Raw genomic sequence first — 110,834 nt, forward strand, 5'->3', positions numbered from 1 at the left:
TGACTGTTTTATAACTTTGACACATGTTTGCATGTTTTCTACAGTAAAGTAAAAAATTCTTAATGTGCAACCTGGCTACAATGTTATGTAGAAATTTTATGAATTTTTAATGAAAAACATACGAAACTTGCAATTCAAAAGAAAGCTTTCAAACAATAAATAATTTAACAGTGAACGTAAAGATTGTCGACGTCATTACAGATCGTTTAAATGTATAAACGATTTAAACAATTCCTTGTTGAGCACTTTTTTACGGCTACCCTTTTATGTCTTTTTTTTCTCAGGCTCAGTTTTATCTATTATTGGCTTTATTTTATATTGCATTGAAGCATTTTTGATTAATTCGTATACTTGGGCTTGAGTTTGTAATTCGTATAACTAATTACATAACATGTAAGTAGTTGGGCAATAGAAGTCAAGTGGGGCTTCTATGAATTATTTTTGTCCTTGACCCCTTCATAAAGAAGGTGTAATCGTTGAAACTTTGGAGAGGGCTAATTTGATTGGAATATGCAAGTTTTAGTACCCTATTTAAGAGTCAAAATTGATCGGATTAAAGTAAGATGTTGTTATTCACAAACAATATGTTTTGATATCTTTTACGTATTAGCATACATGACGTCATGACATCATGCTAACTAACTAAGCTAACTTTTTCGTATGCTAACCAATATTCTGTGTAGCGTAGATCGGGAGTGCAGTGCGTGGTTGAGGGCAAGTCAGCTGATGCCTCCAGTGTTCCTCCTGCCAGATTTATCCAGGTACACTTTTGTAGCTGGGTTGACACTGGCTGAGCTTATAGATTCCCCACCACAGACACCCGTTCCAAAAATAGTGGTAATAGAAATAACCAGCAACACCAGTAAATGAACCCATGTCCTTACAGACACAGGGTTGCGAGTCTAGTGCGGCTACTACTCGCCTAATACGGATCAATCATGCTAAATTCGTAGTAAAAATGTTGGTAGTAAAAATAATCAGCAACACCAGTACCTGAGCCATGTCCTTACAGACACAGGATTGCGAGTCTAGTGCGCCAACCACTCGGCCAATGTGGCTCAATCATGCTAAATTCGTGGTAAAAATGTTGGTAGTGAAAATAATCAGCAATACAAGTACCTGAATCCATGTCCCTACAAACACAGGATTGCGAGTCTAGTGCTCCAACCACTGGGCTAATACGTTTCGATCATGCTAAATTCGTAGTAAAAACAGTCGTAGTAAAAATAACCGGTACACCAGTACCTGAACCTATGTCCTTACAGACGTAAGATGGCGAGTCTAGCGCACCAACCAATCTGCTAATACGGCTCAATCTTGCTTAATTCATAGTAAAAATAGTGGTAGTAAAAATAATCAGCAACACCAGTACCTGAACCCATGTTCTTACAGACCCAGGACTGCAAGTCTATTGCGCCAATCACTCTGCTAATACGTTTCAATCATGCTAAATTCGTATTAAAAATGGTGGTAGTAAAGATAATCAGCAGCACCAGTACCTGAACCCATGTTCTTACAGACCCAGGACTGCAAGTCTGTTGCGCCAATCACTCGGCTAATACGTTTCAATCATGCTAAATTCGTATTAAAAATAGTGGTAGTAAAAATAATCAGCAACACCAGTGCCTGAACCCATGTTCTTACAGACCCAGGACTGCAAGTCTATTGCGCCAATCACTCGGCTAATACGTTTCAATCATGCTAAATTCGTATTAAAAATAGTGGTAGTAAAAATAATCAGCAACACCAGTACCTGAACCCATGTTCTTACAGACCCAGGACTGCAAGTCTTGCGCCAATCACTCGGCTAATACGTTTCAATCATGCTAAATTCGTATTAAAAATGTTGGTAGTAAAAATAATCAGCAACACCAGTACCTGAACCCATGTTCTTACAGACCCAGGACTGCAAGTCTATTGCGCCAATCACTCGGCCAATACGTTTCAATCATGCTAAATTCGTATTAAAAATGGTGGTAGTAAAAATAATCAGCAACACCAGTACCTGAGCCATGTCCTTACAGACACAGGATTGCGAGTCTAGTGCGCCAGCCACTCGGCAAATACGGCTCAATCATGCTAAATTCGTTGTAAAAATAGTGGTAGTGAAAATAATCAGCAACACCGGTTCCTGAACCTATGTCCTTACAGACACAGGATTTTAAGTCTAGCGCAAACGACTTGGCTAATACGGTTCATTCACACTAAATTCGTAGTAAAAATAGTGGTAGTAAAAATAATCAACAACACCAGTAACTGAACCCATGCTCTTATTGACACAGGATTGCGAGTCTAGAGCGCCAACCACTCGGCTCTTACGACTCAATCATGCTAAATTCGTAGTAAAAATAGTGGCTCGCTCTTTATAGGGCCTGGAGTTATATCACCAAAATATTAATTAACAATTAACTAAACCATTTAACTTTTCATGGCAGAACACTAATATGACATCAAACTACAGTCAAAGCCTATTAAGACTAAGAAAAGGAAATATATAAAATGGCATTAACATTTTTTGAAAATAATACAGTGAGGCTATTATAATTTTTCTATGGCACGTCCAGAATAGGTTCAAAACACTGTATTTTTTTTTTTTTTTTTTCAAAGCAACGGGAAGAAAGAGGAAGCTCCATTTGACGAAGAATCTGAGGATTGGGACCCTGACCTATTGGTGGACAATGGTGAGCCTGGTGTTCCAGTTCGAGCACTTTACGACTACGAAGGGGCAGAATTCGATGAATTAAGTTTCAAAAGAGGTTAGTCCAGATTATTTTTATCTAAATATGAACGCTATGACTTCTTTTCGTGACCCAGTAATAAGTGTAAGTTCTTTTTTTTATGAAATCTAATCATGTTGTCAAATTATTTAATATTTTTTTTGGTCATATTCTCTAATTAAGGTAACAATTCTAATTTTAAGATGTAAGCCTTGATATATGAGCTTGTTGTTCCCCGTCTGGGTGTTTATGGTCAAATGGGGAATGAGTTCGAAGCAATTTTTGAAAAAGATCTACCGTTTGTGTTCTTTTTATAGCAATACGACAATTTATGTGTGGAAGTTTGCTCTTTTTTTATTTTTAAGGAATTTCATTAATTTTAACGAGGGGCCATAAAAGGAACATATGTAGCCATAAAAAGAAAGTATTCAGCTTTAGGCTCTTATTGTCATATTTTTGTATTCGTCCTCAATTGAGTAATCCTGAGAGTGCAGTTACTCTGAAGTAATTTTGAGAAATAATCATCCTTCCAATGGCGAGCTATCTCTACTTGCACCACTGTTAGTCAAGCCAATACAGCAAACACGAAGAAGCATTGGATTACAAAGAGGAACACTGAGGCACCCCGTAATTTTGAGAAATAATCATCCTTCCAATGGCGAGCTATCTCTACTTGCACCACTGTTAGTCAAGCCAATACAGCAAACACGAAGAAGCATTGGATTACAAAGAGGAACACTGAGGCACCCCGTAATTTTGAGAAATAATCATCCTTCCAATGGCGAGCTATCTCTACTTGCACCACTGTTAGTCAAGCCAATACAGCAAACACGAAGAAGCATTGGATTACAAAGAGGAACACTGAGGCACCCCGTAATTTTGAGAAATAATCATCCTTCCAATGGCGAGCTATCTCTACTTGCACCACTGTTAGTCAAGCCAATACAGCAAACACGAAGAAGCATTGGATTACAAAGAGGAACACTGAGGCACCCCGTAATTTTGAGAAATAATCATCCTTCCAATGGCGAGCTATCTCTACTTGCACCACTGTTAGTCAAGCCAATACAGCAAACACGAAGAAGCATTGGATTACAAAGAGGAACACTGAGGCACCCCGTAATTTTGAGAAATAACCTCCTATAATCACTTGGGTTGACTCTGGCTGAGCTTACAGAGTCGCGCCACTGACCCCCTTTCCAAGTAAAAAAAACCGCCACACCAGGGGTCGAACCCCCAATCTACGGATAATGGATTCTAAATCCAGCGTGCCAACCGCTCGGCTGTTTTTAAACTGATCTTATTTTGAAAATTATGCTTTCTATCTGCATTTGCCGCATTCGAGGTATTTTGCGTTAGAAAAAAAAAAGAGTGAAACCAGATAAAAAGAAAATATGGAATTAAGAATCTAGGTTGGTTTTTAGTCGTTTTTTAAGTGAATGAAAATCACCCTCGTTTCTTGGTATCTCAACTATTTTCGTTTTTTTTTCCAAGACCATACTGCCTTTTCTATGACGAAACAAATAAGAGTTCCAAATAGGGATATGTCCTTTAATTAGACAGGGAAAAAAAACTTTATACGAAAGCTCTAGACATTTCGATGACGTAGGCAGTCATCATCATCAGCAGAGTAACAAAAGTATTAATAATAAAACAAAATATATTTATGCTGAACAAAATATTTTCATTTTTAATAGAAGAAAAGAAGATTGTATCACCTTTATTAAAAATTCAATACAGTATTAAAGAATTTAAGATAGTTAATGAACCCTCTTAAGTAAATGGACCGGAAAATTGCTGTGACCTGGAAGTTATTATTTTGTTCAGTATAAATATAGATTGTTTTAATTTTAGTATTTTAGTTACTCTATTGATGATGTCATCGAAAATATCAAGAGCTTTTGTATATATTTGTTTCACTGTCTAATACAAGGATCTATCCCTATTTGGAACTCTTATTTGTTTCGCTAATTATTTTTATAGTGCTTGTTTTTTTTGTTTGTTTTTTTTAGCGCCATGGATAGCCAGCGTAGTCTTAAAAAATATTTACATCAAGCTTAGGGGAAGCGGTGGACGAATGTTGTTTAAAATTTAATTGAATAAAAATCACCCTCGTTTCTTGGTTTCTTAATTATTCGTATATTGTTTTTCTTTTTACTAAACGTCATGAATACCCAGTTGTGGTCTTAGAACATATTTACGTTGGTAATAGAAAAGCTTGGAGGCCTCAAATCTATATTCAATGAAATCCAAAGAATCATCATTTTTTTTTTTCTTGTTTTTTTAAGGGGAAGTATTCGAAAAACTCGAAGACGAAGATGAACAAGGCTGGTGCAAAGGAAGAAAAGATGGAAGAGTGGGCTTATATCCTGCCAATTACGTCGAACCTGTGTAAACCGGAATAGCTGTTGAAGAAAACAGTATAAATACCTAGCAATTTTTTTCTTCTTTAAATTACTAATAGCTTATTTGAACTTTTTATTCGAGTCATTAAGTAGATTACGAGTGAATTGTTGACTTTGTATTGAATACCCGTTAAAATTTATCAGTGAATAATAAGCCAACAAATTCATATTATATGTTTGTGAAATCATTGCTCAGTGGATAGCCTTCTGTGAAAAGTTTTAGTATATTAACACTGACACAAGTGATGTTATCAATAAGAATTGTTTGTGTTCCCTACCTTGGTTTTTGCTTGTAAATTTAGAAATGAACTACAGGACAAGGTATGCAATTTAGGTAGTTCTCTAATGAGCCGCTCTCATGCTAGTGTTTACGTTTCATTTTTACTTTAAAATTTCCGCTTTCCTGAAAATTTTAGATTTAGATTTGTAGATTTATTCAGCCAAATTGGCCGTTGACAACCCTGCTTTTGTTCCCGTTTAAGAAGTTTGAGCCCTCGAATAGAATCCTTAAAACCGTGGCCAACTAAAATGAAAATGCAACATATTTATTTGCTGTGGTCCCAGTTGGCAGTAATGCCATATATTTTTACCGATCCCTTATAATTGATTGATTCAAAGAAACTAAAAAATAGGTCAATTGCTTCAAAAATTTAAGAAATTACCGAACAAATTGTCTAAATGTTGTTTGCTTTTGTGCGAAAGTCCTAATCTTTATATTATGTGTATAAAAAGAAAGTGAAAAAATGTTATACACGAGCAAATCATCTAAAAGGTCGATGGAATACTCATGCGTGATTGGTTACAATTCAAGTTGTGAGAGATAAAACTCGTACCTAAGTATTAACCAATCAATCAAGTATTAAGTAATTAAAAAGTAATGACACTTCTTAGTTTGCCTTTAATTTCATATATTTACAGTTGTATCATGTATATACAGTCCGTCTGTCCTTATAGTTGCTCTTAAAACTAAAATCAAAGAGTATATTTAGCTTGAAGGAGTGGATGCTGGCGCTAGTGTTAACAAAAAAATAACTATCAACGCCATCTAACATCTAGCGACTCTTGACATTTTTTAAAGCTTAATAATCATTTTTCTGTCAACGAACCGAGATCAGACAGTTATTACTACCCTAATTTTACCTATTACACTAAAGAAATGCCCAGTTTCGCCAAACAGTGATGACGGTGAAAGTGTTTTTGTCGACACTAGGTTTATTTTAAGCTAAGACTTAACACGTGCAAATTCTTTTAATGCCCTCAGTAGTAACCAGCAACAATCAAATCTCCCAAAAGGTCAACGAAATTCTCACGCTTGATTTATTACGATTCAATTTGTATTGGTTACAATAATTCAACTGGGGCCTGAATTTTAATCAATTCCAGTAAGACGCATATTTTTTCTGCCCGTCTTTACTTTTTTTGGCTGAAATTCAAGCCCCAGTTAAAGCTCCTTAATTTACAACTTAAAATGTGGTTTCGCAATTAATCACATATGTGAGAGATGTTTAAGCGTATTTTATTCTTCAGTTTTTATTTTAAGCTAAGGCCATACATGCAAGAAGTACTATGCTGTGTTCTATCAGGCTGAAAGGGAAATAATTCATTTGATTTAAAAGAATTAGGAGCTTATTTGTGGTGAAAATATTCAAAATGTCGGAACGTGTTATCCAAGAGTGAGTTTTTCATAATAACATATACTTCGCAGAATAGCTAAAGTTTATATTTATCTGTTTTGTATCATGGAAATTTTCTGATTGTGCGGTATTACTATTATCGTTGGCAATGTGGTCATTTGCAACGATTTTTACTGTTGTATGTTCGTAAACTAGACACCAATCCTCAACAAAAGTTTTTCAATTAAAGTCTTTTATGGACGAAATTACGGGCAAATCTTAGCTTTCGTCAATTCTCAAATCACTTTAATCAAGTATTTGAACAAGATTTACAATATATACTGTAAGGGAAAGGAAATTTTTGGCCTCAAGTTAGAAAACCTTCATTGTATAGGAATCAGTTATTCTTTATTGTGAATAATCTGAAAAAAAAAAGAATGGCTAATATTCGAAAATATGGTGAAAATAGTGTTACAAATAGCCAAATATGTGAAGATTAATTAATTTTGGCTCTATTGGATGAATGGATGAAAATTGATTGGATCGATTGGATGAAAAGCTGAAATAACTCGATTTCATGAGGAATTAAAAAAAGTCTAAGGAAATATTCGATAGGAGATTTTTAGCCTAAACAGAAGTTGTAAAGAATTACTTGGACTTTTGGAAATTCTTGGAAGAATTTGAAACCGTGTCTTTTGGCAATGATATTTTAATCAAGTTGTGTAAGGTCCTTCGTAGTCGTTGTAATAAATATCCTAACTATTTGACACGTTTGAGGATTTGGCCTGTGCCAAATCATATATAATACATTTATAAGGGACCATGCCTCCATCTTCTACCTAACTAATGGTCAATCCTGAATTTTTATTGGAAATTGCCTCAATGCTAGGATGAATAAGGGAAATAGAACCGTGTTGTATTTAGCGTTATTGGTGCTTTTTGTCTTTTAATGTTATTCCCAAAAAAATGAAGAATCTTTATTGCCGTTATTTACTAATCCAAACAAACCATTACATCTCTCTCGGTTAGTAATTTTGGATCTTTTCTGAACGAGGCATGACTCTCCTATTCAGGAATTAAGCAAAAAATCAGAATCCTAAGCAATACGTAAACAAAATTTAGACTATTTGGAAATATTTTTGAACGAGAAGAATGTTTTCATAAACAATTCCTATGGAAACCGTCATGGTCATATAAAGGGAGATGTTTGACCTCCCCCCCCCACCCCAAAAATATTTGTTCGGCTCTTGAATTGGTTGTAAAATGCAGATAAAAAGACTTTCTCAAAAAAAAAAAAAATCTGCAGCTCGTAAGTCTTAAAAGTACATATAAGATAATCTTAACCCCATACCCCACCGACAAAATAGTACTTTTTACCCAAAATTAAAAATATCTTTAAGACATAGAAATTGGTTATGTTGATTATGACTGACCTAAACTGGGAGTGGATACTTTAAAAGAATGCGGAGAATACTGTTGAAAGAAAGGTTGAACCCCATAGACAGGTTTAATTTAGATGGTCCAAAATGGGAGGATTTATGGACTCAATTTTGTCTTTGCTGACTCAAAATAATTATGGCGGTAGACTGTTATTAGTTGTATGCGAACAGACCATTTAACTTTTGAACTAAAGTTGCAATCGATGAAATATCGTAAGGGAGAAGAGATCTCAGAGTCAAAATTATAATAATTTACTGTGAAGGTGGATATTCTTTTTATATCATTCATGTAATGTGATTTAAAGAAGTCATTGGTCAATGCATTGAAAAGAATGAATTTACTATTATCCATGATTATAGTAAATTATTCCGAGTTAAAATTTTGACTCCGATGTCTGTTTCTTCCTTGTGATGTTCTGCGATTCGCTTTAACACTTAAAATTCTTATTACTCTTAGGTGTTAGAAAAGAGAGTGCTAGGTGTTAGAAACAATCTTAGGTGTTAGAAAAGAGGCCCGATACCCGCTCTTTAGAAGATGAGGAACTTTCGATTAATTCTCTACTTGGCTGATATTTTCAAGAGGAATGATAAATCGTTGTGAAATTGAATTAGAAAGCACTTTGAAAATTCCAACTAACATTGGATTTTCATTTAATGGAATGTTATTGAAATAAATTTAGTCGCTTCCAAAGAATTGCAACATTTGTGAATTACATGTAGTCTAATTCTATTTTCAAATTTCAAACAGAACGAAATATGGCTCTTCTTGTATATTAATATAAATTTCAAACTAATTCGCGAATATATGGAAAAGTATAATTTCCATTTATATGCATTTGATATATCTATATTATACCTGTTCTTCCGAAATGTTTCGTACCGAGAGTGAGATTTTCGCTATAAATATATTTAAAAAAAAGCCTTTTTCAATATTTGGTGGAAAAAAGTGCACTTCAGTCGATTTTATATTAATATATATATATATATATATATATATATATATATATATATATATATATATATATATATATATATATATATATATATATATATATTTATATATATATATATATATATATATATATATATATATATATATATATATATATATATATATATATATATATATATATATATATATATATATATATATATATATATATATATATATCGATTATTTCAGTCATCTTGACGTCAGATGAACGTCGCTGAAAATTGTAAAGGAGGAATACGAAGATTTCTTTGTGATAAGCTTATTTTATTTGTACTGTTAATAATGTTAAACCTCCAATGTTAATAATTGAGATAGTGATATAGTATGATTTTAATGAAGTGAAATGAGGTTTTAGCTATCTTTTTGTTGATTAAAAATGATGCAAATAAATTTTTCCAGTAAATAAAAAATGATACAATATAAACCATTATTATACATTCAGGTTGACACCTTGCATCTCTTTTGGTATAAAATAAATCTTACTTACAGCGATAATGAAGAAAATATTACGCTTATCAACCTGTCAGCTTTCATGAAAGACAAAAAGAGGAAAGGGATATATTAGATTTTATTTGTATATCCCCTTTAATTGTTAAATATTAATTCCACGCTTTCTATTTTGTCCTAAGTATGTACTTTCTAATTACCTATTCTATCTGTTCTAGAATTCGACTATGGTAATTCGAAATGCCTTACGTGATATTTACTGGTCAACAAACAGTTGAGTTTTATCCCTAAAGAAAAGGCTATATTGATAGGCTCAGTCCCTTTTCTCCAACCTTATTTGGAGAAACAAGTCCCTTGTTTGGAGAAAAACATAGAAAGTACGTTGCAACTTTTTTGTTTTTCCGAACTTTTCATGTTCACTTTTCTCATTCACCAAAGTAGTTCATAATTTCCTCTTTCATATCTTAGATGATTAGGTAAACTCCATTTTACGAACTGTCTAAATATCTAAAAAAAATCAAATTTTTGCTCTCCTACACAATTCATATTGCGTAACATGCCTCTAATGCTGCTACGTACAACTCATTGTAACACCAAGATGTCTGAGGTTAATACATCTATGTACGCTCCTCCTTACCTCATTCCCTTAAGAACCACACTCTTTACCACCTCCTAAGGTCGTATCCAGGGAGGAATATCTGGGTTTGATCCCTCTCCACGAAATTTTTGTTCGACTCGTAAAAACGAAACAAAATACCTTTAAAAAAAAATTTCATACGTTTTTCAAGATTCTTAGAAAAATTGCCGTAGCAATGAATGTAAAAACAAAATATATACTAGAATTATTGACAACTGTGAGTTATTCCACCAAACCTAGGTTTGGGGGGGGGGGGAGATGTGTAGTATAACCTTGGATTATTGTAATCAAAAGTGACCACAGTAGAGTGATGCCCCATGATTCTGAGGAATATTGCTTATTTCTATGGGTTTTTTTTATTGTTAGGTCTTGATAGCATTCTCGTATTGGGCTTTATGATACTAGTGATAATGCCGAGGCGAGAATTTTGAGTGAATCGTGTTTCTTAAGAAGTGTTGTTTGTTGAATTTGTTTTCCTGAGATTAAAAAGTATTCTGTTGGTTTATTTGTTAGTTTAAAACAGAATGCAGTGGAAGATTGAATAAACTAAAAGAGGGTACTTGTGTGATATACGCCCTACCTAATGTTCTTCTAGCATGTTTCTATGACGGTCAATCATAATGAAATATACAAAAGTAAGATAAAGATATAATACTTTAGAAAGAAATTTGGGCTATATACTTGCACATTTGGGGGGGGGGGGTAAAGTATAGTGGGTCTGAATGCCTAATGTATTAGGTACAATTATTCTGCATACTATGTAGTCAGAATTTTTTTTCTAACTTCACTGTCCAAATACTTTAACCCCTCCCCCCACCAATGTGCAAATATATAGCCCAAATTATATATTTTCCATCTATTCTGTCACTTCTCTTTGTCTTGTCTCACGCTAAGCTGAAAGAAACTAACAAAAAAAAAACGGTTCTATAATGCGGCAATGAATGAATGACTTGAGCGGTAGGGCGTATATCATACAAGTACCGAAAAGAGTTTCCCTATGGATACCGTGCAACACCAAGGAATGCCAGTCTTAGTGGTTGATCACTGTTTTTTTTTCTGTTGTTCCTTTTTTTCACTGTCTAGAAGGGAATTGCCTTGAGTGTCTAATCTGTACAGGGGATTTTCTTACGATAAATTATTAACCACTAACGTATTTTACATGAGTTTTTTCTGTTAGTTTTCATAACGTAGTATTAAGTAAATTTAAATAAAAGGGCCAAGGGTTCGTTCCCGGCTGCTGCTAGGCTTAGCTTCAGACGTGCCACTTGGCCCTATAAAAAAGACCTAGGGTCAATGGTCTATAGGCTGTGTAGAGTCCATTTTTTAATGATTTTAATCCTAAGTCACTTTTACTATTGCCTGATTAAACATTTAAAAAAATTGATACCTACAAGTAATTAAATAATAAAAAAAAAAAATTCAACTGAAAGTAAGGAGCAACATTAAAACGAATAGAAATTATTATGTATATGAGGGGGGTTCGCCCCCTAAGCAATACCTTGCGCTTGACGCTAAAGTTCGAATTTTGTTCCAATTCTCTAAGAATAACCCCTGAATCACAAAGGTCGTTTAATTAGTATAAATAGCTCTTTTAAGAATATTTAAAAAAAACTAGCGTTAAGAGCAAGATAAGATCGTTTTTTAGAGTTTCGGTTATTATTGAGCCGGGTTGCTCCTTACTTACACTACGTTACAACGAACTGTTTGATAAATAAAAAAGCAAGTTTTTTCAACTGAAAGCAAGGAGCAACATTAAAACTTAAAACGAACATAAATTATGGCGTGTATGAAGGGGGGTCACCCACTCCTCAATACCTCGTTCTTTATGCTAAACTTTGATTCTTTATTTCATTTATTTAAGGATGACTCCTGAATCACAAATAAGCATCAGGACTGCTACTGTTTTTCAGATAAAAACAGAAACGGAAAAAATAGATGAAAAAAAGAACAGAAGCAGTTTGGTCAAAAACTGTTTTTTCGTTTATTTTCCTCTTTTTTTAAGATGTTGCAACCAGTCTTCTATACTGGGCGAGTTATATGCTATAATTTCCAAACTTGCATAAAGAAACCACCTTGAAACGATCCCAAATCCACTAATCCATCTTATTTTTAATCAAAGCGCATAGAATACGACCCCGACTGCACAGGCGATTCTAGAACCTATTAAAGGACCTGGGCATAGGACTATTTCGTTCTTGTATTTCTTTGAAATATAAAGCACAGCAGCTTTGAATAAAATGGAAAACAAACTAAAGTTCAAACTTATGAACTTGTCACGTAGAAACATTCTTGTTTCGAGTGTTCCATTAGTTGTTCTTACACATTGGATTGCTTGCACTGAATCCATGCTAAAATACGAATTTCTTTGGTTTTTTGGGGTGGGGACTGTATACCTCGGGTTAGGGGTTTTCCACCATGGCGATTTCAACGGTGTACTTTTTATTTCGATCCACTGAAATTTCGAGAGGTTTTGGGTTCTTTTTTGGCACTTAGCATTTACCAAGTGACATATAGCGATCGCAATTTCTCTCGGTCTGTCTGTCCCGGTTTTGATAGTTTGGCCACTTCCAGATAAGCTAGGACAAGGAAATTTGGCAGGCATATCAGGAACCAGACCAGATAAAATTAGGAATAGTCGGTTCCCCGATTCGACCATCTGGGGGGGGGGGGCGCAGTGGAGGGGCGGTTAATTCGGAAAAATTAGAAAAAATGGAGTATTTTTAACTTACGAACGGGTGATCGGATCTAATGAAATTTGATATTTAGAAGGATATCGTGTCTCAGAGCTCTTATTTTGAATCCCGACGGGATCCAGTGACATTGGGGGGAGTTGGAGGAGGAAACCTGAAATCTTGGAAAACACTTGGAGTGGAGGGATCGGGATGGAACTTGGTGTGAAAAGTAAGCACAATACCTAGACACGTGATTGATATAATTGGAACGGATCAGCTCTCTTTAGGGGAGTTGGGGGATGGTTAATTCTTAAAAATTAGAAAAATGAGGTATTTTTAACTTACGAAAGAGTTATCGGATCTTAATGAAATTTGGGATCTTGTAACTCAGATCTCTTATTTTAATTCCCGACCGGATCCAGTGTCATTGGGGGGAGTTGGGGGAACCGGAAATCTTGGAAAACGCTTAGAGTGGAGAGATCAGGATAAAACTTTGTGGGAAAAATAAGCACAAGTCCTGGATACGTGATTGACGTAACCAAAACGGATCCGCTTTCTTTGATGGAGTTGGGGGGGGGGGGTTAATTCGAAAATATTGGAAAAATGAGGCATTTACGAACGAATTATCAGATCTTAATGAAATTTGATATGTAAAAGGATGGTGTGCTTCAGAGCTCTTAGTTTAAACCCCGACCAGATCCGGTGACACTGGGGAACGATATGAGGGGGAAACCGGAAGTCTTGGAAAACGTAAAAAATGTGAAGTATCCTTATCTTACGAATGGGTGATTGGATCTTAATGAAACTTGATATATAGAAAGATCTTATGTCTCAGATGCTCTATTTTCAATTGGAATTGGATCCGGGGGTGGAGGGGAAAAACAGAAATCTTGGAAAACGCTTAGAGTGGAGAGATCGGGATGAAACATGATGGGAAGAATAAGCACAAGTTCGAGATACGTGATTGACATAACTGGACCGGATCCGCTCTCTTTGGGGGAGATTTCCAGGGCTTTGGCGAGTTCGGTGCCTCTGGACGGGCTAGGACGATGAAAATTGGTAGGCGTGTCAGGACCTGCACAAATTGCCTTGATAACAGTTGTTTCCCCGATTCGACCATCTGGGAGGCTGGAGGGAGAGGAAAAATTGAAAAAAATGAGGTTATTTTTAACTTACGAATGGTTGATCGGATCTGAATGAAATTTAATATTTAGAAGGACCTCGTGTCCCAGAGATCTTATTTTAAATCCCGACCGTATCCGGTGATATTGGGGGGACTGGGAGGGGGGACGTGAAATCTTGGAAAACACTTCGGGATGAAACTTAGTGGGGAGAATAAGCACAAGTCTTAAATACGTGATTGATATCAGTGGACTGAATCTCTTTGGGGGAGTTGGGGGGGGGTGTTAATCCGGAAAAATTAAGGTATTTTTAACTTACGAACGTTTGACCGGATCTTAGTTAAGTTTGATATTTAGAAGGACCTCACGTCTCAGAGCTCTAATTTTAAATCCCGACCACATCCGGTGAAATTGGGGAGAGCTGGAGGGAAAACCAGAAATCTTGGAAAACGCATAGAGTGGAAAGATCAGGATGAAACTTGGTGAGTAGAATAAGCAAACGTCGTAGATACGTGATTGACATAACCAGACTGGATACACTCTCTTTGGGGGAGTTAGGGGGGTCCAGTGCTTTGGTGATTTCGGTGCTTCTGGAGGTGCTAGGACGATGAAAATTGGTAGGCGTGTCAGGGACCTGCACAAATTGACTTGATAAAGTCGTTTTCCCGAATTCAACCATTTAGGATGCTGAAGGGAGAGGAAAAATTTGAAAAAATTAGGTATTTTTAACTTACGAATGGGTGATCGAATCTTAATGATTTTGATATTTAGAAGGACCTCGTGTCTCAGAGCTCTTTTTTTAAATCCCAACCGGCATGAAGCCTCTGATTTTCGTTTTAAATCAATCTATTGATTCTTAGAATTTTGCTAGAGCTCATGCCACATGAGCTCTTGGCTCTTCCGACCTTTTCACAAGTGCCATATGAGCTCTTAGCTCTTGTTTTCGAAAATAAGGGAAATATGCTTGTGCGCTAAGATTTTAACATTGAAGTTTAATCGAGTTAATAAATAACATTGCTGAATCAGCATCAAATACTTTTTTACGTAGAATGCACTTTCTAAAAACACATTCTTTTTCAGTTACTATTGGCCGAGATTTGCTCTTTAATAGGTTGCAGCTACTGATGCATCCACAGTGTCTAAAATATATTTAATGCGAACGCTAATAAATCCCTAGAGCCACCTTTTCTACTGACTTGTACTATAAAGCCCTTTCCACTTCTTTGCAAACTGCCCAACCTTACTCTTCGGGCTGTTTTGGACCAGCTTTAAAGTTAATATTGAGCTACAGGTTCTCAATCTTCGGAGGATGTTTTGCAATTAAACTAGAGCTTTTTCTTAGTTCAAAAAGTATTAGTTACAAGAGCTAGCCAATTGAAATAAAACTATGTCTCTAGTGCTGCCTCCACAGTCAAATGTAGTTTCAGCCCATTCATCACATGCACTTTCTTCATCCAACTTGTTTGGGTTATCCATATCAGACGCGGTATTAGCAATATACTCATCTATGACATTGAGTAGATCATCCTCGTCTGCATCAATCTCTTCTTCTCTACTTGAGTCTTCTTCCAGTTCCTCATCATTGTCATCAGCTTCACATTGCTGCATAACTTTCAAATTGCTACCACAGCTCTCCCAACGCAGGGACCTTGGTAGTCAAGAAGTGTAGCTAAACCGATTACTAATACTACTCAAACTCAAACATCTCAATACTACTCAACATCCAACTTGTTTGGGTTATCCATATCAGACGCGGTATTAGCAATATACTCATCTATGACATTGGGTAGATCATCCTCGTCTGCATCAATCTCTTCTTCTCTACTTGAGTCTTCTTCCAGTTCCTCATCATTTTCATCAGCTTCACATTGCTGCAAACCTTTCAAATTGCTGCCACAGCTCTCCCAACGCAGGGACCTTGGTAGTCAAGAAGTGTATTTAAACCGATTACAAATACTACTCAAACTTACAGATTAGGTCAGCCACTTTCCTGCCGTTAGATAAGGTTTCTTTACTGTAATTTCGAAAAACAATTTACGGGAATTTCAAAAAACAGCCCGATACCCCTAAAAAATTGAAAAGTGCACCATTAGAATCGCCATGGTCAAAAACCTTCTTCAGGAGACTTACTATACCGTGGCTACAATAAAGACGAGAAAAACAATGGTTCTTGACTATAGTTTCGAAAGAAAATTTACGAGAATTTCAAATAGCAGCCTGATACCCCTAAAAAATTGAAAAAAATTGCACCATTGTAATCGCCATGTTCAAAAACCTTATACAGGAGACTTACTATCCCCTGGCTACAATAACGAGGAGAAAAACAAAGGTTTTTTACTATAATTTTGAAAGAAAATTTGTGGATATGATGATCTTCAAATTATAATGAATAAAGGGGCTAATTTCCGTCTTTCTCATCATCTGAAACCATCGAGTGTTCTTGATGGCTTGAAAAATGATTTTGATTTATTTATTGATAAGTGGTGTAAGAAAGAGAATAAAAATAAAGAGAGTTTTCAAAGTTGGAAGAATTTAATTATCAATAGAATAAGAAATAAAATATATTCTAACTTAAAAAATAGTAACACTAAATTATTATTTTATAATGCGAAGATTAAACAAGCAATTGCTAATCTAAAGAATGAATTTGTAATTGTGCCAGTGGATAAAGCTAATAATAATTTTACCATAATTTGTCAGAAGCTGTATTGTGATATCTTAAAAAGGGAGTTATGCACAAATAATGTTTACGAAAAGGTAAATATAGAGGATGAGAATTTAATTGAAAAGACTGAAGAAATACTTTTTAAAAATTTTAATATTAAAATAAATGACAATGATAAAAAGTTCCCTTTCCTATATTGGACTGTAAAATTTCATAAGAATCCCCCTAAACCACGGTTTTTATTGCTGGAGCAGCTAAATGTCCAACTCGCATTGCTGCTACTGACCTCTCTTTAATTTTAAAGGAAATTGTAAATAAACTTAAAACCTATTGTTCTGGTATTAAAAAATTTTCGAATTTTAATCCATATTGGAGTGTTAATAATTCACTGCAGGTGATAGATTCTTTAACAATGGTTTCAGCTAAAAGAATTGAGTCTTTCGATTTTGCGACAATGTATACTAATTTATCACTTAATGTAGTGTTTGATAATTTAAAAACTGTTATCAAGAAATCTTTCCTCTTATCTAGTAAAAGGTTCTTAAAAATAGACACTTATAATAAAAAAGCTATATGGACAAATTGCTTTAATACTACAGTTAACTTGAGATGTTACAGCTTGGATATGATTTTTGAGCTATTAGAATTTGTTTTATACAATACTTATATAAGATTTGGTGGTGATTTGTACAAGCAAATTATGGGAATTCCCATGGGGGGGGGACGCCAGCCCATTTATAGCTGACTTGTTTTTAAGTCAACTAGAATATAAATATATGATGGATAAGAATAATCCATTTAATTTAAAACGTGTTTTGTCAAATACTAAAAGATATTTAGATGATATTTTGGTCTTAAATTGTAAGGATTTCATTGATATTTCTAAAAATATATATCCATCAGAGCTTATTCTTGAACCTAGTCATGGTGCTGGTCATGAAGATCATTTCTTAGATTTAAATATTAATATTTGTGATAATAATAAATTAAGTTTTAAAATGTATAATAAAACGGATGATTTTGATTTTGAACTGATTAGTTTCCCATTCCCTGAAAGTAATATACACTCAAATATCACATATTCAGCATTTTTCTCACAGTTACTTCGTTATGCAAGGATTTGTAGTAATTATATTGATTTTAAAAATAGATGTAAAATCTTAAGCCAAAAATTGATATCAATAGGTTTTTCTGCAAATAAATTAACTTGGCAATTTAAAAAATTTAGTTTTCATTATAACAAACTTTTAAATAAATATCAAAAGAATTATCTAGAAATACTTAAAGAAATTTTCAACTAATTTCGGAGGTTCGAGAAATGTTGTTGCAGCGCCATTTATTTTGAATTGTGTTTCTAATTGAGCGGATTTTTTTAAAAATTAGCCACATGCTAAAGATGAATTCTATAATTGTTTAGTTCATTCAGGTTTTTTGCAATGTGTTAATATTTGTGATTTGGTAAAATTTATTATATTTAGTTTACCTATTGTTGCTAAAAAGAGGGATATATTAACAGGATAAGCTTGTTTTGGTGTTACTTGGTTGTTTTACATTTGCTGTTTTTTTTTTCTTTCATAGGCATTTATTTTGGGGGTGATACCTGACACGGGGATGCCATGGATATTCTGTGGTAGCCACAACACTTGGCTGGGTAAAGAATTTAAAGTGGCAAAACCCTATATAGGCCAGTGTATTCTCCTGATGAGCCCTTGTGTTGGGTTGTTGCCTCTGAATTATTTGTCTTTATTATTTTTTCTATTGTTTGGTAAATGACGACTTATACTTATTGACGACATGACTGCCTGTCCATGGATTATTCTTTATGGTTGATTGTGTATGGCTATGCTGTTTGACCTATGTGATTGTATGGATGAGTAGGGTTAAGGCCTCATTCAAGTGCTGGTCTATATTAATCACTATTTTAGGAAAACAGTCTTCCTTTTCTCCTTCTGTCTCTCTTTTTTTTTTTTTTTTTTTTTTGTTTTTGTGTTTGTGCTGTTGCATTGGTGATTTCTCTTTTCATGATATATATATATATATATATATATATATATATATATATATATATATATATATATATATATATATATATATATATATATATATATATATATATATATATATATATAGGAGACTTACTATCCCCTGGCTACAATGACGAGGAGAAAACAAGGGTTCTTTAGTATAATTTCGAAAGAAAATTTACGGGAATTTCGAAAAAAAGCCTGAAACCCTATACAAAATTGAAACAATTACACTATTGGAATCACCATGGAAATGCCAGATTTGCCTCTCACTCAATTGGACTATATGTCTTTGCTTTTTCTACAATTAGCCATGACTTGATGCCCACAACTACTTAATTTGATTCTGTCGATTTTGAATTAAAATCAAGTAGTTGTGGGCATCAAGCCATGGCCAATTGTAGAAAATACCAATACAGATAGTCCGATTGAGTGAGAGGCAAATCTGGCATTAAACCACCTTATTAGGATTGTATAAAAATTATGTCAGTTCATTTGTTAATAGACAAGTCTATTTATTATCCGTCCATGCGTCATTCCTAGGGCAGAAGAACTAAAGAAGATAGTCATGTAGCTAGATGGCAAAATAGTGAAATATTGTACTGGCAGGTTAATAAATTGAGAGACAGTAGTCAATCCGGACCTGTCAAAGTTAAAGATAGGAACGGCACCACAATAAGTGATAAGGAAAGAGTTAAAGAGAGATGGGCAGAACAATTTTGAGTTTGTGCAAAGCCGAGATAAAGTTGCAGGAAAAGATATAGCGGAAAATGAAAAATTTTGTGATATCTTGGACCTGAAAGAAGATTTGTTTTGCGAGGAAGAATTAGTGACAGTATTAAAAAGATTAAAAAAAAATATGGCTCAAGGTACAGATACTGTGGTTGATGAGTTTTTTAAATATGGTGGCTCTAAGGTTAGAAATAAGTTACTGAAGATTTTGAACATGATTTTTGTAAAAAGAGAAGTACCCAATGATTTTAGGAAAACCTTAATTAAACCACTGTATAAGAAAGGTGTTAAGAATGAGTGTGGTAATTATTGAGATATTGGTCTGGTCTCTGTAGGTAGCAAATTACTTCGTAATATGATACCACAATAAGTGATAAGGAAAGAGTTAAAGAGAGATGGGCAGAACAATTTTGAGTTTGTGCTAAACCGAGATAAAGTTGCAGGAAAAGATATAGCGGAAGATGAAAAATTTTGTGATATCTTGGACCTGAAAGAAGATTTGTTTTGCGAGGAAGAATTAGTGACAGTATTAAAAAGATTAAAAAAAATATGGCTCAAGGTACAGATACTGTGGTTGATGAGTTTTTTAAATATGGTGGCTCTAAGGTTAGAAATAAGTTACTGAAGATTTTGAACATGATTTTGTAAAAGGGAAAGTACCCAATGATTTGAGGAAAACCTTAATGAAACCACTGTATAAGAAAGGTGTTAAGAATGAGTGTGGTAATTATTGAGATATTAGTCTGGTCTCTGTAGGTAGCAAATTACTTCGTAATATGATACAATTAGATTGAGAGATGCTGTAAGTTCATTCAATGCTCTCGTCAGAGTAAGACGCATTTAAGACCTCTGTGTGGATTTATGCGAAAAATATTATTTCATGAACTTTTGGATACTCATTCAATGCTGAACACATTATTTCAAGAACTGTTGGATATTTAGTAATACGTATTAATATTTGGATATTAGTACAATTTTAATGTACAATGGGACTTATAGGGAAAAAGCCGAAACGAGATGGTACGAATATTTCATTAGACACGTCAGATGATAGCTCTAGCTAGAAACCGGAAATACCAATACTAGCTGCAGATTTTAAGCAAATTCTTGAAATCGTAAAAGAAAATGATAATAAATTAGACAACTTATGCAATCAATTAGGTACTCTTACTACAAGGGTCGCTAATCTGGATAAAGAACATTCGGTTCTTAAAAATAAGATGGTTAATAGTGAATCGAAAATTGTAAAAATTGAAAATGATACATCCTGCCTCAATTTGCAATTAAAAATTTGTACCGATGAATTAATAAACTTAAAAAGAAAAAATGGAGATTCAATGTGTCGGATTGTGAAATTGGAAGCCGCCAAGTTAGAAAATAATATCATCATATGGAATGCAGTTTGTGAGGATATTGATAACGCTAAAGCTTTATTTACAGAAGTTGTTCGCCATGGATTAGAATTGCCTGAAGTAAATTTTACAATCTCGCAATATGACAGAAATCATAAATTCTTAAAGGTGACACTAAATAAAAAAGACGACAAGTTTTCTATTATAAAAAATGCCAGCAAGCTGAAGGACAAGACATTTCATGGAAATAATAGCAACTTGTTTATTAGTGATGATGTGTCAGCCGAAATTCGTAAAAAACGTAAGCTGATTTTAGCGAAACGGGATAAATTGCGGAAGATTCCTAGATAAGAGGCATGGATATCAGAGGAGATTCGGACAAACATGTTTGTGAAAAGACCTGACGGCTCAATTTTAAAATATTCATTTAGTGATAGCATACCAGAGATTGATGACTTTCCGAACGCCCAAGGACATGTACATCATAGTTTTCCAAGTGATGTTTCAGTGAAATAAAATCATAACGTCTAATAGTAAAGCGCCCTGTTAGTATATTTTAAAATATACAAGTAGGAAGCGTTAAATCATGTTTTGTCTCGTATTTATTTGTTTTTTAGTTATCTTCTCACTAATTTTTGTTGCTCTATATATTTATTACGATTCTTTCTCTTTAGTCATCTATTTTTTTTAAGTTTTTTTACTGCTTTTTCTGAAGCACACAGGGGTCTTTATGAATAGCGGTAGAATATTGAAAGAATTTGTCTTAGAATGAAGACATTTCTCTTTTCTTTTCTTAGTTGTTTCTGTGCGAGTTACCTTTTATTTTTGTTTGTTGGGCGCATGGGTCGTGGTGTGGTTATTATTGACATGGTGGTAATATTTGATAATGGATAGAGATAATGATGGAATTCCATCATCAAGGTTAAAAGAATTTGAGCGAGATTCTCTTTTGTTTCATTCAGTTTTCCAAAATATTGTAGCTAGTGATAATGAGGATAATAGCAGCATATTAGATATACCTAAAAATCAATATTTATTTTTGAATGGATTGGCAAAGAGAAATTCTAGAACAAGGAGGATACCGTTTTGGAATTGCCGAGGCTGGAGGACTGCAAGGGATACAATTGACACTTTTCTATCGACATCAGATACGGACATATTCGGTTATGCGAAACTTTTTTAGATGAGTTTTCAATTGAAAGCATTCATGTTGATGGTTATCAATTGTTTCATGTTGGAAGGAGTATGCAAAAGAAAGGTGGTCTTGGTGTCTTCATTAAAAGTTGCATACCAGCCCGTGCAAGACTAGAATTTTTGCCGATGAATATTGAAATCTTATTTGAATCTTGTGTTGTCGAATGTTTTTTTCCAAATAATGAGAAGATTCTAATCGCAGTTATTTACCGTAGTCCGTCAGCTAGTCAGATGGAGTTTAGGAATGGTTTTGAAAAATTCATGGATAAATTAGCTAGTCTTAATACTTCTTATCTAGTTATGGGAGATTTTAATATTGATTAATGAACCTTGTTTCTTCTAATCAAAATAGACTGGATAGTAACACTTTGAAGTTTTTAGAATGTCCGCTATCTCATGGATTATATCCTGTATGTCTTGTACCATCCAGAATAACTGATACGTCATATTCACTAATTGATAATATTTTTTCACCTGAAAGTGCTGTTAGTACATATGTCATTCCTGATGATTCATCTGATCACTGCATACTTATGGCCGATTTTTTGCGATATTTCCCGTATAATGAAAAGAAGTCAACAAAGCGAAGAGACTTTGGGGAAAGAAATTTGTTAAAATTAAAAGAAGCACTCGGTGATGTAGGGTGGAGTTCAGTAATTGATGAAATGGATCCAGATCAATCCTTAGATAACTTTTATAATATATTGACTGAGAAGCTTGATAAATTTTGCCCGTATAGAAATCTGAATGGAAAGAGGCATATACCAAGAAAACCATGGGTAAATGCATCACTTTTGAGGTCTATTAATGAAAAAAATCGCTCATATAAAATTAAAATGAAGTATCCCACTGAAATAAATATAATACGTTTTAAAAACTATAAGAATCTGTTAGTAAGGATTCTTAGAGAAAATGAAAGAGTGTATTAAGAAAATTCATTTAAAAATTCTGATTCTCCTCGAAAAACTTGGAATTTAATTAAGGAGAAAATTGGAAAAAATAAAAAGTTATCACATCCTGAGGTATTAATTAATACAAATGATGTAGAAGTTAGAGAACCGCAAGATGTTGCTAATATGTTTAGTGATTATTTTGCTGTTGTTGGTCAAGCGCTTGTTTCAGCAGGAATAGATTTGTCCCCTTACAGGTCGCATAAAGAATATTTACCCCCCAATGAATGTACGAACATATTTCTGGTCCCTGTTAGTTATGCTGAATTCCATAAGATTATCAAAAATTATCAAAATTTCAAATTATCAAAAATGTTTAGTGATTATTTTGCTGTTGTTGGTCAAGCGCTTGTTTCAGCAGGAATAGATTTGTCCCCTTACAGGTCGCATAAAGAATATTTACCCCCCAATGAATGTACGAACATATTTCTGGTCCCTGTTAGTTATGCTGAATTCCATAAGATTATCAAAAATATAAAAATGGTAATTCAGTGGGACATGATGAATTATCAACAAATTTGTTAAAGAGTATTGCCGGAGTTATTTTTGAACCACTTATCCACATTTTCAATTTTGAGTATCAATTCAGGTATATTTCCTAGTAGATGGAAAATTGCCCGAGTGATTCCGTCGTATAAACAAGGTGATAAATCTGATGTAATTATCGTCCAATTGCAATTTTATCGCCATTATCTAAAGTGTTTGAAAAAATTTTAGAAGTAAGGATTTCTAGCTATTTAGATAAATAAATTTCTTTACCAAACATCAATTTGGATTTAGGGCAAACCGTTTGACAGAACAAGCAGTTGCAGCTCTTTTATTAGAAATAAATGATTGTTTAGATGATAATTTCCATGTGGCTACTGTTTTCTATGATATAAAAAAAGCATTTGACACTTTAAATCATGAAATTCTTCTTGACAAAATGATAAATTCCGGCATAAGAGGGAAAGGATTGCAAATTATTAAATCATACCTATGCGGACGCAAAATCACAGTAAATGTCGGTGGAAAAATGACTAATTTAAAGAGTCTTATTGATATTGGTGTCCCCCAAGGCTCAGTATTAGGTCCACTTTTATTTTTGGTCTATATTAATGATCTTCCCCGAGGTTTGCATGAGAATATTAGCCATGCAGTTCTATTTGCAGATGATACAGCTATAATAGTTAAAGCTAGGGATTCATCGACATTGATCGAAAATCTGACTATAAGTGTTACCTCAGTTAATCGATGGTTTGTTTCTAATAATCTAGTACCGAATTTTAAGAAAACCAATTTTATGGTTTTTGGTCGTTCAAGACGTTCCACTCGAGATAATTTCTTGTGAGGAGCTACAGGCTGGTGATCAAAAAATTTGTAGGGGCCAATCATATCGTTATTTAGGAGTTTTTCGTGATCCCCTTTTGTCATTTCATAATCATATTGAGTGTGAAGAATATTTTTCCTTTTACCATTTTAAAAATAATTTACCACTCTCTAATTACTTCTTATTTGAATTACTGCTCAGTTGTATATCTTAATACATTTTGAAAGCATATAAAACCCTTACAGGTACTACAAAATAGGGCAATAAGAATACTTGGAAATTTCTTACATCGACCTTCAAAACTTGAAAATGTTTTGGAAACTAAAACATTATTCCTCTTCTTAAATTTGTTGGATTTAAATGATATACGAATATTAAATACTTCCATATGGCATTTTCAAATCCAAAATTCTAAAAACTATTTCTATGACAAATCTCTGTTAATTTTACTTCCTCGTTCGGATTGTCGGAGGTCTAGGATGTATCGAATTCCTTTTGTAAGTTCTGAGAGGTCAAGGTTTTCGATTAGATACCAAATACCCTTCATTGCTAACAATTATAAGCTGAATGATAAAATTCTGTTTGATCCATCCCAAAAATCTCAGCTAAATTTAAAACAGCAAATATTAAAGATTGTTTGCTAAAATTTTGATTATTCACCATTGATGATGGAAAATTAAATTATTTGATCTTCTTATTTATGTGTTTGTTTTTGTGTCCCTGTGTCTGGGATGACCTCCCACGCCCCTCCTGCCCGATATTTATTCTTCTACCGTATTATATTTTGAAATCATTATTACGATGAGATGTTGATGTATTTTTCTTATGTTTTTGCACTGTCCCAGCCTTACGAGCTCTGCTCTCTGTTGGGGCATAATATTGTTTGTGTATTTTTTGAGTTGAATAAAGAAAAAGTTGAGTTGAGTTGTAATCAAATTTTCAATAGAAGAACAATGCGGTTTTAGAAAAGGTAGAGGATGTGTCGACCAAGTTCTCACTCTCAGGTTAATAATCGGGAAGTGCGTGAGTTATCAAACGCCTTTGGTCCTTGGTTTTATAGATTATGAGCAATCATTCGATTCTGTTGATAGAAGAGCTTTAGCAAAGATCGTATCCTTGTATGGTATACAAGACAAATACATTAAATTGATCAGTGATTTGTATGAGAATAACACTGCTGCGGTTTTGGATGGAAATGAGGTTAGGTTAGCAGCTGGTTTCGTATTAAATCGGGAGCTAAGCAGTGTTGTGTTCTATCCACCTTTATATGGATCATTTTGATGGATTTTGTCTTGAGGAGCACAGGAAAGGCAATGGGAGACCACGGAATCAAATCGGGAGGAAAAACTCTCCTGGACTTAGATTATGCTGAAAAATTTAAGCATCCTAGATGACAGTGTGAACCAAATCAATGAACCTTTAGAGGTTTTGCGACTTCAGGAAGATAGAATAGGTTAAAAGTTATTGACTAATAAAATTTATTTTTACTAGTAAAAAAATTCGTAAAAAATAAAAAGTTCTAGTTGCCTTTATAGGTAACCAAATAATCGGAGGGCAACTAGACCTCCTTCCCCGCTCCTTTTTTTCTCAAAATCATTCGATCAAAACTATGAGAAAGCCATTTAGCCAAAAAAATAAATATGCAAATTTCGTTTTAATTATTCATCTGTGGAGAGCATAAATCAAAACATGCATTGATTAAAAAACGTTGACAAATTAAACAAAAACAAGTGTTTTTTAACTTAAAGTAAGGAGTGACATTAAAACATAAAACGAACAGAAATTACTTCGTATATGAAAGAGGCTGCTTCCTCATCAGCGCCCCGCTCTTCACGTTAAAGTCTGACTCTTTCTCTTAACTCTATTTCTTAAAACAGTAAAAAACTTTAGAGTAAAGAGCGGGGGGTTCACGAGGAAGCAGTCCTTTTTATATACGAAGTAATTTCTGTTCGTTTTAAGTTTTAATGTCACTCCTTAATTTCAGTTAATTTTTTTAAATTTAATTTGTAAGAAAACTGATTTTCTAAGAATCCTCGAAGAAAGTTTTCAACTAAGTTCGGTGTTTAGTTTCGAATTAATCAACTGAGGTATTTTAAATAGCCTATCCCTAGGAAAAAAAAGTGGAAAAAACAATAAATTTTAAAATGCACTCTATGCTTGCCGTCACAGTTTCATATACATAGACATTTTGTACTTGAGAATGATAGCACTCTTTTGCTCATTTTCTCTTCTCCCTTGGTCGGTAACCAAGCTTCGCAAGACGCAGCCAAATATATTACTATTTGTCGGCTGAAGCATCTCACCAAAGGAAGCTGTCTATCAAAACCTTTCACAAGACTTGATAATTGGTGCTATTTGAAGTTTTGACAATCGGCGGTCTCTAGAGAATTAAAAGACAGAAGGCTAACCTAACTTCAATTTTGAAGCTCGATGTTTTCAAGTTCACTTAATCACGGTCTTAAGAAGTCACTAAGGCTAGGAATAAGTGAAGATGAAAAGGAGACGTTGGGTAACGAAAAGATTGATCAGGTGAACAGCTTCACTTACCTTGGTAGTACTATTAGTAAAGACGGCGGGAGCAGTGAAGATGTTAAAAATAGAATAGCCAAGGCTCAGGGTGTTTTTTTCACAATTAAAAAAAAAGTTAGGAAGAATATGAAGATAAGTCTGCAAACCAAGATTAGAACTTTTGAAGCTACAGTGATGACAGTGGTCAAATATGGCTCTGAAGCATGGGCGCTCCAAAAAGTGGATGAAGATTTACTAGATGTTTTCCACAGAAATTGCCTACGGATTGTTCTGGGTACCCAGATGACTGACCGTATTTCAAACAGTAGGCTGAACGAAAAGTGTGGTTCAATCTGAATTTCTAGGGCTATAATGAGAGAAAGGTTGAGATGGCTAGGGTACGTTTTGCAGATGAAGGATGACAGATTGCCGAATTGTTCCATTCGGCCGACCGTCGAACGCGGTTAGAGTAGGAGGATGTCATAAAGAAAGATTTAAAGGAAACGTGAACTTCCTTGGAGGGTTTTAAGAGGGAGGCTTTGAATAGACTGGGGTGAAGGAGGAGCGTGCGTAGCTGTGTTGGCCTCAGGCGGCTTGGTGCTGCGGTGTTGTTAGTAATAGTAGTGTCACTTTTACCAAGATCTCTCATGATGCTAGTAATAGCTATGCTTTATTTATCTTTACAAAAGTTGTCAACTTTAAAAATTCTCATGCGCGCTTCAGGACAAAAATGATTCTTGTTAGTTGACGTTGCAATTAATAGAATTGAAGTATCTATCAAATGGTAATCAAAGATTACTCATAAAAGACGCAAAAGCTCGTATCTCCTAATTTTAACAAAAAATTATTGACAACATTAGCGCTCAAGTAGATAAGTTTTGTTGTACATTTGTTTTAACGTTGTATGTGGCAACTCTGAACAATCATTATTTACGACGTCCATATTTTGAAATCTTATACAATTTCATAATCTCATTTGTTTGTGTGACCTCAGCGACATCGCTCATTTATAGCCACTCTACTTATTCACACCCGCCAGTTAGTAGATCTCGATTTTCTGCATTAATTCGCTCAGTTTCTAGTCTTGTTATAAATAATCTTTGGTATATGCTATTGAGCTGCTATTGTTTGCAAACACCAAAACGGTGTTTGCAAACATTTTGGGAATTAACCTCCACCTATGGCTGACTTTGATAAATCCTTTAGCACAGAATTAACAAAAATAGCTTAATGTTTGTTTAGAAGTTGTAAGTTTTCAAGAGTTCGAGTACATGCAATACTTGTTGAAGTTTAGTGGACTAAACTTCATTTTTTCGTCATTACTGCAGAAAAAATATTGGATATAGTTTAGTTGATATAGTATAGTTTAGTTTAGTTGGATATAGTTTAGTGGACTAATCTATATTGCACATAGATTTTCGTCAGTATTGCCAGGTTGAACCGTGAAAGTAAATGAGCAAAACTAATTAGTTAAACTTCACAACACCTATCGTCCCATAAAACTACACCTTTCAAGGAAATAATACTACCATTGTTCCAAGTTAAAATCAGGTTTTAACCAGCTGATACCTTAAAGCAAATACTAATAATCTTTTTTTCTAACATGGTTGTTAGTTCGCTATGAGGTTTCGATTCAATCCGATATGAGGAGATAATCACAAACCAGTCTTAGCTTTTACTAATCCATACAAAGAAAGCATTCCTATGAAATTATATATTCACTTGTCATGACAAAATCGAACTTCAAATAGCTAAGAAGTCTAAGAAAGCTAAGAAATTCAAATAGTTAAGAATTTCAAATTGTTGAAAAATCTCATATCTAAATAGCTGAAACTTCATAGAATCACAGAGTAAAAAATTCTAAAACAAATTTCACAGCCAAAGTTAAGGTCCTAATAAAAAAAAAGGTACAATTAAAATTATAGATTTATTCTGAAACTGCTTCAGCAATGCCATCTGCAAGCTTGACAACAGTGTCCTTATCCTCAAGATGCGCTGCCAATATAGAATTGATGTTTTCAAATCCAACGTAAGCACCACTTATAGCACCTGTCATTGCTCCAATTGTGTCTGTATCGCCACCTATCCAAATAGCGTTAAATAGGCTCTGACAGAAAATTTTTTCCTATAAAACAGAATAACAGTTGATTAATCCCTTTCAAAATAATGATATTTCTCCATAAGGGAGTCAAAAACAAACTAAAAACAGACAACTAATGAAAAATAAATATAAACTAAACAAAACTGAGAAAAACTAAACGCGGAAAACTAAAAAAACCTAGAAAAATAAAAATCTAAAACTCAGGGAAATCGAAGACAGAGAAGCCTCAAGTGTGTCTCATAATAAAACGAATAACGGACGGCATCTATCTTTCCCCAGAAAATTCATGTCATTCATCCAAAGAAAAAGATTTCTAAAAAATAACATTCATTTCTTAAAAATCTATTTGTTACTTTTCAAAAAACCGATAATAGTTTGAAAATTGGAAAACTACAGGATCCAAACAGATTTGACCTATGTAAGGTAAGTTTTGATAAATTATAAAGTCAAAATAGATATCAATCAGCCAATGAACAAGACATGAACAGAGGGGGAAAAGAGGTACTTTACTGAAGCATTAAACCTCAAAAACTGTTCCATTTGAGGTCAGGACAGTAATCATAGGATGTTGAAGAGTTCAAATGCGTAGGGAATCTCATCTGCCGGGAGTGATACGGAGCTGCCACACGTATTGCATGCACAACAGACACATTTGATAAACCAAGAGGGATAGTTTAGAGGGATAATTTAGAGGGATGGTTGAAATACAAGCTCTGGCTTTTCAATAGCAACGCTCTCTTTGTTCTGATGTGCGGGTGCAATGAGCGCAAAGTGCCCCCGTAAGTTGGAGAGTAACTGTCTCAAACACATTCTTGGCCTCCGGTGGAGAGATAACCACCAATACCTTTTCTAGAGAGAAGACCCCATGACCTCAGTTTCAGTTCAGTTCAGTTTATTAACATCAAAATAAATGGACAACAATAACTTTCTACCCCTACAAGGCTCCATGGCTCGTTACATAGGGGTTAAAACGAAAATAAATACCAAATAAAGAGTCTCTTCTTAAAAAAACAAGAAATCCAATTGAATAATTTTGTGTTATTTTTACTTACCACTTCATCCTCGAAATTCAAATCCAAGTCCACACCATCTCCCACCATCACAAAAACTATAACCTACTAAACTATAAGTTGTCGATGGCGTTATTGTGGTGAAACAGTTCAAAGAACTGTAAGTCGGCAATGACTGAGACCAACAGTAACCGAAACTCTAGAAAAATTGGCTTTTTATGGTAATTCTAAATAAATAAAACTTCTCAAGCTTAATGATTCCCATCAAAAACTAAGAGGCTGAGAGAATTTACGAAAGTTTCTAAGAACGGAGAAATACCCCCAAAATGTCAAGCGATCTTAATGAAGAATCACAGGTTCAGCTAGATTAAGAGATTTCAAGCTTTTTAGTGTGATTGTAAAAACCCAATGGTCCTACAGTATCAAGAGAGTGCTTATTCGAACGAAAATTATAAGTTCTAGTGCCCTTTTTAAGTGACTAAAAGATTGTACCACGAGCAATTGCCGTTTCTGTCATTTTGAAGCATCAAACAACAATTATGCCCCAAAAAAGACTAAGTTGCTATCGATTGAAACTTCTGAGATAGTCAATCGATTTAAAAGTATCGAAAAGTTATAAATTGAGCCTTTGATCCGCAGAGTAAGTAAAACCGTACGGTAGCACTTTCTAAAAGGAGGGTCGCAAATTCTATTACTACTACTACTACTGCTAACAACTCACTGCAGCAACAAACCACCTGACACGAAAACAGCTACGAGTGCTTCGCCTCCAACCCAATCTACTCAAAGCCTGACTCTTTACACCCTTCCAAGAAGCCCGTATTTCCCTTAAATCTTTCCTTATGACCAGCGAATTCAGGTATCTTATTACCTGTCATAACTTCATAAAAAAGGATATAAATTAAAAAAAAAAGATTGGCTTAGAGTCTGCTTCTCTTACACAGACTTTGTCGAAACCAAGGACAGGCAAATATTACGAAGAAAAAACAATAGGAAGATCTTAGATAACCGTAAAAAACATTAGAACCCTGGCAGAAGGGGAGTCTTCCTACCTACCAGTTTGTTTAGTTTAGTATCAATGTACACTATGTCCGCTTTCGATATTTTCATAGTCGGCTAGAAATTTTCTTTTTAGACTGCAAATTCGTAAATTTTTAGCAAAAACCAAGGATAGGGAGGGTGGCCAATATTGGCTAGGCAACACTAGCTTATAAACGAAATTCATTTTCAAATCAGAATGTTTTCCCATTCCATCCTTAAATGTAGAGAAGGAGTGCATGTAGGAGCTTGAAAATAGACTCCTGGGTTCTAACTTACGATGCAGGAAAACTCTTGCTGAAAGTTTCATGAAAAAATAGGACATTTTCAACTCTAAGAAAAAAAAGTTTCGTAAATTAGACGGAAGAGGGCGGGGGGCTTAAACATAATCAATCCCTAGTTGCAGTTGTCGTCCTTTTCCTAGTAATGCCGCTTATCAGAACAGAAATTAACTAGTAGAATCTTGGAATATAAGTGAATTCTCGTCAAATGAGATTTTGTTTGAATTAACTAAAAGAGGGGGTAAGCTGAAAATGCTTCTAGACATGGCCTAGTAAAGTAAAATAATAAAATTATGTAGACACAATCCAACCTTTACTTGGATGGGAGATCAAATATTTCTCAGGAGGACTATCATAGTATTTTTTTTAAGGCTCTCTATCGACGAAAGCATATTGATATTGATCGGCAGAACCGCTTAGTATCAGAAAGTCCAAAATTAAGTCCCGTGGTTAACCACCATTACCACCTTAAAATCTTACTGTCCGATTTTAGAGCTATCAACACCGTTAGCTATTGTTAAAAACAGCGCTTAAACATAACTGAAAGTAGTAACAATCTAACAAAAGAATATAAAAACATTGTGGTCAGCCACAACGAGATGCACAAGGACAGTGACTTTAGTGCCTTTTCCATTCAGAAAAAGTGACTATTCAGAGGCATTCAGAACAGAGGCTAGTTTGGACCTATATAATTTTGTAAGAGACTAGTTTGGCGATGGTTTTTACATCGATTTCAGTTTTTGAATACACTAAATCAAATAGAGGAAACAGAAATAAGGCTTATGATTTAGCAAAGTGAGGACATTTCAGCAAAAAACTGATACTGCGTGACTGAGAATCTATAAGTTGAGATTTGACTATACGCATTTGTTTTGATTGATTTGAAAGGTACAGGGTCTAACAGGAAGGAGGGAGATCAACCCACCCCCGCATGCACCGGCGAAACTGATAAGGTGCAAGGGCACGATTAAAAGCTTTCAATGAAACACAAATGCACAACTTATGCAAAATTAATTTGTAAACATTTAAAGATGCTGCTTTGGAATTTCAAAATATTTGTTTTTATTCATACTACTGTGCCATATTACTATTATTATACGATTGGCATACCTCACCATTACTAATTTCCAACAGGTAACAGCGTTGTCTAATATGTTTATACATTACCTTTCTACCTCACTGAAATAAACACTAACTAAATCGAATTTCGAAACGGCAAAAAAGGTGACTTTAGTTACGATTTCAAAGAAAGCGACAAAAAGCGACAGGCTAAAAATTGATAAAAAGTGATTTAAATGACTGCGATCGCCCCTCTATAGATAAAATAAACAATTAAAAAGGCCTTTTTAATTTTAACGAAGGAAAAAGTCTTACTTTTGCATCTCCTGTTTCTTTGACTGCTTTCAAAAAAGAATAAATAGCCGTATGGACAGATTCTAAGGCTGAGAAACCATTGCCAAGTTCATCAGCAACATGTTCAGGCGTCGGATCAGACTTCTTAAGAAAAACAAGAACTTTGTTCAGTTTATCTTGGTAGCTTTCTGTGGTCTTGATCAGGCTAAAAAAAAGGAAGAAATTATGGATAAAATCGAAGGGTTGCCTATAGATACCCCAACATCTGCAATATAAAAATGTAAAACAAGAATAGAAAATAATTCAATTTTAACTTTAGTTTCATAACTTAGAAAAATGGCTGTTATTTGGCTTATTATTCATTTTGCCTTGTCAGCATCCACTTGTCTATAAACCTTAAATCAACTATAAACCTTAAATCAAACTAATTTAAACATTAAGTACAAAAAATCTCTCTTTAATTTTAAAGGAAATTGTAAATAAACTTAAAACCTATTGTTCTGGTATTAAAAAATTTTCGAATTTTAATCCATATTGGAGTGTTAATAATTCACTGCAGGTGATAGATTCTTTAACAATGGTTTCAGCTAAAAGAATTGAGTCTTTCGATTTTGCGACAATGTATACTAATTTATCACTTAATTTAGTGTTTGATAATTTAAAAACTGTTATAAAGAAATCTTTCCTCTTATCTAGTAAAAGGTTCTTAAAAATAGACAGTTATAATAAAAAAGCCATATGGACAAACTGCTTTAATACTACAGTTAACTTGAGATGTTACAGCTTGGATATGATTTTTGAGTTATTGGAATTTGTTTTATACAATACTTATATAAGATTTGGGGGTGATTTGTACAAGCAAATAATGGGAATTCCCATGGGGGGGAATGCCAGCCCATTTATAGCTGACTTGTTTTTAAGTCAACTAGAATATAAATATATGATGGATAAGAATAATCCTATTAATTTAAAACATGCTTTGTCAAATAATAAAAGATATTTAGATGATATTTTGGTCTTAAATTGTAAGGATTTCATTGATATTTCTAAAAATATATATCCATCAGAGCTTATTCTTGAGCCTAGTCATGGCGCTGGTCATGAAGATCATTTCTTAGATTTAAATATTAATATTTGTGATAATAATAAATTAAGTTTTAAAATGTATAATAAAACGGATGATTTTGATTTTGAAGTGATTAGTTTCCCATTCCCTGAAAGTAATATACACTCAAATATCACATATTCAGCGTTTTTCTCACAGTTACTTCGTTATGCAAGGATTTGTAGTAATTATATTGATTTTAAAAATAGATGTAAAATCTTAAGCCAAAAATTGATATCAAGAGGTTTTTCTGCAAATAAATTAACTTGGCAATTTAAAAAATTTAGTTTTCATTATAACGAACTTTTAAATAAATATCAAAATAATTATCTAGAAATACTTAAAGAAATTTTTAACTAATTTCGGAGGTTCGAGAAATGTTGTCACAGCGCCATTTATTTTGAATTGTGTTTCTAATTGAGCGGATTTTTTTAAAAAATTAGCCACATGGTAAAGATGAATTCTATAATTGTTTAGTTCATTCAGGTTTTTTGCAATGTGTTAATATTTGTGATTTGGTAAAATTTATAATATTTAGTTTACCTATTGTTGCTAAAGGGAGGGATATATTAACAGGATAAGCTTGTTTTGGTTTTACTTGGTTGTTTTACATTTGCTGTTTTTTTTTTCATAGGCATGTATTTTGGGGGTGATACCTGACGCGGGGATGCCATGGGTATTCTGTGGTAGCCACAACACTGTGCTGGGTAGAGAATTTAGAGTGGCGAAACCCTATATAGGCCAGTGTATTCTCCTGATGAGCCCTTATGTTGGGTGTTGCCTCTGAATTATTTGTCTATATTATTTTTTCTATTGTTCGGTAAATGACGACTTATACTTATTGACGACATGACTGCCTGTCCATGGATTATTCTTTATGGTTGATTGTGTGTGGCTATGCTGTTTGACCTATGTGATTGTATGGATGAGTAGGGTTAAGGCCTCATTCAAGTGCTGGTCTATATTAATCACTAATTTAGGAAAACAGTCTTACTTTTCTCCTTCTGTCTCTTTTTTTTTTTTTTTTTTTTTTTTTTTTTTTTTTTTTTTTTTTTTTTTTTTTTTTTTTTTTTTTTTGTGTTTGTGTTGTAGCATTGGTGATTTCTCTTTTCATGATATATTAAATATATTAACAATAAAAAAATAGTGCAACGGTGAGAAACCAAATAAAACGGAGGAATACTCCGAGATTTGGCGGGTGAAATCACTTAGGACCAATTTATCTTAACCCGACCTGCAATGGTTTTATTAATTCACATTTTCCCTATTTATCACATTATCATAACAGAGTTTCTAGGCGCCGTGCAGTGGGGTAAAAAAGTAGCAATGCTACTTGACAGTTTTCAAATTTATTGGCTGATTTTGTCTGAAAATACCATTTTTACAAATAAAAATAATTTTTGCTCAAAGTAAAGCTGTCAAAACACAGGTCGTGCTCGCCATGCAAAAGGTGGGGTAGCATAGTAGTAATGCTACTTGGCAGTTTCCCTAGCTAGCTAAAAAATTTTGGCAGATTTTGTCTGAAAATATCAGTGCTTTGACTATCCCCGAATTTTAGGTGATTTCCCCAAAATCTGTCTGTTCGAAAAGAAATCGGTTCCCCAAAAATCTTCTTACATTCAGAGTTGCCACCCCTAGTGATTTATCACTAGCGACAAACCAACTCTAGCAACTATCACTTTCACTGAACTTGACATAATTTTTTCACTACTTCCCAAAGTTTTTGTCCCAATTATTTACCACACATCAAAAACCACACACAGATCATTGAATTACTGACTTTTCTTTCTATGCTAGTAAAATCACAATATTTATACCAGACTATACCATTCCATCAAGATTCTCTCATGACTCGTGGTAAAGACTTTCATTTGAACACTTTTACGTTCAATGTAATTCTGAGCATCGATGCAAAGAGGGCTATTTTAGACAGGCGCATCGCAAGTTTAATTTTTGTTTTCTTTTGCTATTCTGTTTCATTTTCCATGGTCTGGAATTAAAAGAGTTAGATTGGAAAATTATTCTAAAATGAAAAAAAAAAAGCATGGTACCTACGTAGAGAGGGGATGGGGAGAGGATTCGCCTAATTAGCCAATTCAGCAAGGAAAAAAAAAATGTGAAAGAGTCATATTGAGAAAATAAAATTCGTAGTTCTTACACATAAAGCTTTAGCAAGACTACTTACTTAAGATTAAATTTATTCACTAATTTACTGTTTCGGCGGTAAACGTGGTAAACAAAAAAATTATAATATTTGAGATATGCCATTCGTAGGGTATTACAATGCAGTTGCAAAACAAATGGGTAGTACCAGAAAGAGAAAAAAAAATGATTAAATAACTAAAAAGTGGTACAAACTCTAGAGACCCTTTCGATTAAATCTTCATATATAGGCAGAAATTTTTGCGGATGCTATCCTTAGATTCTCAACGGCCCTATTGATCAGGGTTGAAAAAGTAGAAGAAAGAGACAAACCGAACGAAATTCGCAGCCAATTAACTGAAGTAGCTCAAAGAAAAGAAATATTTTCAAGATTTATGGCAGCAACTTCATATCAGCTATTATAACATATTAATTCACATTTAGAAGGGTTACTTGACAAACCAACGGAACCTAGACCGACTGAAGTATGGGAAAATTTTCAAATATGCTGTTACGGCTTAACAGAACAACATCGTCAGCATATACGATTTATGATAAACCGACTTGACCATAAAATATAGAGAATGGAGATATCATAGGTATTTGAATATACTGCACAACAAAACAGCTACTTGACAGACCCTTTTACGAACGAGAATGAGGTTTGAAAAATCTCCATTATATTTTACCTGAATATTAACACTAGAACACCAATCCCACAAAACTGACAGGAACGATTTATTTACTCAGATAAAACAAGGCAATATAGGGCATGAGAATGGACAACACTGTCAAACGCTTAAGAAATATGGACTGTTAGGCAATAAGGTGGATCTTTAGATTTAACCTTATGTCTCATAAGGCGTGTGAAAATATGGTAAGTCTGAGAGCAGCTAAAACTACTACGAAAACTAACCTGCGTAGACGTAAAATCTGGACTTTCTCTAGTTAAAGATAGAAACGGGACAACAATTAGTGAGAAGGAAAGAGTTAGAGAGTTGGGTAAAATATTTTGAGAATGTGCTCCCCAGAAGGAGTTCCCCAGGTGCTGATAGTGTGTTAAATGAGTTCTTCAAAGATGGCAGTTGTGAGGTTATAGATATAGTACTTAAGACACTGCTGGCTCTATGATCCATATGATCAAAGAACCATATGGCTATAACCATATGACCATATGGGTCTATGATCTGGCTCTATAATATGCTGACTCTTGACGCTGCAGGCTCTATGATCCATATGATCAAATAACCATATGGCTATAACCATATGACCATATGGGTCTATGATCTGGCTCTATAATATGCTGACTCTTGACGCTGCAGGCTCTATGATCCATATGATCAAATAACCATATGGCTATAACCATATGACCATATGGGTCTATGATCTGGCTCTATAATATGCTGACTCTTGACGCTGCTGGCTCTATGATCCATATGATCAAACAACCATATGGCTATAACCATATGACCATATGGGTCTATGATCTGGCTCTATAATATGCTGACTCTTGACGCTGCTGGCTCTATGATCCATATGATCAAATAACCATATGGCTATAACCATATGGGTCTATGATCTGGCTCTATAATATGCTGACTCTTGACGCTGCTGGCTCTATGATCCATATGATCAAATAACCATATGGCTATAACCATATGACCATATGGGTCTATGATCTGGCTCTATAATATGCTTACTCTTGACGCTGCTGGCTCTATGATCCATATGATCAAATAACCATATGGCTATAACCATATGACCATATGGGTCTATGATCTGGCTCTATAATATGCTGACTCTTGACGCTGGTGGCTCTATGATCCAGATATGATCCAACGGTTCAAGTGACGGTACTTGCATTATTATTAGGGTCTATCCTCTTTTGAACTGGCCGATAATTTAATCGATGGAATCACATAAAAGAGCTAGGGTATAGAAAGGATAAGAAAGGACATATATGAGGGATTGGAGGGAAAAGCCGTAGGAATGGATCAAACATACATAGGACCTTTTCTTCCAATACATACTTTTTTACGCACAGACTGTTTTCTTAGGGGTAGAATACCAACACCCATTTTATTCTGAATCAAGTGTCAGAATGTTAATCATGTTTTTGAATTTTTGTGCAATTTAAGCTTCTGCCAAACATCACTAACATCAACCCATCCAGGGTTGCCAGGGATGGCAACCCTGGTGTCAGTGGGATGACTTCTTAAACGAAATTAAATTAATTGTAATGGTAATAAAAGCACCAAATAAACGGCAAATCCTCTCATGTATGAAAACAGGACATAAAATTTGTTCCTAGATGAGTTGTGTCTGTTTATGTGCAGTTTTGTCTTACAACTATCTTATAACATAGCCTCCCTCCGTATTTTTTAAGTGGGCCAACTCAGAGTGAGGCTTCTAAAACCGCTCCTATAATAATGTAAGATTATACAGCCTACAATAGTAACGTTTACAGCAAAGAAACAAGGAGAAAATTGTACTTGCCATTCAGTTTTTTCTTCTCTATCTACAATCCTTTCAATTGATTCTCTCAATTTATTGACGAATTCCACCGCTTCTAATTTTGCACCTTCCTTGCAGTTCAAAGCGTGAAATACAGCCGAGGACTAAAAATACAAAGTTCAATTTACTAAGCACTAAACCACTGTTCAAGCGATTTCCTTGCATATCAGGGTTGCTGCGATAGCGGCAACCTAGTAAGAGACGATCACGTCCCATGCTAAGAAATACAAGAATCTAAAACTCCTAAAAACAGTGTCAGATTGAACTACAAAGAACCACCTTGTCCAGAACCCCCTATAAATAAAACTTCGTCCCTTGGCTTGTTTTCTTCAGAGACCGCAAGTAGAACAACATTTAATACAAAGTAGCCTAAGGCTATTGGATGCCTGGCTGTAACGTATACTGACAGATCCTAAACAAACGTTTGTTCAGGAAAACAATAAACAAAAATAATAAAATCATCACCTTTAAGTCTTTATTAGCAGGAATACAGGGTATTCTTAGAACAAGAGTTTGCATACTTCCCCCTCAGGAAAAAATTTCCTGAAATATGTAAGTCAATTACCGAGGTATGACTAAATGCAACCCCCTAAAATGAAATAGTTGCTTGCCTTTAGGCAAATAAAAAGGAATAAAATGGATGATCTTTTGTTCACATCCAGAAATCAAATGACTGACATGATCTCCCCTAACCAAGAAAACTGTTCTATTGTCCGCTTTAGCCTGCTTTATGGTTATGAGTGGGACTGCTGCCCCCCCCCCCCCATCAAATTAGACCCCAATCTTTATACTAAATTTTAGCCTATCCATTACAGAGAGCATATATGTTGTCTATAATCAGGTTAAGACTTTAGGATAAAAGCAACCCCATAAGAGTCATTAGTCAGGGATCTTGAAGCAATAAAAATGCTTCAAATAATAGCTAGCTTGAACAGAAATACCAGACTTGGGAGTTGGTTCAAAATGCCAAAAGTGGTTTATCAGTTAAACCGAAGCAAGGCTTAATAACAGGCTTATTGGTATAATAAGCTGTCACTCCCTAAACATGAAACATATTCATTCAAACGAAGTTAAGCTATGTTCTCACGAACAGTCAGAACACTGGACCTAAAAATTTCATTGGGCTTTCTTTTTTTTGGCTTCATGCATGCCCTCTCTCACAGAAGGTACACTAATATCACCACTAAATATCGACTTACGACTATGCGGGGTGCAACCGTTAGTGTAACCGTGTAAAGATAAAAACACTATACACATCGCTCATTTTGAATTGACCGTATACGCCTTTAGGAACGAATAACACACTAATCAGTAGCTAGGCCTCGGATTAGGGAATGACGTAAGTGAAATATGATAACAATAGTTTTAAACCGATCGTACACCCATAATATTGTACAACAGAACCTTTTTGACAACGTGGGGACAAACTAGTGGTATAAGTTATAGGAATATGCGCTTTACTGAGACTGAATTCCTTTATTGCAAAATAAGATAAATTACAGATAGATCCCTCTTCCAATATTCTACGCCCGTTGGCTCTAATGATCACCCATGGGGGAAGAAAACAAGGGAAAACTTATCCGTAGCCACCCTTATTGGCAAATATTTATCAATTAATAATTTTTATATTCTATAAATAATGTACAATTTCGTATATTTTTGTACAGAGACTTTTTCAGAATAAGGGTCCTTAGACAAGTTGATACTCATCAAGATACTAACTATCATCAAGATCATTCCTATTTTGGGGTGTTTTACAACTTTTTCTAAAATTATGCAAATTTTATTATGCTAATGATTTATTTATATGCAATTTTAAACTTAACAAATTATTTGTTAACAATTGGAATAATCATTTGGAATAATCATTAAAGGCAGAATTTTCCGCCTTGAATAGCTAAATTCTGTTCTTCGAGTTGCAGCATCTATTGACAAAGGTCAGCTATGACTTTTGTTTAGCACGCTTTAAGAAAGGGATCTATAATAGAAATGTATTATGCAATTCCGAGTTGGACAGCTCCGAGACTATGGATAAATAAAAATGGAACAGAATAAGTCATTTTGGAAGGTCATAGATTCCAATCCCCCCACAGAATTCTGACTATCTATGATGTCTTTAGTTTTCGTCTTTCGTCAAACACGATGTACGGCCTAAGGCAATAAATGGATGAAAGGAGAAAAAATGGAAAAAAGAATAACCGAAAGAGTAACCTGCAAAACAGCTCCCATAATCGCGATCCAATTGAAGTGTGTCAACCTTGCCTGCTCTTCGGCTACTTCTAGACATTTTTCCAAATTGTGACAAAAATAAAGTGCAACCGGAGCCACGCGCATAGCAGCTCCATTTCCAAAGGATCCCTGCTTGTCAAATTGCTCTCTCGCAGGTCTATAGGGATCCTCATATCCTTCCATGTTCAATCGAGCAAAAACATTTACAACCCTTTCACCGTAATCTCGTTTTGGATCTTTTTTATACTCTTCAACAAACCTAAAACAGACAAGCAAAATTATTGACCAAAAGAGATTATAGGTACATTTACACATATATAATGGAAAATTTGCTGTTGGAACTAAGGATAGCTGTAAGACAAACCCCAAAGGAAAAAACCCCACCTTTTCCAGTATCAACTATCACCTACGATTATAGCCGTTACAGCAGTAGTGCAGTAAACATCTACATTATTTTCAATATAGACAATCAATATTGAAGAGTCAAAACAGGAGCTTATTTTAGTTTTAAAGATCGATCACATTTGTACATAGGGGGGTAATATATTCTCTGAGGCCAACCTGACTTTCATACATAATGATGATAGAAGGTAATAAGCTTACCTAAGCTATGGATGTCAGGTGACTGATTTTTCTTCTAACGATAATTGATTATAACTTGATTATATAAGAGATGTTCTGATAGGTAACGGATACCCCCGAAAAGTCATTGACAAGGTTATTTTCAGGAGAAAGATGAGTGGAATTACCAAGAATTTCGCTCCTAAGATTGAAGATGATAAACCCTTTTTGTCATTACCTTATATCAAGGGCATTACTGACATTTTAAGTTCCAAACTCACTAAACTTGGCTTTAAGGTGTTTTTTCCGTCTGGAAAGACTATTTCCTCCTTCTTGAACAAAGGCAAGGATAAGATTACTTCAGATCCACCAGGGGTATATGAGATTCCTTGCAGTTGTGGTGATACCTATATAGGTCGTACCATGAGACCTCTACATCACCGATTAAAAGAACATGCTGATTCCATTGATGCCTGCCTTAAAAAGACAAAGCTAAAGGAGGAAGATAATTTCTCTGCATTGGCCCATCATATCTTTGAAAACCCTTCCCACTCCATTAAGTTTGACCAAGCCCAACTTATTGCTATTGTCCCACAACTCTTAAAGCAGAAAATCAGAGAAGCTTTGGATATTGCTAAAAATAAACCAGCCATCAATAAAGACAATGGTGAGTTTCATATTAGCGAAATTTGGGAACCAATCACCCATAAATTGAAAACTCACAAAAGACTCCACCCCTTTCCTAAAGGCCCAACCTCTTTAAGATCCACCAGGACAGCAGCCATCAACGCCACTACCAAAATTCGGGCCATGGCACAACAATAACTCCAGGTTCGGCTCATAATTAGTGTTGTTCAGTGTTTTTAGTTTTATTTATTTAGTGATTTTACTTTCCGGCAAGAAATTTGAATTAACCTGATGATGACAGGCACAGGTCCTGTCAAAATTATCGTTAGAAGAAAAATCAATCACCTGACATCCATAGCTTAGGTAAGCTTATTACCTTCTATCATCATTACATAGGGGGATGGGGTGGAAGTGGGGGCTGGAAACTCCCAGGGGTGATCTGAAGTGATTCCGAAACAATTCAAGTTAAAAGAAATTCACATCTGGATAGTCAATGGGCATGGGCTATGCTTCAGGGAAAAACAGTGTTGGTTCTGGCCTCTTACATTTGCTCTTACTTACAGTAGTATTCAGTATTATTATATTAATATTACGGTAAGTAATTAACTTACTGCCAACCCTTCGTGCAAAAAGTGGGGTAGCAAAGTAGCAACACTCCTTGGCAATTTTCAAATCTGTTGGCAAATTTGTCTGAAAATACCATTTTTACACATAAAAATACTTTTGCTCAAAGAAAATCTGTCAAAACACAAGTTGTGCTGCTTAATTGTCGGCAGTCTTTGGATTTCTGTCTGTTTTCATACCTGCTGCCAACTATGACCTCTGCTTTATCTTAATAAAAAAAAGTAAAAAAAAAGCTACAAATGATTATAAATATTAGATTATTTATTTCAATTTTGCACCCCCAAAAATTTCTGCGCCTGGGGCGAGTGCCCTTAACCCTTCTCCTCTAAAACCACCTATGGTTTATATTTCAACGTAGACAATCAAAAGTAAGTAGGCAGCAAAGTTAATCTCTTAAGGATAGCCTAAGAGTTCCTTCATCTGACATAATAATATGCACAAAAATTATTTATCTAACAGTATGCGAGCATAAGAGTCAAAACAGGAACTTTTTTTAGTTTCAAATTTCTATGACACTTGTACATAGAGGGGGGAGATGGAAACTCCCAGGAGTGACCTGAAGGGATACCAAAACAATACAAGTAAAAAACATATGGCACTTGTGACGAGGTCGGAAGAGCCAAGAGCTCATATGGCATGAGCTCTAGCAAAATTCTAAGAATCAATAGATTAATTTAAAAGGAAAATCAAACGCTTAATGCCGGTCGGGATTTAAAATAAGAGCTCTGAGACACGAGGTCCTTCTAAATATAAAAATTCATTAAGATCCTATCCCCCACTCGTAAGCTAAGAATACCTCATTTTTCTAATTTTTTCTCTCTCTTCAGCCCCCCCCCCAGATGGTCGAATCTGGGAAAACGATTTTATCAAGTCAATTTGTGCAGGTGATACGCCTACCAATTTTCATCGTCCTAGCACGTCCAGAAGCACCGAACTCACCAAAGCACTGGACCCTCCTAACTCCCCCAAATAGAGTGGATCCAGTCCGGTTACATCAATCACGTATCTAGGACATTTGCTTATTCTACCTACCAAGTTTCATCCCAATCTCTCCACTCCCGATCGCGTTTCCCAAGATAATGATAGATGGTAATAAGCTTACCTAAGCTATGGATGTCAGGTGATTGATTTTTCTAACGATAATTTCGACAGGACCTGTGCCTGTCATCATCAGATTAAATTCAAATTTCTTGCCAGAGAGTAAAATCACTAAATAAATAAAACTAAAAACACTGAACAACACTAATGATGAGCTGAACCTGGAATTGTTGTTGTGCCATGGCCCGAATTTCGGTAGAGGTATTGATCGCTGCTGTCCTAGTAGATCTTAGAGAGGTTGGGCCTTTAGGAAAGGGGTGGAGTTTTTTATGAGTTTTCAATTTATGGGTGATGGGTTCCCAAATTTTGCTAATGTGAAACTCACCGTTGTCTTTATTGATGGCTGGTTTATTTTTAGCAATTCCCAAAGCTTCTCTGATTTTCTGCTTTAAGAGTTGTGGGACAATAGCAATAAGTTGGGCTTGGTCAAACTTAATGGAGTGGGAAGGGTTTTCAAAGATATGATGGGCCAATGCAGAGAAATTATCTTCCTCCTTTAGCTTTCCCTTTTTAAGGCAGGCATCAATGGAATCAGCATGTTCTTTTAATCGGTGATGTAGAGGTCTCATGGTACGACCTATATAGGTATCACCACAGCTGCAAGGAATCTCATATACCCCTGGTGGATCTGAAGCAATCTTATCCTTGCCTTTGTTCAAGAAGGAGGAGATAGTCCTTCCAGAGGAAAAAAACACCTTAAAGCCAAGCTTAGTGAGTTAGGAGCTTAAAATGTCAGTAATACCCTTGATATAAGGTAATGACAAAAACGGTTTATCATCTTCAATCTAAGGAGCAAAATTCTTGGTAATTCCCCTCATCTTTCTCCTGGAAATAACCTTGTCAATGACTTTTTGGGAGTATCCGTTACCTATCACAACATCTCTTATATAATCAAGTTCAGACTTCAGCTCAAAATCAGAGGAGCACACCAGAAATGCTCTATCAACCAATGTTGATAAATCTGACTACAGAATTTTTGACTATAGGGTGGTTATAGGAGTCATATCTCAGATATCTATCACTATAAGTTGGCTTTCTATACACGCTCAACTCCAACCTAGTTTCTCGTTTTGTAACGAGAACATCTAAGAAGGGTAAATTGTGGTTAATTTCAAGTTCAATGGTGAACTTAATATCTGAGTCCTGTTGGTTAAAAATATTAAGAAAGGATCTTAATTTGTCTTGTGCCCCATTCCAAATTATTAAGCAATCGTCTACATATCTCATGTAGAGTTGGAGATCCTTGAAGTCCTGCTTGAAGATATTAGTTTCAATATGCTGTAGAAACACATCACTGAGAACTGGTGCCAAGGCTGATCCCATTGGTATGCCCCAAATCTGTTTATAAGTTTGATGCCTGAAAGTAAAGTAAGCATTGCTGAGACATAAAGACGTAAGAATAATGATTTCTGTGGAGTCCAAGCAAGTCAGTTCTCTCCAGGAACCATCCTTTTCTAAAGCTGATAGTAAAGCTGGTATAAGACGGGGCAAGGGTATGCTGGTAAACAAAGATACAACATCAAAACAGCACATTGTGGTATTCTCCCCAATGTTGATGCTATTTAGCCTATAATAATAATTTATTTATTACCCACATCATAACAAGTTATAGCACTTGCGGAGTAACAAAAAGAAAAAAAAAATGAAATACACTGCAAATAAAATACACTACAAATAGAAAAAACACTACGCTACAATGAGATTAACCGAACAGATGGACCAAAGGATGATGAGGCGATAAACGATAAAAAGCTGATTCCGACAACCTTATATGCAGGAGGGCCAACTTTGCACTTATATCAGGGACATCGAATTTACGAATTATCTTCCCATTGCTATACCAAGGGGGGAGATAAATAAAAATTTACAATATCTGAAATAAAAAGACCGAATCTGATTAGCCTCTTTTTTCTTTAGAAGGGGATAAAGACCAGAAAGATAAAGGACAGAATGATCACAGAATGTAGCATATAGTCTACCGAGTGCACGTCTATTATACTACCCTCGATTAGCAACTATCTTAGAATAGCCCATTTGAAATTTCTTTTGAACATCACGAACAGTGCACTGCCGTAGGCAAGAAATTGAATTCGTAACAGTAATACCCAACCACCGAAAGGCGGAAACAAATGGTATAGAAAAACCGCGACAAGCTAAGGGAGCATTAGAGGAAGTCGGACCATTAAAACTAGACATTCACATTTCTCAACATTAAGAGAAAGACCAATTTTAGAAAATAGACGTGAAACTTTTGAGACCATAAACGAGAGACCTTGCTTATTTTTACACAAAAGTAGAAGGTCATCCGCATAAGCAAGATAAGAAACATCTGAGAGTCCAATAAAATAATTTGATCTAATTTCATCTAAAATACCAGAAATGCACATTTTGAATATACTAGGTGATAAAACTCCTCCCTGCTTGACACCCCGACATAAACGGACAAACGGAGATCCAGATTTATTAAATCGGAGGAAAGAATTCTCATACCAAGAACGAAGAAGAAAAATGACTGAAAGATTTACATCATTATTAAAAAGGGAAAAAATAGCTTGACTGTGAACTACATTGTCAAAAGCTTTAGAAAGGTCCAAAGTACATATATAAAGTGGCGACCCCTCAGCCATGCTATTCTTAAGGGCGGATGAAAGAACACGGTGTGCATGTTGACAACCAATACCAGATTGAAACCCAAATTGATTCGACCCGAAATTTATATTTTCATTTAAATGAGGAATTAAAATATATTCAAGGATTTTACTCAAGTTACACGTAGTGGTTATAGGGCGATAAGATGAACATTGAGAAGGGAGTTTTCCCCACTTTAGAATTGAGGTGACAGTTCCACAAAGAAAGCTATCCGGAACCACAGAAGGTGTTGAACACATTTTGAACAACAACTGCAAATGAAATAAAAGAACAACACACTTTGGATTTATATTATTTACACTAATACCATCAATATCAATGGATGAAGATTTCAGTTGCTTAATTGCATTTTCAACAGCAGTTATTGATACTGGAATAATATGGCCTTGATGAAGCGAAGGCGGAAGAATTTTATAAAGTAACCGAGAATAATGAGACTGCACGAAAAAATTAATTTTGGAAAAAATTCCCGAATAGTAAACATACCAAGCTGAACTAGAAATCGAATCACTATTAAAAAGATTACTTTTATCCAACTTCTCAGAATTGATCAATTTAGACCAATCCTTTTTAGAGGCTGGAAATTCCATACCCTTATAACGATTGGATTTAAGGTACTTTTTATAATCATGCTTTGTTTTCTGCTTTATATGCGCAACAAACCCCGTTGTGGGTCTACCACAATCAACCCAAATTCGAAGCCAAAGTTTTGCCTTATTTTTATAATTCTTTAATTCAGGATCGGCAGCCCATATAGATTTCCGCGTTTTTATACAAATACGATCTTCGGGAACCGCAATTTTTTCAGCTTCTTTCATACATCTAATTATATCATCATAATATCTATCAAGATCACGCTTACTACCCTTTACTTGCAATTGGAGTAGATGATAAGGCACACGAATACAATTAAGCAATGTAGATAAAGACAATATATATAAAGCAATATCGGCTCTTTTCCAATTACTACATTTAAACCATTTAGAATTCCCAATAGGGGCAACATTGCAAAGGTTACGTTTCAGTTTAGCAGTAAATGAAAGCGATAGATTGTCAATATCATCAGTCTCAATAACAACATGAATAATCGAGAATTCTAGCTGTGACGAACTGATTATATGATCAATCTTAGAAACACTACCAGACTGATGGATGTAGGAGTATGATAAATCTTTCTTCAGAATCACGTAAGGGGGCATGCACTCCAATATTTCTCGGGATCGATAACTTTGTTCATCCAAAACCGTATTAAAGTCACCAAGAACTATAAAATTAAGTTTATTTTCCTTGACAAGATTCATCACTGACTTAAAGACTTGCATGTAATAGCAAATCTATTTATTGACTCCACTGTATTATTTTTATATGGAAGATAAACATTAGCAAACACAGTACTATTTATTCTAACAGCAAGAATGTGCTTATCCGAATAAATAAGGGATGGGTTCAAAACATCGATACTTTTTTTTAAAAATACAGGCCAGACCTCCAGAAGGGCGGCCACGCGTGGTAACTGCATCAGAAGTAAAAACCGAATGAACAGAGCTTCGATGAAGGAACTTTCTGCTAGAGGCGGTTAACAAGGTTTCTTGCAGGCAGATAACGTCGAAGTTCCCGTACAGATCGTCAATATAAGCATCTTTATTTTTTGTGCCATTGATATTGTGCCATATGATTAAAATTTGTAAAGTCATTTAGAGGTTTGATGACTTGCAAAACTACGGAGAACGGAGCATGACATGCTAAAGGACACGTGTTCACCATTGCAATTGGCACATTTTGGTGAGGCATTGCATGGATTTTCTTTCGTACTAATATGAGGGCCGGCACAACGAGCACATTTGGGCGCAGGACTGGGACAAGAAGACTGGAAGTGATGGGGCGATCGGCACTTAAAACAACACTTTGGAATTTCCTTAAACTCGCTCAGTCTAAAGAATTCATAACCAACTATCAACTACTTCTATGGTATTTCTTATTGTGTGCTTGCTGCTCAGGGTTATGGATACTAAAATACCAGCCAAATACCTTTCCAACTTCTGTGTAGCTGAACCTACTGTTGAAATAATAGGTCTAAGGGGTATATCTGGTTTATGAATTTTGGGTACACCATAAAATCTAGCTCCGTTTCTGCAAGATTTTCGGGGAAATCCTAAAGAATTCAGGGATAGTGGAAGCACTGAGCAGAACACAAGTGATGAACCAAAAGTAATGAAAGAGAGAGGTAATACCAAACTCTCAGCTGCCATTACTGGAAAACACATGATACTTTACTAGTGGCCACGGATATACAGTGTTGTCTCAAACTGTTTTTTCGTGAATCAGCAGCGCGACGGTGGAGCGGACCTGTCACTTTGCCGATAACTCACATTAGTCCAGTTTTCTTAAGAAAAAACAAATTACTCAATGATAATTTATTACACCCCTTGCCATTGTACGCCCCTAGGCCCGGGACTATTGGTAAATACAGGCCTGCAAATGAGTGTATACCAACAAACTTATTCTGCCTTTTTACTACACCTTCTACTTCTACTACACTTCTACTTTCACCTACAAACTGACTACTTTTCAAACTGCTTTGTTACTATTTTTGTTTTTCATTTTTGTAGTACAAGTGTGACACTTAAATCAAGAAAAAATCTACGTCATTTATAAATCATGGCTTATTTTTACTGACATTTATGGCTCAAATATGACTCTGGTAATATCAAACACAAATACTGCTTTTAATTTTGGGTATAAGCCAACATGTATTTTCAGGGATCTTCTTTTGCCCCCATACCTCGTTTAAGTTTCTATGTTTGGATTAAAAGAGGCATAACACATCTTTGCTTAGGGTAAAAAGGGGACATACATTGATGCTACACCCAAAACAACATGGTATAAGGGTTTCTCAAAAAATGAAAGAATCTTCAGTAAACAACAGGAGCTAAGAGCTCATATGGCACTTGTAACGAGGCCAGAAGAGCCAAGAGCTCATATGGTATGAGCTCTAACAAAATTTTAAGAATCCATAGATTGATTTAAAAGGAAAATCAGAGGCTTAATGCCGGTCAGGATTTAAAATAAGAGGTCTGAGTCACGATGTCCTTCTAAATATCAAAATTCATTAAGATCCGATCACCCACTCGTAAGTTATAAATACCTCATTTTTTCTAATTTTTCCTCTCCCTTCAGCCCCCCAAATGGTGGAATCAGGGAAAACGACTTTATCAAGTCAATTTGTGCAGCTCCCTGACACGCCTACGAATTTCCATCGTCTTAGCACGTCCAGAAGCACCAAACTCGCCAAAGCACTGAACCCCACCCCCTAACTCCCCCAAAGAGAGCGAATCCAGTACAGTTACGTCAATCACGTATCTACGATATTTGCATCTACTACCCACCAAGTTTCATCCCGATTTCTCCACTCTAAGCGTTTTCCAAGATTTCCGATTTCCCCCCCCCAACTCCTCCCAATGTCAACAGATCTGGTCAGGATTTGAATAATATTCAAATAACAATTCCATAAGAGCTCTGAGACATGAGATCCTTCGAAATATCAAATTTCATTAAGATCCGGTCACCTGTTCTTAAGTTAAAAATACCTCATTTTTTCTAATTTTTCCAAATTAACCCCCCCCCAAACTCCTCCAAAGAGAACGGATCCATTCCAATTATATCAATCACGTATCTAGAACTTGTGCTTATTCTTCTCATCAAGTTTTATCCCGACCTCTCCACTCTAAGCTTTTTCCAAGATTTCTGTTTCCCCCCTCCGACCCCCTATATCCCTGGATCCAATTCGAGTCAAAAATGGAGCATCTGAGACATAAGATCCTTCTATATATCAAGTTTTATTAATATCTAATCACCTATTCGTAAGATAAAGATACCACAATTTTCACGTTTTCCAAGAATTCCGGTTTCCCCCTCCAACTCCCCTCAATGTCATGAGATCTGGTCAGAATTTAAAATAAGAGCTCTAAAGCACAATATCCTTTTAAATATTAAATATCATCAAGATCTGGTCACCCGTTCGTAAGTTAAAAGTACCTCATTTTCCAATTTTTCCGATTTAACCGTCCCCCCACTCGGAAGTTCTCATAAGCACAAATAATTTTTCCGAATTATTCCCCCCCCAACTCTGGCAAAGAGAGCAGATCCATTCCGGTTATGTCAGTCACGTATCTTGGACTTGTTTTTATTCTTTCCACCCAGTTTCATCCTGATCTCTCCGCTTTAAGTATTTTCTAAGATTTCCGGTCTTCCCCCAGCTGACACCCCCCCCCCAATGACACTGGATCCAGTTGGGATTCAAAATAAGAGATATGAGTTACGAGGTCCTTCTAAATATGAAGTTTCATGAAGATTCGATCACTCCTTCGTAAGTTAAAAATAATTCATTTTTTCTAGTTTTTCAGAATTAACCCTCCCCCAACTCCCCCAAATACCACAGATCCGTTCCGATTATGTCAATCACGTATCTAGAACTTCTGCTTATTTTTCCCACCAAGTTCCATCCCGATCCCTCCACTCTAAGCGTTTTCCAAGATTTTAGGTCCCCCCCCCCCAACTCTTCCCAATGTCACCAGATCCGGTTGGGATTTAAAATGAGAGCTTTGAGACATGATATCCTTCTAAATATCACATTTCATTGAGATCCGATCACCCGTTCGTAAGTTAAACATACCTCATTTTTTCTAATTTTTCAGAATTAACCCTCCCCCCCAACTACCCTAAAGAGAGCGGATCCATCCCGGTTATGTCAATCACGTATCTAGGACTTGTGCTTATTTTTCCCACCAAGTTTCATCCCGATCTCTCCACTCTAAGCATTTTCCAAGATTTTAGGCCCCCTCCCCCAACCCCCCCCCCACTGTCACCAGATCTAAGTTAAAAATACCTCATTTTCTAATTTTTCCGATTTAACCGTCTCCCCACTCCGCCATGGACGGTCGAATCGGAGAAACAACAATTTTTAATTTAATCTAGCCTGGTTCCTGATGCGCCTGCCAAATTTCATTGTCCTAGCTTGCCTGGAAGTGCCTAAAGTAGCAAAACCGGGACAGACAGATCGACAGACGGACAGACAGGCCGACAGAATTTGCGATCGCTGTATGGCACTTGGTAGATATCAAGTGCCATAAAAAACCTAGACTAAACATCAACCCATACAACAACAAATCAAAGTAAAATTTCATTGACATTTTTAGCAAACAAACCCTTAAACTAAAAAAAAAAAAAACACTAAAAAACAGAAAACAAAGGTAGATTTTCCTCCTAGTATCTATCTTCAGTCTATTACTACTACTACTACTAATAACTTACCCGCAGCACTATTCCAATCTATTTAAGTCCTTCCCTTTTAACATCCTCCTAGGAAGTTCTCATTTTACTTAAATGTTTCTTTGCCTCAATCGTGGACGACCTGCTATTCGTTTAGTCCTAGACGGTTGGCCAAAAGGACACTCTTTGGCAATTTGTCAGCCGCCGTCATTGCAGAACGTACCATAGCCATCTCAAAGTTTCTCTCATTATAGCCCTAGAAAGTGGGATTGAACCACAGTTTTCGTACAGCATTCTATTTGATGTGTGGTCAGTCAGTCGGATACTATAAACAATCCGGAAGGCAATTTCTTTGAAAAACATCTAGGTAATATTCCTCAGTTTTCTGGAGAGTCCAAGCTACAGAAACATATTTGACCACTCTCTTTACTGTAGCTTCCAATATTTTAATCTTGGTCCATGGATTTATCTTCCTATTCTTCCAGACATTTTTTAACTGTGAAAATAAAACGCCCTTATTCTTGGCTATTCTGCTTTTAACATTTTCTGGTACTTATCGTCTTTACTAATAATACTACCAAGTTTAGTGAAGCTGTCCACTTGATGGATCTTTTCGTTACCAACGTCACATTTTCATCTTCACTTATTCTTAGCCTTAGCCTCTTAACAGTATTTTTACAATTAATTTTCAAACCTATTCTAGCACACAGAACTCACAAAAATCTACAAGTTCATTGATTTTGCTCAGACTTTCATGTAGGATGCTTAAATCAACAACATAATCTAGGTTCAGGAAAGTTTTTCTTCACCATTCGATTCCGTGTTCTCTTATTTTCTTCCCTGAGGTCTTTGAGAAAATGTCCACAAAATGATCCATATAAATGAGATATAACATAACCCTCCTTAGCTCCTGATTTAATACGAAACTAACGACTAACCTAGTTTCCTACCTTAACCGCAGAAGTGTTATTCTTGTAAATAGCACTAACCATTTCAAGGTATTTGTCTGGTATACAATACAAGGATAAGACCTTCACTAAAGCTCTTCTATCAGCTGAATCAAACGCCTGCTCATAACCTACAGAACTATGGACTAAAGGTATTTAATGACTCAGATACTTTTCAATTATTAATACATAGTAAATTTTTTTTGACGAATCCTCTACCGTTTTTAAAACCACACTGTTCTTTTCTTACAGCTTTTTCTACAACATCTCTAGGTACATAAAGTGTCATCATACTAATTTGTTTGCTACCTACAGAAACCAGGCTTATATCTCTATAATTATCACACTCACTCTTATCACCTTTCTTATACAGGGGTTCAATTAGGGTATTCTTAAAATTCTCAAATGCTTCCCCTTTTTCAAGAATTATATTCATAATCTTCAGCAACTTATTTCTAACCTCATAGCCGCCATATTTAAGAAACTTGTTTACAACATTATCAGCACATGGAGAGTTAAAAGCGCAATTCTATTAGATTCAGTTGTACCTGACCCACTTTCTGTCCACAAAAATACACCATTAAAAACCTATTAACTCCCAATGACAATAGCCTACAACTTCAAAGGAAAGTCACACCTTCTTTAGCCGTTTGGTGCCGTATCTTTTCAGATTTTCTTCATTTTATAACTCATCTTTCTTTTTTTAGCTTGCCTGATACTACTTCCGGCAGGAGGCAGTGAATAAGGAGATCGATACGTGCGCAACGCAGACCATTGGTCATAACACAAAAAAGTTTTTAGTGTTTCTCATAGAACTTCACTAACAAGAACTTCACACACGGGTGTTTTTTTTTTTTTCATTAAAACCTAATCTATTGATTTTTCAAAATTTTTTAAAGACAATATATGTTTTTGAAAGTTTCCACTAAACTGATTCAAACAATTATATCTATTTTCACTGTCTTTGGTGCTTTAAGCTTTGTGATGATATTGATCTCGGACTTCATTTAGTTTTAGACATTATCATTCAACTTGTAAGCACCTTTTGAAACTTCACTCTGAAAAGCGAAAGGAAAAAAACTGATAAAAAAGATTATTTTACCCACAGGGTCAACTGAACAATAAAGTAATCGACATTCGTCGATTATTATTGATTCTTTTGAACACCATATAATAGAAATAGCTTGGACTGTCGACGTGGTTCAGCAGTTCACGTACTTGGGCTCTATCATTGCTGCTGACGGCTTGCTTCTCTCTGAACTACAAGCAAGAATGGCCAAGGCATCTGCTGTTATTGGGAGGTTAAATCGCCACCTATGGCGGAAACCAAGTATTAGTCGAAAGACGAAGCTGGGAATCTTCAACGCTCAGGTCGGGTCTGTAATTCTTTATGGAACAGAAATCTGGTCGGCCACAATGACAGTTCTCAAGACTGTAGACGTGTTCCAGACGAAAGGCCTTCGGAGGATAGAAGACCTGAGATGGCTCGACTTCGTCAGCAACAATAAGTTACTACAGACAACGCAGCAGCCACTGTTGTCCATCCAAACTGCAGAGCGCACTCTACAATGGTACAATCATCTTCTTAGAATGCCGTCACACCTACCAGCAAAAATCGTGCTGGACTTTAACCCCGCAGAAGCCGGCTGGAAACGACCCCGCGGCAGACCGAAACATCGATGGTCCGATAGTCTTTCAAAATACTTGAAGGTGGCAGGCATCGATATCCACGATACACCAGCGTTAGCTGCTGATCGCACCAGTTGAAGGAGGCTGACACTCTCTACGCTGAGCCACGCCCGGCAGGAGACATATGTCAAATTAAGTCAAAGTTTTTTTTTACCAATCAAAGATTTTACAGTACTTGGTCACTAATCATTATTAGCTTTGCTAAATGGTTCATATTATAACTATAACTCCATTCAAATCTACTTTTCCTTTTGTTGTTATTGATTTGTGTACCTGTTGTGTTTTTCTTTTCATTTTGCTCGCTTCAGTCGCTATAATTCTAAAATAACAGCATCTTCTTTCGTTTTTCTTTATATATTCTTTTCCAAATCAAAGCGAAACGGCTTCCAACGGCTACCTATTGTTTAGTTTTTTTCAGTTTGCTCGCTTCAGTCGCTATAATTCTAAAATAACTGCTTCTTCTTTCGTTTTTCTTTATATATATACTTTAATAATCAGTCTTTTTTTTTTCTTCTTCAAATCAAAGCGAAACAGCTTCCAACGGTTACCTACTGTGTTTTATTTTTTTCAGTTTGCTCGCTTCAGTCGCTACAATTCTAAAATAACAGCCTCTTCTTTCGTTTTTTTCTACATTCTTTAATAATCCATCTCCTTTTTGTTCTTCAAATCAAAGCGAAACAGTTTCCACTCATTTCCTTTTTGCTAACACATCTTTGGAACAGAAAAATTCATATTTTACGGTTGACGAAATCTGTTTCTTCTGTTATGTTAAGTGACTAGTAGCCCCAAACGGGAATTTTATTTTCTTCACTCCATCTTGATATGAAATTTACTTGTAATCTTTCTTCACTTCAAGTTCTTATGTTAGATTATACTAGGTATGTTAAATTCGGTTGCAATACGATCTGCTCGTGCAGTGGTGACTATTTTCAGATGAATAACTTCAGTTATCACTATTGGTGAACAAATTCAATTATTCTTTTCCCCATTTGATTAGAAACATAAATTTAATTTTTAATCGTCTTTCCGATCAGTTGATTCTTAGTTAATGTTTGCAAATTTTCATTATTATTGAGCTGATATTTATCAAACTGAATTAACCTTAAGTCATCTAACAAGTGTTTTGTATTACCAAATTAATAAATCTAACGAACTGAATGATTTATCATAGTTTTTACAACTTAAAAACAGCTGTTTCAAAAAAAAAAAATCGCTAATGGTTGTACATAAGATGGGCTTGAGCCGCACAAGGTATATGAAGAAATAGCTGCAAAAAGAATTCAGATATGTGCTTGTCTTTGCCGATATTGACAGAAAATTCGACACTGTCACTTCTAGTAAGAATACTTTTCGCATACTTCATGAATGCTTCGAAACTGAGAAGAGAAGAAAGCAACGAAGGAGAAAAACTCAGAATAACTCTTGCAGCTGCTGAACTAATTAAGAGGGATATTGAGAAACTCCACTCGCAAAAAGAGACCTTCCCAATCCTCGAACACAGATCATCTGTAGTTGAGCTGAACAATTATGTGCCAGACCACTTAGAACTGTTTCTTCAGACGCTTTTTGCTGGAAGCAACATTTCAATAAAGGTTTTATCGATCAGACATTCTGATGTCCAAGCAGCACGTCCCCACGCTTGAAGGCACTGATTCAGTTCAATATTCCTTAAAGATTTATCTTAATAGCCTTAGCGTTTTCGGACCTGTCCCCCCCCCATGATCAAATATTCCCCCTTTCTCAACTATAAATCCTATATGTGAACAATGGGCGAATTGCATGGTTTACAATGCTTGCTCTGAGGGATGTAGGAGGTAACTTTATCCATGGAGGTGTTGTTATTTGGACTTCTGACTGTTTTGATAGAAAAGCTACCCCGAAATATTAATTGGTGCTGAGGGAGAAGGGGGGGGGGAGAAGGGCAAGAGTCATTGCCCTCCGATCACTTTTTAGCATCCCCCCTAAACACACCCTGAAAGTTCCAACCTAATACCCTCAGATATTATTGATATTCCTTTTCAGAAATCATTAGGCACATAGTGGTTTCCTCAGCAAGGTTTCACCTCAACACCCTAAGCCTTAATGGGAACCTAGGCTCAAACTTATCCCGTTTCCTAAAAACAGACACTGTACATAAACAGCAGGTAATTTGCCTAATTTAAAGCCCTTGCCTCAGGGGGAGTGGGGGATCAGTTCATCCCCAGAGGTGTAGTTGTTTGACCTTTAGACAACTTTGAAAAAAACCTTCTTATTTCGAGATTTCAATCAATGTTTGACAAGGGGATAGAGAAGGTAAAAACAGCACGGGATTATGGTTGTCGTGTAACCACTTTAGAATCTTAAATGCAGCACGAAAATTCAATTTCCGCTAGTATGAGCCAAATACAAAATTTTTCTATGGTCATCCCTTCCATATGAAATGGCTTTGCAAAAAAAAAAATACTATACTGAACCCTTATGTCCCTTTACGTTAGGCAGCAGTAGGCAGCACTAGAGCATTGTTTCCAACAGTAGGTTCTAGCTCTCTGGAATTCAACCTTAACTTAGATGTATTTCATGTAAAATAATAAAGCCAGGAATTATAAAAATAAAAAAATTACTGTTTCAATTGTGTGTCCCTGAAGAAAAGATAAATAAACGTTACCTCTTTCTCTCTCCCGTTTTATTCGGACAACTGGAGACCAATAATTTTTTTTTATCCCAAACCTCTCTCCTGTAAATAATTTATTTATACTATCCTACATTATGGTCAGGATTGGTCAAAGGCTAGATTGAGGGGTTGGGACGAGCAAGGCAAGCTGCCATGGGGGACATGGCTGGAGGAGGAGCCATGGCTGGGGCTTCTGAGACCTTTTTGTTTACATGTGAGTCGAAGGGGACATAAACAAGTTTTCCCTGGATGCCACCAACCACTGGAATGACCCTGAATGGGACGATTGTACACTTAAGAAATAATTAATAACAAACCTCACGGCCATATCCTTGGGATTATATCCTTTGCATTCCAGCAATGATCGAACAACATTTTTGGTCATAGCTGTATCATCTGTGTATGGCTTGTATGGAACTAAGACAAAAAAATAATTGTAAATTTTAGAGACGATAATTAACACTTACCAGACTATTATATTTTACTTGCTTTTTTTAATTTTATTGAAACAAAATGTAAGTCAAAATTCTTCTTCTTTTAGAATAACCTGATTGATGACTTTATAAATATTAAGTCAGATTCTTCGCTCATTATAGAGGAAAAGTTAAGACACATATAAGTTTATATCCAAATAAAAGAGCACAGAAAGCTGATCGGAGTAGAAACTGGTACTGGCATCAAAAAAAAAAAAAAAAAAAAAAAAAAAAAAAAAAAAAAAAAAAAAAAAAAAAAAAAAAAAAAAAACACCAACGCCATATAGCGTTCTTTTTTTGGCTTTTTTCTCAATCTTCATCATTATTTTTTTAATTTTTTTTTTTTTCATGTACTTAGATCAGACACTTATTACTACACCTGTTTGCCAATTACATTGATTACGCTAATTTTACAGGATAATACTACAAACGCCATATAGTGTTTAGCATTTCTTGACCTTTGTCAGTGTAATAATACAGTAAAATTAGACAAAGTTGCCTATACTTTTTGGTACCAAGGATAATGAAAATGCAACCTGATTTTACTTCAATTTCTTGATTGGAAACTACCAATCTAAGGATTTTACCTTGTGAAGATGCAAAGTTGAATTTTGAAGTTGTTTAATTGTAGTTTAGTGACCAGGTGCTGTTGTATGATTAAACTCAACTTGTTGACTTTAATCAACTTGTTGACAGTCCACTTGCTGAGTTTACACTCCCTTAAGAACCACTCAATCTACAGCCTTCGTTTAAAATTTCAACAGATTCCACGCTAACTGTATCTTCAGATATATTGTTCTAACTGTTGACGATTCTGGAGGGATCGTCAACATAGAGCGCGGACTCTAAATAGGGTGAACTCCTTAACACGTTTCAGCTGATGACCTTTAGTTTTTGGATTAGGATTTACAATACAAAAGAATTTCGGTAGAGTATTACCATTCATTAACTCATAGGTTAGAATGGCATCACCTCCGTTCCTCATGTATACAAGTGTTGGGTGGTTCAGCTCAGCTAATCTTGCAGGGTAGGAAAGCCTGCAGGATAGGCCGAATGCTAGATATCACTTTGGCGACACATCTTTGCTCATCTTCCAATTTTTTATGTGTTTTTTAAAATTCAGAGAGGCTCGAGACATTGCAACTTCAAGATTGGGATGAACAAGTCTGTTCTTCAGAAGACTGATGACTTTTGAGGAACAAGTGAAAATGCTGAACTTAACCAGCCCCAAAGTTGAACTAGCACCAGCTGCAGACTTCTTAGCATGGGTACGGAATTTTAGTTCATTCTCAGTGGGTTCAATTTTCTCCCTCAAAATTCCTTGTACGTTTCATCTTCATACCATTAAGCATGGTTGTAATAGTAGTCTCAGTAGTAGTACTGGTATTACTAGATGTAGTATTAATATTAATAGCAGTAGTCCTAGCGGCAACAGTAGTATTAACTTATTGTCTTTTGGTCAGTTCAATCTCTACTAGATATTACAACAACATTGCCGATATGTTCTTTTGATAACGTGCATGTTCATATACCTCTTGAAATTTTTATCTCAGTGCTTTTGCAGTTCGGTTAGATGATCTTCCCCTTTGAACATTTTCTGAAAATACCAACTTAATACCCAAATAAATTCTTGAGATACGCTCTGTTGACAGTGTACTTGCACCCAGTGTCTTTTGATTTAGTTCAAATTTGTACTCATATTGTAAATTGAGTTGTGTCATAGTAGTAGTGGTAGTGGTAGTTGCAATAGTGGCGATAGCATGCAAACATTGCCTTTTTGATCATCTCCCTGATCATTTCCGGAAAGTTCCAAATTAACATACTCCAACATTCCTGAGTTACGCCCTTTTGATAATCCATAGAACATCCAACGTGTTTTGATTTAGTTCAACACTCTACTCAACATACTCTGAAAGGCTCACCTGAATGCCTTCCATCTTTTTGGAAAGTAAACTTCAAAATGCATGCCTTTCTCAATAACTTAGACTGTATGTAAATAATAAACGAATTGCGCTGAGTACTGTGCAGGGATTAACAGTCCCAAAGACATAATTGCTGGATCTTTCAACAATGCTGAATAAAATAGCTCTCTTAAGATTTTGATCAGATATGTTTTGAGGAATGATAGACTTAGGGAGGGACAAGTTACCCTCTTTTCACTTTTGACTCTTAAAAAAGGCACTAGAAGTTCCAACTTCCAATAAAATAAGACCCATCCAATTTGAAGTGTATACGACCACCCGTTCCATAAATACCTTATATGCCCCAGGATATCACTTACTCCTTGCCCTTAGGCTCTGGGAGGTTATGCATATCCTTGAGATATTCTTATATACTGTTTGGACTATTATGAACAAAATGACATTTTCACAATTCAGATTGGATGCGTTGGGGGAAAAGAGGATGTTAGGAAGGGGAGAGGGCTAGTTGCTCTCCATCCCTTTTGACTCTTGAGAAGGAACTAGAACTGAAGATTTCCAATTGAATGATCATTCTATAAAAACTTTTTATGAACCAGAGGCACAACTAACAACCCTTTCCCCCAGACTCAGGGGGATTGTGTCAACCCGAAAGACCTTGTTATGTGATCTTTGGACTATTTCATGAACAAATTGCTATATAAAAATTTCTATCAGATACATTTCGTGAAGATACGAGTGAGGGGGGGGGGGGGGTATCTGCCCTCCAATCACTTTTACTCTTAAAAAGGGCAGTAGAGCTTCTGATTTCCAATCCAATGAGCCCCCTTCAAAGTTTATATGACCACCCTCTCTGTAAAAGCCTTATATGCCCCCGGGGCATAGCTTAAAAAACTTGCCTTGAGGGCTGGGGGGGGTGTCATCCTCAATCCATAATTTCCAGAACCTTCAGCTAAATTGAACAAAATGGATATTTCAAAATTTTGATTGAATGTGATTGGGGAATAAATGGGCGTGGGAAGGGGGCTGGCTGCCCTCCAATCAGTTTCAACTATTAAAAAGGGCAGCGCTGTTGCGCTACCTATGATAGAAATGATATGGATAGTTTTCCAATCCAGAGATAGTCTAAAAAGATTCAATGGTATGTTGAATAGCAAAGAAGGGCTGAAACAAGATCGTTTGACATTCATGAAGGATAAGAGGACGAATGCAGTCTGAACCAGCCACGAGGCAGGGGAAAACAGTACTGGAATTAGAGGGGAAAAAAGAGATGAGGAATGTTGGTTTGAAAATTTCAACTTTCAGCTCAGAATCAGGAACAAGTTGACTATTATCCAGGATATCAGAGACTGTAGTCGGCTGCTACATTCTTGAGAAACATGAAACCAAAAAAATTAAGGGTTTTCCCTAACATCCTAAGCCAGTTTTTCCTCACACTGTCTCTTTAACTCCTTGATTCGGTTAATTGCATAGTTAGGAAAAGTTTTGAATACTTGATAAGTTTCTGAGGTTTTCTTTCAATTATTTCAGCAGTAAAAAAGGTAAACTTTTGGCATGTTTTTCCCAAACAATTTTGGTACAAGACTTTTCAGAATGCAAAATTTCATTTTTCAGGTCAAACCAACTCACATCAATTTCATGAATAATAAGCTGTAACACATCAAATTAAAATTTTGAGATAACCATTTTGTTAAATGTAGTCTAAAACTCCGGAAAATATGTCTTTGAGGATGATAGCCTCCCCATAGCCCTTAGGGCAAGGGCTGTAAGTTTTGCCCTTGGGCTCTATAAGGTTTTTTAATGGAAGGCGTGATCCTATAAACTTCGGAGGGCGCTCACTGAATTGGTAATCAGAAGCTCTAATGTCCTTTTTACGATTCAAAGTGATCAGAGGACAGCTACCCCTCCCCACATACATACACACACGTCGTATTTTCCAGAAATCCATCAAATAGAAATTTTGAGAGCCATTTTATTGAAAATAATCAAAATATCGTAAAACAAAGCTTTTTGGGTTGAAAATAACCCCCAAAGCCTGAGGGTGAGGGTTGTAAGTTATAACCCAGGGGCATTTAAAGTTTAAATGGAAGGGATGGATTATAAACTTTAGAGGACTCATTTCGTTGTAAATTGGAAGTTCTAGTTCCTTTTTAAGAGTAAAAAGTGATGGAGGGCAACTACCCCTCTTTTCACCAAGGAAATCCGATTGAAATTGTGAGATAGAAATTTTGTTCAAAATAGCCGAAAGAACAATGCTTCTAGGATTGACACAACCCCTCAGTGCTTTTGAGATAACGTTGTAAGTCATGCCCTGGGGGCATATTAGGTTTTTATGGAATGGATGGTCATATAAACTTCAGTTATGGCTCATTTGATTTGAGATGGAAAGTTATAGTGCCCTTTTAAAAATTCAAAAGTGATTTGCGAGCAACCAGACCCCTCTCCATACCCATAATTTACCCAAAGATATGGAATCAAAACTTGAAGGGAGCAATTTTCTTCATCGTAGTTGAAGGGTCCGGAATTTACGACTTCAAGGAAGACACCCTAGCCCCCACAGCAGGGCGAGGGTTGTGAGTTATGCCCCGGGGCATATAAGGTTGTTGTTTTTTTATGGAAAATGTGGCCGTGTATATTGCAGAGGGGACTCATTGGATTGGTAATCAAAATTTCTAATGCCCTTTTTAAGAGTAAAAGTGATCAGAGGGCCGGTACCCCCCCCCCCCCCCCACACACACACAGACACATCGTGCTTTGCCGAAATGCATCCAATAGAAATTTTGAGACAGTCGCTTTATTCAAAATAGAAAAAAGATCATATAACAAGGATTTGTGGTTGAAAAAACAAAACAAAAAAACACCAGAGCCTGGGACCGATGGTTGTAAGTTAAGCCTCGGAAGCATTTAAGGTTTTTACTGAAAAGATCGTTGTTTAACTTTACAAGAGTCTCATTTGATTAAAAATTGGAAGTTCCAGTTCCTTTTTAAGATTCAAAAGTGATGAAGGGTGACTAGACCACCCCCGATAATTCTTTTCACCAAACGCATCTGATTGAAATTTTATGATAGCGATTTTATACAAAATAGTTCAAAGAACATAAGACAGTACCTCTAGGGGTGACATAACCCCCCAGAGCCCTGGGGATAGGGTTGTAAGTTAGGCCCTGGGAGCATATGAGGTTTTTGATGGAATGGGCGGTCGTATAAGTTTCAGATGGGGATCAGTTGGCTTGAAATTGGAAGTTATAGTGCCTTTTTTAAGAGTCAAAAGCGACCTAAGAGCAACCAGCCCCCAGGTCCATCGTTTCGCCAAACACCTCCAATCAAAATTGAAAATAGCAATTTTGTTCGCTGCAGTTGAAGAATCCGGAAAGTATGTCTGTGAGGAGTACACTACCTCCCTCAAAGCTCTCAGGGAAAGGGTTGTAAGTGATGCCCAGGGAGCATATGAGGTTTTTACAGAAAGGGTGGTCGCATATGCTCTGGAGGGGACCCATTGGATTGGTAATCAGAAATTCGAGTGTCCTTTTTAAAGGGAACAGAGCACAGCTACCCCCCCCCCCATACACACACAGACACAAACGTCGTGTTTTCCTGAGCAGCATCCAACAGAAATTTTGAAACAGTCCTTTTATTTAAAATAGTCCAAAGATATCATAACAAGGCTTTTGGGGGTGGATATAAACCACCAAGGACTGCTGGCGAGGGTTGTAAATTATACTACTGAATCATTTACGGTTCTTAAGGAAGGGATGATTGTAAAAACTTTAGTGGTAGCTCATTCGGTTGAAATTGAAAGTTATACTTCTCTTTTAAGACTCAAAAGTGACCAGGTCAACTAGCCCCCCCCCCTCCCCAAATATATCTCTTTTCACCAAACGTATCTGAAATTGTGCGATGGCCATTCTGTTTAAAACAGTACAAAGAACATATAACAATTTTTCCAGGGTTCACACAACCCTTTTTAAGAGTCAGAGCGACTTGAGAGCAACCAACTCCCCCTCCCCGCCCATCATTTCCCAACACAAACATCAAAAAAAAATTTTGTGACTTCAATTGTTCAGCATTGTTAAAAAGTTCAGTAATTATGCCTTTGGGGATGTCAACCACCCCCACCACCAGGCCTCAGAGCAATGGTTGTAAGTTGGGCAATTTATTTATTGTTTACTTATAGTATACATTATCGAGAAAAAGGATGATGTTTTTTGACTTCTATTGAGATGAATCTTTCAGGTAATGTTGAGGGGAGTGTTGAACTAAGTCAAAACATGCTATGTGTGTATGGTTGTCAGAAGGATGTAACTCGGGAAGGGCTGAGTACACTAATTTGGAGCTTTCAGGAAATGATAAGAAAGATGATCAATTGACCAAAAAGGCCATATTTGAACGGTACTACTACTACAACTATTGCCACTTCTACAGCTACCAGTACTAGTACTATTACCACTAAAATTACTACATATGCAGAGAGTACTACTAAGGCTAAGAACATTGAAAAGAAATATTTGAGGAAACGTTGAGGGGAAAGTTGAACTAAATCACAACATACTATGTGTATACAGATTATCAGTAATATTTTTGGAACGGCTTACCGGACCAAGAGGAAGCTTCAGGGCATCACGAGCGGGATGCCCGGTGGGATTCAGTTGAACAAAAGGCGAAATCTGCGTGCTACTACTGCTATTAACATTGCTGCTACTACTGTTCCTACTACTACCACTACTATTATGAGATTAGTACAATTAAGGCTACACCTACGAAGGTGAAAGTTTGACAGAATATTGAGGGAGAATTCGAACAAAATCAAAACACTCTATGCGCATGTTCAATGGGGTTTATTATCAATCCAAAAAATAAATTACACATAACAACAATACTCAGTTCATTCCCAGACGCCAAGATTGTCAATCGTTACCTTTTAAACATAATACGCAGCGTGGTCACTGCTTCTACTCTCAGAAACAACCTTACCTCTCATTGATCCAACATAACTACCAATTATCCTCCTGCGATTTGCCCCAGGAGAAACCACCACATCATTATAAAAAAAAAACTTTATTTTTATCTATTTATATTTAAAACTTTATATAAGAATCATTTTATTAACAATTATTTAACTAGTCTTTTCCAATGCTAATAAATGATTTTTTACTCTTTTTTTAAATGACGGGAGGGAGCCTCTACCTCTCAGCTCTTCTGGGAACAGATTCCATAAACTTACACAAGTAATAGTGGAGGAAAGATACGAAAAAAAAAGGTCAAACCTAGGGGAAATTGCAACAGAATTTTTTTTTTACACCAAAATGTTCAGAAAATCAGTTTAATCACACACAAAAAAAAAATCCCCCCGAATCCCCCTTGCACAAGTATCCCAAATTTGGCCTTGAGAGGAAAAATGAGGGGGAAAATCTGACTTTTGTGTTTATAAATAGTTTTGAGTTTAAATAGTCGTTTCCTATCAAATCAAGTATGCCGACTCCAAATCTGAATTCAAATTTTCCTTTTTTCCATACCCTAATGCCCATTTCCACCCTTAAAGGGCGGGAAGGGGGGTAAAACTCGAAATTAAAACTCGAAACTTATATTTAAAACTTTATATAAGAATCATTTTATTAACAATTATTTAACTAGTCTTTTCCAATGCTAATAAATGATTTTTTACTCTTTTTTTAAATGACGGGAGGGAGCCTCTACCTCTCAGCTCTTCTGGGAACAGATTCCATAAACTTACACAAGTAATAGTGGAGGAAAGATACGAAAAAAAATGGTCAAACCTAGGGCAAATTGCAACAGAATTTTTTTTTTACACCAAAATGTTCAGAAAATCAGTTTAATCACACACAAAAAAAAAATCCCCCCGAATCCCCCTTGCACAAGTATCCCAAATTTGGCCTTGAGGGGAAAAATGAGGGGGAAAATCTGACTTTTGTGTTTATAAATAGTTTTGAGTTTAAATAGTCGTTTCCTATCAAATCAAGTATGCCGACTCCAAATCTGAATTCAAATTTTCTTTTTTTCCATACCCTAATGCCCATTTCCACCCTTAAAGGGCGGGAAGGGGGGCAAAACTCGAAATTAAGAGGTTGTTGCATTATTTGGCGGTTTCCTTTGGAATCAATGGCGGCGAATTCGAAAATGAAGTTAAAAACTTGATTTTACCTGGTCAAGTACTTCATCTTACCTAAATCGGCTGTGAAAGTTGACCTACGTGAACTAGTTATTTTAATCATTTGTCGATTGATTCACCATTTCCTATCAAGCAAGAAATGGCGCCTTAGAATATGAGTCTCGAACAGTCTAATTTCAAACCATCATTCCAGACTCCCCCTCCAGTTTGCGGTTTCCATTCCTTAGTGTCATTCTTTAGGTGATCTAATCAGTGGAGCCATCTAACATAGTACTTGCTAGATGATTAGCATGTTCAGAGCTATATACAAGGTTTGTGCCGTTTTATTTACTTCCGAAAAGAAAAGACAAAACAATAAATTGGGATCCGCGAGCGTTGATTAGAAGTATTTAGTGAGATAGAGTTTAAGATTATGCTTCTGATTTTGGAAAAGAGCAGATATCCATTTCTGCTTTTCAACTTCATTTGTGCAATGCTATCTACTGTGTATCATTCAAGCTGAATTCGTTCTTCTAGGTGGCGATGGGTTGAATTCCGATTGGATTGTGCCTGGATTTACTGAACAAACAAGTTGTATGAAATAATCAGTCTCTTTTTCTTCTAAAACCGTCAATGAAGAGAACATGGTCTGCCCGATATGCCAAAGCAGCATCAAACCCGGTGAAAACACTGCCATATTATCCGAGAAAGGAGCCGATGCCGTAAATAATGCAAGCAAAGAAAGAGGTAGTAGCATAGCTGTGACGACTGAAAATGAAGCCCACACCGCGTGTCGTCGTAACTTCTGTGACAGACGTCGGATTGACAGAGAAAAGAACGCTCAAAGAAAACTTGAGCAGAAAGAACCGGTTGCAGCCCCCCCCCCCCCGATTAGATCTACAGCTCCACGCTTTGCTTTTTCGAAGAACTGCCTATTCTGTGGTCAACCAGTGAAATTATGCAAGATCACAAGTCATGAATCGCTGAAGATTATGCAGTACGAACTCATAGTTTTGACTACTCGATAAGTGAAATGTGTAAGAACAGGAACGATCAGTGGGCCATGACAGTGCTTGGTCGGATAAATTCAAAAACTTCTAACCTTCATGCAGAGGATGCCGTTTATCATCAAATATGCTCAGTAACATTCAGGACAGGAGAAGAGATTCCACAAAAATTATGTGGTCAAGAAGAAGTGTGACGTGCCTCCACCAAAGAAACTGAAGGGAAGACCGTGCGATAGTTAAAGGAAAGCCGCTCTCGAAGAAGCACTTCGGTGCTATGCCAACAGCGAAGAACCTGTACCTCTGACGATCATTTAAGAAAGATGGTTCATATTCTCTCTGAAACTGACTGTGATAGTTTGGCCTACAGCTTTCGTCAAGCCAAGGATTTGCTAATCAGTGAGTATGGCGAACAAGTGGTTGTGTCCGATTCAAATGGGAAAGACACTCGTAACATTTAGAGATACGGTCGACAGAATATTACGAGAATTTCACCAAGAGGAAAAAGCAGATAGTGAAAACGGAGAAAGAGATTAGCTCATCAAAGTCGTTGGAAAGATAATAAGAAGTGAAATCAAATCCATTACGACAAGGAAGGATTCCTAAGAATCTCTTAACGAGATATCGACAGTAGAGAAGTATTTGAACTTCGTGTGCCCATCTCTTTGTCTACTGCTTTTATCGATAGGGGTCGACACGCCTCGTCTAATATCTTCTATCAGACAGGCTATAATGCAGGCATGCAGACCACGTGGTTTAATGTCTCCTGTACAAATAGGACTGGCTTCACAGCTGCATCACCATTTCTCATCCCGATTTTTAATTGACATACTGCACAATCTTGGCTTCTGCTCTTCGTACTCAGAGGTAAAAAAAATTTGAGAGATGTGCAGCAGTAAATCAAACGTTGTTGGAAGAGTCCGAAGAGAAAGCACATTTTTTCAGTATGTAGGAGACAACGTCGATCATGATATTACTACTATCGACGGCCTGAATACCTTTCATGGAATGGGACTTATTGAAGTGTCTACACCTGAGTTGCCGGCAACGGAGCTTTCAGTGCCAAGAAAAGAAGTAAGTGGAGATGCGATGAAGTCAATCGGCACCGTGCCGTTCTACACCTACCAAAAACCCACCAAGTCGTAACCAAGGACTTTTGCTTGCTTGACAAACACTGGTGACACTCATGACAATGAATGGAAAGGTGAAACGCTCTGGCACATCTCTGGCTTTTTCAAAAACTCATACATGAGCTGGTCGGCCTTTATGTGGTCAATACTTATGCATGCTAAACAGCGCGATAGTCGAGCTGGAAAAACTCTAGTCATTACCTTTGACCAACCACTTTACTGGAAGGCGAAGTGTATTGTCGATGCAGAGCCTGCCACAAGTGCTTTAAGAAATGCTATTGTTGTCCTAGGTAGATTTCATACACGCATAAGTTTCCTAGGAGCCATTGGCTTCCTTATGGCTGACTCGGGACTTTTGGAAATCCTAAGTCAAGTATACGCGCCTAACACTGTGCGTAGTATGTTACAAGGTAAAGCTGTCTCTCGTGCTGTGCGAGGCCATGGTCTGTTGGAGGTAGCCCTTTATGCGAACCTTTTATCATCAGAACTGGACAGCGGAGCGTTTGATGGCAATGACATGCTACCAGAACTCCTTGAAGAGGCAAAACAGGCGTACGAGTAGCTCCTTGAAGGAGATAACATCGACAAAGCGCAGGTGTCGGAAGCAGCAGAGCTTATCTATGAAATAGTTCAAAGTGCAAAAGAACGATTATCTGAGTCCAGAACTACCCGTCTTTGGTTTCAGTATCTGGACCTACTTGGAATCCTGGGAAAGAACCTGAGAGCTGAGCGAGGTGGCAACCTTGAGCTTTATCTACAGTCGTTTTTGGAAATGCTTCCTTACTTTGCTGCTTCTGGACACAATCTTTACACGAAGTCTACTTGGATTTCGTGCAGTCCATGTTTCAGTTGAGGAAAGAAAACCCAGAGCAGTACAGAACCTTACAGGAGTACTTGTTCATCTGAAGAACTGAAAACTACTGGGTGGCACTTTCTCCTGATTTGGTGATCGAACAGATGTCAATGAGAAGTGTGACGAGTGGCGGTCTGACGAGAGGTAGAGGCACGACTGAATTGCAGCAGACAATTTGGACATCTGCTATGCCTACTTTGGTCCTCGTTAACGACCGCATGCAGAACCTGACTGGCCTCGCGGAGTTGACTGTTGAAAATTACGCAGAAGCGATATCTTCGAGGAGACCTAGAGATCTGGCGGACATTGAAAAGATAGTCCGATACACTGAGCCCCTAAAACCCTTCAGGCAGGATTCAGAGCCGTTGGGCGTGGTTACTGGTGTCCGTGCTTCATCATCTGTAAACGCAGAAGATGCCAAATCTGTGGGAGAAACCATTCTGAAGGATATGGAAGCGAAAGACATTGACAAATATGTGTTCAGGAGAATGGAGAAAGCTGTAACTATGGCTGAGAGGTCATCCGTGGTGATAGATAGCGAGAGGGTAATGGTCAACCCAGCTCTAATTTCCCAACGTCTTGCCGCAGTGGCTAGCACCAGTGGTACTGACTTGAACGAGGTTCTGTCGTTCGATCTCTGTAGTTTTTCACCATCGCTCTTTAGTTCGTTTGAGGTGATGAGGACAGCCAACAAAGCCTCTCTAACAAATGCACTGATGAAAATTGAGGGGCTCGATGGTCCAGTAACATTGCCAACCTTCCAGAGAGTCTTGGACGGTGGCTGGCTAGTCCACAAAATCCCGTGGACTGCCGGATCCACATACTCTGAGGTGGCAAGATCTTACGTAGATTATGTCACAAGACATTTCGGCCAGAAAACGGTAGTTTTTTACTCTTACACTGATACACCAACGACAAAAAACTGCACACAACTGAAGAGAACCAAAGACTTGTCGTGTCCAATCATTCAATTCTCTCCTAACATGAAGATTGTCAAAATTAAGGAAGAATTTCTGAGGAATCACAAATACAAACAACGCTTCATCAACCTACTTGCTGAGAGGCTAGCGAACTCAGGATGCAAAGTTCTACACGCTCAGGATGATGCCGATGTCTTAGTTGTACAAACTGCAGTCAGTTGCGCTGAAACTTCGTCGACCACTTTGATTGCGAATGATACCGACCTATTAGTCCTTCTGCTGTCTTATGCCAAGCTTGACGCATGTAATTTATCTTTATGCAGACAGACACACATGGAAATAACCAACGAGTGTACGACATAAAAGGGATTAAGAACAAACTAGGAACCGAAGCAGCAGAAAATCTGCTCGTTTGCCACGCAATGTCTGGCTGCGATACAACATCTAGACTTCGTGGCGTAGGGAAACCAGCAGGGGTTTCCTCGTCACTTATAGATGGGATTTTTAAAGATGCTTGCAAAACCGTCATGACACCAAGATCCAAACACCAGGAGATCGCAGTAGCTGGAGAGAAAGCTTTGCTCCGCATCTACGAAGGAAAAAGCAATGAGAAGACCCTGAACGATGTTCGGGTACGACAATTTACAATGCGGGTTGCGAGTGCGATTGCTTTCGTTCAGGCAGAGCGGCTTCCGCCAACTTTAGCTGCGGCAAAGTACCATTTTTACAGGTGCTATTTGCAAATAATGAAGTGGCAAGACACGTCCGATTGGCGGAAGCCTGAAGAGTGGGGTTGGCACCTCTCTTCGTCACGGAATATGTATCTTCCCATAATGACTGATGCTTCACCAGCACCGGAGAACCTGCTGAAGATGGTGCGGTGCCAGTGCAGCAGCGGGTGCGAGTGGTTCAGATGCAACTACCGTCGGAACGGTTTGCCCTGGAGCTTTGCCTGCGGGGAGTATAAAGGGGCGTTATGTGCTAACACTGCAGCAAGACAGGATGAGGATGATAACGAAGACGAGCAGGAAGAAGAGTTAGCTTTAGGTTGTGCTTTAAAATCAAAATGTTCTTGTGATTAATTTACCTGAGTTCTAAACATTCCTTTTTATAACTGATTGATCTGAAGTTTTGATCTTGATTAAAGAAGTGGTTTTTCAAGATGTTATACTTAGCAACCCCTCTACAGGCTGAAAAGATGCTTCATCATGACATAGCTTACAGCAGCGAAGAATAGTGCGTGTCGGATTTAATACACTACTCAGATCGTTGACATGAATCAGGAATAGTAGTGGTCCTAATACTAACCCTTGGGGAACACCACAATTGACAAATAGATTATTTCCTGGCTCTTCTCCCTCCCAAATAAATCCAGCAATCCCTCAAGTACAACCTCAAGTACGATCTGAACCAATCCAGAGTTTCACCTCTTATTCCCATGTGCTCCAGTTTCCCGAGGAGAACATGGTGGTACATACTATCAAATGCTTTTCTGATATGAATCAGGACCGCTGCAGGTAGAAGGCCAGAATCCGGAACTTTGTTGATCCATAAACTCAAAGCCGTTAGTGCATCTTGGGTGGAGTGTCCCGGTCTAAACCCAAACTGATGAGTGTTAAGAAACCCTTTTTTCTCCAGAAACTGGAGTAGCTGCTGCTGCATGGGTTTTTCAAAAACCTTTGAAAAACTGAAAGAATGGAAATAGGTCTATAATTCGTAGGATTGGCTTGAGACCTTTCTTTGTGCAAAGGAAAAATTCTAGCTTTCTTTAGCCGTTCTGGGAAAGCACCCTTCTGAGAGAGAAATTGATCAAGTACGTAAGAGGCTCTACGATTGGCGAAGCAACAACTTTTAACACATTAGTGTGTACTTGGTCAAATCTAGAAGCAGAATTTCCTCTTAGGTTTCTTATAATCAACAAAATTTCAGGTAAAAAGACAGGAGCGAGAGCCATTGACTTGGTGCATGCTGGGCTTGGGTAATCTTTAAAACTCTTCGCAGGGTTTTCAAGGGAATTTGCTTTTTTCTTCCACCTCTGCAAAAATGATCCCAGTGCATTTACAGCGTTTTCTGGCCCCAATATAGTTTCCCAATTTACAGATAATTTCGAAGGAAGCTCAGGTGGGGCGCTCCAGGGAAGCAGCAAAGAGCTTACAACCTTCCATATCTTCCGTGAATCTTTCCCACTTTCAGCTAATTTTCCAATGTAAAAAATTCTTTTAGCTTTAGGTAAAATTGGTCGGAGGCATTATTATATTCAACATAATGCTCAAGCGTAACTATGCAAGGGTCATTTACGTGATTAGTCCAGAGATTGTTCTTCTTATTAATACACTGGAGCAGTCCATGACTAATCCAAAGGGTTATGGGTTGATTTTTCCGTCCAGTCTTCCTGGTATACTTTTTAGAGCTGCAATTGGTATACATTCTCACAAAAATGTTATGAAATTCCACAAACACAGCATTAACATCTTCTGTATTCATAATGTTACCCCATGATGTGCTCTCCAGTACTTGTTTAAGGGTTTTCAGGTTCTCGTCATTTAATTTCCACGTGACGAATGCCTGCATAGGCGTGGCATCCGGCTTAGGATTTTTTTGCTGTATTTTAAAATTCGTAAGCAGAGGGAACTGATCAGAAGTGTTAGATAGCAAGACAGAGGCTGATCTTGGATGCAGCGTCGAAAAAATGTTGTCAATAAATGAATGGTAGTTACTCGGGTAGGTATCGTAGTTGAGGGGTACATGTTCGAAGCAGACATTATACTGAGCAGATCTATCACACCTGATGATAGAGGAAGAGTCAGAATGATGTTAAAAGTCTCCATTAACATGGCATCGTTCCCTTGTCTCTTCAGAAGATCAGATATTTGGCACAAGTTTTCCAAGAGTGAAGAAACAGATCCCGCCGGATCGAGACGAATGCAGATTGTCAAAAAGGCGTATCTTAAGAATGGATTTGGGTATTAAGTCGGAACTTTTAGAGAACACTTAAAAAGCAAGATCAATTGAAAAAAGCCTAATATATGCATGTCACTACTAACACTAATACCACTACTAATTTAGTAATACAACTACTGCTACTATTCTACTCCAACTACTACTTCAATTGCAACAGCTTGTCAGACTTAGAGGATTAAAGTGAAAAGAGTGTCAAATGGATGTCAAAAGAGCACATAAAAAATATTTTTGGAATGGCTTACCGTGTCAAGGTGAAACTTCTGGGACATCATGAAAGCAATGTTCAACTACCCAAAAGGGAATATGCACGTGCTGCTACCGCTATTAGTACTACTGCTGCTACTACTTCTACTAATACAACACTAACACTGCAACTACTTCTACTACCATCGAAACTACTGTGATAATAGAACTGTTAAGGCTAAGTCTATGAAGGTAAAATTTGGGAGAATATTAATGACAAATTCAGACTAACAAAAGACACTATGTGCATTTAGATTGTCAAAACAGCGTATCTGAAGAATTGATTTGTGTATTAAGTTGGAACTCTCAGAGAATACTTAAAGGGGAAGATCAACTGACAAAATACAAAATGTGTACACTACTACTAATACTACTACTAATGCAACATTTATTAGTTCTACTACTACTATTACTATTGCTTCAATTACTACTTCAATCACAACTACTTGTAAGGTTAAGAGCATTAAGATGAAAATTTCAAGAAGTATACGAATAAACAGATTATCAAACGAGCATATCGACAAAGTAAAAGCAATGACTAATTGTATTAGGTTGAGTAGTAATACTACTGCACTGACTACTATTACAACTATACGTAGGGGTATGAAGGTGAAATTTTAATAGAATATTGCTGAAAATTTCTGTTGTACGGATAACAACCTTGCCATCCGTACGCAAGTTGTCAAAAGAGCATATCAGCAATATCTTAGGAACAGTTTCATGTGTGAAGTTAAAAGATAAAAGGCTTTTTTGGGGGATGCTGAACTAACCAAAAGACAATTATTGCATAATAATACTACTGCTTCTACTCCTACAACTACTACTTACTGCTACTACTACTACAGCTACAAAAGCTAAAACTACTATTATTAACTCTACTCCTACTGCTACTACTATAGCTACTAGTTCTACAACTACTACTAATAAACCTTACGGGTATTAAGGCGAAAATTTTGGGTAATATTGAAACTGTTTTGAAATAAATCGAAACACACTATGCCCACAAAGGTTGTCAGGAGGATGTATCAGCAATACTCAAGGACCAGTTGATGGTATTAATTTTAAATTGCATAGTGTGTTGAATTTAAATTTCATCGTGCGTTGAATGGGATGTTGAAAACAAAACAAATGAACTATGTGCATACTGCTACTACAACTATTGCTACTACAAATGCTAAGGGTATTAAGGTGAAGGTTTCACGGAATAAAGTTCGTTTTGAACTAATTCAAAACGAACTATGATCATGTTGATTTTCAAAAGGCTTTCAAACGGCTTGCATTCTTAAGTTAGATCTTCAGGATAAGTTCTGACGGAATTTGAACTAGCCAGAAGACACTATGTGAATACTTTTAATACTACTTGAACGCTTTCTGTAACTAATGAAACTAAGGGCATTAAGTTGAAACGCATAGGGGAAGTTTCAATTAAAAAGCACTGCTCTATCATAGCTAGTAATATCATTGATATTTTATAGGAGCTAATTTGATGGGAAATTCATAGTACCCTTTTTAAAGTGAAAAGTGATTGGAGGGCAATCAGCCCTCCTCTCTAGCTCATAATTTTCCAAACACTTTCAATTAAAATTTTAAGAATGCCATTTTGTTCGTCATAGCTGAACGGTCTTGTAACTCTATCTCCAGAGCTATTGCGTATATCAACCCCTCACAGTAAGGAATTTCCTCATTATGTTTAAAAAATAAATGTTGCCTTAAGATTAAAAATAAATGTACTCTGTATATGTTGGTTGTCAATAAGAAATCTCAGCAATATCCCAAGAACGACTGAGGGTATTATGTTCAACCTTTCGGGGCTTCTTCTGTCACTACTTCTACACTTAAAATTTGAATAAATCATTAAGTATTATTTTTCAGGTCAAATAGAGAAGGTATAACACTAAATTGAACACTACTATTTGTGTCAAGATTTTTAAAAGGGCGTATGATGTTAAAAATTGTTGAAAAAGTGTCCGCGTCATACAAATGGCAGGTCATGCTATAAATTCTTAAAGAAGAACGAAAGAGATTCAAACTGTTATTTTCTTTTTCCCTGGAAAAGACTATGTCAGCATAAAACGAACAGTAGTTAATTAAAGAAATTGTTTCCACAAAATAAGTTTACTTAAAGAAAAGTAAAACCCCCACGAATCAGCATCAATAAATAAATGAAACCCAAAATGAACAGAAATTACAATAAATGTCCAAGTCAAATTCAAAACGAGTAGAAATTAAACATGATTAGGGCTCAAAACCCCCAGTGTCCTCTCATGGCCAGAAAATAATTTACACATTACTGAAAAAGAAAATAATTTTAAATGTTATCCCTTTCATAACTTTAATAAATCAAATATTATTAACATTTTAAAGTGGTTAAAGTAGCAGTGAACCTATATATTTCTTATTCTAGGCCAGTTTTAAGTAAGTTAGGGCTTAGACAGGGATGCACTCAGTCACCGCGTTTGTTTTCTCTTTTTATTAATGATATTGAGAAGTATTTTAGAAATAGAAATGTCCTTATATTAAGGTTTAATGTCACTGGAACTGTTTTATTTATTATTTGCAGATGACATAGTATTGCTCGCAAAATCGGCTCCAGATTTGCAAAAGATGTTAGAGATTTTGGACAGTTATTTGAGGAGTAAGAAATTAGTTTTAAATATTGATAAATCCGTTATACTAGTTTTTGGGAAAGGAGAAAAAGAAAAGAATAAGTTCTATTTTAAAGGGAAAGGGATGAAAGAAGTTAAGGATTTTATTTATTTGGAATGTAAGTTTACAAGTTCAAGGAGGTGGAATGATCAGGTGGAAATGGCGAGTTAGAAGGGTGAGTCCCCTTAGGCATCTAGCGCTGGCAGATATTAAGCTACAGAAGAATTTTTTAGACAAAAGTTGGTCCAATATTGAGTTATGGCGGGGAAGTTTGGGGCTTGAAAAAGGGGAAAAAATTACAGAGAATACATTTAGGATATTTCAGGAGACTTTTAGGACTAAGTGGGAAATTTAATAGTTTGGTGTTAAAGGGTGATTTAGGATTGTTTACATTGAGGTTAAAAAGACGGGTTAGAATGATAGGATACTGGGAAAAGGTGATTGGTTTACAAAATAATGGGTTAGTAAATGCAGCGTATCTGGAGGCTTTGCAGGATAGAAAAAAAAAGTTCATGGGCTTCCCAGGTGAGATCAATTTTAAATAGTTGTGGGTCATCAGGAGTTTGGAATTAAGGGAATGGGATAGGACTGGAAGTGAGGTATGTAACAAAATTAGTAAAGAGTGTGCTGGAGGATCAGAAGATTCAGAAATGGCAGTGCAAAGTCTCAGCCTCGGTATTTACCGACAATACAAGGAGCAGCGGCGTCATTTCATTTTGGAGTAAGGGGAAGGGGGGCTAAGGAGCCTCTGTGGGCCGTATGAAGTGTCCAGCTTACATTTATCAAAAGCAACATTTCTTAAAAGTGATTAGCACAGGACTCTCCCAAAATCAACTGATAATAGTAAGAACCAGTTTAAAAGTACATACAGGATATGGGGAGCTTAAGTTGGAAAAAAATTCACAGTTTTATTGCAACTTGTGAATCGAGAAGGTCTCATTTTTCCTAAAATACCGACATAGCCTCGAAATCCAAAGATTTCCCAGGAGTCTTTTCACTAAATATCAGCATCAGATCACTAAGCTTTTCGTAACCCATTAATGATCTTAAATAGGTTTTAGTCAGGCTTATGGTAGAAAAGAATCTTTCATTACTAGCCATTGAGATAGACAGAGTAATGAAGTTTTGTATAATTTTCAAAACTTCAGAATATGCTTTCAACGTTACCTTCACACAATCGTGTAGCTGAAAGGGATCTTTTGGCCTACTGCCTAATGAGTCGATATATCTTCTCACAGGATCCGTTTGCAAGACAAACAGGATTGTGTCAATATAAGACACTTTGTAATGCGCAGCTACACTAGCTAGTCGGCTGGTGTTGAGAAAGTGCGGCAAATCAATATCTAATGCAGAGATTGACTCTAGCAGTGGAAGAGCATTCATGAACCGGCTTTCAAACTCACAGCACAATCGGTCTATCACAAGAAAATAATCCCTTCTGAAATCATCTTTAGTTGATTCTTTCACTTCAGCAAGATCACTTTTTCCCAAAGTCAACAAGGTTACAAAATCAGATAATCAGGAAGCTGCTTCGTGTGCAAGCTTTAGTCTTTTACATGAAGAATCAGAATTTATAAAATTTTGCGGAAGCATTCACGAGACTCATGAGAAAATTCTTTTGCTTTGTGAAAGATTTCATCAAAAGCTTTGTCAGCTCGAATGTTTATAATTTTATATCACGTAGCTGCAGTAAGACCAGTAGCTCTGAAGAAAATTAAGTCCACCACCTACAGCTGCTCAGACAGAGAATTTGCAGCACAAAAAAAACTTTTCGCTAGATGGGTTTTAAACATAAATTCAAGTGTCTGAAGACTGGTTGCGAGTCTGTGGGCCTGAGTTGCCGATTCTCCGTCACTAGATGTTTTTGTAATTGCCTTTGTCTCAAGTTCTGAATGCAATCACCCAACACAAGGCTGAGTCTATGAGCATGGCAGTGAATGTAAATTGCATGCGGTGCAACTTCTTTAATACCAGCTTACATACCTGAAAAGTAGCTGTTGATGACACTGACTTGGTATTTGCATAAGAAAATTGAAAAAACAACTAATTTGCACCCCCTCCTTCTGGAAGTCGAAGAGTATACCCCCCCCTCATTGTATTTTTTCTTGAATTGATAACAATTGATAGGTCTGAGTTTTTCTTTCAATACTCCGGTTGATCTCGTATAGCTTTTTTTGTTTTGTTTTTTCATGTTTTTCTCATCTTTTTTATAAGTTGGTTTAAGCTAAGTTTCCTCCTTCCCCCACCAATTGTAAAACCTTTTCAACGACTGAGACATTTAGAACATTCCATGAGACTTTTAGGACTAAGTGGGGAATTTTATAGTTTTGCGTTAAAGGATGATCTCAAAAAGAGGTTGGTTCAAGCTGTCTCCTCTCCTCCCTCCTCCCAATTATAGGGCCGTTTGAGCGACTGAGACATTTAGGATATTTCAGGAGACTTTTAAGAATAAGTGGGAAATTTAATAGTTTGGTCCTAAAATTGATCTAGGATTGTTTTCATTGAGGGTAAAAAGACGGGTAAGAACGATAGGATGCTGGGGAAAGGTGATTGGTTTACCAAATATTAGGCTAGTAAATACAACATATCTGGAAGCGTTGCATGATAGAAGGAAAAGTTCATAGGCTTCCCAAGTGTGATCAATTTTAAATAGTTGTGGGTCATCAGGAGTTTGGAATTAATGGAAGGGGATAGGACTGGAAGTGGGAAATGTAGCAAAATTAGTGAAGGATGTCTTGGAGGATCAGGAGATTCAGAAATGGTCATGTGAAGTCACAGCCTCGTCATCCCTCGGCATTTACCGGCAATGGAAGGAGCACTATGAATCGACAAGGTCTCATTTTTCCAGAAATGCCAACCATAGCCTCGAAATCCAAAGATTTCACAAGAGTCATTTCACTAAACATCAACATCAGATCACTGAGCCTTTCATTGCACGTTGTTCATCTTAAAATGGTTTTAATCAGGCTTAGTGTAGAAAAGAATCTTTCATTACTAGCCGCTGCGATAGGCAGAGTAATGAAGTTGCGAGTCTGTGGGCCTGAGCTGCCGATTCTCCGTCACTAGATGTTTTGTTAATTGATGAAACAGTCAAAATACAGTTGTATCTATTCAGTACTTTGTTCACCGATCTATATCAGTATACCCTTTCGTAGAAGGTGATTTCACAGTTGAAGAGCAGTTATGCCAGTGGCTTTCTGAACATTAACAAACAGTTGATAGCGTGTATTGCTGTTCACAATAAAACCACAAAGCTCTTGAACAATGGAGAAAAAATGCGCCATTCATCTCAAGTTCTGAATGCAATCAACTGCTTTTAGGCTCAACACAAGGTTGAGTCTATAGGCATGGCAGTGAATGTAAATTGCATGTGGTACAACTGCTTTAATACCGGCTTGCATACTTGAAAAGTGGCTGCTCATGACACTGGCTTGATATTTGCATAGAATATTGTAAAAAAAACAAATTTTCACCCCATCCCTCTGGAAGCTGAATAGTAAATTCCCCCCTCCCCCCCCCCCCCGCCCATCCAAATTTTTCTTGAATTGACACCAATTAATAGGTCTGGGTTTTTCTTTCAATACTCAGTTTGTTCTTGTATAGCTTTTAATTGTTTTGTTTTTTATGTTTTTCTCACCTTTTTTATAAGTTGGTTCAAGCTAAGTCTCCATCCCCCAATTATAAACCTTTTGGTTGTGAAGTCAAAATTATGGTCTTTGATTGTTGGTATAATTTCTTTTTAATTGTCCTATTAACAAATCTTGTGCTTTTTTCATATTTTCATTTTGTTATAATCTTTGGTGTGTGATATCAGGTACTGTCTTTCAAGATTCTTATTGATTCTTCGGATCGTTCTTTTATATAATATGTTGTTCTTATCTTTCCTGAAATCATAAAAAAAAACTGGTCTGAAATTGTCACTTTGGTTGTCTTAAAATTCAAGAAGCTAAACTTCGAGAAAATTAAAAAAACAAAATTAATGAAAATAACGATTTTGAATGAAATATAATTTCAAATTTAATTTGTTAACTCGAGCAAAGAAGAAAAGCGCAAGGAACTTGCAATTTCCCATGCGACCTGGCGTCTATTAAGAATAATGTGCCTACGGCTACTAGGAATGCAAACAGTCCGTCGTTGTACACAATTGTGTTCTATTTTAGAGGTTAGAAACAGAGAAAACTTGAGTCACACACAACTCAGAAAAGATTCAGAAGAGATTCAAGAACGCACTCAAAGAAATAAAGAGGACTTAATACGTCTATATAGAGGGGATGACTCGTCCAAAATCACTTAACCAACCTGTATAATTTTGTTAAGGATCATGGGTCGCCTTGTTTTATCAAACAGTTCGTGGTAACGAACTGTAGTAAGGAGCAATAGTAACCAAAACTCTAAAAAACGAAGTTTTTATACCAATAGTTCCATCACAAGAATCGCATTTTAATGCTGATCTTAAATATATAAGTTTCATCAAGTTTAGCCTTACTCATCAAAAGTTACGAGCCTGAAAAATTTTTAGAAAATAGGGGGAAACACCCCTTAAAAGTCATAGATCAGGTTCATTAATCAGACTATCAGAATCAGTATCACACCATCGGATTCAGAGTATCAGAGAACCCTCCTGTAGAAGTTTCAAGCTCCTATATACAAACATGTGGAATTTTGTACTTTTTCCCAGAAGACAGATCACGGATGCGTGTTTATTTGTTTGTTTCGTTTTTTTTTTCCCAGGGGTGATTGTATTGACCCAGTGGTCCTAGAATGTCACGAGAGGGCTCACTCTCACGGAAATCAAAAGTTCTAGTGCCCTTTTTAAGTGACCCAAAAAATTGGAGGGTACGTAGGCCCCTCCCCATGCACATTTTTTCCCCAAAGCACCCGGTTCAAAATTTTGAGATAGCCATTCTGTTTAGCTTAGTCGAAAACCTAATAACTATGTCTTTGGGGACGACTTAATCCCCCAAACTCCCTGGGGGAGGGGCTGCAAGTTATAAATTTTGACCATTGTTTACGTATAGTAATGGTTATTATGAAGTGTACAAACGTTCTCAGGGGGACTTTTTCGCGTTGGGCAGGGGGTGGGTCGGGTTAAAGGGGTTACGTGGGAGGATATTTCCATGGAGGAACTTACCATGAGGGAAGAAAACTTCCATAAAGGGGGCGATTTTCTAGCATTGTTAAAAAAAAACAATGAGAAAATAAATAAAAAAAATGTTTTCAACTGGATGTAATGAGCAGCATTAAAACTTGAAACAAACATAAAACATTACGTATATAAGGGGGTTCGCCTCTCCACAATACCTTGCTCTTTGCGCTAAAGTATTTTTAGTAATTTCAACTATTTATTCTACGGCCTTTGTAATTCAGGGGTCATTCTTAAAGATTTGGGACACAATTCAAGCTTTCATGTAAAGGGCACGGTATTGACGAGGGGGCAAACCCCCTCATATACGTAATAAAATACACAAATATAGAATTTCGTTACGTAAGTTAATTTGTAAGGTACGTATGTTTGTTACTAACAAAAACGTTCGTTAAAAAAAAAAAAAATCTAGTTGCATTTTTAAGCAGCAAAAAATTGGAGGGCAACTAGGCCTCCTCTCCCACCCCTTTTTATCAAAATCGTCCGATCAAAACTATGAGAAAGTCATTTAGCAAAAGAAAAATTAATATGCAAATTTAGTTTTAATTATTCATTTGCGATGAGTCAAAATCAAAACATGCATTAATTGAAAAACGTTCAGAAATTAAATAAAAAACAAGTCTTTTTAACTGCAAGTAAGGAGCGACATTAAAACTTAAAACGAACCGAAATTATTCCGTATATGAAAGGGGTTGTTCCCTCCTCAACACCCCGCTCTTTACGCTAAAGTTTGACTCTTTGTCTCAACTCTACTTTTTAAAACAATAAAAAAAAAAACTTTAGCGTATAGAGCGAGGTGTTGAGGAGGGGGTAACCCCTTTCATATACGGAGTAACTTCTGTTCGTTTTAAGTTTTAATGTCGCTCCTTACTTGCAGTTAAAAAAAAACTTGGTTTTTTATTTAGTTGTAATAAAAGTTGGCACCGTGGCTTTAAAACAAGACAATAAAAATGTGTCGTGAAATATGAAATAGGAATAATGAATAAATATATTTTAGAATGAAGCTCACAATAGACTTTTGTGAAGTACTGCTCTATTAAAAACAGATTTGTTTTAATTTAAAACACCTTTTTACACATTTTTTTTCACACTTCAAGTCAAATTAATATAAATTGTGACTACTAATTTGAGGCCCCTTCTAAAATCAGAGGCTCCATCCCCCATCCCCCCTATAGTGGGCTATAGTATGTGACTATAGCCCCATCCTCCCTCCCAAACGATGCCACTGGGAAGGATATCTGGGATACGACACTTATTTTCAAGTAGGTTTAAATAATGAAAAAATTGGGTGGTATATATAAGGGAGGGTTAATTTTTAGCACTGGGAGAAAGGAAGAAATATATTTACGGAGGATAAGGATAATGGACAGTCCATACTCATGCCCTATGTGTAGAGAAAATAGCAAGGATCTGCTTCACTTCATTGCCCTTTGTCCCGAATTATAGGATTTAAGGAAGGAATTATTCTCTGGTAATGTGGGGACAAGTGAGTGGTTGGTTTCAATAATGGGATCTAAAGATTATGGGACAATAAGAAAGATTGCAAAATATATAAAAAACTGGGAATGACATATAAGCGGATTTTTCTAAGGGGGAGTGAGTGCTGAAAATAATGTTGAATGTGTGTAAGCTGTTTTATTTTAATTTTTTTTTGTAGCCATGGCCCTTGTGACTTTAGAGCATTAAATATCGGAAATATCTAATGTCTATTATGTTTGTTTTGTTTTTGTTATTATTATGTTATTCAATTGTTACTGCTATGTACTATGTGTTTTTATCGTTATGTGTGTCATTATAATGTGTTATAATTTTGTGTGTAGGTGTTTTTTTTCGTTTTTTTTTTTTTGCTAAGGCCCAAAGAGACTTTCGTTTCACAATAAAATATATATCTATCTATTTAATATCAGCATATGTATATTAAACTGACAATGCTCATTCATTTGTATTTTTTCTGTAAAGCGAAAATTACGTTCTGGGATTGGGGAGGCATAGGGGTTTTGAGCCCTACTCACGTTACTTTCTACTAGTTTTAAGTTTGACCCGTTATTTTTATTGTAATTTCTATTCGTTTTGGGTTTCATTTATTTATCGATGCTGATTTGTGGTAGTTTAACACTTGGTAGATTATTTGATTTGAATTTTGCTCATTTCTGGTTTAATGAAGTTCTTTACTTTTATTTGAAAAATATATTTTATGGAAATTTTTTTCATTAATCTCTTACATATAGGCATACTCCTCTGAAGCAATGGGAGAAAACCAGGTTTGAAAGGAGTTGGTAACCATGTCAATTTGGTCAGGTGATAACACAGACAAGGTGTTTTTTTTTTTGACATAACTTCTTTAATTACTGCAACCACTACTTCTTCTGAAATCATACGAAAGGAAAGTTCTGAAAGTTTATTAGAGAGGCTATCTACATTCATACTAAAGGACTTCATTTGTTCTGAAGTAGGAATCTGAGAGGGTGTGGGCCTAGAGTATGCAAGAACTAAAGAACTATTAATATTAGTAGATACAGCACTGTGATATTACAAAGAAACATTATGTGAGCAAGTTATTGCAAAAGGAACACTTGAAATACAACCAAAAAAGTCAGCATCAGACAAAGAAACACTATTATAAACGCTAATAGACAATTGAGAAACACAAATAAATGATGCCAGAACGCATTTATTGGTAAAGCATTGTGATCAAGAAAGGTTAACCAAGTCACAACCAAGAAAGGTTGTGATTAAGAAAGGTATGACGCTATGTGCATGTTCATTGTCAAAAGAGCGCATCTCAAGAATCGATTTGGGTATTAAGTTGGAACTTTCAGAGAATTCTTAAACAGGAACATCATCAGACCGAAAGGAAACATGCGCACACTACTGCTAATACTACCATCACTGCCACATTTGCAACTACTACCACTGCTACTACATCTGCTATGAAGAATCACAAAGCCAAAAAGGATAGATACAAGCAAAAAAGTCAGCATCAGACAAAGAAACACTATTATAAACGCTAATAGACAATTGAGAAACACAAATAAATGGAACCAGAACGCATTTATTGGTAATGCATTGTGATCATTTTTGACAAATCCGTAAAATTCAGAAAACAAGATTGGATTCACCTGCTGCAGTCCGTCTCTTAATCTCTCCAACCATATCCCTGAACTTCTGGCGATCATCCCTAGATTGATCTGAGTAGAACTGGATCTTGGCATATAGCAAAAATGACTTCTGGAGAACTTTTTTTTTTATACCAAAGCTAGAAACAGTGAATCACTGGTGGTGATCTGTTTGGGGCTGAAGTATCAGCATTAGTGGTCAGACACCCTACATTGGTCAGTAGTCCTATGTCAATTCTGTAATCACGTTTAAGATGGTTTGTTATGAAGACAGTAACACTTACCACATCAGGGATACTGAGTGCAGCAATATTAAGTTTTCTACAGTCACAATTATACTCAGCTCTAATTAGACAAATGAAGCAACAGCACTGGTAGCAGCTTGTACCTCCTCGTGAATAATAGAATGAGTATTTTCCTTGTCACACTTAGATGATATTCATTGTTCAATATTATCAATTTTCGCAATTATGCATTGAAAATCAGTTTTAAGCTCTATAGCTCCATAGCACAAAACATCAACCCAGTGAGCGATTTTGTAATTCCAGTTTGGAATGTAAGCATAGCCACAAAAACTGCAGTGGCAACATCAGCTGTATTCATTGGTCCCGAAGTGCATGGTGTAAAGGAGCATTGTTACAGTTCCTTACACAATCAAGCCTTGAGGTGGCAGCATTTACAGCATTAAGCTCATAACCACTAAGAGCAAGACAACTCACAGTCCACTTCATGCAGGTATAACATTGGAGGCATTTAGAGTTTTAGCAAAGTTGCACAAGGCACATCTGTCAGTTTTAGAAGGACTATCTCTTGCACGTTCTTCTGGCCTTTGGGGATTGTTATCATTATTTGGTTTAGAAAAGGCTTTAGGCATTATCAATATGATAACACTGACCATAAATTATAGAAGAAAAATTATGGTAGACAGAACCTGTGGGAAGTGCCAATACTCAAATCACCAGTCCCCAGCAGTTAAAGGATTAAATCCAACTTGCACTAATACGGCTCTTGTTGTTTGATATTGCTTTCTTCTGCACAGGCTATATCAAAAATAGAAGACAAAATGGCTGCATAGACTTAATAGCTTGGCGAAAAAAGAAAGTAATTCACAATTAGAAAGTGATTACACTGGATAAAGGAAAAGATTATACTCCGTTGGGATAATCATTACTCTTGATACAAGTAAGCTAAAATGTATGGAACCAAACAGCTTAAGGAGGTTTAAATCTTATTTTGAGATGAACACCTTTTGGGATCAACTGATTGTTAACATTTGGGTTTTTATACACAAGAAGCACCACTAGATTTAAATAAATTAACAACACAGGCAGAATACAGCAAGGTCCAAAAAGTTCATAACTTTGAAACAACCAAATAAAATATTATGGAAAATCATGGATTTCAGTTATAAATAAGCCTAAAATGGGCCCAGGGAAAATTTATTTCCATTTCAATGTCCTTGGAACTTTAGTCATCGTTTCAAATTTCATACAAAAAGATTTTTTTCTTATTTCACAATCTATATTTTCTGGTGTTATGCCTAATAGTAGTAACAATAAAGCCAAAAAAAAAAAAAACATTACTCTAAAGTCTTACAAGTTAAATAATGATTACATTTAGAAAGAATATAATAAAAAAGGACCAACAAATGTATTAAACTTGTCAAGCACTAATGCAGGGGTTGCCCTTCTCAGAATGAAACATTATTCTGTAAATACTTTGAGAAATTTAAAAACACTTTCTTATATTAATCCTAAAAACACTTTATCTTACTTTACTCCAACCCCCCCCCCCCTTTAATATGCAAATATGTAGCCTAATTTATATAAGATGGAGACACAAGTTTCCAACACACTAAAAGTCGCAAGTACTTTCAAGCCTTTAACTACCTTATCTATTATCTAACTTCGAAAAGTTTAAGATCACTCTAAACCGCAGTTATCAGATTTTTTGCAGTCCAAAATAAGCCTGTTCCATTTTATCATGTGACAGAAACCAAGAATTTCTGAGGTGCTCTTTCTAACCTTTTCTTATAGCCTGTATTTATTTAAAAATAGGAATGTTTCTATCCTGTGAATTTGTATTGCATCATTATGTATACTTTTTTTTAGTAAATTTTTTGAAGAATTTTGTTTTGGAAAATTAAAGTTTGAAGATTGACTGCTCTAATTTTTAGTGTACTTTTAGATATGTTATATTTTTGTCCAACTGACTTCAGGGCCTTTCCAAAATTCAGTACTTCTTATATAGATCTTACAGTTACGTATATTTTGCTTTTTCCTATTATTTTGGCTATCACTAGTACCTAAACTCATTTTTTCATTAGTTTCAAATAAGAACATAGTGTTGTTTTTGAGATTATGGGTTTCACTTACAACGACTCTTCATCTTTAAATAGCCTGAGTAAGAAATAAATAGCCTTTAGTTATGGTATAATAGGCTATTCTAAAGTATTACCTTAGCCTAGACATGCTTCTATTTTTCCAGTCTAAATATATAACATGGACCTATAAAACAATAGACCCATGACATACATCTATAATAGACATTTAGCCTTGCCTAAAGAGCATTGAGCTAGGAATTTAATAAAAAGCCATGCATAAGTTGTATCCCAGATGAAATAGCATATCCAAAGCTATTAGGTCTAGGCTAATTAATGAGGTGTTTATGTATTGATAGTGCCCTCTCCAAACCCAAGTTTTCCCTCCCCCACCTCTTGTAAAAATTTAGATAAGCCTGCAAAATTCAAATATCCAGAGAAACATCTTTGCCTTTATGGTAATATATGACTAATTTTTCAGTTTTCACTGTCATTTTCACTTTTACCCTTCCCCCAGGCATAATTTTTGACAAAATTATGCTATTGGCTGTAGTCCTGTTTATATATGAGACTTCTCTCTTTGTTAACTTTATGATTTTTCTCGTGTTTTTCACAATTCTTCCCAATGATTCTTCTAGTTATCTTATGTATAGCTCTAGACTAAATGAAAAAGTAACGTAAACAATGAGAAAATCTTTATCCTATATTATGCTACAAGCATTACTTAATTCCCATTCTGATCCAGAGTTTTTCAGTGAATCAATCATTTTGTTAATAAATCCTTGTCAGGAAATGAAACTGAACAATAAAATGGCACTGGTCATATCTTGCATTCTCAATATATGAGGTGTAGCTGTAAAATAATAATAGTAATACTTCCAAAAAAGAAATATATTTACCAAAAGAGAATGCCTGCAAGCCGTTAGCCTGAAGCCTACTTTTTCAAATTTTGTATCTCCTGTGTCCATAGACAAATTATCCTGGCTATGACTTTTACTTGTATAAGACCAGTGTTTTTATTTTGCCAGGAAAATGATAAATGTAAACTAATTTTCAGAAAAGGGGAGGAAAATAGCCTTAAACCCACAGGCTTATAATCTGAATAAAAAGCATGCTATCAGATTCAGTATATCTGAGAACCCTACTGTAGAGGTTTCAAGATCCTATCTTCAATAATGTGAAATTTATATATTTTGCTGGAAGAAAGTTTCTCAAAGAGGGAAAAATACTAGGATCTGTAAACAGATTCTAGGATACTAAAACTAAACTTAATTTCATAGCAACTAAAAAGCCATAGGCTTGCTTACTCTTATTTGCAAAACAATATCTTTCAACCAAGTTGGGCTTCAACCACATTTTTTCAAATTGGCCCCTTGGGGTAAGCAAAGTCATCCTATTTGTGAAACATACAAAATTAATCCCATCGTTATCAACAGATAATACATTGTATTTGTGCCTACACAATAAACTACACAGTACTAGCAGTGTTCTTTGATTACTAATGTGCTGCCTATGATATTTTTGACTGTGCCAGTAAACATTTAGAAGGTCCAGAGATAGAATCCCTAGTTGGTAGCACCTAGACCCATGTGAAAGTTGATTTTCAGATCCCTTTTTTATTATTATTATAAAAAGATGATATTTAAGTGAAAAGGTCACAGAACCATTACACATCTTAATTATTCTTAGATTTTGGTATAACTCTAGTTTGGAATTAAATGTTCTTATTAAATAGCCCTTGTACTTCAGGAGTCATTCTTAAAGAATTGGCACAAAATTCAAACTTTAGCACAAATTTTGAATAGGAATTCTGGCAAATTCTCCTGACAAGTTCACCCCCTGGAAAACCCCCACCTCATTTTATTATCAATAATAGCTATGGAAAATTAATTCCACAGAATAAGAAAAAACTATACACAACTCTATGCTGAATCCCAGCACTGCCCATTCAGTACTGATAATTGAGTGCAGCACTCAGGCACATACAATTCAGGAATGATTCTTCCTAATTGTATAAAACAAAAATGAAATGTCTTGAGTATGTCTCTTATTTTAGACTAAATTTATTTCTCTTCTTAAAAAAATGAATTTCTATCACTGTTGGGGTTGGATCCAGAATTAGCAATTGTCTCAGAAGAACAAGCAAGCAGACATCTAGGATGGTGTTTAAGTTGGAACTTGTCATTTGCTATTGAATCAAATCTTTCTGCTACTGCTTTTACTGCCTCAATTGGAATCCTTGATCTTTGATTAAATTATTTGAGCAAGAAATTGAACTTATGTTATATTTAGGCTTAAAGAGCAAAGCTACCTATAATAATAAAGATAATTTATAGATGGACAGTGGGTTTTTGGTACATGGAACATGAGACAAAATGATTTTATTTGTTCCTTTGCTGGAGTAGTCAATAGAGACATTCCTTGATGTAATAAAGGAATGGGTCTGTCCTGGCACAACAATCATGTCTGACTACTTGCCTGACTTGCACGGCACAACAATCATGTCTGACTACTTGCCTGACTTGCACGTCTGAGCTTATTATACATAAGATAATATAAACTATATTAACTGGACACTGAATCATGCAGTTAATTTTTTTTAGCCAATCTCAAGCTCTAATACCCAAAACATTGAGCAATCACAGTAATATGTGCATTTCAGCATTCAAAAATATGTTAGGCTCTTGTTGATATCATTCTTATTGACACATTGAGCAATTTTGTTGCTTTTTTGAAATTTACATGTATCTAAGAAATACAAGAAACAGTGAAATCTCATTGCAGCTTATAATTTAGGCTATAGGCTAATTCTTGAAAGGATTTTCTTAATGAAAATTGATTTAAAAACAGGCATATCATCAATTAATAGGACAGCTTATTAATTAATAGGCTAGGATAGCCCAAATTATATATTTCTACTGCATTTTGCCATGTGTCATTCTTGCTTCAATCCTTGTACCTGCAACACAAATTGACTGTGACAAAATCAAGAAATAGAATCATAAATCTGAAATTCTTAATTTGGTCTATATATTTGCAAATTAGGGGGGGGGGGTTGTAAATGTAGTACAGTCACAATGGCTTAACCATAATTATTCTATACAGTCTTGGCTTACACACAAGAAAAGAAAATGATAGGGTATGTTAAATGAGTTAAAAATGTAAATAGGCTAATATTAGAAAATAAAATGATCTATAACAATAGTCCTACCCTAGGTCTACATAAGGTCATTGTTTTAGGGGCTGGGTATGAATTGTCTAAAACATGAATAGAGCTATCTTTATCTGAAGTTGTTTTTATAATTTCAAAGGCTATGTTTCCTTGTAAAAAGTGGGAATACAGCACTAACACCAAGCCATGTGCAGATCCAGGATTTTTTTTTTTTTTTAGCAGGGGCACATAATTGGTTGCTCCAATAAACTTGTGAACAAAGAAATTCCAGTAATTTAAAGGGAATTTTAATAGTTATATATCATAGATAGGAAATGGAAATGGTTGTAAATTTAATCTAAAATCTGGTGAGGATCAAAGTTCTAAGTAATCTGTTGAAATTAAAATGATGTAAAAATATTGAAACAGAAAAAGTGAGTTATAAAAATCATCCTGCCATAAAAAATAAAAAGCTGTTCACCATCTATAAAAAATATGATATTTAATATTTTCTGTATAATTTTAAGCCTTTGTACTTCTAACCTCTATAGCAAGTGATTTAAGCTTTGTGGTGTCAAAAATTTGGACCATCTTGAACCTTCTTTTGGAGTTATGCATTCTTTGTGACTATTTGTATAGGTTGAACCATTTCACATGTTGCCTAACTATATGGCATCACTTAGTAACTATGATGGTACAAAGAGTGGGGAATGAGGATTAAGATACAATCATATATGCATAAAAGATTGAACACCAAATACTAGTTTGTTTAGGATGTAACAAGAAAACTGAATAAAGAGATAGAAATACATAGAAGACATTTAAAACAAGGATTTTAAGTATAGGCAATAAAACATTAACTAGTTATTATTTCTTTTTATAAATAGTTTTTTAACAAACAGTGTCAACTTTGACAAAATCTAAAAAAAATTACTAATCAAAATTTCACTTTTCATAACAATGTAGTGCATCTTTCAACATTTAAAAGTTTGATATAACTTCCTTAAATTACAAAATTCACAGTTTTACAAGACCAAGTCTATTTTTATATTTCTATTCTCACCATATCTATCCATTACACAGTTGATATCTACCTCAATATTTTGAAGAAGGATTATAACAGTTAGTCCTGTCAGTTTGGAGCTTTTTTTAGTGTTCCCTCTTCTATTCATCCTAAAATATTCTAAATAAAGACCAAAATTGTCATGAAAATATGAGCTCTAATAAAGATGCATGTAGGTATGCACTTCAAACTAAGCATATGAGTTGAAATACTCCTTAAGAAACAAATAATTATTTGTTTGTTATATTTGTACTTATTAGGTATAGATTGGTGACTTAAATTTTCAGGGTTTCAAGCTGTGGTATATTTTCAATTACAATTTTTAAGTCTTTAAATTTTTTTAGATTCAATTCTACCATTTAAGTCTTGATATGTCTGCTTTGCACAAAAATAAAAGCTTGAAATTCAGCTCAGAATCAGCAATAAGTAAGAGAAAGGTCCTGAAAAATATTGATTAATAGACAACTATTTGTGAAAATATGATAGAATGGCATGTACCAAAATAAATGTAAAAATCCTCAGCAGTATATACAATTTTATGGACAAATATATACAGTCACTATAAATAAACATAACTATATTTTGTGATTGGTTAGTATTGACAAAGTGAGAAATTCTCAAGTAATATTGCAGTTGCATTCCATTTCTGTGATTAACTCAAGTGTTTAAGAAAAATCAATACCATTCTGTTTGTTCAACCTGAGAATTCAGAGACCCATCTATACTGAACAGATAAAAAAAAAAAACACATAATTATTTGTCTTCTTTTATGAACACTTTTTTTTGAAAATCTATTTTTCTTAAATAATTACTCTGACCTTTAAAGGGGTATTTTAACTCATATACTTATTTTTAAGCGTATACTTATACAAACTTTTATTAAAGATCAGATATAACTGAGTTTGGCCTTTATTTTAGTGTTTTAGAATGAACAGAGCCAGTCATATATCATATAATGCAGAGCTTTAACTAGATGAAAATATGCAATGAAATGCCAATATTTCCTAACCAAAATCCATAACATAAATTAATAATAGCTTTGCACTTCTCATGCATTTACTGTCTACTACATAAATCCCCAACAAAAAAAAATGGAGTTGTAAAAACCACCCTGCTTTGAAAAAAGCAAACCCAAATTTGATGAAAGCCCAAAAAATAATGATATGAATTTGTTTGTCTCTGTGCTATAGCAAGACTCAAAATCAAGTGTTAGACAGTAAAAACCAGCTCTAAAATTCAATTTTTCAGCCCTGTTGTGACAACATAATCCTGAAATATAATTTTGACAGCCAAAATAAGTTAGATTTTAAGTTTCCTTTCCTTTTAAATACAAAATGAAGACTTTTATCTTCTAACTGGTTTTTGAGGCAAACAGATTCACTTGATAAGTTCCAATTTAATTGAATACTTCTAGGTGGTGTGCATTATCAGTAAAATCTAACAGAGACCATACAAAGTAACCAAAAACTTTGTTTAAACTGGTTTGGAAAAATAAACAGTCTTAACAATTTAAACAGTAAAATTGTAGTTTAGTCACTTTTTGCTATCTCAGAGAGGGGTTAGGTTAGGAAAATAAAACTTTCAGAGATGGGTCTACAGGCTAAAGTATATCCTGGGAAGATATTTTGAAGTACCTACCTCTACTACCTCTCCCTCTAGAGGGCCCTAACCTTTAAAATATGTGTGTTATAAACGTGAAACCTTGCAAAATAGATCTTCTGCTTGAATGAAGTACAACAAAATTATTTTCAGCTTCACAACTTTGCTCAATCCCATTTTACAAGACTTTAAAGATATGCAAATACATTTCCTAAATTGAAAAAAAAGCATTGATATGGCTCAAATTCTACTCAAATAACAGAAATTGCATTTCAGAATTAAAGGCAGAAAAAAAGCAACTAGTCACTGAAAATTAAGGTAAAATTTTGTTTTGTCAAAATTTCAATAGGTATAGACCTGTCATGTAGGCGAGTTTCTTGGCCCTCTAGAAGGAGAAGGAGTAGAGGTGGGTACAATAAAATACCTTCCCGGGACATACTTTAGCCTTTAGACCCATCCCTGAAAGTTTCATTTTCCTAACCTAAACCCTTTCCAAGATAGCAAGAAGTCAATTAACTAAAGTTTTACCCAATAGTTTTATCAGTAATTTTTTATAAATTTTACAAGACTGTCTTATAAATTTAGAAGTAATCTTCTAAAAAAAATAAGCTAGGACTGAAATTGAAAGTCAAACCTTTCAGGTTGGGGTCTTGTAATCCAATTAAGTAATGGTCCAGAACACTTTTAGAAACAAATTCTCCTTTTGTTTGAAATGGATTGCCTAAGCAGTCTCCGGCTAGACTACCCACAAGAGCACCCCGCATTTTGGATAGCAAAGAACTTTTTCCGGCCATTTAACAACAATATTTCAAAATTTTGCCAAATAATGATTTGTAGATGGCAGGTTCTTTCTGGAAAAGTCTTCTTTTCATACTTTTTTTTACTAGCCATTCAAATAGGGCTTAAGGCCTTTTTTCGCGTCAACCAAAGAGACTGTTTGAGCTCAACCACTCGGTGTGGTTGAGCTCAACCACTGTTTTTGCGTGAAACAGTGACAAACCAGGTTGTCATGAAAAGTGATTTTGCGTGAAACAATTGACTGGTTGAACTCTAATTTAACCAGAACTGTCATTGTTTTTAACCGTAGGGTTCTACCATTCATAATTGTTGGTTGACCTTTTCAGGCGTAGATTTCGAAAAGAAGAATTCGTAGGCTATAAATTAGTCTATATAAAATAAGAATTATAAGCTGACAAATATAATTCTAGCCACGCAAAAGTAAGGTTTAATTTTGTTTTTTTTTTCATATTAGAGCTATTTGGATAAATGTTGGGTTATATCCTGCAATTTGATTCACATAGGCCTTAAGACAGGAAGTCAAGAGTTTGAATATGCTTTTGAAAACTTATGTAGATACTTGGAAATCTTTGTTTCATCCTTTTGATGCCCTAGACTTGACCTTAGCTTGGTAATTTGGCTTCAGAGATAAAACCTTGATGAAGCAAGACCCTAGTGGTTATAAAGCATTGTTAATCCAATTACTATTCTTACTAGATGCTTCAAGATGTGTTGCATCTTTGTCAGAACTCTTTACATTTCAGCCTTACCCTATAGGGCCATGGATAAATTTTCAGGTCAAACTCTAGTTTGGCTACTGTTTGCTATCTTAGAAATGGGTTAAGTCAGGAAAATAGAACTTCCAGTAATGAATCCAAAGCAAAAAATACGTTAAATTCTAGTTTAGCTAATTTTTATTATCTTGGAAAGGGAATAGGTTACAAGAATGAAACTCAGTAATTAATCCAGGGTCAAAAACACTCTGGGAAGGTACTGCCAGGCTTCTATGTCAACCCTTTTCTGATTTCTAAGTCTTAGATAATTGCTTACTCAAAAGGTCTATACCTATACTATTGAAATTTTGACAAAACAAAATTTACCTTAATTTTTAATTATCAGTTTCTTTTACTCTGGCTTTAGCTCTTAAAATGCAATTCCTTTTATTTGAGTAGCATTTTAAGCCATATCAATATTTTTTTTTCAAAATTTAGGAAATGTCTTTGCATATCTTTAAAACCTTATAAAGTGGATTGAGGAAAGCTGTGAAACAGTTTCTTTGTACTCCATGTAAGCAGACCTTCCCAGAACATACTTTAGCCTTTAGACCCATCCCTGAAAGTTTATTTTTTTCAATCTCACCCCCTGGTGCTCTTTTACACATTGTATAAATTGTGAAGAAATGCCTGCCCTTGCTAAAAGTCTTAGAAGTATCTTATATCAAAATACACCTGATACAGTTTAATTTTTTAGAGATGACACAGAATAGCATTAAAGCTGAGTATTTGCTTTGCAAGAAATGTGTCCCTTCTGTTGTAAAGCATTTTGGATAGACACTAATCTAACCATGGACATATTGCTGTTGCAAATGGTTTTGCTTAAAATGGTTTGGAAAACAAATAGCAAATGTAAATTTGCTTTTTTATCATTATTTAAGACTAGAATATCACAAAGCTATGCAATCACATTGCTTGTTGTATCTTAAGTAAATACAATCCCTGATGGAGTTTTGTTGATACCTGTCTTAAAATTAATTTGTCTAAATAAAATATATTGTTTATGGGACAGTAGAGAAAAGCAACAACCATGAATTGAGTTTTTTTCAATATTTCTTTTTTCAAATAATAGTTCTCTGGTCACATTTGTGTTCCTTGCTAAGTTGTTGGCACTCTGGTTTGGGAATCCTTTGTCCAAGGGGTACAGGTTTAATTCCTGGCATTGCTAGTGTATTTGGGTTTTACCAGCTAAGTATTCACCGTGCTAGTTTGCATCTTAAGTAAAGCAATCCCTGCTGGAGCTTTGTTGACACCTGCCTTACAATAACTTGTCTAAGTAAAATACAATGTGTATTGAAGATTAGTGAAAATGGCTGTAAATCCATCTTGTTTTTTTTTTTCAATATTTTTTTCTTAATAGTTGTTCTACTCTGGTTGTAATAATGTTCTTGGCTAAGTGGAAAGCACTCTTAGTAAGAAATCCTTTGTCCATGGGGTACAGGTTTGATTCCTAGTATTGCCTGTTTATTTGTTTTAAATGGGGGTCAGTGATATTAGACAGATCTAAACCAGCTCTAAATAGGCAAATGGAGAAATATGCAAAAGGTAAGCAGGGAGGGTGTACAAAAGCACAAGATTTCTGGCCCCAAGCCCTTAATTGCAATTCTTGGCCAAAGGGTCACAAAGTGGAAATTAGCACTGCCAGTTTAGACCTTGATGTGTCAGTGCTGCCATACTTACTTACTTGCATATTGGTGTTGAGTTTGCCCACATTTTATCTTCATTACTATCTAAAATCATTTAGACATTCAGCAAACTGTCTCAAACCACAATTAGTATTGAATAGTTTTTGGGCCTTACTGACTTTCCCTTCATAGCAAAGGTTTATTGTTGTGTATAATGTAGATATTTTAAAGTAATCAATCATTAAGAAGTCCCTTTTAGTTTTATCAAGTTTTTGAGTAATAAACCTTTTTAATTACCTTAAAATATTTATTCAGGTCCTTTACTATTGGCTGCCCTTTATATTACAATAATGATTGAAATATATTGTGGCAACTAAAAATTTGGATAATCCAACCTATTTTACCATCTTAAGGTTGTTTACAAAGGTGTATGAAATATTTAAGTACTGACTTAGCTACAGAAAACTTCTAGATATAATAAAATGTAAGCAAGATGGCTCTTACTTTGACCATATCTATGGAAGCACTAATGAGAAAGTGGGTTATTTGATGCATTTGTAGGATTGAGTGAGATGAGAAATGAAGTGTAGGCTTGATGAGAGATGGATGGTGAATGTGATGAGGGATGAATGTTTTGCAAGAATTTTGGACAAGTTCTCATGTTGACAGTAGAGTGCAGAAGTAAAATTTGGTAATTTTTTTTCTTTGTTTCTGTTATGTTAGACAATGTTGAATATTCTAAAGTGAAGTTTCTTTTTTGTTCGGAATTGTGATGGCCCTAGGGCTTTAGTGCAATACAAATTACTAATGTTTATTCACTTTCTTTAAACAAACACAAGGTCTATGTCTCCTAGCTTTAACAAAGTCAAATGTAATTTTAAGACCAGGGATTTCAAAGTAGGTCAAATGAACTTCTGGTAAAAATGAGCAATTTATGAAACATCTAGATTAAAAAAAAGTCTTTTAGACAACAAAGAAGACAATTGAATAAAGAAAAGTACCTTATATCATAATTGTTGTGCACCCTTAACATAGAAATGAACAAAGCTTCAATTAAGATTCTGTTTTGTTTAAACAGACAGAAGGGACAAACCTCCAAGCTTTGACAAATACAATCTCACTTTGTGGCTACTATCTTTTCAAAGGGGACTTTTTTTGGATTTTTTCTATCCAACTAAAACTGAAAAGGACAGCATGATATACAAGTGACTTTCCAATTACCCTACATAGCAAGAGAAAATCATTAAGTTAGGCTATGCTTTATCTCAATCCCCCTACCAATGTGCAGAAATATGGCTCAAATTTCATATTTTCAATGCATTAAACCTCCTGTCACCTGTTTTTCTAGTTATTGTTTGTCACATTTGTTTAATTTACAGCTACATGGGATGAAGTTAGAGAGACAGATTGACAAAACAAATGGAAAATAGGAAATTTCAGCAATACATTTTTATATTGGGAGGATTGAGGGGTAAAGTAGAGCAAAGTTGAATATAAAATGTGTTACCAGCTATTATTCTAAAAATTATGAAGCATGAATTTTTTTTTTATTATGTTTCTTTCTCTTCAGGTCCTTCTCTAGGGCTTTACCAAATCAAACATTCTATGCCCAGAAAAATTAGCAACAAGATAGAGTCTATATACAAAGGCTTATGTTATTTAACTATGAATATGGAATTTATATGGCAATCAGGAACTGGATACAGGCTAAAGCAAGTAAAAAAAAAAGAATAAACTTCCCTAGTTAGCTCAAGAGACTTTTAATAGATTACTCTTCAGATAATTGTCTATGATACATAATTTAAATATTTACCCCTGTACAGTAGGGCGTTTAAACAATCTATCACAACTTAAGATACAGTATATTTAGATATGATGCTGATTTACAAATTCCAGGATTCTTTGTTGTAGTTTTCATAATTTTGTTGATAAAGTTTTATATATTCATCATATTTTATTTTATGTCATTAAAATTAGCCAAACTAAACTTCTCAATAGAACTTGAATGTGGTGGCTATAATGCACAAGTACTGCAAAAATCTTACAACACATTATGTGTTATGGTAACTGTTCAGTGAGAAAAAAATTATTTTCCCAGTTTGGCTTAATTTGTTATATTTTTGTGCCTATCAGAAATATTTTGTTAATTTTAGGCAGCTGTCCCCCCTCAAAAAATTCTTAAACATTTGCTGGTTTATACATAACTAGTATTCCACTGAAAAAAAAAAATTAATATATATTTTGCATTGAAGAAATATAAAGTCCTTTGGATTTTTTTTTATTAAGATTAAGCAGTTTGCTACTTTCTTTTGTTAGGCTAAGCCTGTAATAGTGCTTTGTTGTGAAGAGCCAAAATTTGTAGGGATTGCAAAGGCTAGCCTGAACAATATGTTATTACAAATTATTAGGTTAAACTTCTGTTTGGTAAAATTCTATTTTAGATAAATTTGTATTATCTTGAAAAAGGTTTAGGTTAGGAAAATGAAACTTTTAGGGATGGGTCTAGAGACTAAACTATATCATGGGAAAGTATTTTGGAGCATCTAACTCTACTCTTTCTCTCTCTTAAAAACGTTTGCCTTAAATTACCTTAAATCACATTGTCTAATGAAATAAGGATTAAATCCTGTAGAATTGCTGGTTAGTGATGATGACAGTTGGAAATCTCAATATTTGGTCCACACCCTTAAAAATGCTTGTGTTATAAAAGTGAAACCCTTGCAAAATAAATCTTCTACTTAAATGACAAGAAAAAAGCGTTTTTAGTGTCATAACTTTGCTCAATTTCAATTTATGAAGTTTCCAAGATTTGGAAACTTTCAGGATATACATTTCCCTATATTTAAACACAAAACACTGATATGGCTTAAAATTCTACTCAAATAACAAGAATTGCATTTTCAGAGCTAAAACCAGAGAAACAGAAACTGCTTGCTGAAAATTAAGGTAAGATGTTGTTTTACCAAAATTTTAATAGTTACAGACCAGTCCAGTATGCAAAATTCCAAGATTTAAAAACAGAAGAGGGTTATCATATAAGCTTAGCAATAGCTTCTCAGAGTATGTTTTTAGCTATGGATTAATCACTGAAAGTTTCATTCACCTAACATAACCCCAATCAAAGATAGCAAAAAGTAGCTAAACTGGAATTTGACTGGAAATTTAATCTATAGCCTGGTAGGCTAGTAGAATTCCAAATCAAAACAAAAAGAAGTCAAACTAGAATTTTATCCTCTGTTTAGGGTAGCTCAACAAAGCTAAAGTCTTATCATTTAGGACTTTTTTATAGATAATTTTGCTTTTACAGTATGAATACAACATTTTCCAATATATTACCTGAACAATTTAACCCAAGATTCCAGTAATTCAGACCCTTCCTATCTCTTCAAATATACCAGAGAGTATGCTAGATCATTTTTCAATTCTCTCTGACCTCAAACTAATGTGAAATATGTCAAATCCGGAGGAAATTAAGCCAGTGCTAAATCATTTAATTATAATAGAATGACACTCTTAACACTATACGGATGTTTTATGTTTGAAATTTTTTGCCCAAACCGACAAGTAAAAAGTGTTTTCGCGAACCAGTTTTGTTTGAGCTCAACCATATGTAATTTTTTCCGTTTTTGCGTTAAACATACAAGCTGGTTAAACCAAAGCTGTCATTGGTTAAACCAGCTGGTTGACGCGAAAAAAGGCCTTTAGTCGTAGCCGTAGTCGAATTTTGCATCTACCACTACGACTTGGCAAAAACATTTCGTTCAGATGGCAGATGGGTCTCAAAGTATCAGTCATAGGCGTAATAATAGTTCAGTTTGGATCAACTCACCAGCAAATAAGCCAACCAACCAATTACATGGTTTCGACCAATTACATCGAAAAATTTTGGCAAGAAATTTTTACAGTAATGGAGGGTGGGTAAATGGTACAGATAAAGGATGGCATTAAAGGTTGATTTTCTTGAAGAACATATTGTGCACGTGGAGAACAAAAGGTTTTTGTATGGTAAAACAGAAAAAAATTACAAGAATACTTCAATGAAGTAAAATGCATTGGAGGTAATTGGGAGGTCACTTGCTCAAAAGAAAAACGCAGGATTTTTTTTAGCTGCATTTTCAAATACCACTTGAAATGCTTGCTTAGTAAAACCAAAACAGATAGTCTCTGCGAAAGACAAAGCTAGCATAATACTTTTCCAGAATCGTATAAAAATGATTTCATTTCACTTGTTGATAGACTCCTGTCAAATTTCTTGCTACTAATCTTCAATATACCTACTTAAAACCTAGTTTTAGTTACTGGTGAGTTGATCGAAAATTGAACTATTATTGCACCTGTGACTGAGACTCAGAGACCTATGGGAACGGGAAGGATTTGCCAAGTCGTAGTCGCAGTCACGACTACGACTAAGCCGCGTGTGAATGTCCACTTACACTTGTCCACACTAACGTTTGTTGTAATCCTTGGTTCCCACTGATACAATTTATTTTAATGCAAAACGGCTCACGAATAGCAGTATGCAGGAAAATTATAAAAATATTCGACCAGAAATGACTCATTGCAGTCGTTCAAGTATAAAAAAATATTATGAGATATTTAAAAAGTATGCGCATAGGAATAGGCCAAATCAAGTTTTAAGAGCCCAGAAAAATATTAAATATTAAAAATATCACTTTTTTATTAACTGAAGGGAAGTTATAAGAGTTATCTTTTTTATGATCTGAAGTATCAAATTTTTCTTGGAGATCAGCGTGAATGTCTTCATAGAAATCCTCAGTTAAAATATCTTAAATAAATCTATCCTTGTCCACATAAAATAAGTCAATATTTCCTTATATTTCGGTTTTATGTATTCATAATGAAATTCATACGTCAGTAACTTAGGTAACTCTAATGCAGCGAGTCCAATATAAATAGATTTATCTAGATTTATTTTTGACTTGGCTGCTACCAAGAAATTCTTGCTAAAGATTATTTCCGATTTAAATTATGTTTTTTAATTATTTTTTGTCTTTGTTCCTCATTAGTGATTATTTCAATAATAGATCTTATTCTAACATTTCCCTTGGTTTTCTCAAAACAAGCATTATTCATGAGTTTAAAAAAATCTTTTTCGAAATCATTGGTTCCCTCTTGCTGTAATTTAGTATTATGATTTATATATTCTTTTAAATAAGGTGACTCAGTAGATGCTAGTATTCTATGCACTTACTTTAACATTAAGACATGTTTTAAATAAAATATTAAATTCTTATAATACACAACATAATCTATTGTATTATTTAAAGTTGGACTTAATTAATATTGAAAATGTTAAGGAGCTAGCGGTAATTTCTTATGTAAATTGTATAACTCAGTTGGATATTCTAAATCGTAAATGGCTCCTACAGTATATTATTATGTATCATTATATTCTACATAAATGATATTTCATATCATTTATTTTTTCATATCTATCAATATATTAGGAATAAATCCCTCTTTCTTTTTTCTTTTAATTCGTCAGTATTTTGAAATATATTGGAAGTATACTTAAAATTAATTTTTCAACAATTGCATTTTACTTTACATTCACTTTTAGCTAAATTTTCAGAATGCTTTTCTAACGATGAAGCCATAAAACGGAGTGAATCTATTATATGCATTTCGTATTGGGCTCCATTAACAGCTATTGTTTTAGAAAATGATATAAAACTCTCCGCTGAGTAAAGAATACCGTTGTCAGGTACTAATTCTCTAAGAAATAAGTGAGAGTCATATTTTGAGAGATTATGCATTACAATAGGATTATGTTTTAGGAATTCTAAAGTTTTCATTACAATATGCATAAGTAAATCCATGTATACTACCAGTCTGCTCGTGATCTAAATGAAAATTATTTTCTACTATTTCCTGTTCATAAATATGACAGCTTTTAATAATTGTATTATTCCATTTTCTCTTAGTTGTTATTATGTATAACCATGATCTCTTTGCCTATTTTCATACTCATTGGATATTTCTGTACACACTTCTGTTACTGTAGTTACATAACGTTCGCTAGCATCTTCACCAATGTGTTTGTAATATTCATTTTCTGTTGTATTAGAAGAAAAATATACTTGGAATCTTTAAGCCAATGGCTTTTGCTCTGCTACTTTAATTGTCTTTTCAACTTTCTTTTGATTAAATTCTTCATTATAAGATTCAAATTCAGCTGGTTTTGGCATATTGATGTTAGGATCTTCATAATTTTCTTTTTATTGTTTTTCCAATTTTTGTTGTTCATTAAAGTGTCTTTCAAAGAATATACATAGCCGAATTTTATGTCAATTTTTAGTTATTTGAGATGCACTGAATCTACTTAAATCTTTAATCAAAACATAATGATTATTGAAACGAGTGAATTAGTCACATATGTTGCAGTTTTTCCTAATCACGTATGACAGCTTTTAATAATTGTATTATTTCATTTTTCTCTTAGTTGTTATTATGTATAACCATGATCTCTTTGCCTATTTTCATACTCATTGGATATTTCTGTACACACTTCTGTTACTGTAGTTACATAACGTTCGCTAGCATCTTCACCAATGTGTTTGTAATATTCATTTTCTGTTGTATTAGAAGAAAAATATACTTGGAATCTTTAAGCCAATGGCTTTTGCTCTGCTAGTTTAATTGTCTTTTCAACTTTCTTTTGATTAAATTCTTCATTATAAGATTCAAAATCAGCTGGTTTTGGCATATTGATGTTAAGATCTTCATAATTTTCTTTTTATTGTTTTTCTAATTTTTCTTGTTCATTAAAGTGTCTTTCAAAGAATATACATAGCCGAATTTTATGTCAATTTTTAGTTATTTGAGATGCACTGAATCTACTTAAATCTTTAATCAAAACATAATGATTATTGAAACGAGTGAATTAGTCACATATGTTGCAGTTTTTCCGTTAATCGTAGTTTTAAGAATGTGAGCTCTAATCGCTTTATTCTCACTCATTTCAAACAAAAAAAAATTAATATTATACATGTTTTCAAATTTATAAATGTCTTAAATATTCATTGAAAAATTAGTAATCCCTTTAAAGGTGGATTCATTTTGATGTTTTTGATAGTTTGATAGTGTGTCAGCAAGATTTTTAGCTGGAAGAAGATAAGCGAGTATTGACCAAAAAAAAGCATTTATTATCAATTTTCTTATATTTATGCAAGCTTTTTTATTTTTCAAAAAATCAGACGATTCTTTATAAGTTTCTCCCACATAATTAGGTAATTTTTTCATTCGATAATGAATTCCATCGACTCTTTCAAATTGTAAGCCTGATCTGGGTGTATTCTTTGTGACTAATTTGTATATATTCCTGTGATTTTTATTCAGATGGCTTTGTTCGATTTCACTATTTTTACTAAAAATCCAGGAATAGTGTATAATAGTGCATAGGTTTTGAATTATCTTTATCTCTCTGAGAATAAAGTATTACGCGTATTTTTAACTCGAACTCTATAATTATCTCTATCATTCCTCTATTTTTAAAATCTCTAGCAACGGTGTCAAAAAGTATTCCAAAGTCACCACCATTTGCATTCACTGAAATACTAACTGAAAGTAAAAATTTTCTATAGTCCGTTGGATACTTGGACTATTATCTTGTTCCTCATCTTTAAAAATATCTTCAAATTATCGTATTTTTTCTAATTTATAAATAAATGAAATATAAATAAAATAAAAAATGAAATTGAAATATAAATATTCTGGTCTTTTTTTTTTTTTTTTAACAATTTCTCTCTACCAGTTACATCTCGAATGAATTGTTGGTTTTTTATCAACGTCCTTTTATTTATTTTTATTTGGTTATTAAAATAACTTTTAACTTCATTCTTCACTTTATTATAATTTCCAGCAGTTGAAATCTGTTTTGATTAAAAAAATTTTAAACTTCAGTATTATCTTTATTTCTTACACTGTTAAATTGAACTTTTAAAATTGGAAATAATTTTATTCTTTTCTTTGATTTCATTTTCTAATTTTACTTTTAATTCAGGTTAAATATTGTTGTTATACTTCTTTTTGTCTTTTTCTCTTTTTAGATTTCGTGACCATTGAATATAGCGATAGCATATTAATATTTTTTAATTGGGGCCTAGCCAAAGTCCGAAAATTTAACTCCCTTGTCAATTCTTTTTCTTAGGCGGCAAGTCGGTCAAATACATAGGTATCAGTTTTCTTCGTCGCTTCAACTAAACAAATATAAGAGGGTCGAACTTAAGGAGTTTCTCGCTCAAAATTACGCTAAGGTGCAGGTTATCCTTGGCAATTCTTCTTCTATTGATTTTATACAAATAATATTTATATGTATTTATTAACCGGTAGTTTGATGTCTGCACGCTACTTATTGCCTAGACTCTGTTTAAACAGGTTATAACTAACTAATACTTGACTGAATTGCCCTTGAACAATCTGAATGATTAGTCCCTTGGTATAATTTATGCATTCTCATACGCTCCGATTACAGCTGAATCTAGTCTTTTGAGGGGAATTTTCGACTTTGGAACCGAGATATGTAAAATATTTGAAGGGACTGCAGCCAGGAAGTATATATTATAGAAATAAGTGTCTGATTGTTGAATGGAACATTTTTGGTCTATTTTTTGATACACCACAACAACAGTGTTAAGTATATCAATCTAGAATGCAAACCCGAAACAAGTTTTATAATTATTTTGGAATTATAAAAAAAACAATTGTCGGCTTTAAGATTTGATTAGATCAAAATATTCACCAGATTTTTGTTATTTCTATTGACATAAAAACCGCCAAAATCACTAATTCAGGAACGTCAGGCAAACTCCAAATGTTTAACATGGGAGGTATAGGAAGATTCCTTGAGAGTGCGTCCTGCCTTAAGATGACCATTGACGGTTGACAGTATTGAATATTTAAAATTTTTGGCCAATAATCTTTAAATTATGAGTTTTGGCAAATGACAGAAATTCATAAACTGTATAATGTGGTAATAGATTTTGCATTTTGATGAAACTGGAGTTTCATTGTAACCAACTTTTAATTACTTCTGCAATGTCTACCAAGAGCTGATATCACAAAGCAAAATTCCAAATCTTAAAAATAGTCAAGCCTGAGAAATTTAATTGCTTGTTGGTTGCTAGTCTTGGGACTTTTTCTAGAACGTGGAAATCTGTTAGTTTTTATGGCACTTGGTATTAACCAAGTGACATACAGCAATCGCCAATTCTGTCGGTCTGTCTGTCTGTCGGTCCCGGTTTTGCTACTTTAGGCACTTCCAGGTAAGCTAGGACGATGAAATTTGGCAAGCGTATCAGGGACCGAACCAGATTAAAGTAGAAATAGTCGTTTTCCTGATTTGACTATCTGGGGGGTTGGGGGCCGGTTAATTCGCAAAAGATAGAAAACATGAAGTATTTTTAACTTATGAGCGGGTGATTGGATCTTAATGAAATTTGATGTTTGGAATGATATTGTGTCTCAAAGCTCTTATTTTAAATCCCGACCGGATCTGATGACATTGGGGGGAGTTGGAGGGGGAAAACCTAAAGTCCCGGTTTTGCTACTTTAGGCACTTCCAGGTAAGCTAGGATGATGAAATTTGGCAAGCGTATCAGGGACCGAACCAGATTAAATTAGAAATAGTCGTTTTCCCGATTTGACAATCTGGGGGGGGGAGTGGGGGGCCGGTTAATTCGGAAAAAATGAAGTATTTTTAAATTATGAGCGGGTGATTGGATCTTAATGAAATTTGATGTTTGGAATGATATTGTGTCTCAGAGCTCTTATTTTAAATCCCGACCAGATCTGATGACATGGGGGGGGAGTTGGAGGGGGGAACCTAAAGTCCCAGTTTTGCTACTTAGGCACTTCTAGGTAAGCTAGGACAATGAAATTTGGCAAGCATATCAGGGACCGAACTAGATTAAATTAGAAATAGTCGTTTTCCCGATTTACCCATCTGGGGGGGAGTAGGGGGCCGGTTAATTCGGAAAAAATAAAAAAAATGAAGTATTTTTAACTTACGAGCGGGTGATTGGATCTTAATGAAATTTGATGTTTGGAATGATATTGTGTCTCAGAGCTCTTATTTTAAATCCCGACCAGATCTGATGACATGGGGGGGGGGAGTTGGAGGGGGGAACCTAAAATCTTGGAAAACACTTAGAGTGGAGGGATCGGGACGAAACTTGATGGGAAAAATAAGCGCAAGTCCCAGATACATGATTGACATAATCGGAACTGATTTGCTCTATTTGGGGTAGTTGGGGGGGGGATTAATTCTTAAAAATAAGAAAAAATGAGGAATTTTCAACTTACGAACTTGTGATCAGATCTCAATGAAATTTGATGTTTAGAAGGATATCGCGTCTTAGAGCTCTTATGATAAATCCTGACCAGATCTGGTGACGGGGGTGGGGAGTTGGGAGGGGGAGACCTAAAACTTGGAAAACACTTAGAGTGGAGGAATCGGCATGAAACATGGTGGGAAAAATAAACACAAGTCCTAGATAGATGATTGACATAAACGGAACGGATCCACTCTCTTTGGGGTAGTTGGGGGGGGGGTATTTCTGAAAAATTAAAAAAAAATGAGGTATTTTTAACTTACAAACGGGTGATCGGATCTCAATGAAATTTGATTTTTAGAATGATATCGTGGCTCAGAACCCTTATTTTAAAACTGACCGGATCTGGTGACATTGGGGGGGGGAGCTGGGAGGGGGAAACCTAAAACTTGGAAAACACTTAGAGTGGAGGGATCGGGATGAAACTTGGTGGAAAAAAACACGAGTCCTAGATACATGATTGACATAACTAGAACGGATCCGCTCTCTTTGGGGTAGTTGGGGGGGGGGTTAATTCTGAAAAATTAGAAAAAATGAGGTATTTTTAACTTACGAACGGGTGATTGGATCTCCATAAAATTTGATATTTAGAAGGATATCGTGTCTCAAAGCTCTTATTTTAAATCTTGACCGGATCTGGTGACATTGGGGGAAGTTTGGGGTAGGGAAACCTAAAATGATAGAAAACGCTTAGATTGGAGGGATTGGGATGAAACTTGGTTGGAAAAATAAGCAGAAGTCTCGCATACGTGATTTACATAATTGGACCGGATCCACTCAATTGCGGGGGGGGGGGGGGTAATTCTGAAAAATAAGAAAAATGACGTATTTTTAACTTACGAAGGAGTGATCGGATCTTCATGAAACTTCATATTTAGAAGGACATCGTAACTCAGATATCTTATTTTAAATCTCAACTGGATCAAGCCTAATTGGGGGGGGGGGCAGTTGGGGGGACTGGAAACCTTAGAAAATACTTAAAGCGGTGAGATCAGGATGAAATTGGATGGGAAGAATAGAAACCTGTCTAAGATACGTGACTGACATAACTGGACCGGGTCTGCTCTCTTTGGTGGAATTGGGGGGGGGGTAATTTTGAAAATTGAGGTATTTGTAACTTACAAAAGGGTGAACAGATCTTAATGAAATTTGATATTTAGAAGGATCTTGTGCTTTAAAGTTCTAATTTCAAATTCCGACCAGATCCTATGACATTCGAGGGAGTTGGAGGGGGAAACCGGAATTCTTGGAAAACATGAAAATTGGGGTATTTATATCTTACGAATAGATCATCGGATCGTAATGAAATTTGATTTTTAGAAGGAATTCATGTCTCAGATGTCTCATTTCAAATCCCGACCAGATCTTTTGACATTGGGGGGAGTTGGAGGGGGAAATCTTGGAAAAACACTTGGAATGGAGGAATTGGGATGAAGCTTGGTGGATAGAATAAACAAATGTCCTTGATACGTAATTGACAGAATCGTACTGGATCCGCTCTCTTTGGGGGAGTTGGGGGGAGGGGTTCAGTGATTTGGCGAGTTCGGTGCTTCTGGACGTGCTAGGGCGATGAAAATTGGTAGGCGTGTCAGGGAGCTGCACAATTTGACTTGATAAAGTCGTTTTCCCAGATTCGACCATCTGGGGGGGGGGGGGGGAAAGGGAGAGGAAAAATTAGAAAAAACTAGGTATTTATAACTTACGAGTGGGTGATCGGATCTTAATGAATTTTGATATTTAGAAGGACTTTGTGACTCAGAGCTCTTATTTTAAATCTTGACCGGCATTAAGCCTCTTATTTTCCTTTTAAAATCAATCTATTGATTCATAGAATTTTGTTAGAGCTCATACCATATGATCTCTTGGCTCTTAGCTCTTCTCGCCTCGTCACAAGTGCCATATGAGCTCTTAGTTCTTGTCGTTTTATAATTTAAAATTATTTAATAATTTAAATTCGTAATAAATCGATTTTGAATTTTTGATGGAAATGGATATTCGTTGTAACCAACTTTTAATCGTTTCTGCAATGTCTACCATTTATTAGAAACTGATTTTTTAAACAAACTTCCAAATCCTAAAAATAGTCAAGCCTGAGGAATTTTATTACTTGGTTTTTACTATTCTTGAGACTTCCTTGTGAAGGTGAAAATCTGTTAGTGTTTTGTTTAACAATTTAAATTTGTTTAATAGTTTAAATCTGTAATAAATGGAAATTTACTGTATGTGATGTAAAAAGTTTACTGAGACCAAGTCTTTAATTCCGGAAGCTTCGAAAAGAAATGATGTGCCAATGATTAAAGCTATTTGTACACAATGTGGTTGCAAAAAAAATTGTTTAAAAAAAAAATCAATGAGGAAAAACTCTGGATAAAAGGAAGCCGTTTTTTACTGGAACGAGTAGCGTAGAAAATAAACGTTTAGAAGTCTCTTATTCAAACTTTTTAGGGAATGAAGATTTACATAGAAAATTAAAAGAGCATGTTTCTACTGTATCAATAACTAAAATCAAAGAAGTGTTGCAAAATTGACATAGTTATTTTGTACACCACCCAGATTACCATACGTCTAAATGAAGACACGTTTACATTCATTGTGCCGATGAACAGTTGCAAGCAGATTTGGTTGATATACAGCGGTATAAAAGTGAGAATAATAATTTTAAATATATTCTTACAGTCATCGATTGTTCTAGTAAATATGATTGGTGTATTCCTTTAAAGGATAAAACGGCCAAGGAAGCTATTAATGCCCTTACGGTTTTTTTTCAAATTAAACAAAAAAACTAGTTTTTTTAACTGAAAGTAAGGAGCGACATTAAAACTTAAAACGAACAGAAATTACTCCGTATATGAAATGGGTTTTCCCCTCCGCAATCCCTCGCTCTTTACGCTAAAGTTTTTAATTGTTTTAAAAATAAGAATTGTGGCAAAGAGTCAAACTTTAGTGTAAAGAGCAAGAGGTTGCGGAGGGGAAAACCCATTTCATATACGGAGTAATTTCTGTTCGTTTTAAGTTTTAATGTCGCTTCTGACTTTCAGTTAAAAAAACTAGTTTTTTTGTTTAATTTCTGAACGTTTTTGAATTAATGCATGTTTGATTTTGGCTCTCCGTACATAAATTATTCAAATGCAATTGACATACTAATTCATTTTTGGCTAAATGGCTTTCTCTTAATTTTGATCAGACGATTTTGAGAGTTAAGGGGTGGCGAAGGAAAAGTAGTTGCCCTCCAATTTTTCGGTTACTTAAAAAGGTAACTAGAACTTTTAATTTTTAACGAACGTTTTTATTAGTAAAAAATATACGTAACTTAAGAATTAACTTACCTAACAGACTTTTATATTCTTATATTTTTATTATGTATATGAGAGGGTTTGTCCCCTCGTTAATACCTCGCTCTTTATACTATATCTTAAGTTTTATCCCAATTCTTTAATAATGACCCCTGAATCAGAAAGGTCGTAGAATAAGTAGTTGAAATCACTAAAAATACTTTAGCATAAAGAGTGATGTATTTATCTCCTCCTAAATACCTCGCTCTTTATGCTAAAGTATTTTTAGAACCCTTCATATGCTTAATAATCTCTGTTCGTTTTAAGTTTTAATGCTTCTCCTTACTTTCAATTGAAAAAAACTTTTTCATGTTTATTTTTTCATTTTTTTATAGTAATGCTAGAAAATCTTGCACCCTTTTCATTGAGCTTCTCTTCCCCCATGACATATTCCTCCAAGGAAAGATCCTCCGACATAGCCCCCTCCCCTCAACCCAACCCCCCAAACCAAAAGAATCCCCCTGAAAAAGTCTGTACACCTCCCAATAACCATTACTGTATGTAAACACTGGTCAAAGTTTGTAACTTGCAGCCCCTCCCCCAGGGACTGTGGGGGAGTGAGTCATCCCCAAAGACATAGTTATTATGGTTTTTGACCATGTGGAACAAAATGGCAATCTCAAAATTTTGTTCCGTTGACTTTGGGGAAAAATGAGCATGGGAGGGGGCCTACAAAAAAATTTTTTTTGGTCACTTATAAAGGGCACTAGAAATTTTCATTTCTATTAGAATGAGTCCTCTTGCGATATTTTAGAACCACTTGGTCGATACGATGACCCCTGGGAAAAAGAAAAAAAACAAAAAACAAACAAACAAATAAACACGCACCCGTGATCTGTCTTATGGCAAAAAACACAAAATTGCACATTTTTGTGGATAGAAGCTTGACATTTTTGCTACAAGGTTCTCTGATATGCTGAATGCGATTATGTGATTTTCGTTAGGATTCTATGACTTTTAGGGGGTGTTTCCTCCTATTTTCCAAAATAAGGCAAATTTTCTCAGGCTCGTAACTTTTGATGAAAAAGACTAAATTTGATGAAACTTATATATTTAAAATAAGCATAAAAATCTGATTCTTTTGATGTATGTTTTAGCATCAAAATTCCGATTTTTAGAGTTTTGTTTACTATTGAGCCGGGTCGCTCCTTACTACAGTTCGTTACCACGAACTGTTAGCTACAAAACCTAGAAAATTACAAACAGGTAAAGGTAAAGAATGTGTTATGAAAAACGTTGAAGTATCTTTTAAGAGTCATGAAATTCATTGGTTCTCATCTAAAAGTCAATTGATAGCTCTAAATGTTGAATGATTTAATAGAACAACCAAAGAGAAATTGTGGAAAAATTTTACTCATAACAAAACAAAACGTATAGATGTATAACGGATAGATGTATTACCCTCTGTAGTATACTAATTTATTTCCCAATGTCAAAGTTCAAAAATTATCCATAAACAAATTCAATGTTGGCAATTTGGCTAGAATTAATAAAAGTAAGGGTGTTTTTTGGTAAAGGTTACCTACCAAATTACACAGCTGAAGTGTTTCAAATAGCAGCAGTGAAACATACAACCATCATAACGTATCAGCTGTCGGATAAAACTGGTGAATTCATAATTGGTAGTTTTTACGAAAAAGAACTCTCGAAAATTCAATAAAAACTATCATTCTATAAATGGATCCAATAAGTAGAATAAATTATAAGCCAGTATAGTGAAAAATAGAAGAAACAAACAAACTTAGTTCAAGAACGTTCCTTAGAGCAAGCTGGATTACGTGACTATGCTGAAAAGTTGGGTGCTCTATTCGCTGAAGCAGAAGATAAAATTACAAATATGATTACTGATAAATTACATGAAAATGACACTAATTTAAGAAGACAATTTTAACGACCGGATCAATCTTTAAGCAGCGCAGCAAGTTTTCAAGCAAACAATCAAGCTCACTCCAGTCAATCTATTTTATCTCTAAATAAACAAAATTTCATTGCTAATGTCGATTCTGGGATAGATGAGGAACTTTTGAGAGAAGTCAATAGGACTATGATCCTAAAGATTCTATTTTGAAATTCCTAGCTTTTATTGAGACAATTATCAATATTTAAAAGAGGCAATAGATGAATCACGAACACTTAATCGAAGATATAGAGGAAAGATGAAAGGTATGAAATGTAGTAAATTAGAAAAATGTCTCAGTTCGTACAAATCTACAAAAGAAGGTTAAAGATAACTTTGATGTTATAAAACCTCAGTAAGGAACTGGAATTTACGTAAATGCAAATGATATGATTGCAACAATAAAATTGGTTATTATTCTGGAAGAGAATTATAAATTTCGGGTTAGTAGTGACTTAAGTTTTATTTAAGGATTTGAAAATGAAGCAAAACTAAGTAGTAAATATAATGAAGGTACTAAAGTTCCTAGTATTGCAGGAAATGTTGATAAAATGCATATTCACTGCTCAATAGTGGATAGTTAAAATGTGAATGGGAATACAACCTCTGATGTGATCTGGAGTTTTGCTCCAAAAACCAAACTCTGTAAGATTCCCATAGAAAGGCGATACCTTCCAATCAATCGAAAAGAACATATTAACGTGCTAAAAATGACGATAATTGATCAATTAGGTAGATTAATTGATCTGAATGGAGAGAATATTGA

The 110,834-nt window shown here is 35.3% G+C and overlaps 2 protein-coding genes across 13 annotated transcripts in view; one reads left to right on the forward strand and one right to left on the reverse strand.

Moving 5' to 3' along the window:
- The window catches only part of LOC136041229 (protein kinase C and casein kinase substrate in neurons protein 2-like), a 119,068-nt gene extending 110,862 nt beyond the window's left edge, over positions 1-8,206 (forward strand). For all 12 annotated transcript variants that reach the window (XM_065725806.1, XM_065725811.1, XM_065725812.1 and 9 more), the window contains 2 exons: positions 2,608-2,756; positions 5,006-8,206. In XM_065725806.1, coding sequence (XP_065581878.1) covers positions 2,608-2,756; positions 5,006-5,112 — 256 coding nt within the window. In that variant the 3' untranslated portion in view covers positions 5,113-8,206. The remainder of the gene's footprint in view (positions 1-2,607; positions 2,757-5,005) is intronic.
- A 20,486-nt stretch (positions 8,207-28,692) lies between these two features.
- Positions 28,693-92,145, reverse strand: LOC136041238 (ADP-ribosylhydrolase ARH3-like). Its single transcript, XM_065725833.1, has 6 exons — positions 91,947-92,145; positions 56,983-57,082; positions 40,535-40,811; positions 38,306-38,427; positions 32,584-32,767; positions 28,693-28,904 (listed from the first exon to the last, which is right to left on the reverse strand). The coding sequence occupies exons 1-6, from the start codon at positions 92,104-92,106 to the stop codon at positions 28,707-28,709; spliced, it is 1,041 nt and encodes a 346-aa protein (XP_065581905.1). The 5' UTR covers positions 92,107-92,145; the 3' UTR covers positions 28,693-28,706.
- Positions 92,146-110,834: the final 18,689 nt, after the last annotated feature.

This window comes from Artemia franciscana, unplaced genomic scaffold, assembly GCF_032884065.1.
Source record: "Artemia franciscana unplaced genomic scaffold, ASM3288406v1 PGA_scaffold_1180, whole genome shotgun sequence".
NCBI lineage: Eukaryota > Metazoa > Arthropoda > Branchiopoda > Anostraca > Artemiidae > Artemia > Artemia franciscana.

What these genes read in the sequence shown, in the direction of transcription:
- LOC136041238 (XM_065725833.1), bottom strand. Translation starts at nt 92,106, where the DNA reads ATGGCCGGAAAAAGTTCTTTGCTATCCAAAATGCGGGGTGCTCTTGTG. An exon ending in TTATGGGAGCTGTTTTGCAG is followed by an intron (nt 38,428 to 40,534) that starts GTTACTCTTTCG and finishes TTGTATTTTTAG; the next exon opens with TCCTCGGCTGTATTTCACGC. An exon ending in AAGAAACAGGAGATGCAAAA is followed by an intron (nt 28,905 to 32,583) that starts GTAAGACTTTTT and finishes TCTGTTTTATAG; the next exon opens with GAAAAAATTTTCTGTCAGAG.